At 30.3% G+C, this 139,133-nt stretch overlaps 4 protein-coding genes across 7 annotated transcripts; 1 reads left to right on the top strand and 3 right to left on the bottom strand.

Moving 5' to 3' along the window:
* Positions 1-465: 465 nt before the first annotated feature.
* Positions 466-56,933, bottom strand: LOC142332575 (lysoplasmalogenase TMEM86A). Its single transcript, XM_075379069.1, has 7 exons — positions 56,766-56,933; positions 35,601-35,770; positions 29,013-29,206; positions 25,326-25,441; positions 21,265-21,375; positions 15,114-15,371; positions 466-10,978 (listed from the first exon to the last, which is right to left on the bottom strand). The coding sequence occupies exons 1-6, from the start codon at positions 56,784-56,786 to the stop codon at positions 15,156-15,158; spliced, it is 828 nt and encodes a 275-aa protein (XP_075235184.1). The 5' UTR covers positions 56,787-56,933; the 3' UTR covers positions 466-10,978; positions 15,114-15,155.
* An 11,415-nt stretch (positions 56,934-68,348) lies between these two features.
* Mpv17 (Mitochondrial inner membrane protein MPV17) lies at positions 68,349-90,986 on the bottom strand. Of its 4 annotated transcripts, XM_075378164.1 has the most exons (5): positions 90,501-90,986; positions 83,904-84,045; positions 73,759-73,874; positions 71,796-72,017; positions 68,349-69,503 (listed from the first exon to the last, which is right to left on the bottom strand). In XM_075378164.1, exons 3-5 carry the CDS (start codon positions 73,864-73,866, stop codon positions 69,309-69,311), a joined length of 525 nt encoding a protein of 174 aa, XP_075234279.1. In that variant the 5' UTR covers positions 73,867-73,874; positions 83,904-84,045; positions 90,501-90,986; the 3' UTR covers positions 68,349-69,308. The 4 variants fall into 4 exon arrangements, with proteins under 4 accessions (XP_075234279.1, XP_075234277.1, XP_075234276.1 ...); XM_075378162.1 differs by lacking the exon at positions 83,904-84,045 and having other exon boundaries at positions 90,501-90,982; XM_075378161.1 differs by lacking the exons at positions 83,904-84,045; positions 90,501-90,986 and adding an exon at positions 76,677-76,808.
* A 398-nt stretch (positions 90,987-91,384) lies between these two features.
* Pex16 (peroxisomal biogenesis factor 16) lies at positions 91,385-130,414 on the top strand. Its single transcript, XM_075378159.1, has 7 exons — positions 91,385-91,576; positions 98,283-98,529; positions 116,665-116,846; positions 117,310-117,416; positions 122,741-122,844; positions 126,882-127,237; positions 129,917-130,414. Exons 1-6 carry the CDS (start codon positions 91,453-91,455, stop codon positions 127,147-127,149), a joined length of 1,032 nt encoding a protein of 343 aa, XP_075234274.1. The 5' UTR covers positions 91,385-91,452; the 3' UTR covers positions 127,150-127,237; positions 129,917-130,414.
* Positions 102,348-113,210, bottom strand: LOC142332430 (mitochondrial inner membrane protein Mpv17-like). The gene is made up of 4 exons (XM_075378876.1): positions 113,129-113,210; positions 108,957-109,072; positions 104,572-104,706; positions 102,348-102,464 (listed from the first exon to the last, which is right to left on the bottom strand). The coding sequence occupies exons 1-4, from the start codon at positions 113,208-113,210 to the stop codon at positions 102,348-102,350; spliced, it is 450 nt and encodes a 149-aa protein (XP_075234991.1).
* Positions 130,415-139,133: the final 8,719 nt, after the last annotated feature.

Raw genomic sequence — 139,133 nt, 5'->3', positions numbered from 1 at the left:
AGTGAGTTGTGTACATAAATAGTTTCATGAGTGAGTTGTTAAGAATTAATAGCATACGACATCACACCACTTTACTTTAAGAAGCCCTAAAACACGCAGAAGGTTATGTACCTAAATTAATTCAATATTTCTGAACTTAAAGATGGACAAACAAAAAATAAAATATATAGTTTCAATCGGCAAGATAATGTTTATTGGTATCATAAAAACAATATGGATCAAATTAAAATTCAGATTAATTTTTACAAATTTTTATGTAAATTTTGACACATGTAAAACCAGTTATTAAAAGGAATCTTTAATAACTTAATTAAACTTTACAATAAAAAACAAACAGCTGATAAAAGATTAATAAAACAAACAAATAATTACAATTATATATAAAGTTATTATTAAAAAAAAATGTTTTTATATATATATATATATATATATATATATATATATATATATACATATTATAGAGAGAGAGAGAGAGAGACAGAAGATACACATTGCTGCCGTTTTAAAATAACAATTAAATTTATTTACAACATTAAAACAAAATTCTATGTATGATAAAAACATAATGGAAGACATTATTTAATAAAAATTGTAATTTTAAAGTAAAGTAACTGTAGTTTATATAATTTTATAATATAAGTATATATTATAAATATAACAACAATTCTCAAACAATGTAGACCAATTCAAATGGATATACTTTTGTAATATACAATAACAGATTTATATTAACTTCTCATCCACAATAAACAGAAAGAAGGCTGTATTACCTATTTATTCAATGCATATTTAATTTGCATTTTATTTTATGCTACTGACAAGGGAAGGCAGCTGGCTTACAAGTTTATCGGTGCCCTTTCACAGGGTTATACGAGGGGGGAGCTACCTACTTCAAATCCAAAATGAGAGCTTCCAACTCGACTCCAATTTAAATGACTCAACAGTATTTATATATATATAGTCACAGCAGCCGAGCGGTGAGAGAACTAGTCTCATAATTTCAGATCTCAGGTTTGAGTCTCCATGCTGTTTTTATTTATATAGAAACATATATACATATATATGATTCAACGTGATCCACCAAAGGGCAGCCCTTATTCTCAAAACCAAGAACTCTTGATTATAAGAATGGAACACTCGACTACTGACGCTGTGGTGGCTGTAGGTATATAAATAAGCTACTTGAACCCCTTGAAAATCTTTATGAGGGTTTACTTCAAAATAGAACTGAGTTGGAAGCGATCATTTTAGATTTAAAGTAGGGATCCCCCCAGAACCTATCACCCTGTAAAAGGGCATCAATAAATTTCGTTATAAGCAGATACCACCTGCTCTTGTACATACCAGTATCTATTACATAGGATTTAAACTTATACATAATTAACAAGTAAAACATTTTATATACTGCAATTTAAATATCCAATTCATATAAAAAATGAGTAATTAAATACAGTTGAACCCTACTTATATCGCTTGTGAATGGAACACACAGTTCAGAGTATATTCTTAATTTTACACTAATTCATTTTATACAAAATAAAATCAAACTCTGAGACTCTAAATCCCCTATTAATCTTAAAAAAAAAACCCATTCATAAACTAGCGTGAATGGTTTGAAACAATTTACCAGATCGCAGGCAACCAATTACTTTTCTCATTCATTTCTACGTACTTCATCATGAAGCAACCGCTTTTTTTTCCAATTAATAAAAAAAAAATAGGCATTTGGAACAATTTAAAAAATAAAATTAATGTTTCATAACAAGGGAATTTCAAGATCCGATCACACTTCATCAAGTGTACTCCCTCCTATAAGCTTCAGAAGAACCTGGACTTTTGTCCCTTGCTTCTAGATCTTTCTTATAAAATGACGCTTATATTTTATCATAATTTTTGGATGGTGAAATTAATTTATATTATTTTAAATTAACTTTGGTGAAATTAATTTATTCTGCGTTGTATTACCTCGACAGCCTCGAAAATTAATACTTTTTAAATCATTATTTTTTTTTTAAATTAATTATTAAACTAAATTATTATTAAACTAAATTGCAGTTTCCATAACGTCCCTTCTTGTAATACCAGTCGTATACTAACTTTGAGCTTTTGAAATATCTAGTAAAACTGATGTGTCTTGAAACATTTACAAAAGTTTGATTATGTTTTTTAGTTTCATATTTATTTAGACATTAAAGTTAATAAAATCTGGTATAAGAGAAACAATTATTGTTATAACATTATAAAGTTTTATATTTCACAAGTTCCATTATTTCACAAAGTAAGACATATCCAAAGCATTAACATCGATATCTTATTATTTATCTTAATAGTAGCAAACTGTATTATATAAATGAATTTTTTTATATTAGGTGCTGAATTTTAGGTGAATGAACAAAACACATGATAACTGGAGATAGAGATATAGAGAGAGAGAAAGAGAAAGGGGCAATTATTTCTCATAAGCAGTTCAGTAGAAATGTATACAATAGTGTGCACAAAGTTTTCATGCTATTATATTCTACACACTTCCTGTGTTAGAAGAATGAAATTCTCAGTTTAAAAAATGCTTCTAAGCAAGGTTTATTTAAGCAGTTATGTAAAATCTATTAAAAAGTTTATTTTTTATAAATATCTTTTGAGTGATATTCAATAAGTAAAACATGTGTTCTACCATTACAAATTATAATTGCAAAATACTTTATTGGGGCCTGAATTCATGTTATCAATATTTTGTGCTATTCATTTTAAAAAAGAGATGTTACTTAATTTTTTTTATTTTGATTTAAAAAGATTTTACTAAGGTTCAATTGAATTCAGAATCTCATTACCATCAGTAAATGTAGGCACGCATCTAGATCCAAATAACAGTGAATACTGTTTCAACATTATTTCCTTCTCATCAGTTATGATCAATCATCCATCCAAAAATTATTGGAAAAAATCAAATGCATTAATAATTTATAAACAACATTAAAAATGTCTGCAAAATCTAATTTTTTTTAATCACCGTTTAAATAAAAAATTAAGTTTTATAATGTATTTATTGCATATTGATAATTATTTATAATTTGAAACTGTTAAATACATCAATGCAAAAGCATATTTGACAATATAAGTAAAAAATTTTGAAAAACTTGGAAATCATTTATATTTAAAATTAAAGTTAACAAAAATCAATTATTCAAGAATCTGTTCGAGCCCTTTTTATTTATGTATCCCTCAACCAAATATTGAAGAAAAATGATTAAAAGAAAAGAAAAAAAAATAACAGACTCTTCACATGTAAGGAGATGGTTATGTTGCTGGTAAATGTAAATTTATAAAGATTATACCTAAAAACCGCTCTCATGAAATACTGCTTATATGCAGTTTATCATTATTATTAAACATTAAAAAATGAATAAAGTAATGCATTTTTTTAATCTATTAAACATTTCAAATCACAAATCAAATATTATCTGAGAAAACATAACAGTTATGTTTCCCACAAGTTTATACAAATTGATAAATGTTTCTACTATTTTCATAGTGATTCCCAGAGTATGATTTATTATTAAAAAAAATTACATAACGCAAGGTCTTACAAAATAATAACATTTTTATTTTATTTTCATTTAACATTATCTAACCTATTTTCCTTCTTATGTTAGCTATATTTATGAGATCAACTACTCTTCAACACACTGCACCTTGTAAAGAACACAGCTTTTAAAAGTTAAATGTATGTTTATCTACAATTATAAATAAATATGAGAGATATAAAGGATTAAAAGAGATAAGTATCTATGAAATATCCATCAGCACCAGATATATGCAGCAGAAAAGTCTTTTTGAAGGAAATCATATTTTTTCTTATACTCTGATAAGTAAATTCAATGTGAAAAGTAACATCAAACAACATTCTGACAGTTGCAATACAAACCACATATCTTTTCCAATAAGCATCAAAAAAATATTTATCATTACATTCTTTCGTCTTTTTTTCTTTAAAAGTTAAATATACTAATTATTATAGTTTTCATTTTGGTTAACAAAAATTATAAAACACAGACAAGACATGATGAGTCATGTACCATTTGTATATTATAAATATTTGATAACACCATATTTTGCACGTTCAAATATGAGGATTGTAGGTTGGCTATTAACAATTTTATAAATACGTATTCTCAGTCACATATTTATTTCCAATCAAGTCACCATGAATTTTATTCATCTCACGAAACAAATTAGAAATGAAAACTATGCTGTCGCATTCTGTATACAACACTCACATATGTCAACACGATTGCTAAATTATTTTGCATATGAGCGTGTGTAATCGGTGGAAATGTTCCCAGGATGGTTGTACAGAATACAAACAGTATCATCTGAAAACTTTCTTTGCTGAGACTACTACATTATCATTCTGCAAAATTGTGTTTTTTATTTACTGCTGAGCAAAGAAGCTAACAATCATCAAGTTTTGCCAGGAGGAGCTAGAGATTAACTTTAATAAAACAGTTGATTGCTGCAACTAAATATATAAAACTATATATATGAAATTTCTAACCACAATATCATAAATTATCCCTTAATAATCAACAGTGAGCCCAGCTAATACTTGGCTGAGATAGGTAATTATCAGATGAGTGGCGCTCATACTAAAGCATTCAAAAATTCAAAACCTACTGGGTAAACACCAAACGATCAATCGCTCAGAAAATTTTGTTGAACAACAACAATAAGGATGGCCAAACTATGGAATAAAATTGACTACAGCACCAGTAGAATCTTGAGTAGTATCTCAAGATACTATCTTGAGAAAAAACTCTGAGAACAATTACTGAGAACAATCTCAGTTGCTTGAGTAGTACCTCATTGAGTTTATGTGGTAACCGCGCTACCAAGACTGTGATTTGTTTCAAATCCTGAGAAATATTGCTGCTTACTGGCCTCCACAATAGGTAAGGGCAGTTTTTCATTTTTTTTTTATCAAGTGCATGATAGTTTAAAATTATATAATTACATAGTTTCTGAAAAAACATTTCTCAACACTTAACTGAAAACATCCCAAAACACAAATCTTTTTATTGTCCATCAGTTTTTACAAAGTGAAAGCAGTAAGCAAATTCTGAGTTTGGATTCATAGAAGACTTTCAGAAATCTATGAAAGCATTGAAGATATGAAATTCTAAATGAAAAGAAAGAATATATTGTCTCTGAATCAGAAATATTGCACATTTAATAAATTAATTATCCTAGTATGAGTTTTTCCTTCATTACCAGGATCGTTTAATTATGACTTATCAAACAATAAAATAAATAAATAATATTAAAATCCAAACCTCAGACTCTAGACTAGTTTTTCTCAACCTCATAACCTCCAAAAAAAAAAAATATAAATATAATTAATATTTCACGACTCCCAACCACAACCCAATGAAAACTAGTAAAAATAATTCAGCTGTGTTGATAGTGACAGATATTTGAATACAAAGCATGCATCTGATGCTTTTATTTATGTTTTTGAAAGCGAAGTTTTCATTGAAAATAATAGTAATAATAAATGAGGTTTTGTTTTTTAGTGTGAGATCAAACAGTGTAACGGTTTTTTTCTCTTCATTTAAGATTTTTATGCAAAATGGATAAATTTATAAAAAAAAACAAAGTGAGCAATCTACATCCAGTGAATCAATTGGTAAAAAAATAAGATTGTACAATGATATCTAGATCCCCTAGGGGAAGACAACCTCCAACTGACCCCTCCGTACCTAGTCCTGATGGGCTTTACCAGAGGTCATCTTTTAAATCTCAGCATATGACCATGTCATATGTCTCAGTCACCTTGGCCCAGGATCCCACAGGTACGAATGCCACAAGTGACATTCCCATCAGTGTAACTATTACTGAAAATAACAAATGCACTGATAACAATGGACTGTGAAAAACTACAGTGCATTGTTTGCTTGATGTTACTAAAAACTGTAACTGAATCCACTGAGTGAAAACGCTGTTGCAGCTGCTAAGTTACCAGATGAGATTCATCACCAGCTCATCGAAATGTCTGCCGATAAAACAATTTAGTCACAGAAGTATTGAAAATATTACTCCCCTTCACCACGTGAAAAGGGTTTTTTGTTTATGGTTGCACTAAAAACTAAATATAGGAATTGTCTTTTATCACTTGAAAATGATTTGCTTTTGTTTGTTTGTTTTTAACATAGATCGATGTAGAGAGAAACTTTTACATGAAAAACAAATGCAACCATCTCATTTCATTTATTTTCTTTATATGTGTACTTATAAATGTAAATAAAATGATTTTTTCTCTCATAAAATGATTTCATTATAGTTTATGTGTAATGTTTTTGGCTAATTTCATGACCCCCTTTCATATCATTGTGACCCCCAGGTTGAAAAACATTGCTCTAGGCACTTTCTTCCCACAATCATAAAACAATATTACATTATTATTCAGAAATGTATTATATTCTCTCTAAAGCTGTCTGTCAGCCTCTCTTGGTCAACACTGGCTCTTTTCAACCACCAATACTATTAAAAGAGAGCCAGGGGAGTTTATTTGTCCATTTCAGAAGGTCCATTTCTAACATATTCTTTTTCTCCTGGTAATAGTTATAAGGGCAATCACGAGGAATACAAAGCTGAGATGGCTTTAGGTACTAGTCTTCCCAATAGTCATGTATGACTTTGAGATCTGGACCATCAAGGTGGAAGACTGGAGGAGAACTGACGCATCAAAATTTAGCCCTACAGAAGAATACTCTGTCACACATGGACGGAAAAGAGGATGAATAACTTTGTTATAAACAAGCTGGATATGCAGAGGAGGTTGTCTGCAATATGTTTCCAACATATTCTCTACTTTAACAGCCATAAAGTTCATAGGATTGGTGAAAATCTTGAGAACCTAGTCGTAGAGGGAAAATTTGAGGGCAGCAAATCTGGTGGAAGAGTGCCAAAAAGATGACTGGACCAAATTGAGGAAGTGATTGGAAAAACATTCCGCATATTGATTCATTTGGCAGAGGACAGTGAGCAATGGTAGGAAATTGTCAGCAGGATATGAATCACGTCACCAACTCTCAGTCACAAGAGGAAGGATCATTGATGATGAGTAGTTATAAAAATGGCTAAGAATTAGCGCCTCCATTAAAACAGCCTGAAATCTGTACCTGTAATAAATATTCAAAACAGAAGTAAGTCAAGAATAGGAAGCGATCTTTAGCACCTGGTGATGATAAATCACTTCCTAGAGGAGTCAAGAAGAACTAAGAAATCAGTATATATTGTGTGAAATATACAACAAGTGGTGAAAAGGGTCAGAGATTAACAAGAGTTAAAAAAGACCATCTAGAAAAAAAAGAATTTATGAGTAACAGGAAACTAAATGTAGGAACGATAGAAAGCACGTAAAGAAAGATACATAAGAGACGCCCATTCCCCAAACAAGGTACCAGAAAGGTACCAAAGAGTTAGAATACTAGAAATAGAAACAATAATATTGGGGACTGAAGCATGTAAAAGAAGAGGAAAAGATTAGGAGCAAAGGAAATAGTAAGTTTTCATGAATATAAAACAAGAAATAAGGAAGTAATGTTGTTTTGATGGAGCAATGGGATGATATGACTTTGGATGGCAGATGATTTAGAAAGAAAAGATCATAAAATATAGGAAGCAGAAAATTGCATAAGAAGAATATTTTTATAAGAGAACTAGCATGGAGTAAGGAACCACTAAAGAAATGTAAAGATGTATTTAAAAATTTGTACTTCACAACAATTCTGACATAAGGTCTAGAAACTTGAGTTAGAAAAGATATGAGAAAAGTAAACTATACACTACAGAAACAAATTTTTTTAGAAACATGATATTGTAAGACAACGAGGGATCAGTGCTTTGAAGAATGGAGAACTAAGAGCTCTCACAAATACACAGACTGTGTCAGGCAGAGTACGGAGAACAAAGTAAAATGATTTGAGTGCATTAAAATAATAAGAAAAAATAATTTTGAAAAGATAAAGAAAGATACATTCACTTAAGAAGAATATTAGACATAGAGGTGTAAACTTGAAAGGGTTACGAAGGAAAATTGATGAAGAGATAGCACTAGATGGCGCTAAAAAATCAATAGTTTTGTCAAAACTTGTAATACTTTGTTTTTTTTATCACTTTAATCCATTAAACTACGGTTACTTAGCCAAGGATTACTAGGAGTAGAAGACTTTTCAGCGGCCCTAAAAAGAATAGTAATAATTTATTTTCAAACAATGACAGTCGGCTGTCAATTTCAGTAGCCAGAATAGAGTTCCATTGCGTTTGGATTTATCATTACACAATAAAGTGTACTGCTAAATGTTTCTGACTTTTCTCATATATCTTTTTGAATAGTTATTGTTAAATAATTACAATATATTACTATTCTATTCATCTAGTTTAAAAAGAAAATCCATTTAAGTATAGTGTACGATCAGATAATTAAATATTAGTATTTTAATAGGAATTAGGAGGCTTGGCTTGATCCATCATGTGGCCGCTAAACAGAAAACAATTCTCAGATTGGTCCACAGGGAGTCACCTTTGATCACAATGAGGTGTTCTGTAGGCCGTAGAACCCTAAGCGTAGATTTAGTAGATGCTTACCTACATCCACAGAACTCAAATAAAAAAAAATAAAGAAAAGCAATAAAAGATGGTGACCAAAAAAAAAATAATCTACCTAAGAAAAGATTACATCTCAAGACAACACCACCGGCAAGATAATTGATATGTCCTTCCGGTCAGGAGAAGCCTAATCACCTGCAATCACTTGAGACTATTGAGGAATCTTTACCCAGGAAGAGAGCAGCACATTAACAATTAACAATCTTTCATCAGCCAGCTAAAATAAAAAAAACACAAAAATAGGTGCAGATTTCCTAAAGGAAGAACCTTGTCTGTTTCAATTTTATGGCGAACATGGAAGCATCTAATTTAACTATAAAATTTTCAGCTACACTCCTAACTACAATGATGCAAACGGAGGATGGGTGCTATTTTACAATGACTTATTTTTTACAGTGTCAATACATACTTATATTACACTGATCCCTCTCCTCCGTTAGTAATATTATATGAAGTGTTAATTATGCATTTTCATCTATGAAGTTTAACAAATTATTTTACCCAAGTTTCACTAAAATTGGAGCTCGGATGAAATGTATTTATTTAAAAAATACTGTTTTAGAAATTATATGTATAAGTTTTATTAGAAATAATTAGATGTGTGTATGTGAGTGTTACCAATGCCCATGTGGTGAATACTATTTGTTTCAAAGCAATATATGTTGCTTTAAATATTAATTTTATTTAATTATAAAATTAAATATCTTTTCATTTACTAAAAAAATGTCATTATCTGTAATAAACATCAACAGTTACTTAATCATCTTTAAAAGTGAAATTAATGACTAGGTTTTTCCTATCTATGACCTCCCATGTTTATCAAATTGAAATTTACATAAGAAATGTATCTAATACTCATAAACAAATAAAAAATATATTAACTTATCAATTATTATTCAGTATATATCTATACTAAATAAACTAGGTCTGTTATATACACACACAAATATTTGAAAATGAAAAATCACATAATAAAACATTACACAAAACAAATATAATATAATAAGCAAATAAAAAATGCCAACATTCTCAATTATTATAAATCAAATGATATAAATCAGCAATTCCCAAGACATAAAAGGAAAACTCATCGACAAGGATTCAGAAGACGGAGTGTCTATATTTGCAGAAGAGCTATTCAAAATTCAAATATAAATCTAAATATTTTTATAATACAAATAAATAAATATAACTAAATCAATAAATAGCACAACTGATTTTCAACAGGTCTAACTAAAATGTAATTCTCAGACAAAACTTACATATACATTCCAAATATTTACTAAAACGTTTTTAAAATGAACCATTTATTTATAAAAAAGGTAGTAGTTATACAGACTTAATTTGCTAAAATAGTGCTATTTTATATTGAAGTACAAGATTAATTTGTTATCGCATTTCTGATCATCTTCGTTGATATTTTGCATTAAAATATTTATTAAATATTAATAAAAATATTTATTTTTTGCAGTAAAATATTAAATATTTAGAATATTTGTTCTAAAAGGGAAGAATATCAATCAATAAAAGTTTGGGAATCATTGATTTTTTTTAAAGGACTAACCCAACCAATTAATGGAGCTCCATTATAATTAAAATTTAACTAATTAATAAACTGACTAATGACTATTGGTTTAAAACATTAAAAATATAATCACAATGATAATAGTAACAATAAAAATTACAACATACGCGTGTATGAGTGCGTACATTTACTTACAACAAATACCGAATAATAGTAACAACAAAACAAGTAATAAGTTAACATTAAAATTCTAACACTATTCATAATTATCTATCTGCCATATTATTATTATTATTTGTTTTATATAATTAATTTAACCACAGAGATGATTGAAAATAAATGATTATACCTGCAGAGTTTTCATCAAAATTTTACAGCTTCATCAGTTTTAACCGTTATAAAAACGATCATACATACCAAATAAACTATTGAAACTTGATAACGCATTTGATTAACGATCAATGACATATATTTAACTAATTATGGTATGAATTTTCACAAAACTCTCAATTATAAATATTTATATTGTACTTTTAAGCGAGAAAACTCATTTCAAACTTTAAAGATTATACAAAAAGCAACTTATTTGAATTATATTCATTCATTTCCTTACCGTCTTAGTAGTATAAATTAAGTTTATAAAATAAATAAATATTTAGACACATATAAAATATAAAACTGTACGTACATTAAAACAATAAAAATGAAAGACTTGAAACACCATCTACAGATATGCTTTGGAGATCTAAAATCTGCATTCCTCTTATGTACATTCCTAGAACTGATCATCTGAAATAATAAAAAAATAAAATAAAATTTCTTACACAAATATAGAAAAAGGTCGTTGCTATTTTACAAAATAACTGATCATTAAATGTTGACAGGGACATCCTAAACATGAATCTAGCACCATCATACAGGACTAATAACACTAATAATCAATGCATCCATAATACAGACTAATTAAGATATTTATTATTCATTTTACTCTAATTTAAAGAACAATAAAAAAAAAAAGTCCCAGCGCATCACATATTTATATCACTTCATCATTATTTATTTTATCCTCTAGTATAATTTTGTATTTTCACAAAATCTAGGAGGAGAATATCAGAGTACGTGTACCTTTCAAATGCCACGTTTAAACTTGGACTTTTTGGATTTTTATGCCCGTAAGTATGAACCATGTAGACCGATATTTAGAAAATTAAAAATGTTAACTTTTCCTTACGTTTAACCTAGTACTTGACAGATTTCTGAGACTGACATTCCCAGAAGGGGTCATGGCCCAGGTTTTCACTGATGACTGTCTCCTTTTAGTTCGTGATAATTCATGACTGCAGCTAGAAGACCGAGCGCAGGCGGCTTTGTCAACCACGGAGGGCTGGATGGACATGCAAAATTTAAAGATTTCTGTGCCCAAGACGAAGTTTATGCTTCTCAAGGATGCAGACAAATTATCATACAGTAGTAACTCCCACATTAAGTACAAAGGCTGTGTGATCAGCCAAGAGAGTTCATATGTACCTACGTGTTTTGTTTGATGAGAATTTGCTGTTTAGCAACCACATTAGGCAAGTAGCGGTGGACTCCATCTCTGTTATGCACAAACTTGGACTGCTCGGAAGGATTACAGACTGTTGGGCTGTAATTTGTACATGGTGTACCGAGGTGTCTTCGAAAGTATGACTTCTTATGCTGCATCTGTTTGGGCACATAGGTTATACAGAAATAGAGCACTTACTCAAAATTCAAGGAGTGCCCAGTGCAGAGCATTTATAATATGCACTGGTGTTTTTAAAACAACCTCCTATGAGGCTACCACCGTATTGGGAAAGGCTCTCCCAATCGATTTAGTGGTGAAAATACGGGCAGCCATGTGGAAGTTGCAAAGAGGTAGGGAGGCCGAGGTATTTGGGATGCAGTTTCGAGCCGGGCCCGTACTGGAGCGGAATGGTGTTCTCAATGCACCAGTTTTAAATTTTGTTCAGTTGCCCATCTCCTGCCTGAGTTGGAGGAGACTTTACAGCCTTACCATGGATGCATGACAGCAAGAATGGCACACCACGACAAAGGGAAGGTCCTTGTATAGATTTATGCAGGAATTGGGGGGATGGTATGCCTCTCCTTCATTTTTAAGGGCAATGGGTGCCCAGGTGCTTTCCAACCACGTGAACTTGAACCAATATCTGTTTCGGTTCCGCTTGGCGACCTAGGCGTGGTCGGTATTCAGCGACTTAGGCGTAGCAGCGAATTGCTGTCTTGTCATGATAAATTTAATTTATTGAATGTCATATATATTTTAGTAGTTGACCGGGTGTGCCTACCCATTTTAGAATATATGACAAGTGAGCAGTGGGACATGAAGCAAGTGGAATGTGGCACGATGCTTAGTTCGCTCACGCAATTAGGTTAGCTCTAGGAGCTAGTTAGGACACTGGTCGCTAAACTGATTCTAGGCTCAGTAGACATTTGCAGCACAGACATTTGATCTTATATGCTTTAGGTGACCAAATGGGGTGGTGGTGGGAGAATTGCTATGCAAATCAAATTATCCTTACGTTTATATTTGTGAATGAGTATTCTTTTTTAAAAGAGAAAAGTCATTTATTCTTAAAATGTAACAATATCCACCTTTATCAAACCCAAAACAGACAACTGAACCATTTTAATGTAACTTGGCACATTAAATTTGTCAGATGAACATTTTTTAAATTTATATGTTTAAGCCTTACTCATCATATAATTGATTAATTATACATTCTTTTTTATTTTGTAGAGGAAATTCCTGTGGCTGTTCCATACTGAGTTTCTACCAGATAATATAATTTAAAGATTTTTTTTACGAAAGTTTTCACAGTTTTATATACAATCTCAAGAACATTTTAATTTATTTATCATAATAATTACTTGTTATTGGGTTTTTATAAAGTAGTATGAAGTAGTATTATACAGCATGAAAACAATCAGCTGACAGATTACATTCTTGCAATCTAGAGTCAACGAGTTTATGTTGTTGTTTTGATAGGCTCGAGTCATAAAAAATAATTTAATTAGTTTTGACAGGTATAATGGGGATCATTGATTGAAGACTACAAGAGGGATCACAGTGTTCTTAAAAACATCTACATTTTCATCAGTTTGTTTCATCACAATTACTAAGCTTAAAATGTTAATATTACCCCAATTCAATGGCATTAGTATTGGTAAGCCTTTCTCTTGAAGAATTTGTCTAAAACCAGACTGCACAGTCTAGTAAAAATCTAGTAAAAATTCATCCGACAAGTTTTATGTTATATATGAACATTTTATATCAAAATCGCAAGGTAGATCTATAAAAAAAAGAAAAGAAGTAAACAACTTTAAAAAAAGCATATTTTGTATATATATATATATATTTTCTTCTTTTTTTTTTAAAATTGAGTATCAGTGTAAGAATTTGGCTCCTCATATCTGTAGTGTAAGTTGGAAAGTGACTAGTTCACGGAATGAAAGGTAACAGAAGCTCTATTCAATTTGCTTTTTCTAATAGTAAGGCATGAACATACCGATCATTTTGATGATTGCTATTGTCATGTGTTCACGGCTCGATCAGGATATAGAGATTGACAATTGAAAATGTTTATATAATTACAATTTATTAGTTTAAGAACATAAACGAAACAAAACAAATCAATAATAATAATAATAAAAGTCAACAATAAATAAATAATAATCATAGTAATCGCAACCACAACAATAATAATAATAAACAGTAATTACATACAAAACAGAATTTAAAATAATTGTCAGGATTTATTTACAGGTTGTTAAATATTGAAAACCAGAATTCAGTCCCACTGACAAAAGACATTAATTAGCATGATTGCTAATCTTAACACTTTTAATCACTAGTTTTGTATTAACAACAATAGTGCAATAGATAAGACAAGTATAAAGTTCTTTAACGGCAAATACCTTTGCTGTTCACAAAAAAACTACCCTAACAATTTATAAAAGAAATTTAGTACATTACCTCTTTCACTTATAGTCTAACAGTAACTCACTACAACATTTCTTGTTTTCATGTTCTATCCACCACACTGGAATTACTTGTGACGTCAACTTTATTGTGTCAAATGTACGCACTACAAATTCGCTTCTTCACTGACCTCCTCGCAGAATACTCTTCCTTCCAACTCATATAACTCCTCACTTAGAACTCTCTCACAGAACTCTATCGTAGCACTCTCTCGCAGACTGACTGTCAACTGGTCTTTCCTGGAGTATTTATACTCCTATCCTCTTACCTGTAGGACTGGATCCAACTCAAAGCATGAGAATGATTGTCCGCCCTCACTTTTTTCCATTTCCTAATCTAATCTGCTAACCCTTCACACAGAACATCTGTTTAGGTGTGTCAGAGGGCAGTATTACAAAGGACGATTTTTAAACTTGACTAAGAGGGAGGTTTTCTTTTAGTCCCTTTCTGGGCTCCTCCCATTATGATATTTAGTACTACTTTCTTCTTCATTGGCAGGAATCCATTACTTAGACCCGTTATACTGGTCTTGTTACATTATTTTTGGGTTATGAATACAGAAGGATATAAAAAAAAGACTGAATATCTATTCTGCAATCTGGTCTTAAACAAGTTAAAGTCTCAGGAATTTTCCTTAATTATTTTCATTTTCCTTAAACAAGGAAGACTTATATTCCTTAAGCTATTTCCTTCATTTTCTCAGACCGATCATTAAGATCCTATATACTTTCCGCTATTATGGAGATATCATCAGGAATCTAAATTTATTTTAAAATATATAAGAATTTCAGGAAAATATGCCATCCAACACATAATCCTTCAAGTTAAAATTAGGAAAACTTTACGGCGACCTAAAATTTACAAAAGTAATTTATCACATAATTAAAATACAGATTTACTTACCGAATAAATAACTTATATATAATATTTTTCTACATAAAACTCTCATTTATAATGATTAATGCTAGATGACATAGATATTGATGGTTTGCTTTTAATGGTAACTTTATCACATAAATCGATGGAAGCGGTTTCAGGCAAATGTTTCTTATCGTGACTGCTATTCATCGCATCAATTTTGGCCTTATAATCTGCTTTTGAATCGACAACACTCAATGCAATTCCCAACTGTGCAGCATAATACGTTACCATTATAAGAGCCTGTAAAATAAAACAGGTAGATTATAGTCAAGTTATGAAAATATTTCAAAAGCAATATAATATCATCACAATCATTCTATACATAACCTATGCTTATGATTGAAAGAGAAATCTATTCATTTCTTTTGTTCTTCTTATACACTTTCACCAATATCCCTTCTACTTTGAGAGGGGCTATGAACTGAACTTTTCAAAATAGTTTTCAGGGAGTTCTGTAAATTTTCTTTTACTAATCTCTGTTCTTTTAAATCTTGGCCGTTTAATGGATATTGTTAATTTGGAAATAAAAAAGTAGGTTAGGGGTAAGGGACGATGCCGAATGAATTTTTTGCACAAAACTTATGAACTAGCAGTGATGATTCGCCCGGTGCATTGTCACAGTAAGGAACTGTGAGTCGTCAAACCGAAGTTCAAGTCTCTTCTTCCTCACACTTTTACAGACATATTTGATTACTTCTAAGTAGAAATTCTGATTGACTGTCCAACCTTGCGGATGAAACTCAGAATGAATAATGGCATTTGATACAAAAAAAAAACTGTTGACATCACTTCTGTCTTTGAACTATTTTTGCGTGGCTTTTTTGGTCTCAAGAGGAGATTTTCCAACCCACTGTGACAACTACGACTTTATTTCACATCATACCCAAACACCCATCTCTCCATGATTGTGTGGAGATTAAACAAAATTTTGTACATCTTAATGAAACTTAATAAGTTAATAAATAAGTTATTCACCTCATGGCATAATTATGCATTATATATATAGCATGAGAACGATAGTGTATAATTCTACAGATAACAGAATGCAACAGAACAGTTCTGCATCTGTCCAAAAGAGCCAGGTAAAACTGTGATCGGGAGCAGCATAATTAAGTACAATGTAAATCAATAAAGGAGATAAACTATTACACTCCATATTAATGCACAGAATCAATAATTTTTACCTATTTGACTAATACTTAACTGATCTTTGATTAATAGTCTGATTGGAAGGCAGGGAGGGTAGTATATAAAAAAATGTTTGATTCCACAACAAAATAATTTAAAACTGACAGCTAGAAGCACCAGTAAATGACATCTAGAACAAATCTGAATTCATTTACTTCAAACGTAAACGATCATTAAACACAGATTTACTATTCACAGCTTCAACTTTTCATGCTATTCACCATTTCTATATGAAAATAAAATATTAATCAAATAGCACAAAATATAAAATAAATTTAATAATAACATTATGCACCTACAAGGTAATTGACTTAACTATCTAAAATACAGTTTTCAACAAACCCATACAAGCAATTCCTATTCAACAGAGTTGTAGACCTAAGAAATAATTTAACTGCATATAATGTTAATGCTGACATCGTTAAACAGCTTAAAACTAAACTGGGGGTATCAAGTAGAATATTATCATACATTAAAGAAATACATAAATGTAGTGTCAAATTCATTTACTTGAACTACATTTGTAGCACCCTTACATAGTATGAAGTGATTAATTAATTTTCTAATGGCCAGAAAGCATCTATATAACACCATATTTGTTCAAATAAATCACCAACACAACGTCATTGGTAGCATAAATGACCACACAAATAGGAACCGATTAGATCTCAGTTAGAGTCACACTTGTGTTAGTTTCTGGATCTGTTTCAAGGATGCCTAAAATAACTCCACAGTTTCTGCGAAATCATATCAGTAGGTCGACAAAGTTCTAACAGATTGAAACTGAAGTGAGAATTAGTTTATATTCAGCATCTGCTTGATACCAGATTATTTTGATCTTTAACAATCTGAACTAACCTAATCCTAATAGTATACAGCGATTAATTATTCCAACATTTAATCTAACCACAGATACTATCTATTATATAGATTCAATGGAATTTAGTAGAAATTAATTTAAAAAGGTGGCCATTTTTAATATGAGACCCCAAAACTGAATTTTGAAATTAAATAATCTTATTTTAACTACAACATGCTAGTCAGATTATTGTAATATTTTAAGTCTAAAACATCTATTATAATGTTATACAACAATAACTACTTTTTATCTTTAATTAAGTCAATTTCATATTATTGTGTTAGTAGAATTAAGTAAAAAATTATTTTTAATGATACCATTATGGTTTTATAAGTTCTCATATTATGCATAAAAAATAATGAACATTTTAATTTCTAATATATATATATATATATATATATATATATACGAAGCATTTTATAATCATGTAATCAAAATTTCAAGTCTGTTAATTATATAATAAAGTAAGTAACTGAAACTGCATAGAGAAGTTTCTTACTTTTTTTGAGTTACTATTAATTACCTATATTTAAAATTAATAAATTATGTCTTTATTCTGTTTAGATTTGGATAAATGTAGAAAGTATGAACATAAACTTAATTTTATGAAAAATTCATCAAAATAAAGTTTTAAGTTCAGTGAGAAGACAGTAGCAGTCTGATACAATTAGATACATCTGTAAAATGAAAACTAAAATTTAAAACAGTGATCTTGAGAAGCATTCTTTATCTTTTGGATGATTCATATATATATTTTTTTTATTTGTTACTGAATAATTTACATTACAGCATCCTAGGAGTGGAAAAATACTAAATTATTTTATATAAACTCAACTTCTTGCTTTTTCAATTTTCTTATACACATAGGAAGATAACATTATCTTCTGGTAATTTAATAAAATTGTTTATTAAATGTTAGCCGTTTATGAGGGCATCATGGTGAAGGAGTAAAATGTATGTAAATGATTTAATCGGTCACATTATAGACTCCAGTATGCTCGAACAGAAGGCATCTGCTATTTGTGTGTTTGATTTACAGTCTGTTACAATCTATAGTGCATATTATTAAATAGTTTACTTTGCTTAAAGTATCATGTCATTTATTTAGTGAATTATTTCTCATTTACCTGAATCCAAAAAAAATATTAATAATTTTAAATAAGAATTATTTTTAATCACTAATTATGACACAATTAATAACATTCTATTAAATGAATACAAGGAGACAGATGTTTCATTACTACATTTTAAAGTTTTTGATTATGTATTATTGTTTTTATATGAAGCGGCTAATATAAACTGCACACTGGAACATAGTGGGAAAACAAAATGTTGCACACAGTGACATTTTGGTGCTGCTATCTTGTAGTTTCATCCTCTCCTATTAATATTCCAAAACTCACTGACCTACGCACTCTTATTTTATGTCAGTCGCTGTTGCTATGGAATCGATATGCCTGCTATGTCAACATGAATAAGATAACATATAATGACAGATGTTTTAGCAACAGAAAAAATAAATGCTGGTGATTTTATCATACATTTCTTGCATCAGAATCCAATAAGGTGAATATCAAGTATGAACCTTGCATCGACAATGTTCTGGGATTCCAAACACAATCGACTACTTGGAATCCGGCATTAAAACAGCTTAGAAAATATGTATAATATCTGACAATTGAAGAACCAATAATGATGCAACAAAATAATACTCAGCCACACACACCGGACACAACCAGCAAAGAACTTGTGAAGATGAAGATTTAACTCTTCCACACTCACCACATTCAGTGCCCCACGATTTCCACTTCTTTCTAGAATTTAAAAGAACACTAAGGCACTCAATTTCATCATGGATGATGACCTGAAGGATGTAATAAGATTGTTGATCAAGGAAATATAACCAGTATTTTTCATCGATGAAATGAGAAAATGGTGACTACATGGAAAAATAAATTTCAGTTTTTGGAGCAAATAAAATGTACTTTACTTGTTTACAAATAAACTTTGTTTACTTTGTTTTACAAACAAAATGTACTCGTTTCATTTGACTATATTTTTCATTTGCAAGTTATGAGCGATTGTGCATGACATTTCAGCCACCCCTCGTATTTTAGAATACAATCACCTAATGTAATAACAATCACTATAAAAGCACTCATGATCTCACGTAAGAAAACTGAAAAAAGAAACAAACAGTATGAGTGATTTTTATTTAAAAAAATTATGATCTTATATTTACTGAAGTTTTAATATTATCTATTTATAAAATCACTTTTAACAAAAAAATAAAAAAAGACAACTCCATAAAGACACAAGGAAATCAATAGAAGAAAAATTCAGTAAAACGCAGTCAAGAGAGTACCACAAACCTTCAAAAAACAACTTCAAAAATATGAACCCCCAACCTTATTAATGAAGGATGAAAACCATAATCTGGCCCATAACAATAAAGACATGTTAATCCAGCTAAGTATTTCAACAAACTCCTAAATTGTGAAGAACCAACAGAACTGCTAAACTTCAACACCAGCATCCCAATAACAATACCACCAGAAAGTATCAACCCTCCCACAATAAAAAAAGTCTACCAAGCACTGGGTGAAACATGCATGAAGACCAACAAAAATTTCTTTTCATCAGCAGCTTGTCAACATCTGGATCAAAGAACTACCAGAACACTGGACGACAGCCCTCATCCACCCGCTACACAAAATTAAAAAAAAAAAGACCTGAACAACTACAAAAGAATCTCACTCCTAAACGCAACATACAAAACTCCTTCAAGAATCATCCTCAACAGGATCAGTTTACAACTCGAGAAAGAAGTAGGAAAATACCAGGGAGGTTTCAGACCCTGAAGGAGCCAAGGTGCCAAGGTAATGGACTTTAACTGCTACTATTCAACTGCACTCTGAAAATGCTAATCAGGGAATGGCTCAAAAAATGCCCCCAAAAATAAAAACAGGCCAAAAATCAAAGCAAACTGCCTTGGTTTCACCAACGACTTGGCACTGCTAACAAACAACATCGAGGAAGCTAAACACAGATTTTAGAACTTCAAAACTTTGCAAATTTATTTGCAAAGTTTTGCAAATAACATGAGGCCAAAATAATGATCTTTTTGGCCTCAAAAGATCATTCAAAAAGACAGAAATTACTCCCCAAAAACCAACACGATTAAAAGAAGTAAACATAAACTGTAATAGTCAAAATAGTAACCCAATTTAAATATTTCAGAGAAATAATAACAAACAATTTAAACAAATTAGCTAAAGCACAAAAATTAACTTGGTACAACTACAGTGAAAAATACCTATCCATAAACGCAGAAATAAGACACTACAACACAGTTATAAAACCGGAAGCCATATATGAGCAGAAACACTCTTCCACCTGAATGAACAATCAAAGACCAACAGATTCCAGAAAATCGAAAAAGAACTGGAAGAACTTGCATCAACAAAAGGTACCAGAAAGATGGGTGAATCGTATCCAACAAGGTTGTGTACAAAAAGTAAGAACCCATCTAGCATAAGAGGAGACTAGGATTATTAGGATACATCACGAGGATGCAAGATTTGAGACTTCTGAAATGGCTAATATGGTACAATCTTGACACACCAAGACAGGATGCAGATGCATCAGAGAAATGAGAGGATCTGAAATAAATTCACCCTACACTAGAAGACACCACAGACAAAATAAAATTAAATGAAAAAATCAAGGGCAAAAACAATCACCTCACATCACAAGAAAAAACTCACAACATGAACATTTTGAATGCCAGAAAGGGTTTGAAGATTGAAACATATGAAAAAGTACTGGAAGGAGTACAAGGCCCAAACAGTCTCTTCGAAGAGACTTTGATATAGACTAAAATGATCCTATGCGACTATAAATATGAAAAAAAAATAATAATTTTAACACTATAACTGTGTCTGTAAGCGAGTAGCACACGTGAACATTTTAACATCAATAAAACAATTTGGATAATTACATCCAAACAAATAAAAATATCCACATAATTGTTATGATTATTCCATTTAATTACAATACAATGTAAATTATCATAATATATATAACCTGAGAGTACGGTATCGGGTGGTAAAAATGATGGAAGCCGATCAAACCATCTGAAATAGCAAATGTTATTCCACCAGCACAAGAACATAATTTTGTCCATGTCCAAAGTTCCTGCAAAAATAAATGAATGAATAAAATTATTAATAATTTATTGTTCTAAATATTAAGTTTACAAGCAAATATACATCATTTTTTATTACTATCCTCATCATTAAATTTCTCTTTACAGAAATTTTAAACATCATTGAAGATAAGATGGTGCAAGTAGATACGAAAAAACAATTTTTTGCTTTGCTCACAGACTAATGACTGGCTCTACTTTCAGATCACAAGGTATTAGTTAAAGAAAATAATTAAAAGAAATTACTTAGTCCTAAAAAAAAAAAAAAAAATTACCATAATTCAAATTGTTTGTTCATTTAAAAAAATACTTAAAATTCTTCTACATCTTGAATTTTACTCATCAGAAAAATATTACAACATACACTGCAAGAAATCTGTGTCTCATAACAATTGTTTTCATAACAAATTTTAAGATGGCTCATTAAACTGCAATAACAATCCTAAACAATCTGATGTTGATTAAAATTATTATATTCTAAAGAAATGGCAATAGAACAATCAGATGATAGAGATGTCTTTGAAAAGAGTTTTTTCTATAATAAGGAAGCTTAACTTCCATATATAGCTCTAAAAAAATTAAATAGATAGCCTAATTTTGGACCAGATTTAGCAACCCCAACAAAACTCTTACTTAGCAATTGTTACATTCCTCTCATGATATAAGAACTGGGCAGTCATCAAATCTAGCACATATTATTTTTAAAAGAAGTACTTCAATAATAATTAATAAGGAGGCTCACTTTTATTAAAAAGTACATTTATTATTTTTTAATAAATTATCCTGTTACACTTTTTACTTTGCACCATGTAATGTCACTTCTTTCATTACTTTCATCACCTTTTAAATTTGATTTGCCGTTTGTTATCAGTTACTCCTCAAGTTTGTTAAAATAAATAGTTAAAACTGAAAATCATTTTACAAATAAATTTAGATATCTTATACAGGCCTAACAGAAATAACTCTCAGATTTCCCAATCTTTTGTTAAAGCACTATAAGAGGGAGGCATGGTGAAACTAAACTATGAATCTTATCATTTCTTCACTTGTGGTCATGGCAAACAGCAGTGGGCAATATGTGTTCTTATTAAGGCTTATTTTAAAAATTGAGATTCTGTCATCACAACAAAGATTATTTGACACTCGCTTTAGGCAATGACAACATTCTATAAATTTTGACAGGAAGACCATATTATTATGGGTATGAAATTTAAAGCTACAGCTTTGCCTTTGACAAATAAATTACCTGATAGCCTTTGCAGCATTTGAATGCTTGAGAACATCCAAAGAGTGAGACAGGCTGTTATATGAACTCTATGATGCTCGGCTTTTAAACATGCTGCTGCTTTGGGACTATCATATTGGACTGTGAGAAGAATTTTACCCCAGACCTAAGGTTTCACATCTAAGATGTCATGATAAGTCATGCAGTAACCGGGTGAATATCATTACACCTGGCTAAGCTATTCTTCAAAATGTTCCAGCAAACTCTGTTGTTATCTTGTTATGCCGAACGAAAAACGTTATTTTCACTTAATGGGTGTGTTAATAAACAAAATTCTCTGCACCAGACAGAGAATTAACATTATCTTTTAGTGTAATTTTTACTGTGCAGCGTCAATGTTTGGTGTAATGTTAAAGATTTTATAGCAACAGACCCATACTTCTTTGAAGACGAAATGCAAATTGTTAATGTAACTTCTGATCATTACGTTGATATGATGCATAACTTATCTCAGAATGAGAATGAACTTAATGAATTCATGTCCAGATGATCCACGGATGTTATGAAAGAAATAGTTTGAGAGCATCTAATCTCACAAAATGACATTCTGCAGTCTGCAATTTCCTGACCTCACAACAGCATTTTATTTTTTCTCTGGAGATATCTGAAGACTGAAATCTTTAAACATAAGTTGAAGGCGACCTATAACATAAAAGATGTCTGACAAGAAATTGGTGTAATATCGCTGGAAATAGCCAGGCAAGTAATGCAAAACTTAAGGCAAAGATTGCTAACTTAAACAAATAATGGAGGTCGACATATGGACAATACAGCTTTTAAAATAAAGTAACAGGTACGTTAAAAATCAGTAAGCATTCTTCTTTTAGATTATTAAAATATAGTTTTTTATAATTCCTTTAATGTCGATTTTATTCCTTTTTCAAAATCGGTAAGCATTTCTACCAACCCTATCTATATTATTTTTATCACCATTATTTTTAATGCCAATTTAATTGTTTTAAATTCATCTTGAGACGATCACTGTAATAACCTTCATCCGGTAAGGAGCAGACTAACAGATGCCAGGAAAGTTAAACATCTAGAAATCATTCCAGATAGTAGGCTGACCTAGAACACTCATTTAGATAAGCCATCCAGAAGACAAAATGGCTGCTTCCTGACTGGTGCCATCTTGTTGGTAAATCTTGGGATCTAAGGCTGTCAATGAGTGTACGGCTATATGAAACAGATTTCTAATAGAAAATCATACAGCAAATTGCTACTTAACATAATTTTAATAAAATTACCAAAATTTGCTCATCTGTATTATTGTTTATAGTACATATAAAACCATTTATTACCTTGCTTGCTTTGCAATCTACATCAATAGTAGCTCTGAAAACAATGTTGAGAATAATTCCACTTGATCTCATTATTTTAACAAAAGTAAAACTGGTTACATAAGAGTACACGAGTCATCCGAGAAATCTTTGCCTAAAGGATAGACAATCCTCAATAAATCAAAAAATAGGGTAGTGTGCAAAGTTGCTTGCTTGTTTTTGTAATACACAATATTTTATAACATATTGTAATATAATATAATGAAATGTAACTATATCCTCTGTAATACCAGATATAGATGATTCATTAGATCAACTCTTTCAGATCACAGTCAAAGATTTTGAAGGTATTCATGAGAATATGACTAAGATTTATATGATATTTTTACTTCCTTGTACAAAGTTAAAAAAAGTATTGTGGCCACAAAAAATTTCAGTTTTCAGATTTCAACGAAAATATCCATTTTAACCATCTTTGAATCCATTTAGACTAGTTTCAGCGTGATATCTGTACGTACATATGTATCTCACATAACTCAAAAACAATTAGCCATAGATGTTGAAATTCTGAATTTAGAACTGTTGTAATAGCTAGTTGTGCACCTCCCTTTTTGACTGCAATCAACTGAACCAAAAGTGTCCAAAAAAGCCCAAAATCCAAAAAAATTTGAATTTTGAACTTTTTCTTTACTGCAGTAATAAGCCTTTATTGAGAGCTTTTCAACAATACATCATAAATGGTACTTATTTTCATTGGTTGCAATTATAATCACATGAAATTTTAATTAATGAAATATGTGAATCTTATAAGGAGATGGCACATCGGTTTGAATCAGACTTCATCTCCTTTTTTTTTAATTTAAATATATTGATTTGTTAATAACCTCTGATTGTAAAAAAAAAATACGATAAATAATAATTGAATAAAATTTTTTAGGTGTTCAAGATTTTTTGTTAACAGTTCATATATTAATATGCTGTAACTTATATTTGTAATGAATAGTTTACAACAAGAGAATTCAACTTAGAATTAGACTAGGGTAATACGTGACAGTTTTAGAAATTTTCAATATTCTTAAGTGCATATATAAATGTCTAGAAAATGTGTTCATGATAAGATATTCAAGTGGGACTTAAAGTACCTACCTAATTCAAACTGATTTTATTTATAATTGATAGTAAGTACAATTTTTAAAGTGAAATGTAAGTTTAATTACAATAAGTACAGTAAAAGATTTATTATCAAAGTAAAAAAAAAAAACTTCAAAAGTAGTTGAGAAAGTACAAAAATACTGAATAATTAAAAAAAAAAACTGAATAAAAAAATTATATTCTTTTATTTACTGTGTATAATATTAATGGAAGATTTAGGTACCTCGAATAGTTGAACTCTAGCAATAGCACGCCATACAGTAGTAACTAAAAGAAAATTATAAACAGGAACACCGGCTAATAAAGGCCCACTAAGACCAGGCAGCAACAAAACAGTAACTGTAAAAACGAAACAAATAGCATATTAAAATATCATTATTTTATACAGGCGAACAAATAATAAATATGTAAAAATGAAATTCAGGAAATACATTTACATTGTTAAAGTCACTTTTATTCTTTGTTAGTAACAGTATAAAACAGATGAAAAATAAAACAGGCTAATACACAAACTCAAAAATTGAAATCATTATTAAAAAATTAAAGATAAAAAATTAGTTTACATAATTTTTCATCTAAAGTCTAACAAGACACTCATGCGTACAGAAATAAATATAATAAATAAATAAATCTTTTACTCTGATCGATACAAAATAATACAATATGCACATCACTTCAGGAACAAGTAGATATGCTTGTTCATGGATAATAGAAAAGGAATTGCCCCCAGCATTTTACCTGGGTGGATTAGGGAAGCCATAGTAAAACTGTGATAAGAAAGTACCATTAATTAAATAATAAAAAATAAATGGGATGAACTGTACATTAATTATATTCAAAATGAATGTCAAGCTAACACAAAGATATATAAATATAAAAAATAAAACAGAATTAAGAAGTCATCAATTAAAACTATTTGAGCATATATTTATGTAAGTTTTTTAATTACTATTCCTTTAAAAATTCAAAGAGTAAAAGAAGATCTATTAATCTAATTTACAAATAATCTGATTCTGTTAAAGAAAAACTTAAAATTATATTTTAAATGAATCAGTGGAGAATTTTTTTTAAATGATTTGGTAATTTATTACATTTTTTTTTAGCAAAGATTACACACTCACAAATATAAACGTAAAGATAAGTAAATATTTTTAATTTTATAAATAACAGTTTACATGATTTATACTTATGGACTCCAAACAATAATCTGTCGCCCATTTTTTATCTCGAAAACTTGCTTTGATATTTGGTGAATAATATACTTGCAACACGAATATAAATAAGGATAATAAACTGAGCCACAGCTAAGCAAACTGAAATAGCAAGCTTTACAACACATGAGTAAATATTAAAGACAAGATATTTCCACGATGAAGAAAACAACTACCAAACAGAAAAACTATATCATACCGGTTGCTTTTTCATTCTTCCAATCTACATAACTCACATAATTAGTAATTCCTTCACTCTAGTTTAGACAATATGTCTGAAAAGTTCCCAAACTACATTAAATAAAAATACAATTTAAACGAATTTACTCATATCAGCTCTCTATATAGAACCCTTTTCTAGTTATACACTTGTTGCAGTGCTGGTAGAGCCTGTCAAACACTCTGGGAAAATCACTTTGTGGAATCACCTTCAACTGCTCAATGTAAGCCCTTTGGATGGCCGGAATGTCATCGAAAAAACGGCCTTTCATCTTCAACTTCAGTTTCAGGAACAGAAAATAGTCTGCTGGGGCGAAGTCGGGTGGATAAGATGATGATTTGATTGCACTGTAATAACATGTTAAAACTGTTGCCATATGTGTCGGGGCATTGTCGTGCAAGAGAGTCCAACAGCCTGGATCCTGGTACTTGGGCCGGATTTGACGAATGCAACACATCAGGTGTTTAATTACTTGCAAATAGAATTTAGAATTCATGGTTTGACCAGTTGGGGAAAATTCATAATGAATCAGACACCCTTTGAGTCAAAGGATGCAAACAACATTGTTTTCAGTCTTGCTTTTTGCTGCCTGACTTTCGCCAGTCTTTGTGCTCCAGGACTCAACCAAGCAGTGGATTGATGCTTCATTTCTGGATCATACATGAAGCACCAGCTTTCATCCCCAATTACAAAATTACAAAAAATTTGGGTCACTATCGGCAGTTTTAACAAAGTCTTGAGCGCAAGAAAGACACACCCATTTTTGTTCCTCGGTCAAGAAGTGCGGAACGAAACAAGAGCACACCTTTTGGCGATTCATTTTTTCTGTTAGAATTGTACATATCACATCTTTGCCGATATTTAGCTCTTCTACTATGGCCTGAAGGATAAGATGAGGTTGTTTGTGTAGGAGCACGTGCACTTTCACAACGTTTTCATTGTGAAAAGCTGTTAACAGCCTCCCGCTTCATTCGTTGTCATCCAACGATTCTCTACAGTCTTTAAACCACTTCCACCATGTGTTTGTTGTAGTATGAGATGTGGCTTCATCACCGAATGCTTGTTATATCATAGAATATTTTTCAATGAAAGATTCTTGAAGTCAAACACAAAATTTTATTGCGCTTCACTGTTCCATGTCGCAAGCTCATCCAAGGTCACATGAACACAAGGTACACGGCCGAATATAACTTGAGACTGGAGTGAAAAAACGTGATGAAATTTTGTACATACATTCATCAGACATTATATTACATTGTTCCTTGGCTGTCTAAGAGATGGCGTTACTTGTATCAAGTACACAAATTTAGTTTAGGAACTTTTCAAACCTACTGTGTATTCAATTTCATCTTCATTTAACCTTGCAAGTACTGCTTATCCTAAATTTTTTTTAGAAACAAAAATTTACAACTGCAGATTAGAATTAAATTTATGCACAATAAAATGTCAATTATACATGTGCAATTAAACAGCTGCAATTAAAACGCATATAAATTATTCAGATTCATGATGTCTTTCCAGTTACTTATTGCAACCCTACAACTTTTTATACGTATCATTTCAAGGTAGTCCTTTCATTAACATTATTTTCCGTTTTCAGAATTTTTAATTCTGTTTCATTAATTTTTCAAAAAGATAATTTTGATTTTGGAATGAAGCTGAATGGGGTTGTCAGATAATCATTTGGAGCTCATAAACATGAATCATGTGCATCATTATTTAGAAAACTGAAAATAATAACTTATCCTTGTGTTTATATTTATGACTGGGCAATCTTTGCTAAAATGAATTGAGACCTCCTCTGGAAACAGTAAGTAACAGGAGATCCTGAGGCCTCAATAGAATATTGTGGTAGCTTTTATATCTCATTCTGTTTGCCCGAACAGGTATTGTGTAAAGCATAATCAACTTACTTATACCTTTATACAAAATTTTCTTTGTTTTAAAATTTAAACCCCAATTGGGATGGAACACACTACTAATGCTGAAGAAAGCATCACACGCCTTCTTAGACACTCTGAAAGTGCTCCTTGAGCACTTTGGAGTAGCATATGTACCCACTCCTAATATCTACATAGTATACTATTACATACCAAACAAAATGAATAAATTATTTATTTACTTATTTATAATAAAGAAGCCGATGGTACATTGTTTCATTATAAAAAAGAAAGAGTTGGAAATAAAAAAAAGCTATAGAAATCAGGAGGCAGATAGTTTAGCAAAACCTATCAACCCAAACGCAGGAATCCCCAAATCAGAAATATAATTCAGAATATATTACAAAAGAAATAGTTTTCTAAGAAAAAAATTTTAATTTACACTACACAAAATTAAAAAAAATGCAGAATTAAGAAACCAGACATAATTTCTCCAATACAAACGTCCATTACAGGTCATACCAGAAAAGAAATCTAGAACTAAAATACCACTTTTGAGTATTAGATCATTAATAATAATTACAGCAATACACACTAACCGCAACCAGTAAGACAATAAAGAGCAGCACCAAGAGAAGCATTAAGAGGTTTAAATCCAAATGCGGCCGTGTACATGATTTGTGCAACTCCGAATGCGGCCATTCCATGAACAAAGTACTGTGGCCAAACCAACAATGCATCTCCAATACAAGAAAATATGAGACCAGTTAAAATTCGTCTTGAAAATGCATACCTGAAAAAAATGTACACATTATGTAATGTACATTTGACTAGTACAATAAGTTACATTAATTTTAAAAAATCTTGCCAAATTTTTACAATTTCAGCATATTTTACATGGGCTTTATCATTAGCATTCATACAGCTTTAGTTTGTTACCCATATAACCATTCAAATTATTCTATTTGGCAGAAGGAGTTACTTATACCAAAAAATCACTTAACAAATTTTTTACCTGATTTTTTTTATTCACTGTCAAAAACAAAAACATAGCTACATTCAACATTTATATACATTCTATTTGGAAAGTGAAATGTATTAAACTTATTATTACATTCACTTTTTCCTCATTATTTTACAGAAAAATGTTGTTTTCTTTTTTCTGCTGTTACTATTTGGTTCAGGATTAATTAATTTTGAGTAGATTTTCTTGGCCAGTCAGATTTTCTGTTTCAATTTTGTATAACATCACCGGTTTGACTACAGTATTTTAACGCTTCAATTTAATTTTTATAGAAGTTTTTTATTGTTCTAAATTTCTTCAGTTTGAAAATCTATTTGTTTAGTTTGGATTTCTGGATTTCCAAAGCTGCTGATCTTTTTACTGATCATTTCAGTAGATAATCATTTTCTGATCATTTTTTCTAAATATTTAAACCGAGTCTTGATATTTATTTTTCCATAACTTGGTCTATATTGATTTTTTGGGATAATCATTGAGTGTTTCATGATTTATGTTTTTGAGAAGAAAAATTTGCAAGTCTTCATTTTTCCACTGCTTCTTTTAGGTCATTTTATCAGGAAATTATTTTATTAATACAAATTTCTTTTATTAATGAAATGATTATTTTATTTTTAAATGATTTTTTTCTCTTATTAATAACAAACATTTCTTCTTACGTAACAAACCTTTTTCTTATTTAATAAGTTTATTATTAATATAAGAAACTTATTATAATAAGATTCAATAATTTAAAAACATGAATTTCATTTGCAATTAATTTGCTAATAATAAGAAATTTTATGGTCGATGAAAATCCGGTGTTAAATGCTAATTAAATATTACTTTGCTTATGTCATGTCTGTTGTTTATTGCTTGTACAAATAAATAAAAAATAAATACCAAATAAAAAAATATTTTTAAACAATAACAGAAATAATCAATGTTCATTATTATGTTATTAGCATTGTTCTACTATCAACTTTCCTTTCTCATTCTCCTTCTCCCTTCTTCAGTCCCTCTCTTCAAGTACTACCTTTTTCTTTATGTAGTACAAAACAGACAACATAACAGAACATTTCCTGTTGACCCTACTAAGTGTGCAGTAATTATTCCTTCAGATAAAATATACATATATAAGTTAATTTGCATTTTTCACTTCAATCAAATTTAAATACTTTCTTAATTAAAAAGCTGCAAAGGATTTCAGTATTTCCCATCACTGTCCCTTACGTTCAACAATATTTTAAAATGGGAAAAATACAATAAAATTATGTCGTTAAACAAAACTTATTTTTAATTTAAAAAAAAAAAATTGAAAATTATTATGAATTTGAAAATCAAACAATATTTTGTGCTGTGAAACTAATAACTTTGTTAAATAAAAAAATAAAAATTCTGAATATTATTATTTTCATAGCACCATATTTTTTACGGATATATTAAGCTCCACGAATGAAAAACCTATATTCCTTAGGTCAAATCATCAAAATATTTAGCAAACTCCTATTAGAGGAATCCGGTCTTAAAAAGTATACTGTCACTGAGGAACTGAATCATTTTTAAAACTTTGGGCTGAACTCCATGAAAATAGATTAGCAAAACAGTAGGAGATTTAAAGATCAATGAAGATTTATTTGGTAGGCAGACATGTAGAATTACATAGATAAAACAGGTAATTTTCTCAGTAAGCCATCTCCTGAGAGAAACTAAGTATTTTTAAACATTCTCAGAAAATAAATGGTAATACTTTCCACAGGTTTATAAACAAACGCATGGAACTAGGAACCCAATAATGACTGATTGTATGGTTATAACAGATTAGAGACTGCAGTCTCTCTCATAAAATGGTAACAGTAAGGAGCTTTAAAAATCTGAATAACAGAAATAATTATACCTCAGAAGAGAAGGTATAATGATAAAAAAATGAAATAAGGAAGAGTTCAAATAAATTTAAACATTATTTAGTATAATATGCTAACAAAATACTGAATGTTAAATAAAAAAAAATACACAAGACCTCTACAGGTCACAGCAGTAATCTAATTTAAATATTTATAAGTAATAAAAAATTAACTCAGGGATATCTGATGATAACTAACTGACATATTAATAAAACTACACAAAAAAATAACAAAAGAAAAATTTATGAATATTCATTTACAAACACAGTGATTCACGTAGTGTTACCGGTGCTTTCTGAACTTATTCTATTAGCTAAAATAATGAAAACAGTTCATATAAAATATAAACCATAGGTCTGGAAATGCTCTGTTAGCGAGTTATGACTACTGAAAGATTTCGCCCTGATTCCTGGGCAAGGTGCAAAATAAAATCTTACTGAAATTCTAGAAACCCAAATTAAAGGGTAAACATGATTGTTTCTGATTGTTTTTGACATGAAAAATTGAATAAAACAGATTCCAGAAACAGTAGTTTTTTGTAATATCAGATGTAAAACATAAAAATCTGTTGTCTAAAAACACATTTTTTTACGTTTTTAATACGAAAACTTTGTTAAATGACTACTAATGGATGAAATTTTAATATCAAAACTTGTAGAGAATTTAATTCTGAGAAGACTAATGTAAAATAACCCAATAAAAAACAAATACAGGTTCAAAAAATTCAATTTTATTACCAACACTTACCATATGAAAAAATGTTATAGACAAATTTTTTAAACGTAATTTTTTAAATGTTATCGAATACAGAAAATGAAAATAACATACAAGTAATACAATGTTAAAAAAACAAAAATAAAATTGATACATTCAATAAAGTTTACAGTAAATTTTCAAAAATTTTTCCTTCTACTTCAATAAATTCGGCTGCATGCTTTCAGATTGCTAGAGTTGCTCTTCGTAAGTCTGCATGACTTTCCTTAATTTTGTGGCAACATCTATAATACGAGCAACCAACTCTTTTAACGTATATAGACTTTTCTCTTGCACTTTAAATCCAAATATACTTTTCATCCAACTCCATACACAAAAATCTAACATGAGATCAGGTGATCTTGGTGGCCTGTCCCAGCCAATCCATTGCTCTGAAGATTGCTCATTTAAGTATACCAAAACAGCATATGAGAAGTGGGGAGGCAAACCATCGTGCTGAAAGTATATGCAGAGCATCTTGATACTAGTGGAACATTTTCTAATAGCAACAGCAATTGTTCCTTTAAGGAATTCCAAGTAAATTTCAGAATTTAGTTGTCTTGGGAGAGTGACTGATCCAATTAGCTGATCGTAAACTAGACCACACCATACATTGATGCTAAATCAGTGTTGGGAATTATATTCTACTCATGTGAGAATTGAATTCTGCTATCATGTTTGTTATAAAGGTTATTAATGCCATCTCAAATAAACTAAGATTCGACAGTAAATAAATTGAATCTGTCAGTGCAACTGGTGGTTCATATTCACCCGATTGCAATACTGCAAACGAAGTGAAGGATCTCTTGGTTGAAGATTTTGTACTCATTGATTATGGTAGCTTGTTAGAAAGACATTGTGTACTAACAGCCAGACAGCGTTGAGCAGCCTAAATAATGATTTCATCAATATTGACATCATGATGGGCACAACAGTTGCAATGAGTATCAATGCTAGGAGTGGTACTACAGGATAAATGGTTCTGGAACCTGTATTAATTTTTCAGATCAAAAACCATAAGAAAACATTAATTTTACTCCTTAATTTCAGTACGGTTTTATTTCAAACTTTGCTCAGGAATCAAGGCAAAATCTTGAACTACACACTACTCGCTAACAGATTTTTTCCGGGCCCATGTTTATATGAACTTCTTTCATTATTTTTGCTAATAGAATGACCTCGTAAAGCAGCAGTACTACTACATGAATCATCCTGTTTACGGTAAGAAAGTTAATTGTAAATCATGGTCAGAATTTACTTTATCTTTTAACATGAATAATTAGAGAAAAGCATTTCTCCCTCTCTCTGAATAATTATCAATAAATGTTCATATTCAAATAATAAGTTATAAAGATTGTACTTAGTAAATATTTGACTTTAGAAATTTTTTTTGGGAATAATATATTTACACCATCTATGAGTGATGGTAGCACACAAGCATCGCCTGGGTAGACCTATTATTTAATAAGATAATGATTTTAAAAATTGATAAAATTATGCATATATTTGCTTAAAACTCAAGAATTGCTTGGTTGATCTGGTTTTTTTTCAATTTTATTTATTAAACTTTTTGAGGGTGGTTTAAGAGATAAATTTATCTAGATATTTCCATCATTAAAAGGGTAGTAAAGTTTAAATTATCTCAGTTAATGAACTTATAATTGCAATGCAATTTGTGAAGTAACGGTGGAATTAAACTACTAAAATATTGAAAATAATAAGTTAATTGAATATTACATAAACTACATTTTCCTTTTGACTAGTAGTGTTAAAAGAGAAAATTTTTAATAAAATATTTTGGTAAGTTTTGACTACAATGATTTAAAACAATATTGTTTTGAGTTCTAATTTTTGTTACAACAAATCTGACCAAATTTTACAACTAAACAATTTTAAAAACTTAATAAAATGTTTTCAGTACTTTACTGCCATCCTCAGTGAATCAATGGTCCTGTTGTTTTCAGACCAACAGCGGTTGATATTATTATAGGCGGTCTTTTATGAATTACACAGACATATATTTAGAACGTGTTTTAAAAAGTATGCTGGATTTGAATTGTGTCTGTTCATTCAATATCATATGTTTTTAATATTTTGTAATGTTAAGTGCGTCACATGTGGTCCTTTTTACTTCCTTGTATGAAGTAAAGGAAGTATTGTGATCATAAAAAATTTCGGTTTTCAGATATCAACGTAAATATCCATTTTGAGTAGTTTCAGTGTGATGTCTGTACGTACATATGTATCTCGCATAATTCAAAAACAATTAGTCATAGGTTGCTGAAATTTTGGATTTAGGACTGTTGTAACATCTAGTTATGCACCTGCTCTTTTGATTGCAATCGACTGCACCAAAAGTGTCCAACAAAAAGCCCAAAATCCAAAAAATCTGGATTTTGGACTTTTTCTTAATTGCAGTAGTAAGCCCTCATTGAAAACTTTTCAATGATATATCGTAACTGGTACTTATTTTCACTGGTTCCAGAGTTATAACCAAATAAAATTTTTATTAATGAAATATTTGAATCTTACAAGGGGAAGGCACATCGATTTGAATGAGACTTCATCTCCTTTTTTTAATTTAAATATCTTGATTTAATAATAATTATTAACCTCCGATTGTAAAAAAAAAATTATGATAAATAATGATTCAATAATAAAAATAAAAAATGAAAAAATATCACAAGTTATTAATGAAATAAAATTTTATGTACTTTATATTTTTTTTAAATGTGTACATGTAATTTAATCGGGATACAAGGAAGTCATGTGGTGTCCACATCACAGTTTTTTGTTTGTATTTTGAATATAAAGGTTGTTATCAATGACAATGGATTTATGATTTCAGTCTACAAAGCAGTTAATAAGTAAATGCTGACTTTTTAGGATGTTTTGACAGCACTATGTTTTACACCAGTCAAACAGGACATTGTTTTAATCAAAGGTAGAATAATTACTGTAGCTCTTAGCCATCTCCCTCCACAGGTATATAGAGTTGAAAAAGATGATTTCCAGAAGTATTTTCCACCAAGGAAAAACCAGTGAGACCATATTGTCCATGAAGGAGTCTACTTTAAATTTAACACAGAGGGAGACCAATCATTTTTAAGATAATCTGTAAAGTTTTTATAAGATAAAACTACCTGACATTATATGGTTCCTGTCAAATTTATTACTCTATCATTAAATGTTTTATGCTACCATAAAATCTCTCTATAAACAACATTCCTGCCTTGAAGTTTAGGACAATGAATATAAAGGCTTGATGGATCCACTGTTCTTGATAAAACCACATACTGATGACCATGAAAAAAATAACTTTCAATATCTACTCTAACAATTTAAGGGTTTGTGCTGGAGATATATTTATTGTTACAGTAAATGTTGCTTTTATTGGAAATTGCAATCTTTTAAATCGATCTGGAGAATCAGAAAAGAAGAGAGGAACTTGATTCTGTTTAATTAACTGAATTTTAAATTTACTACCATATATCTAAACTCATCGCCAATATATAAAACAAATAACTTACTCGTCTCCCAGACTCATTCCATGAAGCAACACAAATATTACAAGACTTATTATAGGCAAACATTTTATTGCCATTGCAAACCATGATGGCCGTTCAACAGGTATATACAATACAAAGTATATAGCAACAGTCTTGAAGAACGGTACTAATTTTGGGCCAACACTCTTCAACTGAAATATAAAAATACAGAAAAAATTAATACAATCATTTAAATAGAAAAAAGGACATAAAATGTACATGTTTACAAATACATATATAGAAATAATTAACGATGATGCAAAATTTGTTATAAATAGTTTATGTTAAGGCTGTAAATTGATATTTACACTTTAACTAGTATTCCTTTTGCAGCTTCGCCCGCGCTGTACGATTACTTGCATTTCCTATCGCGATTAAGGAAAGTTTACCCGGTTACGGCTCGCTTCACTCGCCCTTACCGTCTCGCCAAGGGGCTCTGCCCGTCGGACCCTCCTGTAAACTCACGTTTGTGAGAATAGTAATTATAAATATAAATTAAAGCCTGTTGAATTTATACTAAAATATCAGCGTATTGTAATTTCTTCGCAGCAGATCTATCGGTACAGGCCTTAGGCGATCTAAAAATACGGGTTTTAAAACGGTCGCCCTCTATCTTAAAAATATAAATTGTAACCGGTTACCCGTACTTTATTCAGTAAAAATGTATTTTGTCGGGTTTTTATCGTTACCTGACGACAAACACCGCTAGAAAGTGACCGTACTTAGTTTTTCATTTTTTTTTTTTAATTACTTTTATTTTATGTTTTTTTTAGTAAAGTAAGCGGAGGCACATGCAGTCATTGGCGTCGTACACACAGTAACAGCGACTATATCTGTTGAGTCGCCGTGGCGTACACAGTCACACCCCTTAAAAAAATCGAAATTCAAAAAACCCGAAAAAAAATTTTTAGATATTTTTCTGAAGAGTATTTGCAAGCCCCGATCTAGCAACGTCTCGTTTAGCACAGTTGGGGAGGGGAAAATTTGCAAGCATCGTTCAAATTTTTTTACCTTTCTTCATTCGACCCTTTCGAGGTTGAATTTCCAAAAATCAAGAAATCGGTTTATAGATATTTACATGAAAATTACACACACTAAAAATCAAGTCGATATCTTCATTTGTTACCTGTAAATTTCATCGTTACTCCATTTTAACCTTAGAATTTCAAAAAATCCTTTATCAGTGTGCAATTACACCGTAAGAACATTCGTGTAGTTGTCGATGTACACAAATTTTCGTGATATTATCTTCAGTAGTTTTTGCCGGGCGTCGATAAAACAGTCGGTCAAGACGTAGATTATTTATAAGAAAAAATAAATAATACGATATATAAATAAATTATCTGCAATGAATTCTTATGAGAGTAAGAAAACTACTAGGACATTTTTATTTTTATTTTAGTTTTACAACCGCAAACTAGTACATATATATTTTAATGACGAAGATGAGTCGAATGAAACGATCGATTGAAACTGAAATCAAATTTAGAAAAGGTTCCTTCCTGACTGTAAAGCTAACGCGCTTATATCGATTCTCTACAATAACTTTCATAACAGAAATTCTTCCTTCACCGAAAATAAATTACTCGACCTAAGAATAAGAACGGATATAGACAAAATTTTATAGCAAAATAATCATGCGAATCGCATTAATATTAACCCTTTTAATTCATATTCTCGAAGTGAATATATGATAATGATCGTAAACTACATTACCGAAAGATAGTAAAGAAAAAAATTATCTCACAGCAGTAACTTGTGCTAAAAAAAATATTTTTTCCCTTCCATATTATATGGAACAAAATTGGAATTATATGCTATACTCGATTATATAGCAACGGTGGAATAAGAAATAAATATACGCGACACCGAGTAACATAAGCGCACCCTCTTGTCACCGCTAGCGATTACGGCAATAAAATGAATCTTACGTAAAATTTTTTCACTCAGTAGCACGTAACATGATCGCAAGAATTTTAAATAATCTTTTATTCCGATCGATACTTAATAAAACTATACATAGATCGCTGTCAAGAACGAGAAGATAATATGCTACTCGACATTTGCCTGATCGGAGTAGCATCGGCAATTAGTTATAAGATGAAAAACAGATGCGATTGAAATCAATAAAATAACGAAAATTATTCGAGAACATATTTAGGTACGTGTTAAGCACGAATTTTTATTTACGGTCGTGCTGAAAATTCAGGGTTTAAAAAAAAAAATTATTATTTAAAAATCGATCAAGAAACTAACATCGTTTCCGCAAAAGAAAATATTTTAAATAAACTGATGCGAAGCGGTTAACTTATTAATGCAATACTAAGAAGGCCCTTTCTCGTAAGCCAAAGATCGTGTCGAGTTGGATGAAAACAGTAGTCGGCCGGTTTGATACAGGTGAACAAAGATGCACACGTTCCTAAATATAAGCGCCTGGATAAGATAAAATCTTTAATTTTCTAAAGATCGGTCTTCACGATTTATTATGAGAGATGATTCGGTAGGCCTGATTTTTTTTTTTTTTTTGAGGGAGCTCGGGAGATGATATTACACTGGGCGTTCGTTTTAAAACGCGACACGAGCGAAACCACTTTTTATAAAAGTTAATCAATAATTTCGGACGAAGAAGTCGGCAGCACTACCTATTGTTGTTGTTTCATAATCGGCCGATATAATTTACTATTTCTTTCTTGTAAACAGTTAGTTATTTTTGATTTTCGGTGTTTTTTATTAAGAAGAAACCGTTTTGAACGCGAAAGGATTTTTATTGTGAAAGATTATTTAACGATTAAATATTTTTTGTACTAAAAAGCTTTCCCGTTGCGGTTCTCAAGTAGAATGTACCGAATAAATCTTCAATTCATCGTTCCGTGAAGAAATATAGAGGAACCGGTTCCGTTTCCGATCTGAGACGAAGTCGGAAAAGTTCATTATTTAATGACTTAACATCGGAAGAAGTTTAGGTTAAGGTAACCTTTATAAACTTATCTAACAAATCGTTACGAAAACTTGAGCGACAAAGAGGAATATTTTTGTAGTACCTTTAAAGCTACCCGGTTACTTTACTTAAAACTGTACCGAATTCGTGTATCAAATGAATTACACCCGGTAGATTATACCGCTAGGCTCCGCTACCGTTGACGGTGTAATCTGTTTGTTAGCGAGAGCGTTAAAGTGATAATATTTTTTACACATGAGGCTCGGTTTCATTTGGGCGATCGCTACTGTATCGCCCAAATCGGAACGATCGCTACTGGAGCTTCAACAATCCTCACATTATCCGTTCACGACCTCTACACCCGCAGAAAATTGGTGTGGTGTGCGATTTCCAGGCGAATTATAATCGGTTCCGTATTCTTTGAAAACACTCTAAATGCAAATCTCTACGGAAGAACTGTGACGCAATTTATAGCACATTTAGAATTAAATGAGAGAGATTAGTGGTTTCAACATGATGGGGCCGCATGTCGCACGGCTAGAACAACGATGGAATTTTTGAGAAATTTCTTTGGTGAAATAGCAATATCGACTCGATTGGCTTATGGCCGGCTAGGTCACCTGATCTTTCTCCCGCAGATTCTTTTCTCTCGGGTACCTAAAAGGTTATACTTTCAAAAATAATCCACACACCATTGAAGAACTGAAAGCCAACGTAACTCAAGAATTACGAGAAATTGGAAAAGGTACGCTTCGAAAGGTTGCACGTAATATGAAAAAGAGGGTTAAAAGGCTTGCGTTAATGAAAACGGTGGACACTTTCAAACATTTATAAAAAAAATTTGATCTTGGTATTGTTTTGTACAAATAACTGTAATATTTATAACAAATAGCATTAAATATGGCAGATTATATTTCTTTAAATCGGGTTGCGTTTTAAAACAAACGCACTGTACTTTGATGGAATACATGTAAGCATAACAAATATTTAATGATGACGAGCTTTGCATTTAATGAAGGAAAAAAATATGGTTTGATTTTATCGCAAACAAAATCGATTTGATCAACCAACCTGAATTTTTGTTCTAATAGAACACCCAGAAATTTCACTTAAGGGTAACAGAAATGTTTCGTTATCATTAAAGAAAATTTTATCCGCATGATTAACAATGTTACTATATATCCTGAGAAACAAAATTCAATATAAAATGGTTTTCCATAACTAAAGTTAGATGGTTACAATGAACCCAGTGTATGATTTTACAAGCTGCTATCACAGAATTTTCAATTCCTTTTAAATAAGTATCTTTAGATATAGATAAAGTTCTGTCATCTGTGAAAGGGTTACAACGAATGGTTCCAGATTTTGAGCCAAAACCCACCGGGTTGGTCTAGTGGTGAACGCGTCTTCCCAAATCAGCTGATTTGGAAGTCGAGAGTTCCAGCGTTCAAGTCCTAGTAAAGCCAGTTATTTTTACGCGGACTTGAATACTAAATCGTGGATATCGGTGTTCTTTGGTGGTTGGGTTTCAATTAACCACACATCTCAGGAATGGTCGAACTGAGAATGTACAAGACTACACTTCAATTACACTCATACATATCATCCTCATTCATCCTCTGAAGTATTATCTGAACAGTAATTACCGGAGGCTAAACAGGAAAAAGAAAAGATTTTGAGCCAAACAATAAACAATAAAAAAAAAAGTAACGGACTGAGGGCAATTCCCTGAGGCACTCTAGATTCTACATCCTGAAATCAGAAGCTACAATTTATACTTTCATTATAATCAAACCATGAAATTTCAACTATTTGTTTACAGTTGGTAACGTATGTTTTTAACCGATTGTAACTAGCTCCTTTGATCTTGTCATCGCAAAACAGTTGATTTCAAAGTAGAGAGTTCTAAGGTTTAAGTCATAGAAAAGGCAGTTACTTTTTTATGCACTACATCGAATTTGAACACTACATTCTCGATACTGGTGTTCTTTGGTGGTCGGGTTTCAATTAACCACATATATCAGGAACGGTTGACCTGAGACTGTACAAGACTACACTTCACTTACATTCACACATATCATCCTCTGAAGTTAATACCTTGCTGTGGTTACAGAGACTAAACAGAAAAAGAAATAAAGCTCCTTTCATACCATACGTACTAGGTTTTTCCATCAATAAGCATTGTGGAACTAAACTGAATGCTCTGCTAGAATCACAAAAAATTTTGAACTGATTCTTTTTGTAATCTGCACAATTTACAATATTTTCTAAAAATTGCTGTGTCAGTTGATAATTATTTTCTTAAAACCATGCTGAAAGTTTGTTAATACTTTATGCATTCAGGAACATTTCATAATTTTTCAAATACTTTAGAAAATATGGATCATAACAAAAAGGCCTACAATTTTGTAAATTAAATGCTGAACCTTTCTTAAGGAAAACAATAACAACAGAAGTCTCAAAACAACTGGGATACTCTCCGTTGTTGAAAAATGTATTAATTATACTTGTAAGAGGGGCAAAAAATAACATCTGTGACTTCTTTAAAGTACTGGTGAAAATTTCATCAATAATCACTATACATAAGTTACAAGTTTTACCTTCCTGAGATTTAAAGGGTACGAAAAAAAGAATTCATCAATAAAATTGTTTAAGGTGAATGACTTTGTTTAAAATTAATCAATATTATTGTTTGAAATACTAGAAAAAAAATTGTTAAATTCCTCTGTTCCCTGAATAGAGGATGAGATAACAATAATTTTCAAATCCACTTTCACTTTTAATGACTGACATGGTTTTAGATTTATTTTTAGAATTAGATATTAAATAATCATAATATAATCATTTAATATGAATTCCTTTGTAATTTTTCAAATAATTCTGGAAGTTATCAGACAAATTATATTCACATATTTAATGCAGCAGACTTATTAACATAGAGTGAGATTTTACACTTCCTTTAGTAATTCATGTATTTTTTTTATGTTTAAACTATTTCTTTTTTCACTAAAGGGCAAGCTAGAAATAAAATTTTCTGAAACTCATTAAGAAAATTGTTAAATTTTTCATCAAAGCTAATTTTGTTATTACTTTCCCAATTGTGTGACAAGTTCTCAAGTTTCTAAGTGAATCTTTATCGATCACTCTTTAGAAAGAATAAAGGTAATTTTCTTGTTGCGCACTTTCAATAATAAATTATGCTATTACAATTTGAATATTATGTTTTGAAACACCGTAATCTACACAAAAGAATTGAAAATTACGTTTTGGCAAATTTGTAATGATATTGTCTATACAGAAGGCCAAAATCCTTATAATTCTAGTTAGATAGGAAATCAAAATATTTACACCTTCTAATTCAAACTGAGTAAATAGTTCATTCATCAGTAGACTAAAATTGTCTACAATCTTAACATTAAAATCACCACTATGATATTGAATTTATTAGAAATGACAAAAGAGTTTCTGATAAGTTTATGTAGAAAAATTTCAAAAGAACCAGGAGATTCATAAATTACCATCAATATCAATTCTAGACTAGGCCACTGAATTACACAGCATTCAAAATTAATATATTGCATGAATGTACAGTAACTTTTACTTAATCAAAAAGACAGTCTCTAACAAAAATTGAGATTCCACTTTTTATGTCTAATACAAAAAGCTTCAGGAAACTTGAAATTACTAGCTCAGAAATAGCTTCTGTCATCTGATGTTCTGAGGAGCATGCAAAATCTGATAAATCATTGTAAAGTCAAGCGGTGAATCATTGGCAGAATCACAGTATTTTAATTTTTTAAGCACTGAATACGGGAAATCTTAATTTTAGTGGAGTTAGTTTTTTAGGGTGGAGGAATCAGTTTGATATTTTAAGAAAATTAGGGTTAGCTTGACTTCTGACATATGTATTAAAATTTATTGTGTTTTTAGGGAAAGCATAGGTAATAATAAAATTATTATACAAAGTGATGTGATTCTATCACAGAAGGTATGTGAAGGGATATAAGGAATATATTAATTATAATTAGAATGAATTATTTTATATTTTTTCAATTAATGTAACGACTAATTTATGATTTATTAATTAAATAAATATTAGCAACAATATGATCCTAGATTGTGTCAGAAATTAGTGCAATACACGGTTAACAAAAGTGACAGGCAAATGAAGAGACAGTTGTTTATTTTTTAATCTTTAGGAGTAAATCTTCCCATTCCTTATTTTGTGTGATGTATGTAAATTATGCATTGATCGCCAGAGTGAAATATTTATATACGTTTAGCTTGTTTGACGTGCAGACTGTTTTGACTAAAATCTAATATCATCATTTTGTAGAATGAAACGTCTTTCATGAGGCTTATTTTTTATACTATCTTTTGTCTCTTTTGTTCTATATTTCTTAATGAGTTGCTTATAGTTGCCGTCTTTAAGGTCTTCCTATTCCTTGGTACTGCTTTTCTTGTTTGTTAAACACATTAGTCTTAATTGTATATATTTTACTTTTCCTTTTTCTGTACTGAATTTATGTAAGCTACACTCTTAACATCAGTATTACAGTCATCTTGTAAAACAAACTCTAGTAATGACAAACTGAACTACCAAATTTTATAATAAAACATTTTTAAAAAACGTCAAAATGTTCTCACTTGCCTTCAATGAGATGCTGTTCTTACACAGGCATGAGCATATGTTGTTAGTTTTTTATTTTTTAAATTAGGCAGATGTGTATGAGTATCTAGAATGTGGTCAAAAAGTATGTCAGGTTTGAAATGTGTCAATTTCGTATATTATCGTATATGGATCAAAGAAAACTGTAATAAATCACATCGGTACAGCTTTGCAAAATTAATTATAAAATAAAAAATTAGAACCAATTAAAATCGTAATTAAAAATTAGGAAAATAAATGTATGAAGTGTTAAATTAAATATTTGAAGGAACTAATTAAAATATACAGCTACAACAATGTAAATAATTTAAATGCCATTAATGAAAATTATTTTTATTTAAACAGATTGAGACTATTTAAGGTTTTTTATACACTATTTTAATTTTTACTGTTTAAAAACTCATTAACAGCAAAACATTTTTCAGATAAAAAAAAAATGTATAATTTTATTTTAAATTAATCGACTTTGACTTTTTGACTTCTAGAATGTGCCCCCTTAAAAGATATTTTAAATGGGAATATACATTATATGTGTAATAAGTATTTAATAGCAGTAGTGATGACAGATTTTTATGATGATTATAATCATTAAGGCATTACTCATTTTTACATTAACTACTACACATCATTACCATCAGACGCAGCATAATATTTATCAATATTATTCAAATAAAATGAAATCAACAGAAAAAAATGACTTATTTTTTATTTATTTTATTGCTTTAGAAACTAGATATGAATTTAACTGACAAGCCACTTGCAGTAAACTAGGCTGTAACATTATTATTACTGTTATATATTAAAATTATCTTTGCTTGAAATCAGACTTGTAGCATCATCTGTGAATATAGCAAACAAGCAAAACTCAGTTCATCAAGGTAAACCATTCATAAATATGATGAGTAAAATCAGACCCAAACAGGGGATAAACCGTGAACAATTTTTCAAATCTTAAAAGAACCTAAAATTACTGCATTTATTCTGATTTCCTTATACTTTGATAACTGATGTATTATGAAAATAACTTTTTAATTGTCTTAAAAATAGTAATGAAACCTCACAAAATTCCAGGTTGGTGAGAAGAACATTGTGAACAATACAATCAAGGAATTTTTGAAAATAAAAAAAAAAAAAAAATCAGTCTTTTTTATTACATCAAGTTTAAAGAATATATTACTACTAACAAAGACCAGGGTACCGTCTATTGGCAATTTATATTTTTAAGAATTTAAATCATTATGCAGATAAAACACTATTTTTATAAAAATCATAAATTTAATTAAGAAAATCAATTTTCTCAATTATCTTTGAAATGAGAAATATCACTTTCCTCAAATAATTTTACTTCAGTTAAACAGAGAATAAGATTAAACTAATAGGAGACGGTTATGCAAACAAGCATGTTAATTGTAAGTTTACGATTGAGGTAATTCAGAACAATTGTAAAAGAATTAGAAATTCCATTTAAGAGTCACACACGTGTGATGCTGATACATGGGAAATATAAAAGGAGGAATTCAGCTATCCAGATACATTTCTTGAGATCTCATTTCTTCAGATTACAGCACATAAGGAATGAAGAAATTTACATGCAGGTTGGCTGAAACCAGGAATACAGAGGAGGGGAAATCGTAAATGGTATAACCGGTTGTGAAGGATGAACGGAGGTAGGTAGCCTTAAACCCTTCGTTCGGGTTTTGCTGGAAAAAAAATAAGGATGACCTGTTAAGAAATGTATGATAGTGTTGTTAAGGTAATGGTAAAATAATAGATTTCAAACCTATTACCAGGAAAATAATAAAAAATTGCAAATTCAAAAAATACAAATTAATAATTATTACAGCCTTCCAGTCACCTTATTTTCTTTAAATATGAATAGCTTTAGCCATTTTAAATATTACAGCTAACACACTCTGTGAGAAAAAACTGTTATAAAGGTGGGAAAATGCATTATTATGGAGTGTGAAAAATTCTGGACAATGATATGATATTCCATTCTCGTGGCTGTAAGATTTGTTTTTAAGAATTACTGACTGCGCACAGCACATTTCAGTGTTTAAGCACAATTACCACATATTCATCAAAAAATTTGTATTATAGAATATTTTACTACTTCAAACGCATGAAAATTAATTTTTATTAAAAAAATCAATAAAAAAAATATATTAAAAATATAAGTCAAATTATGAAACGAACCTTACATCAGTCCAACAGATCAAGAATTTTCAATATTACCTACCATTCATCAATTCTCAAATTCTTAAATTTTTACCAATACTAAGACAGCAGTAAATTTTCCTCTCATAAACTTAAAAATAAGCCGTATATCTGCAAATAAGTATCTTTAATGATATTACCATTTGGAAATAAACTGATAAAATATTTCAAACACCGCTTGTGATATCATAACTACTTCATCCGGTACATAGAATAATACCATTCAATTTTTTTTTTTTTTAATTACATTTATGTAATAAAAAATAACCATTAAAAAATTGTTTAAAAATAACTCAAATTATCTGTCCATAGGATCAGAGTATCCAGTCAATCTCTTTCAAAAACTTTGAAAACAATCACCTATCAGATTGTGAATAGACTTATTTAAAGTTTTAAGACATAGGGATTTTTAAACTAATGTGTAATGAGGAAGAAATTCTAATGAGTTGACCCTTACAATAAGATTATCCAAAATCAATTAACTTTTATGTACAATAAACTGGATCGGAATTAACAAAGAAATTATCCGATGTAGCAGCTTTAGATGATACTCTAGTTCAAACATCATAATTCAATTCATAGGAGGTAAAAGTAAATTAAACTGAAAAACCCAGTTAAAAGAATTTTAAGTTTATATTAAAATCTACGATGATGACAAACTTTAAAAAACTCAACGTAAGTAATGAAACATGTTCCAGCTCAAGGATAAAATCACTACAACAAATATAAGGTGGATGATCCATACGCATTAATACCAAGTCCATTATGCAGAACCAGAGAGCTTACCATATCCTTAAATATATCTGTCTTCACATTCAGTGAAAGTACACTGACAAGATACCAAATTTTTTTTTACAAAAATAGACTGCTATTATAAAAACTACCTATTATAACTAACTATTAACTTATAAAAATTACCATATATATTTAAAACTTTGAAAATGAAGGTGGACAACAGAAAGAGGTTCTAACTGGATCAATAATTAAAAACAATAGATAACACTCAGCTGTTTCAAAGATAATTAGTTTAAATCGACAGATGAACTGTAAGAAAATTCAGCATCAATTCACCCAAAACAGAGTAGATAAAATTCTTGTCTGCTATTAATAACATTTTCTGACTTTGCACCTACATTAACATAAAATAAATTTCTCTTATCGCATATTATAATTGATCAACTTCCAATATTATCATGGAAGGAATACCGATTCGGAATGAAAGATTTACTTTATCATCAGATATTAGAACCCTACCAAGATTAATAAAAAATACACTGAACAATTATTCTTTTAGAATACTGATGGTAAGTCCTCAAAAATCACATCATCAGTAAGACCTTTCATACTGAAATAAACCAGTAATGTCCATTCATTAAGCCCTCACACATAACGTTTAGTGTCCTTTATTCTTGAAATGTGAGTTTCCTGTACAACTAAGTTTATTGTTTATCATTATTGTTCATTTTTTATAGTTTAGCGTTTCAAAATATTTAAAAAAAATTATAATGTTTGTTAATGATTCTGATTCAGTCACTGAAAAAGTAGTATCGTTTGTTGAGAAAAAGATAAAAAAAAAAGAACTGTAACAGGAACGATGTCAGTTGTAATGATGAATATAAGGTTACATCTGCACGAAACCTTGGGATACTGTAACTGTAAGCACCTTAGATGATTTGAGAACATTAGGACTATGAAGCTTTACTGCTCTATTTTAATACTGTACCGCCTAATGATGAACAAAATTTATATTTAACTAGTATGATTACAAATTCCTCAGTTTAGAGAAGAAGATCCAGTTTGCCTACAAATTTATCAAATTACGAAGATGTTACTTTTTCATACACAGTAAAAGCGTTAAGAGAAAATGAAAACTGTTGTAATATTGTTGAAGTCCCAGTTTAATATAAAGTTGTTTTATCAATTTTCAGAATTGCTAAGAGGAAATTAGAATACATACAAAAAGCTGTAAAGAGTTTTGGTATGTCATCAAAAGACAAAATGGGCAAAACGTTTCAGGAACGGTCGACCTAAGGCTGTACAAGACTACAATTCATTTACATTCATACATATCATCCTCATTCATCCTCTGAAGTTATACCTTACAGTAGTTCCAGAGACTAAACAGAAAAAGAAAAAAAAATGGGCAAAACATGAGGCATTCATAGAAGCACCGACAATAATACGTGAAATATAATAGTGGATCGAGAAAGATTTTGCAGAAGTTTAGGTAGATCTAGGCATTACCAAAGATATGAGACCAGCAAAATTTACTTACCACAAAATCTAAATGTAATGAAAATTTACAACATAATTAAAAATCTTAATGATAATAAAAATATAAATGTAGAATATGATTCTTATAAAAATATTTTTGATGAAAATTTAATACATCATAAAAGTGTCCACATGTAAATTCATGTTTATAACATGCATCAGCAATAATAGAACAGTCATGTTTCAAAGTACTGAATGATATTCCAGTTTTATTAGCTTAAAAAATGAACATCAGATTTTTATTAAATTCCAGAATAGTATAATGGAAAAGTGTTGATGTACAATTGAAATTAATCAACTTAAAACTAAAAAAAAATTTTATTTAGTAAACAGAACCCACTCATTAAACTAATTTTTGAAAAAATTGATATAATGTGGTATTCCTTGCTTTTTTCTCTGACTACTTAGTTGTAAACACAATTAAACTGCGCCAATAAACTGATATATAATTTTATAATAAAAAAACATCAAATTTTATAACAAAAACATGAAAGCACTCAAAAACAGTTTATAAAAATTCAAAACTTAGATTCTAATTTTGGTAGTTAAACAATCTTTCACCAGTATACAATGCTAAAAGATTTTTTTTTTTGTCTTCAGTCATTTGACTGGTTTGATGCAGCTCTCCAAGATTCCCTATCTAGTGCTAGACGTTTAAAAGTCGCTAAAATGATATAAATTAAATAATAAATAAAAAATATATAATAATAAGAAAGAATATATTACTTGACAATTAAATGGCGCTAATAAAAGGAGTAGTGTTAGCCAGGAATTTATTATAAGAATAAAAATTACAAATAGTATTGCCTGAAATGACAAAAAGTATTTTGTAAGTACTGTTTATTTTAATTGTTTGTTTAATTCTTTTTATTATTACTTCTTATTCTTAATTCCCCACTTTTTTATATTTACTTCTTCCAAAGAATTTCTTTAAAATTGTTTAACAATCAAAATGGGCATCTATGTTTTGATTTTAAGTAATTTTTTTTATTATAATCTTTTACAATTAATTTCAATAGCTGTTTAACAAAACCCTTTGTTAGTACAATTGTAAACTAAATAAGAGAAACAAACTTCTTAAAGTTAGTATTTTTTTCAAGCCAGGTAAAACTAAAATACAATTCAGGTCTAAATAATTATTAAAAATGGGGAAAACAAAAATATTTACAATTAGAATCGATGAAAATTTTAGGTTATGTGCAAAAAATTTACACATTTATAACGAAAATGACAGATACAATTTGCTTTAGCAAATGAAAAATAACTAGCCTGCCAGAATTCAGATTCAAAATGAACCTTCCAAATGTTAGGCATATTTACTACAATACGTAATACTATATTTAACCAAATATAAGTCAACGTTTTTTCTGAAATTTTCTCCCATAAAATGGTGAGGGTCAACCTACATGAAAGACTGACTTACATTTAGATTCGACTGGGCTATGATTTTTGTATTTTATTTTTGTTTGTATAATCATGATAAAGGACTTACTGCAGTTTATATTTATAGGAATAACTATTTTCAGTTATTATCATTATTATCTACTATTACTAATAAAAGTACCTAATTAATGAAAAAGGTTGAATGGATCTTTGGTCAAAGAATGGCTTAAAACAGTCTGGTCCAGAAACTTACATCTAAGAAGACAGCAACCCATGTTAATAATACATTCAGGGGCTACAGACTGAAAACTTAAAATAACAAAACTAAACACGATTTGATTATAATCCAAAATCCAGGTATTATAACTTAGTGATATGACTTCACAGTTACAGGTTCTGGATGTAGTTGATACCAAGCCTTTTAAAGATAATCTTAAAAAAAAATTATAATTGTTGGGTGCAAAGCAACGATCATCAGCTGACTTCTACGGGAGGAATAAAAAAAAACCTTCCACAAGTAACCTTATTATGTGAACAGACCTTATTAAGTAGTGAAACTCAATAAAACCAGATAGCATTAGACGAGGATTTAAAAAATGCTGCATTAGCAATATATTAAATGTAACTGAAGATGATAGTCTACAGGAGAAAGAATCAAATAATGCAAACATTTTATTTTCAGATAACAGTAATGATGATAGCGTCAATTAAAGCAGTGTTCGTATGTTCCGAGTGAATTTTTTTGATGTGAATTTTTTTTTCATGAAAATATAGAAAAACAATTTAAATAAAAATTAAAAAATTTCAATCATTATTTCTTTTAAAATATTTCTTATTAAAAATCTTGTACACAATTTTACTTTTTTTTTCTTTATTTTGATGCTACTTATATATATCTACGTATATATTAATATATACTTAAATATATATTTTGATGCTACTTACAAAGCAGGTATGTATAATATTATAAAAGAATACCAATATAATGGTGTAATAAAAAGTGCATATAATATTATGTAATTATATAAAATAGATTTCAAAATTAATTTCTTATGGGTGGTAAAATTTTATTTGTTGGAAAAAGTTTTCTACAAACCTTTTTCCTGAAAATTAAATTCAAAACTGAGGGGTCTACTTATATTCAAGAAAATAAGTTAATTCAATTGAAATATACAAATAAGATAATTTTTTCCATTTTAATGTAAGAGTTAAATACAGGAAAAGGTACTACTATGCTATCTTACATAACAGAAACCTAATGTTGCATTTTAATACAGATATTCCTTAAGTAGGTCACAACCAACTTAACAGGATTAGAAGCAAACATATCTTGAAAAGCATAAAGTATTAATAAACTTTTAGCATGCCTTTAGGAAAAAATTACCTACTGACATAGTAGATAAGTTTCCTAGTTTTTTAGATCGCATAGATAACAATCAGATTCTGTTTTAAATTTTTAGCTACCCAAGTTAAGTTTTTAATTTAGTTACAAAATGTTTACTGATGTAAAGACTATGGTATTAGAGGAGCCGTTTACAACTATTAAAGACATACATTTCTGACAGTAAACAAGTCGTAGCTGAAAATTCATGTTTTGATAAGAATACACATGGTAAAATTTAGGTCCTCACTTCAACAAGTAGAACATGGAATGCCTGAGAGATCTTTTCTCAACCCCTTGCTTTTTTTTATTGTTTACTCATGACCTGATTCAAAGACTATGTTTAAAAGACTGGAGCTATTCATTGTAACCCTTTTCACAGGCGAATAATTGTAACTATATATTTTTAAAATGAAAATTCTATCGTAGCAGTTCAAAAAATTATTTACTGAATGGATTGTAACCATATATCTTAAAACATGGATAAAATCATTGCATTTTGCTACTCAGGTATACGTAACACTGCTGAGTGCAGATAGAATTCTCATTAATGAGAATGATAATATCTCTTTTCTTACAAAGCAAACTTTCTGGGCATTTTATTAGATGACAAGGTCTCATGGGATGATAAAACTGATTTCTCTTGTAACAAAATCAGGCCGTACTGTTTTACTCTGAAGCACCTTAATGAAACACTAACCTTGTCATCATAATTATTAAATATTTATCATGCCAACATATATTCTTGAACAAAATATAATGTCGTCTCTTGGAACTCACAAAAAGTCAGAATCAGTTTTCAAGATACAAAAATGGGCTGTCACATCTGGTGCCCAAAAATATGAATCGTGTTGTAGACCTGGATTTAGAAAATTAAATATGCTAACTTATCCTTCTGTTTACATTTATGAAGGTGCAATCTTTGCTAAAATGAAGTTACTTATTTTTAAAAAATAACAATATCCACTTTAACCAAACCAACAATGTAACTGCTTTTATATAACTTAATTCAATATTTTGGTTTACAAAATCAGGCCAGTGCAACTTTTAATAAATTGCTCAAACATTTGAAAATTTTTTCCACTAATTTATTTAAAATACAACTATAAAACTTTCTTTTACAGACATTATTCTCTTGGTTAAAAAAAAGAAAAAAAATGTTGAATCCTGTTCAACATGTACATAAATAAATATATGTGCTCAAATTAATTTTCAATAGCAGCTTCTAAATTGAGGATTATGTTGTAAAGAATTTTTTTTTTTATATTTTATGTATTCACTTTAAAATTACTTCATGTAATAACATGATGTTTCATGTGTTTGTGTTTAAATAATTAATATGGACTTAACACATCTATTTTTTATAATATAATTAAGTTTTTATATTTATAATTTATCTTTTGTTAACATGATCTATATAACAAATTTTTATGTTCTGATTTTAGATTGATATTTGACACGTTTTAGAATCATGGATCAATCAATACAACTCTGAAATGCAGCAACAAAAAACACTGTGGAAGATTTAATGTGAAGATTCTTCATTCATATATGGGGAATGACCCATATGGAGAGCCATTTGGATAAAAAAATTAATGATTTTTTGTTTTCATTTCGGTTAAAATAACTCTGAAAATTAGCAATAACTATTACCAATTCAACTTACAGCTTACAAAGAAACATTTTAAGTAGAATAAAATTCAGTAATTTTTTCCTTATAATTCAAAAAAAGGATTACAAATGAATTACTATATCAAAAATTACTTGTCTTAAAAAAAAATCAACAAACTTTATACTCATAAATGTTAAATACCATTAATTGTTTAATAAGAATAAACTGAATGCCTTGAATATTTCTTTATGACCATAAATGGGCGAGTCTATAAAAACAAAGAGAGAATAAGAGATAGTTGCCATATAGAACTAACTCTGAAATCTTTTTTTTCTATGAGGCAGTCTGATTAATATTTCTGAAAAAAAAAAAATACCTCAATACTTCAAACTAGACCAGCCATTCTATAGAAAAACTTCTTATTCAAACCACCTCTCCATGTACATACAGATAATATTTAATACTGCTCTAGTCGGTCGAGGACCGTACAGCAAAAAGAATGCATCATTCAGATTACATCAAGTAAATTAAACATTTTATTGCATTTTAATTACAACTAAGCAATTTACTATAAAAGTATGTCCCATTGTGTTTACATTTTATTTTTCAGAGAGCGCAAGTTGATTTAACTTTTTTAGAGTCCGGCCAAGAAGCGTCTGGATATAAACAGATCAAAATTAAAAAAAAATTATTTTAATAAAAAGATCTGTTCATACGCAAGAGATGGCCAGAAACAGAAGTTTCAGTATGATTTTAGGGACACAGAATAAAACCTAACAGCAGACAGGAGTAGTCAGAAGGGGGAATCATAGATGAGATTATGGAGGAGGAAAAAGAAATTGATGATAACATTACAGGAGACTACTTTAAAAAGATCAGAGTCAATAGGGCTCTAAAATAATGAAACGTGGATAAAATAGAACAGATGATATATTATCACCCGTCAGGTTGGGTTGGACTAGTGGCAAACTCGTCATTGCAAATCAGCTGAATTTGAGGTCAATAGTTATAAGGGTCAAATTCTAGTTTTACACGGATTAGAACACTAGATCGTTGATACCAGTTTTCTTTGATGGTCAGGTTTCAATTAACCACACCTCTCAGAAATGATTGACCTGAGACTGTACAAGACTACACTTCATTTACAATCATGCATATCATCCTCTGAAGTAATACCTTATGGTGGTTCCGGAGGCTAAACAGAAAAAAGAGAGATGTTATATCATCAGAATTATTGTCTTGTTTAGGTGCAATTTTTTCTAAAAAGAATAATTACTCTTATTCTTAAGAACAATTAAAATATATCCACCTCTATCAAACAAGACAACTGAACTGATTTTAGTAACTCAACACAATGCTTCAATCTAATGAGAGTTTTATTATAATGCTTCTTTTGCCATTTTTAGTAAATTACTAAACCTAAACCACTCAAAAAATCTTCCCATAATTTATTTAAAATGTAATTAAGATTTTCTTTTACATAAACAATAATGTCAATGAATTTTTAAATAATACTAATTAAAAAATTAAAAACATAACTTGAATTTTTGGAATTTCTGTTACATATACATAAATATGCACTCAAATAATTTTCAATAACGGCTTATGAATTGTGATTTATTTTGAAACTATTCTTTATATTCAATAGCTTTATATGCCTTTATATTATTTTATGTGTTTATATTTTAAATAGCAATTAATATGGGCTTCAATCACATCTTTTTTTTTAATAATTTTATTATTAATCAGGTATTTTGTGATGCTGATCTGATTAAAGTTTAACCAAAGTTCCTTTGGTCCACCCAGACAAATGCTGAAGTAGTTCCTTCTTTTTATATGTGAAGTAGACATCTATCAACTCGTGCCTAATGTTTTCTATGCACTATTATGTATTAATCAGAATAAAATATTTACTTATTTTCTAGGAAAAGCAGGACTGAACACACTATAATAAATAAGTAAATACAGTTTATGAAACTGAAAAATTTCATACAAATTTTTAAAAAATGCAATTGTTATCATACTTCACAAATAAGTACATAAACGTACTGCGCTATCAATCTGACATTTCAAGCTTGTTGTAAATATAAAATAATCATATAGCTTACCAGATGAAGACAGGTTTGATTTCAGAAAGAACTGCTACTAGGGAGGCTACATTAAACGTGATTAATCTTAGAGAGCAGACTTAAAAAGAATAAATAAATCCTTCTACATGCATTTGTAGATTTTGAGGAAGTATTTGATAATGTAGAACAGAATAAAAAATAAAAAATATTAAAGAAAATAACAGAAAGATTACAAGGAAAAGCTTTTATACCATTTTTAAAATTATTAGGAAAAAGTTACAAAATGTGGGCGCTAATTTAGAAAGGAGTAAAACAATGAACTAGTCTGTATTGATGTTTAACTTGTATTTAGAAGTATAGTGAAAAATGTAAAAGTTGAGTGCTTTGTGAGGTAATTCTACACTGATTGACAACCAATCAGTAATCCCTCACCACAATAATGGTTCACTGCTGAATTCCAACTGAAATAAAATCATCAATAAGCACAAGAAAATCTTCATGCAATTATGCAGTCAAGAGGTTTCAGCAATCATTTTCAATAAATGTTTGGGCTTGTATCACCAGGGATTCACTGCTTGGACTGTTTCCTCTCAGCAATTGAACTTCAAGAAGTATTACCAGTCCTAAAAAATTCGTGCCAAATTGCCTGGTTGAAGTTCCTCTGGTAATTAGATGTTCCAAAGCACTTCAGTATCACTTTGACAATTATTTCCCTGAAAGATGGATCAATCATGCAGGGCCAATAGCTTGGCCCAATACATCACCTGATCTAAAGTCAATAGTTATCTATCTTCGCAGACACCTAAAAAGTATGGTTTAAAATAAGCCAGTACATAGTGTCAATCTTCAGCAGAGAAATGATGAAGGTTTTTAATGAATCAGGGCTACACCTCACATTTGACTGCTGTGTACTACTGCCAATGCAGAACATTTCAAACATTTACTCTAAAGAAAATGAAAGTAAAACTGGTATGTAATTTTTTTATTTTACTTAACAATTACATTGTTCAAATTCTGTACAAAAATTTAAATAAATTTGCAGTTTAATTGCGCATAATTTATAAAAACATGATATTTTCCCAAAATAAAAAATCTAATGTAGACACCACATGACTTCCTTGTAATTTTTTTACAAATTTTTCATTTGATATTTATGTAGGAATTTGTCTATTAGTAATCTGTTATACCCATAGATTTTAAATTAATGTAGTCATATTGTCAGTCTTTTTTTAAAGGAGGAATGTTGTGTAATCTATGTACTCAGGCTCTGAATGCTTTAAATATATAAATGTATGTTGTATAGGAAAAAGGGGAAGTGCATGATCATATCGGTTACAGAATTTTTTCTGTGATTTTATTTAATGTGTATCTGTGTTCATGTTATAGAGAATCAATTGTAAGTAGAATAAATGAGCAAAGCATTTTATAACAATAGCGAGCGTAACAAAGCACTTCACTCCAACTCTCAATCCACCATTGTGAACCACTTCATTGAAATAAAGTCACAATTGTATAAATATCTAAAATAAAATTGAAAAAAAATTGTAACATGAATACTAGGTTCACAACTTGAATTAATCAAAATACATAAACGCACAAAATCAAATAAAAAAGAATTACAAATGGTCACACACAATTGAAATCACAACATACTCTGAACACGTCATGAACAACAATGATCGATCAAAAACCTATGCTACATCCAAAATCACTCAGAATTCAACAATTTATGTGGTGTAGTCTCTGAAGAAGATTAATTTTTACCAAAGACCAGCTACAGACTCTGTTTATTATTTTTTCTATAACTTATAAAAGTTATTGTAATCAAAACATTTTATACTACTGGCATATTTTAGATGCCAATCTCTTATTAAAAACAAGGCTTATCTGTACAATTCTAATTATTGCCTGATTTAGATTAAACTTTCTTACTTATATAATTTTTCTTATTATTATTTACTGTATTCGATTAATGTAATAATGTTCATTGTATTTTAAAAGAGCACATCATTTTGTAATAGATGCACAGGTAATAAAAATGAATAATAACGATAATGAAATAAAAATTGGAAGTTTTTGTTTTAAGGTAAAAACGCGTGGAAGCGTAGAAATTACACTAATGAATGTTTAATACATAAAAGATAGTAAAAATAATTTAAAAAATATTTTATACAATTAACTGACACTGTAAACAAAAAATAATAAGTTTATTTGACACGAAAAAATGTATTTATTAACAATACCGTTATTACAGACTAATTTTCGTTGTTTTTACAAAAGCAAAATTGTAAACAAAGGATTATTACTACTTACGTCTCGAACAAAGAAACGTAATATAATTAAAGTAAAATCAGTCGAAGGTATGATTCACAGATATTTCCGGATTTCTCATTCAAATTATATCTACATATATTTTGCAAATAAAAATTGCTCTTTATTCACGACTTTTTTAAATGTAAACATCAATGCCTTCATTCAGTATCGTAATTAACTGTAAAATCGTTAGCTTAGTGCGTTGTCCGCTCAGGAATTTTCTAATAAATAATAATAGCAATGACAAAGATTTCCAAAGAAAAAGTCAACAACGTTATGAATAATTCGTACCACTTGTGTAGGAGATGTCATCCTGAACTTCAGACGAATGCTCAGAGATAAAAAAAATTAATTTATCAAAATATCTACAAAATCAGCTGGCTGACTGGATTTAGCGATGCCCTTGACACTTCCGAAGTTAACTGATTCGCGTATAACTGTTCTGCTATTTTGTTTTGGTAGGTATAAGTAAAAACAGTGGTGGGAGAACGTCATTCGGTTCCCTACTATTTAATAATTTTATTGCCTAGAAAATTTTTGGAAATGATGTACAACGAAATCGTGTCGTGTTTTATAAATTTACTTCAAGGCCTTGAATCAATATTTTATACAAATTACTGTTTTATTACATTTATATAGAATCCACTAGACCTTAATAATTTCGATTTTTTTTTTTAATCATTTTTCTTATTAAATTGGTTATGTGTATAATTTTGTTATACGTATATTCTTTATTCATTAAACGTATAATTAAATTGTATTCCGAAATTGTTTCCATAGTTCGCGAATCATTTTCTATGGGATTGGTAGCATTACACAAATGTTACTTTAGACCTGAGAGCTGCCAGCTGAGTTTAAATTAACAACGTAGTTTTGATGTTAGGGTTGTTCTGCTATATTAAGGATGTATGATACAGTCAAATTTTAATCATTATGAATTACTTGTATGACCATTAACTACAATATTGTGAACCTGAATTTAGAGTAGGGAATATTATCAAATTAATATTTAATACTTTGGTTTCTTTTTTTAATAATATTTATGAAATGCATACGCTTGACCTGAACTAAATATAACGATTTACTTTGATATAAGTTTTTAATTTCTTGTGTTTGTGCTTATCATAATTATAATTTCGTAGTTTGTAAAACAAGAACGATTATGTGCTCTTAGATGAACACTTTTATCTCGTTTAATGTATAAAACGTTAATTTTTAAGAGAAACTAAGCTAAGTTATAGGTAACTGTATCTGTACAGTCATCACCATAAAAACACTCAACACATGAAACCAAGTAACCTTTTTTTGTGATTCATTGCAAGCTAAAATAATTTAAAATGAGCATCTATTGTTCATCAAGGATAACAGCCCTTTATTGAATATGAATATCAGGCATATTCAAATAAAATTACGGACCAGCTTGGAAGAGTCTGGTCTTAAATCACCCTTATTAAAATCCTTAAAAAGTTGTCTATAAAGGTGTATCTTGTTCTGGATGAACATACATTTTGAGAAATATGTATATAACTTTGTGATTATTAGTAAAGTATATATTTTTGTAAACCCCGATTCCATTTTATTGAAGAATTTCCAAAATTTTAATGTTACAGTAAAATTTATACATGTTAATTATTTTAATCAGTTAGTTGGTTTCATGCCATTCTCTGTTCATTTTTGTTCTGTGCTAATCTTTTATATTTATTACTCTTATATTCTCAATTTTCAGTTTTATATATTACAATTTTTTTTTTCCTTCACAGCTTAACTTTCTATACTTTTCACTGATCAGGTCTGCTGTTTTTTTTTAAATCAGTCCTGTCCTCCTCTCCTTTCTATTTTGTGTTAATAACACAACAAATTTACTACCTTAGAAATGAGATCTTGCAGAATTGATAAAATGTTAAATGAAAGAAGTTTGAAACTGGAAGACAAATAGGAGAGTAGAAAAATGTGATGCAGAAGGTTTGAAAAAATTAATTATATTGTAGGGTACCGTAATGTAGATATATTAAGGTATCCAGTTAATTTTGTGGTATAGTTATATACAAATGATAAAAATTACAGAGGAAGACAAAGAAAAATATTAATAAATAAATCTTCATTCTGAGTGGAACATAATCATTATATAGATCACGTCTTAAGTCAGTCTTGGGATTCTGTTTTTTAAAAATGTTTTCATGTTGTCTACATTAATACTAGATATAAGTAAAGTTGAAATTTGGCCATCCAAATTTCAACTTTTCTGGTCGACGGGTTTTTATGATAAGAAGCAAAAACTGTTCTGAAATAATGTTGAATATTCCTCAAAAATCAGATTGATTTAAAACTTTGGAATTTTAAATAACTTTGATTGGAAGTAGTACTTTGATCTTACTAAAGCTCCCATTTTTAATTTTGTCCAAAATCTAATGCCTTCAATGCCCCATACATACAGAAAGTTGTACATACAAACATCTTCTAGAAATTCCTATAAATGTTTTTTTAACTACAAGAGCCGTAAAATGTCAACATTTTCAAAACCCATGACTCATAATGTTTCTCGATCGCTATACTCTCTTTATAAATATGCTGCAACAACGATATGAGCTATAACCAAGAAAGTAAAAATAAAAAAATCACAGAACAAGGTTAAATTTAGAAAATAACAAACTTATTGTGTCTCAAATTTTCTGACCCCATAGGGGAAGACACCTGCCTTCTGATGATCCTGGTTGCCACATCACATCCTTCATACCTTTTTTATTTTTTTAAACTTTTTTTAACCATTATGGTGGCAACCGTTAACTGCCTAGATGTTGCCTTGGTTGGCCTCAAGTGATATGGCGTCAACTAGCCATCCCTGTCTACAGTCCACAAACTGACCTTCCATCGGTGTCCCTTCTGGTTCATCAGAACACCCCGGCTTCCGCTTCTGGATGCCGTGATGCTCCTCCTCGAAAGGGCTACCCTTCCCATTCATATCTTCTAGACAGGGTCCGGGTAGCACCCCACTTATACCCCTCCCCACCCAAATAGCACACCTGCCCCACACACCTTGAGGGTCCCTGATGCGTCATTGGAGCACCTCGACCCAGCCACTCTTGCATGTGGTTGGGCCAAGACATGTTTTGAGTCTCTCTTGTGAGTTAATACTATGTATACATCCACATCCATACACATCTTACAGCTAACATATGTTTATTACTTGATATACATTATAATGTATATTATAAACATGTTCTTATACATACATTATTTACATGTTCTCAAGAAGTAATGGAGCTTCTAGTTACATTGTCCTGAGTTTCCATTCTTAGTGTGTTTCCTGCCGAAGTTCAACAGAAGTGAAAAACATGTTAACATTTTTATATATAATTCTTACATCTAGGCACAAGATATTTACATCATTATTGGAGTTAAAATTCAGCCATTATAATTATTTCAATGAATTAATCCATAAATATTACATGCGAATCTTCCATTTGTACATAGTTTCTTACGAAATCCTTGGAACATTATTCCTTAAAGCTGCAATATTACAAATCATATTCCTCACAACTAGACACAACATATTTACAAAATGTTTATCTGCGGATACAATCTAGCAGGAGTTTCCTTTGATTCCCCTGATTCCGGGTATCCCTCTTTACAACAAAAATACATACAAATACAATAATAATAATAATGGCATAACAACGTTTGTCATGCATATTTTCAGAATGAGAGACAATATAATGATGGTAATATAACTACACATGTTATGCAAGATATTGGATTGTTTTTCGATTGAAGTTTCTGCAACATCTGCGACTTAATAAAACATAGACTCATTGTTTGTTTTTCTCTGTCGAGTATGATACTCGGATAAGATTAGACGTGCACCTGCCTCATCGAGAGCCCTTCAAAACTTATTTGTTCTGGTTCTGAAGAGTACGTGGCGAAGGAGTGGCAACGACTACTGGTTGTTAGTACCCGTTATAAGCAAGAATTTACTCTAGGTAACTAGTTAGAACCCTAGTACTACACACCGCAAGGGCGCAAAGAAAACCAGCCATTATAGACCACGGATCATCTGGTTAATATGGAGATCCAGAAAGGAATGTATTCTCTCAAGTTCCCTAACAGCTCGTGAACGTTCGACCTCGTATCGGGGACAGACGTAGAGAACGTGGTCCACTCCACTATATCATCAGTTCCAAAATCCGGGCATTGACTCGCCAAACTCGCCCGAAAGACACCATGCCCGGAGAGAAACTGTGTGATATACCGATTGGGGAGACCCATCCAATCGCACCTAAATCAGCCAATATAGGAAATATACTATGCGTGTAGCGTAGTGTGGGGGATTCGTCCCACCTGAGCTGTCAAGACGCAAGGCCCCGGTCTTTAATCTCCTGCTTTCGTTCTGATGTCAATAGGTTATTTACCCTGGAAATGTAGCGTTCCTTACGTTCATTAACCAAGATATATTGGTTTGACTCCGGCTATAACACAGACTGCCTCTATAGACTCCCGCGAGACTGTTCTATAACAGCCAGCAAGAGGAGTCGCTGGGCCCACAGAAAAATGTCCGCGCAATACCTAAAAGCCATACAGTGACCCCAGACAGGCGCATCATACAGCATAATAGCTTCACTGACACCTTTGTAAAGGATACCCATGGTACGGTAATTCAGCTCCCAATCAGGATGAATGACTACGGATTCCATAAAAAGTATCAGCGATCTTTTTTGTTACTGTAGATGTTCCATGAACCGAAAATTCTCATCAAGGATAACATCCAGTTATTTTTGAGCCGTAACGTACCGAATAGGGAGACCAGCCATCCTAACCCAGAATCGTCGGGAAGCAACCATTCCGCCCTTAAGCAACAGCATTGTGGTTTCTCAGGGCTGAAAGTTATCTTATGTTGGAGACTTCACAGCCCCTTCAATCAGTAGCAGCGCGTCGTCAGCATAAGCAACGACACGACAACCTTAAATGCAACATGGAATCGAATTCTACGATCCAAAGAACAGGACTCGGAACACTGCCCTGAGGACATCCTTTAGTTAAGATCTAACGAACCACCGAGCCGCCATCACGAAGGGAAACGGTCCGATGGCTGAAATAGCTTGAGATCACTTTTAATTCATTTCGTGTACACTTATGTTTCTACATCTGAAACAGGGCAGAGGGCCACCATAAGAAATTAAATGCCCCGGTTATGTCCAGAAAAATCCGTAATACATATTTGCATGAACTAGAGGAAGCTATATCCATCACCTTTAGTATAGCATCCTCAGTGCCCTTGCCCGGTCGGAAACCATACTGGTTGGCCATCAGCAAATGATCAGTGACCAATCTAACATTAATGCGCAAATATAGGACCTTCTTAAAAACCTTGGCAATCACGTTAGTGAACGGTAAGAAGAACTAACAGTAGTATCTTTGTCGCCACCTTTGAACAACAATACCAAGTCTCCACGCTTCCAACACACCGGAAAGTGGCCGGCGAAGAGCAACCTATAATATATTCTAGTTAGAGGACCAAGAACTATGGGAAGCGCTCGGACGAGAAGCTCCAATGTGATACAAACATATTCGGGAGTCTTGTGTCGTGTCATACTGCAGATCACCTGGCGCACCTCCGCCTCAGTGATCTCAGAAAATTGTAAGTCGGTCTCGAAAATAGCGAATTCCCGCCTAACACGCTGGTGGTATGAAATCTCACCCACCATATTGTCATTTGGGAGCAAATCAATCGGCAAAATATTAAGGACATGGTCCTTATCAATTACCACACCCTCGCGGGTGGACAAAGCTGACAAGAGGACATCTTTCCTGCGCTTATGTCCAAGGGCTCAATACATAACACCTGAAGGGTCTCTATTCCCTTGCTATTGAATGAAGGAGCACCAGGAATTACGCTTGGAGGACCTAATGCTATGAAAGTACCTAGGCCCTTCTGCTGGGTGCGGGCCGCAATCCGAGGTCTTGTGACTGCTTGCTGGAACAAGTATTTTCAAGATTGATTCACTACCGGCTAACAGGCGAAGGGGGGATTTATAGGCTCCGGCTAACTGTACCTAGCTGGCAGTTGTTTGTCACGTTTGTGGGCTTGCCCATATTTAGTAGGTGTAAATACAGCGAGATTTAGACAGTCTTTGTTAGTTTGACTTTGTAGGGTATTCTGGAGGAAACGTCGGAAGCCAGTGATTCGATAAAACAGTCGAAGCCCAAACCTGATAGGGCTGGTGAAGGTGACAGAGAGGTAAGAATCAATGATTTCTCTGTTTCCTCACGTAAGGAAGATCAGGCAGTGGTAGGTGTTTCCACCTGGGTTTCACAAGACTTGACTGCTTGATGAGTTTTTTAGAACTAACGATGGGCAGGTAGCTCTGCCCCCCTGGTTAGTACTTTGAGGACCAGTATGATCAATTTATGGTCTTTATAGGGAATCCATGAAGCGCTTCGTTTAGGAGTAAATTATTCCTAGGATAAAGGAATTTAAAGCAAAGTTATCTGTCCTGCCTTAGGGTTTTGAGGCATTGGCTTCTAAGCCAATTGAAGTAAATAAGGTGATTGTGAAGGAAATTGACAGTTCCTACTATAGTTTATAGACCTGTGGAGCCTCAACGGACAAGTTACATAAATATTTTGAAGGATAAGGATGAGGCCAGCCTGTTGAGAAAATAGCTGGAGGTTATCTTTCTGAATAAGCATTAGGGCAAGTACAGCCAAGGAAATAAGAAACTTTCAGTTTGCTCTTTGTAAAAAGAGATCCAGACTGAATTAGAAATATATGAGGCTGGTAATCACATGATTATTTGGTGATTTCATAGATTTTTTGTCACTGATTACAAAGTCATAGATTATTTTCAATATAGGACCCTTGTTGAGCGCCATTTAGAGAAATGGGACTGGATTGTCCAGTTTAATGGTGGCTGTCCTATTCTGATCAGTGGAGTTGGTGGAGGGTTTCATTACACAACACAGTCTCCAGGTTTATATATTACAGTGAAGTCACTGTAATTAATCGTATTACATCATCTTATTACTCATCTTACTGTATCAAACCAAAATTATGAACACTACTTGTATTCATTCCATATAACCAAAATAATTATAAAATATCATAAAATTAACACAGGTCTAATTTTTTATTCAACGTTTTATAAATAAAATATATTATCAATTTTGAGAATATTGAAAAAATTGATTTAATAAAAAAATGGTATGTGATGAAATTTTTTGACTATTTTTCATGAAACCAGCACATACAAATCTATAAGAATCGGTTATTAGTTTTCAAACAACTTTTCCATTGCTGACCTATGTTATTGGCTAGACTTCGTGTTTTGGGCCAGAGTTTGAAAGTTATGGATTTGAAGGAGAGGCTTTCTCTTGCTTATGTGGAAGCTGAAGAACACTCTATCCCACATAATTCTGGTTGGGAGAGAATTGCTCCGCGGTGGACAATTCAGTTTTCTGATCTGAAGCAGTCTGCGAGTCATCTTTAGCAAGCACCTTAACATGAGAGTGACAAGTGGAACTTGCTTCTGAGTATACAGATTTGAGAACCCGGTATTTTTATATAATTTGAACAGCAAAAAGAGATCCCAAACATTCTTTCATACAGGATCCTGGGTATTCTTTCTTTCAGGGTGGTCCGTATTACCCATGAGGTATCGTTTATAGGATTTTGGGGCATGATTTATTGCCAGATGATGATTTAGAGGGTGAGTATCAGTATCATCTGTGTGTAAGGTGTGAGGTCGCTTCTTTTCATTCGGATATAGCATCTTAGGAGATTACTGAGGCTGAGGTACGTCAGGTTGTTTGCAGTTTTGCAAGGCTTCTGAGTATGACTCCTTGTTCATTCATTGGCTGTAAGCGTACGTACAATAACAAAGGTACTGAATAGAATGCTTTTTCCTGGCTATTTTCTGCTTTGTTGGAAAAAATGTGATTAAAATTCTTTTTAAAAGTGGTAACATGAATCCTACTGTGAGTTCATCGCACAGTCCTCTAATGCTTCTACCAGTTCTTGGTAAGGTATTTGAGAAGGTGCTGTATTTGAAAATTAATGGAGGGTTGGTCTCACAAAATTTCTTGATGGAAGACCAGTATGGATTCCAACTGGGGAAAGGTATGGAGTTTGCAATTTTAAAAGTGACTGTAAAAAATTTAACAGTAGTGATAGCATCGTTACTAATTCCGACTCTGCGTATGTCCTGGATGTATTTTTAGATATATCTGGGCATTTAACAATTTGTGGTGGTCCTCTGCCTTGTATCAATTATAAAGGAGAGTGTGTACATGTGATGAGATTGGGGTAATACAAAGTTACTTTTGTAACCGATATGTAATGCTTCATGGTGGTGGCACTGATATGAGTAAGATGATGCTGTCCAAGGGTTGTCCCCAAGGCACTGTGCAGGATCCTCTCCTTGGGGTTGGAGACTCTCTCATACACAGTTGAGGTTGCCCAGTGGATATCGTGTCATCATGGAATGAGGTCGAATTTTGGCCACTCAAGCTTGTATAGTACTAAAGGTGTGGAGCAATCAACGCAAAATGGTATTTAGCCCATCCTGTCTTGTCATCCTGTCTTGTTGCAATGGTATTTGGGTATACTCCTTGACGAGAATTTCATTTTCAAGGAGCATTTTCAGAGTGTTGCTGAGAAGGCATGTGATGCCTTCCTTGGCATTCGTAGGTTAGTCCACTCCAATTAGGGTTTAAATTTTAAAACAATGAAAATTTTGTATAAAGGTGTGCACAAGGCAATTGAGCTTTATGCAACACCTGCTTAGGCAAACACAATAAGGTATAAAAGCTACTCCAATATTCTGTTGAAAGCTCAGCGTCTCCTGTTAGTTACTGTTTTTGTTTTTTACTGGGGACTTTAGGACTAGTTCATGTGAGGCAGTTCTAGTTATTGCAGTGTTAAAGCAATTTGATGTTCTTGTGTCGAAGAAGTTTGATGAACTGGGCAGCTGGGTGGTATATGCATCGTCTCTTTCCAGATGTAAGGGCATTGGGAGTTGCCTCAAAAACTCTCCCTGAACCAGCATGTGACTCAGTTCCTTTCGAAGCATGACACATTTTGGGACAAACTGGCTCGATTTGGCTTGAATGACTCGGGTCAGTGCCCTCAATCCTTAGTATCAGATGATGCATCATATTATGTGCTGTAAGTCTGCTCAAAAAATGAGTTTAGTCATGCAGAGGTGGTCAGGGAGGTTGAGGTTATTGGTTTGAGTCTGGATCTGCAAGCTAACTGAAAAGTTATAGAGAGACGAGTTGAAACACTTTGTAAGGTCACTGTTGAAACATTTGTAAGGTTTTCGATGCTCGAACCACCGCACACTACTATACTAAACTGGTGTTTAGTGTAGAATAGTAGCCTGGGTGGCTAGAGACCCATGTAGGTGTTTTTCTGCCAGAGTAGACGCATACAAATTGTAACTGGTTGTTCTTTGGTATATTCATGGATTGATTTATAGGTAATTTTGGTTGCTTTGGTAAGGTAGGTCAAAAATGCAGTGTTGCGAACAATTTTTGAGGGTGTGAAATTAATACTTTCTTATCGCTCTACTTGTAAATTTTTATGGGTTATCAGTTTTTTGATCTGGTTTAGGTGACTTTTTGAAAAATATATTTTGTTAATTGGAAGGGTTTTAACACCGGTGGAAATGTCTTTTAAGGCATTTGCAGCGATCTTTCTGACAGAGAGGCTGTACTGATGACTGAAAAATGTAATCAGGTATTGAGGGTCTAGAAGATGATCTCTGGCAAAGCCTATTAGAGCTAGGAACAGAGAGGATGGTGTGGCAACCATGATCATCAAGGTCCTATGGGGTCAGGATGATGGAAGTCCATCCTACCCCGACAATGAAATACCTTGGGCTGTAGATATATGAGAACGCTATGTTCCAGAGGCACATAGAAAAAACCAGTCAAAGCCAAAAAACGACTGCCACAATTAGTTTGTTAATGAACATCAGGGGTCCTCGCACATCAAAGCTGAGGGTCTTGTCTCTGGTTGTGCTCTCAAAAGTAGATTATGGAGCCCTAGTCTTGTCCGTTGCACTGCAGAGAAGGAGAGCACATGCAATTCTTAGCCAGGTTCAAAGGGCTGTCTCCTTTCAGGTATGCTGTGTATACAGGACCTCCAGAATGGACCTCCTTTCAGGCATGGGCCTCAAGAATGGGAACTAGGGCATGAATTAAACGAGTCCTTCACGAATGTTTCAAAGCATACTTATGCGCATGGATGCTGAGGCTCTCTGCGGATTGCAATTACTGCAGGACGGAGGATACCACAGAACACATGGTGTTCGTGTACAATCAGTTCCTGCAGCATAGGGAAGTATGCAGGAGAGAATTCGGTTTGCTTTCCCCAGAGAACAGAACATCATTGGAAATATACTATAGATTGAAAAATTGTCACACGTGTTGTCCACAATGCTGGTAAAGATTATCTGAACCAAGTTGGGAGCAGATGTCAAGAGGTGGATAACTACCTCTGAGTCTCCATTGGGTAGGTTCCCGACCCCAAGAGGTTGAAGTTTAAAAAAAAATACAGATCCTGACAGGTTTAAGAAGTGGGCCCCCAATGGAGGTGCAAATGGAGACAAGGCACAAGGTTGGCCCTGGCCCCCATATTGTAGAAGGGGAGGAGTTTTAGTGGGTAGGCCTGCAAAAGAAAGTCCCACACTACCAAGGGGTATGAGACATAGTGCCCATACATGATTTCTCTTCTCAAAAAAAAGTTTACTTCAAAATAACATAATAAAATACACAATGAATTGTATTATAATAGTACAGTCAATTTGTATTTTTATTTGAAAATCCTTAACTACTGATTGATGTTTTTTTCCATATGTTAGGGGTGATGAGGGAAGCTTAACTCCAGATTTGTAACATCCCCCTCCCTTAGATTTTTGAAAATCTCAAAAAGTTTTTGAATTGCGTTTTTCTCTGAATCTATGCATTTTAGAGAAACGTTTTTCAAACAAAAAATGTAGAGGACATTCTCCTCTACAATTAATGTCTTTGAAATTATGCGTGTAATTTGAAATTGAAATACTAGGTGGCCCTGAAGTTGTAAAAAACATGTTTTTTCGGTTTTTTCACCAGAAAAAATTGTTTTTCATCTGTATTGCATTTGGAAAAGTTTTTAATCTCAAAAAAACAGACAACTTTTATTTAAACAATTTTCTTGTACGACTTACTGTTTTGGAGCTGTAGCTTGTGAAAGTGTGTTACTATTAAGATTATTGACCTGTGAATTGGGCACGTGTTTGAAACCGGTCAAGTCGCTGAACAATGCCGATCTCCCCAGCTATAGTTACAATAGGACCGCTGTGTTGCCATTTTACTGCTATAACTCTGGAATGCTAAGTCGTACAAGAAAATTGTTTGAATAAAAGTTGTCTGTTTTTTGAGATTAAAAACTTTTCCAAATGCAATACAGATGAAAAACAATTTTTTCCGGTGAAAAAACCGAAAAAAAACACGTTTTTTACAACTTAGGGGTACCTAGTATTTCAATTTTGAATTACACGGCATAACTTCAGAGACATTAAATGTAGAGGACAATTGTCCTCTACATTTTTTGTTTGAAAAACTTTTCTCTAAAATGCATAGATTCAGAGAAAAACGCAATTCAAAAACTTTTTGAGTTTTTCAAAAATCTATTGGAGGGGGATGTTACAAATCTGGAGTTAAGCTTCCCTCATCACCCCTAATGCATGGACAAAAGATCAATCGATAGGGTAAGGAATTTCAAATACAACCTATTTTGATGACAAATTGCCTGTACTATAATAAAATAACAGGTGCAAAACAAAATGATTCCAATAAAATGTTTCTTATTTTATAGATAAAAAAAATTAAATAAATACATTAAAAAGTGAAAATATAACTTTTATTAAATTTCACTCATATGCATACATCATATATTACACAAGCAGGATAATATAAAATATCTTGGAAGTAGACAATCAGATTTTCATATAATATAAAAATTTATCCGGCTAAATTTAGAATTTGTTGATTTTTTCAAACATTTCATTCGACAGTTCTCATTTTTAGATAAACTGATAAAAGGATTTATTTTTAAAACTTTGATTTAAGACCTCACTCTGATAGATTATATAACTCATAAAATTTATAACCAGACAGTTTAAATTTTCAGTAAATTTTATAAATTTAGTTCTACTTTTTTATGAAAACTTAAAATATCTGCAATTACAACTGATACAGATATAAAACAGTTGGCTTCATTACAAATTCTGTATAAAATCAAATTTATGATTTCTAACAGATTACTTTAATTTTTTGTTAAATTTACTATTACATAAATACACTGGAACAGATACTTTTTACACACCAAAGATCAATTTATTTTAATACATGACATGAAGCTGGTCTCAAAAGCTTCCTGTTACAAAATAGTACATTATTTTTAAAATTTCTATAATATCCACTCTTCATGGCTTTTAATTTATACAACAGTGAATATGAAATAAAACAAACAGTTCTTTCATCTCCGTGCTGCAGATGCAAACATCACATAAGAAGATAGAAACAGGCTCTTCTCTGAATTCATTTGAAAAACCTCTCAAATAAAGTGCATGAAAGAATATCAGCAAGAACAAAATTTTAACAGTTCAATTACAAGATACTTATCGTCAAACTTTACTGTACATAACAATTTAAATATATATATATATAAATAATTAATTTTTATAATAGTTAATAAGTTTTTATAATAGTTAATTTATATATATATATATATATATATATATATATATATAGTGTATAAGCTCTTTATTTCAGTTTAAAGTAAAACAGTTCAAAATTCTAATCAATTTTAAGTAGTTGAACATCCTTCATTTTATTTGACTCATTTAACTGAGAATTATCTGCTACTGTTTTCTGTGAACTAATCTTCCATGATAAATAAGTATTCCAACCTACAGCTACAAATTGTACAAATATTACTCTGTAATTTAATGGAACAAAATAGAAATTTAAAAGCTGAATGAAAGGCCAAATCTGTAACAAGAAAGTATACAACAGTTGTCATGAATAAAATAATAAATTGATATCAACTAAATTTTTTAATAACATCTTTCAAATTTTATGCTGATTTATTATTAACTTAAAGATTAGCTTATAAACTAACTGTGGAGATTTGTTTTTTCCTTGCAACTCACTATTACTATACTTTTAGTGCGCTGATGCCAGTGATAGATAATATTTATTATGCTTTAATCCAATAAGTGTTATTAGTTAATCTTCATTCATATTTGTGAATTTTATTATAATAGCATCAGAATTACAGTCCACTCTTCACATTCCTGTTATAATGTATGTATAGCTCATTTCACTAACTTTTTTATTTAATTAAAAATTATAAGCAAGTAATTTTTTTAAATTCATTTTTAAGACCCGGATTAAATTGTTATTCACAGTAGTTTACAGATTGCTTTCAAACAATTTTTTCTTTTTTTTTTTACCCACAAGTATGACTAGAAAATTAAATATATTAACATATCCATGTCTTTAAATTTATGAACGTGTAATTTTCTAAAAGAATAGACACTATAAAAAAATAATATCCACTTTATCAAACGATCAAATGGAACTGTTTTTTTAAACTCTACACATTACTTTGGCTTACGAGAAAGGACATTATTATGTTTCAATTGCCATTATAAATAAATTACCAAATCCGTTCAAAAAATCTTTCTACCAATTTATTTAAAATATAGTTAAAAAATTTCTTAGAAATATCTGTAAAATTTTTAGATATACTAATTAAAAACTGTAAAAAACTAATCTTTCTGCATGCTATTTCAACATGTGTATACGATCAAAATAATCTCAAATTATGTCTTCTGTATTGTTAATTAATTTGTAGTTATCTTTTTTATTTTGTATCTTCATGTATTTACTTTAATAAAATTATTTTGTGCTTATATTTTAAATAGCTACTAAGACTTTAATCATGATTATTTTTTATCTTAAAATTTAAGTTTTAATAATTATGATTTTTCTCTTTATTTTTTTTATTATTATTTTTTATTTTTTCTTACAGTGATATGATCTGTACAACTCATTATTATATACTGAACAGAATAGATTTATTTATTTACTGCATTAGATACAAGAAAACAGTTTCTTTGTTCAGTTTGACAGAGGTGGATGTTGTGTTATTTTTTATTTTTTTTTGTTACAAGATATTCTTTTAATCACAGATTGAACATACATAAATATAAATGAATGGATAAGTCAACATTTTTAAATTTTCTAAATATCGACCAACATAATTCATTCTTTTAGGTGCCAAATAATAAGAACTGTGCTTTAGGAAGGATGTGGAATATTTTTCTTTGCCCAAAGTTATAGAACTGACACTGTAGTGTAAGCTGATCTGTTGATGTATTATCTTGATGCAGCATCTAATAGTCTGCAATGCCCCTTTTTATCTCTCCAGGTAATAATTCCAAGATACCTTTCTTTTCTTTTTCCTGTTTAGCCTTCGGTAACTACCGTTCAGATAATACTTCAGAGAATGAATGAAGATGATGTGTATGAATGTAAATGAAGTGTAGTCTTGTACAGTCTCAGTTCATGAGGTCATTCCTGAGACGTGTTGAAACCCAACCACCAAAGAACACCACCGGTATCCACAATCTAGTATTCAAATCTGTAAAAATAACTGACTTTACTAGGACTTGAACGCTGGAACTCTCGACTTTGAAATCAGCTGATTTGGGAAGATGCATTCACCACCAGACCAACCTGGTAGGTTCCAAGTTACCTTTGTAGAAGACTATCCTAGATGTACAAATTCTTTATTACAATATCACGGCAGTCAAATAAAATGATACATCATTTGTTTACATTATGGAGCTCCAAACGCATGATTTCTTTAGGTAGGGAGAACTTTTCACGTGCTATTCCTCACTTTGACATGAGATCATATTAAATCAAAAACCATAATTTATCTCTTGTTTTATAATGTAAAAGTTTTATGTTTTCTAAAAATGCTAAATTTTGAGTATTTTCAGAAATTCTGATAAATTTCCAGCTAGTTCTTAACAGAGTTATTAAACAATTGTACAAAGGCAACAGCAGCTCATGACTTAATCAAGTTGAAACAAGTATGTATATATGCAGCTAGATCACTACCAAAACACCAAGATGTCAAAGGTGTCCTATGTTGCCATATCGTAAGTAGGATAATCAGTACACTTACTTTTGAGAGAAACCTTAATATATTACTACATTTTAATTTATTTTATTTATTATAGATTTATATTAAGAAAATCTACAACTTACCTTATAATTAGTGAACAGTACATTAAAATATTCACTCTGTAATTTCCATTTAATATCTTCTACAGATTTTCCTTCAGTAAATGCAATGGAAGACATTATAACTGGTATAAAACATGGTGCAAATAATGTTTGATCCACAGCAATCTTTTTTAATGTAGTTTTTATACCATTTTTACCAAACATCCTTTCTAATGCACCGTACCATTTTGAAAGCACAGGTCCCTGAAAGCATAACACTTACATTAACTGAGATTTAAAGTATACAACAGTCGGTTACATAACATAAAAGAGAAAGCTTGTCTTTCAATCTTTAAAAGTTTCAATTTATTTGAAAAAATCCTAGTCTTTTTTGAATTATAAAACTATTATTAATGCCGTAATTAAACATACTGCTCGCCTGTTAATATACACCACTATCTATATCTTATAGCATTTGCTTATGCAGATTCACACTTTTGTGATGAGTTCTCCATGTAAATTTGCATTAACAGGAATTTATCATTGACTTGCTTGTCCCACACTCTCAATTGTTCCTATGTTTTGGACCAGTCCAAGTGACTCAATCCTTTGAGTATGCGTACCCATATCAGGATCACCAAAGTTCTCTGTATGATTGACACTGTAGTGTCTGTACTGCATTCCAAGGATATTTTGTATTCTCTCCTAAGCTCTCTATCTGTCAGATATAATGTATAATGACTGTAACAGGTAGTATGCAGGCTGTGATTGAATAGAAAAAAATGATTTTCATTTAAACAACTTACATGCTAGTTTTTTTTTGGGTTAATGGCTGCTGAACCGAATATAATGTAACCTTATTATCATTTATAATTATTTTGTTAGGGGGTCATTGTAAAGTTAGTCATTATGGTGTATATGTAAATCAGGAAAATACATTACGTTTCAAAATACATTTTACTTAATAATTGGCAAAACTTTGTATATTTATGACTGGTAGAAATCTGAAACTAACAGAGAAGTGCAGAACCTGTACGTGCAGAATCTATGTCTAGTTAACATACACGGGTTGTCTGAAACGTTTTGACATGAAGATGACAGCACTCGTCAACAAAAGTTGGGGAATGTAATCGAACATGCGTTGAAAGGTACTCACTAAAAGGACGCTTAGTTGTTGTTTAATAATCGTTTGAGTAAGTCATTAAGAGTGTTTTTGTGAAAATGGAAAAAACTGAATATTGTGCTGTCATTAAGTACTTTCATTTGAAAGGCAATATGCCTACGCAAATTACAATCGAGTTGGACGCTATTTATGTGGACTAAGTCCCATCATTTGCCACCAAGAAAAGATGAGCAGCTGAATTTAAAAAAGGTCGTACCAGCTTGGTTGACGATAAGCGTTTGGAACGGCCCAAAACTGCAACCACCACCGATATCATCAAAAAAATTCACCAAATGGTACTGGACGACCGACCTGAATTAAGATTTGAGAAGTAGCAGAAGCTATGGGCATATCGAAAAAACGTGTTTGTCATATATTAACTGAAGAATTGGATATGTGTAAGTTATCCATGCATTGGGTGTTGCGTTTGCTCACTTTGGACCAAAAACGCATTCGAATAAACATTTCCAAGCCCCTGCTGGAGTAGTTTAAGCAAAATGAGTCAGATTTTCTGCGTCAATTCATAACTGTAGATGAAACATGGATCGACCACTACACTCCTGAGACAAAACAGTGGCCTGCAAAGAGTCCATAAAATACATTTTATGGATCATTCCAATTTGAATCGATAATAACATTACTCATTAAACAGTTTCTGTAACAGGAGGGGAATACCCATATATGGTATTCTAATAACAACAAGGTTATAAGGTAAGGTAATATCAATTAATTATAATACCACAAGTTGAAGTTGAAAGAATGTTATTTTACAGTATATTAACCCGCTAAACTACCAGCAAAGTACTTATTCGCATAAAATATGATAAAAATCCATCAACTTACTACAAATAAAAACCCAACCGTGCAGTAATTCCCCGTTCTTCTCCAATTAATATTATCAAAATGTTTTTTTTCTACACACGTCTGTGCAATCACATCACCAGTGCCCATTAAGAATCCTACAAATCAAAAAAATTGTTTTTCAGTTGTTTAATCTACACCAGATTACAAGAATAATTATGTATTACAGAATAAATGCAAAATAAAACTAATTCTAAAATCATACATTCAAAACTAAACATAAAATTACTAAACTAATAAGGAAAATCCAAATAATTAAACTGTATTAAAAATATGAGAACTTTAGTCTAAGAATCTATAAGATATGATGCTCTTCACATATTAAATGAGCAAGTTATCAGCTTACAATAATTGTTTATTGATGCTCCTTAACAGAGTGGTAGGAAGGGATCCCGACTTTAAATCCAAAATAACAGTTTCCAACTGAGCTCCATTTTCAGTTAAAGATTTTTGAACAGTTCAAACTTACTTGTATCTGTACAGTGACAGCAGCAAGCATTCCAGTCTCAAAATCTGAGTCTGTGTCATGTTTTTTTCTAACTTTTACTTTTGTTTACATTTAGACCTTTGTTTAATTTTTCTTACAGATACTAATGCAGATGATACTTTATTAACTAGTACTTATAACATTTATAAGAATTTAAAAAAAAATTATATGAATTTTTATTTTAACAAACCAACATAAATTATAGACATTTATAGACCTAGAAAAGGAATTCAATAATGTAGACTGGAATAAAATGTTCACAATTTAAAAAAAAATTAGTGTTCAAATACAGAGATAGAAGAACAATTGCTAACATTTACAGAAACCAAACAGCAACAGCAAGAAAGAGGCCATAATAAGAACAGAAGAAAGAGGCCATAATAAGAAAGGGAGTCCGACAAGAATGTTCCCTATCCCCATTACTTTTTAATCTTTACATAGAACTAGCAGTAAATGTTAACAACAACTTAGATTTGGAGTAACAGTACAAGGTGAAAAGATAAAGATGCTACGATTTGCTGATTATATAGTAATTCTAGCTGAGAGTAAAAAGGATTTAGAAGAAACAATGAACGGCATGGATGAAGTCCTACGCAAGAACTACCGCATAAAAATAAACAAGAACAAAACGAAAGTAATGAAATGTAGTAGAAATAACAAAGATGGACCACTGAATGTGAAAATAGGAGGAGAAAAGATTATGGAGGTAGAAGAATTTTGTTATTTGGGAAGTAGAATTACTAAAGATAGACGAGGCAGGAGCGATATAAAATGCTGAATAGCACAGGCAAAACGAGCCTTCAGTCGGAAATATAATTTGTTTACATCAAAAATTAATTTAAAAATCAGGAAAAGATTTTTGAAAGTATATGTTTGGAGTGTCGCTTTATATGGAAGTGAAACTTGTACGATTGGAGTATCTGAGAAGAAAAGATTAGAAGCTTTTGAAATGTGGTGCTACAGAAGAATGTTAAAAATCAGATGGGTGGATAAAGTGACAAATGAAGAGGTGTTGCGGCAAATAGATTAAGAAAGAAGCATTTGGAAAAATATAGCTAATAGAAGAGAGACTTATAAGCCACATATTAAGGCATCCCGGAATAGTCGCTTTAATATTGGAGCGACAGGTAAAGGAAAAAATTGTGTAGGCAGGTAACATCTAGAATTTGTAAAACAAATTGTTAGGGATGTAGGATGTAGGGGGTATACCGAAATGAAACGACTAGCACTAGATAGGGAATCTTGGAGAGCTGCATCATACCAGTCAATGACTGAAAACAAAAAAAAATGAATTTTATATATTTTTTTTTTTTAATGTAGCAACCATTAACTGAAAAATTTTTATGAACAAGTGGGAATCAGAGTCATGCAAGGAATGAAATATTAGTAAATAGACAAACAGATTCAAATAAAATTTGAATAAATAACTTTATTTTAATTTCCATCTTGCCTATTACAATCCAAAGAATGGTAATTATAAAAAAAAGAAATATACTATTGAAATTAAAATATTTTCAGATTGTTAATAGGCAAGTTGAAAATTAAAATAAATTTGTTCAAGTTATAAAACAAAATTTGTTTGTTAGGTTCATAATTGTTACATTCAAATAAAATAATAATTAAAAACACATTAAATTCATTCGGTTTTCTGATTCTTATAATATTATTAGTATATAATAAAATCTTATGTAATAAAAGTCATCTATATAATAAATAAAATGGACAAAATAAAATGGAGACACTCATTCCACATAATAATAAAATTATTATCATTATAAAATATTATTAGTAAGCAGCTTTAAAATAAAAATTGTCTATGTTAGTGTAGAGTTAAAAATATTTCAAAAAGCTTTAATTAAATACGCAATGATGACCAGCAGTTTATTTTTTAAATATAATTTAACAGAACAAAAAAGAACTCTCATACAGCATGTATTTTCTCTCATTGTTGGCCTATTTTTTTGCACTATGCTTACTATTGATGCTCACTAGCTACTATACTATCAATCAATATAAACCAAAAAGATAGTTTAATAATCGACATTTCGATTGTATCACAATTCCCTGCCTTAATCAAAATTTATACAACAATAAAAATAATAAATACAGTACATGACAATCTTACAAATAACAATATCACATTAGATATGACAATAACAATGATGTTATTGTCATACATAACATGCCAATAACAAAACACAATGACTTTACTTTTCATTAATAATCATTATTATTGACAATATCAATAATAAAATTTTTACTATAAACTAATCAAATCAAGAGTTCCTTTAATGTAATTTAAAACTTTTTAGACATAATAATAAATCATTATTAGCACAACTTTGGTATCTGCTTAGAATATTATTTGTACACAAATCTGGTTGGCTGCCTAACATTGCATAAATAATACAACCTATCAATTTTTGACACATATTTTCTATCTCAGTATTTTCTAGTTTTTCTCTCAGCAAATAGTTATACTCAAAATCACTATCCATTGGAGTAGAGACAGTTTTACCATCAAACATACTGAAATGTTTTAGTACATTTTCTAGATAATTACGTTGATTCAACTCTATCACGCCATCTTTTAAACTTTGTTCTACACTAAAACCTAAATAATTTGAAATTTGACCCATATCTTTAATTTTAAACTTACTTATCAATTCATTCTTAAAAACATTAATTGTTTGCTTATTTGAGCCTGAGATAATTAATTTATCAACATAAATTTTTAAAAGATTAGATAATCTGAATTGCAAACAATAATCATTATTTGACCTTAGAAAATTCTGATATATCATGAACTTATGAAATTTATCATACCAGCATTTCAGAAAATTTTTTAAACCATAAATTGCTTTCTTAAGTTTGCACACTTTATCATTTTGTAAATTGCAATTCTCAGGTAAACACATAAATGCACTTTCTTTCAGTTTATCGTGCAACTAATGCAAATATTTAATTTGGCAACAGGAGAATAAACATCATAAATTGAACCTTTCTGCATGAACCCTTTGGCAACTAACCTAGATTTAAATTGAATTATCTTCCTTGATTATCTCGTTTAATTCTATAAACCCATTTGCTATCAATATCACATATTTCTGACTTATCAATAACATCCCACGTACCATTTTCAACTACTGACTTTAACTAACCTCCATAGCATCCTACCACTGATTAGAAAAAACTAACTGTTTACCTTCTTCATATGATGTTGGTTTTCAATGTCATCACACAAACAAAGACAGTCTCATAATCATTACATTTAACTGGAGGTGCACAGCTGATCCCTAAGACGAATCTGTCTTCTATCAGCAGGACTTTTTATATTCATATTCAGGGAACTTCTTCTAAACTTTCATCTGCAGTCACATCCTTAATTATGTTTTCAACGTGTTCAACTTCTGATGTAGGTTCTTCTTTCTTCATGTTGACATTACAATCAAAAAACAAGAAATTATTCGGTTTAGATGAAAGAAAAATAACATCTCTTTCTAACATTACTGCATTCATATCTAGAAAATAAACACTCAATCCTTTTGTACTTTTGCCATAACCTACAAAGATTCACTTTCTACTTCTAAGATCAAGCTTCTTTCTCTTCTCTTTTGGCATATGCACCCACAATTCTGTACCAAACATGTTTAATTTTTTTTTAAATCAAAACTTTGCTTATTATTCCATAATTCATAAAGTGTTTTACATTTAACTGTACTTATCCCAGTTCTATTAATCAGATAAACAGTTGTATTTGTTGCTTTATCCCAAAATGACTTGCTTAGTTGTTTTGCTGAGATCATTGTTCTAGCTGCCTCAATGATTGTATGGATTTCTTGTTCAGCATGACCATTCTGTTTGGCATTATAAAGAACAGTAATCTGTTGTTCTATTTCTTACAGAGTCAAAACATTTTCTCACATTGTGATTAACAAACTTCTTTTCATTATCTATTCTTAAGATTTTAATTTTCTGACTCATTTGATTTTTACACAGTTTCGCATGAACTTCATACGCTTATGTTTTAAAATATACACATGTCTATAACGTGAATAGTAATCTGTCAATAAAATCATATAACAAGAGTCAAGTTCCACAGGACCACAGACATCAGCAGGAATTATGTTTCCAACTTCAGTTGATTGTGAATTACTTCCTTTGAATGAGTCACGATGTTTTCCCTGCACACAGGCTTCGCAGAACAGGGTTTCTTTTTTATTTTCACTGATAACACAATTTTGATTCAAAAAACTTTTCACGTGATTAAAATTTTGATGTGCCAAATTTTCATAACACCAGATTAAAAATTTTTTATTTAAGTTTACTAAGGCATCATTAACCAAACAATAATCATCTTGGTCTACAAAATTGTAGTCATCTAAGCAAAAGATTACACGGAAAGCTTTATTTGCTTGTTTAGCCAGTGCAAATACTTTATTTGCTTCTTTGTAAACTACTTCACAGACTTCAAACAAAAACCATAGCCCAGAGCCTTGTCCTGTGAGAAAAGATTTATCCCTAAATCAGGTACATATAGCACATTTTTCATCATTACATTTATGAACTTTTGTCCATTGTATGATTTAATGAAAACATTACCAATACTGATTGCAGTGATTACTCAACAACCATCAACTATTCTTACTTGTTTCAATTCAATAAGCTGCATATACATACTTTCCAAACATCTTAGATCGTGTTACATATTCTCAGATGTTCCACTATATGTATACCATTCTGTATCCAAATTCACCTCAGAAACTCCAATTCATGCCAATCTTTCATTTGATGAAGCCAACAATATTTTAATACAACAAAAATGACACACAAAATTTTTATTTTTCATAGAATTTGAATAATTCTTACACTAATTCTTCTTATGGCCAACCTTTCCTCAAGAAAAACAACTAAAACTAAACTTATTTAATTTCATCCTTTTTTAATTTCACAGCTTTCAAAGCGTCTGATTTCTTTATATCTCCATTGGTAACTTCAAAGAGATCTTTAGCTATCAATACTACCCTCAGCTGGACTTTCCAAACGTTCCAGTTATTTTCGTTCAACTTCATAAACTGCTACAATTTCATATTATTATCCAAGTGGTACACTCATAAAACAATCCAACAAAATTTTCATGACCTTTGTTCACAGTTATATGTCTGGGTCCATAACCTGGTGTAAAGTGCTTTAGATAAATACACAATGATGACCAGCAGTTTATTTTTTAAATATAATTTAATACAACAAAAAAGAGCTTTCATACAGCATGCATTCCCTCTCATTGTTTTTTTTTTTTTTCACTGCACTTACTATCTATCGATGCTCTCTTGCTAACAACACTTATACTACCAATTGATATAAACCAAATCAATAGTTTAGTAACTGACAATTTGATTGTATCACAACAAAAAACAACACAGAGACTCGAACCTGTATCTAGAATATTCACCAATCGGTTCCTACCACTGCAGTGATTGTTGATATACAAATAAGCTACTTGAACCACTCAAAAATCTTTAAATGAATTTTACTCCTAAATGAAAAAAAGTTGGAAGCTACCATTTTAGATGTAAAGTAAGATCACCCTCCCTCCTACCATCATACAAAAGGGCATCAGTAAACTCTGTTGTGAGCTGACCACCTGCCCTTTTTAGAGAACGTTAAATTTTTTTTTATAATTATTTAAAAAACTTGCAAATTTTCTTTAAAAAGTTTGATATCTGCTTCAGTGACCAAATGAATTCCCCTGTTAATTAGTGACAGAATATGTGCTATTCAACACAGAAAATAGTAAATTAATTTATGTTAATTATAATAGAAATCTTTTAATCTTTGTCACGTGTAAGACGCATGGATGTGATAGACTGAAAATTATTACTATGATGCATGTCCAAGATACAAGAGACACCAATTAGAGCTGCTTCATCTGAAGAGATATTCACTACACAGTGAGTTGGAATTATGAAAAATGTTAAGGTGTCATTTTGGCGATCTTGAAATGTTAATCCACCGGGTTGGTCTAGTGGTGAACGCGTCTTCCCAAATCAGCTGATTTTGAAGTCGAGTGTTCCAGCATTCAAGTCCTAGTGAAGTAGGTTATTTTTACACGGATTTGAATACTAGATCGTGGATACCGGTGAATGGTCAAACTGAGACTGTACAAGACTACACTTCATTTACACTTATACATATCATCCTCTGAAGTATTATCTGTAAGGCTAAACAGGAAAAGGTAAGTATTACCAGAGGCTAAACAGGAAAAAGAAAGGTCTTGAAATGTTGATATGCAGTATATTTAACTTTGTGGAAAGATAACAAAAACCAATTTTATATCTCATTTCCCACATAAGTATCTCATAGAATGCTTGATACTATTAAAAATGTCATTTGCAGGTTGTCAGGTCACTTGCAAAGCAACAGTATTTGTACCACATTTTCAGATTCATGAGTAACACAATAATATGTATCTCTGCTTGTCTGTAAGAACATTTTACTAATTTTCTCAACTTAGAAAAGTTGGCATAATAGTATTATGTAATATGTTTGTACAGCAGGTACATTATGTTTGTATGTGTAGGAAAATTAGTGCGACTTTAAAATCGTTTTCAAAATGTACATGCACAAAATGCTACATGCAACTATTCAAAAACTTTAATTAAAAGAAAAATCTAGCAATTGCGTTAAAAACATACCATAACAAATGCAATTATTTTTATCATAGAAAAAAAAAATATATATATATATTTAACAAAATATATGAACTATTTTTTCCTAGAAATCAGCTGACCCATAGGGAGTAAGAGATGGATTTAGCACAGTGCTGTAGTTAATCTTGCTGTATATACAAGATTAAGTTTTCTGGCCTCATTAGAATAAATGACTGCGTTGCAATCTTTATGTATCATCAAGTTAAATTGATTAATTATATATATTAATTTGTACATATGTCAGAACATGATGAATAACTCTCAGATTTTACTGAAAGCTCAGCAATATCTAAGATAAGCAATATGTAAAATTCAGTGACAACATTAAGGGGATTACATGACTAAAGACTCATATGCCCGCTTAAAAATTGGTGATATGTTAGTGGAAAGTGATCACAATATACCATTACCAAACTGAAATGTTAATGTTACTGGAAAAATTTGGAATTTTATCTTGAAAGCTTAACATTTGACCACCTAATAATCGGTAGGCATATTTATTAATGAAGGTTCAGCACACATAATTTTTAAAGATGATTTAAGCACATGCAGGGTGGTTGAAAAAAGTTGTACTAAAGTTGTTCTCAATGAAATAAAAAAGCTTTCTACCAAATAGAATAGAAGAAAGTAATAATTTATTAAAGGGATAATGTATTACATGTTTATAGTTAATAGTATTTAAATTAAATAATAATTTAATATAATGTAATATATAAATAATCCAAAAAGAATTTAAAATATTAGTCAGTGTACTTCAAGTAATAATACCCATATTTACAAATAAACACAGAATTAATAAAAACGATAAAATCAAAACATTATTATTAATTATATAAATTAACTTCAACTACTATCAACAAACACTATAATATATAAGAGTAACAGACATTAATTTTAACATTACATTTTAATACCATAATAAAAAAACTAATTTAAATTATTTTTTATTAATACATTCTCATTAAACAAAGAATGTATAAAAATCTTGTTATAATAAAAAAAATTAGAAAACAAAATACAGGTATAAAAATTACAAGGTAAAAATTATTCAACTGTAACACAAACTTAATTCTTCACACTAACTGAGGAGTCTGAGGAGAAAGGGACTTATTAGTTTTTGCTATTTTTCAGGAGGATGAAAAATGTTCTGCTATAAAACTATAAGATAAAATACCACAAAAATTGGTAGTGCTCTTTTTATATGTCCTGTTAATATTATTTAAGGTAGCACCTTTTTTTACTTTTGATTTGATCCAATAAATTTTTTTAAATTTTGGCTTAGCTCCTTTCTCCTCATTTTGGTGATAAAATAGTTTGGTATTATGCTTGTAAATAAACTTAATTTCTCGTTTAAACTGAATGAATATTACTAAAATGTTACACTAGCATACAAGAATGCAATAATAATTAACGTGAAGAAGAGGTGTTTGACTAATATACTAATGTAATTTAATTTCGTTTGATAATTCTTCAAAAAATTTAACAGCCTTTTTTTATGTTACACATACACTATTAACTTTCTAATATCTTCAAACTTCTTCCTATTAATTGGAATATAATGTTTGAATTCTCTTCCTCAGAAAAGAATAAGGATCAGGCATCAAACTTTGTTTCGGTTGCTATAGCATATCAACTGAGTTCATTTATAAAGAATTGACGGTTTTTTTTAAAAATAATCTAGCCACCAATTGTCACAATCTAGAATATCTGAATTTCCACATCTTCAACTTCAAAATTTTTCTTTGCATTGTGTATAATCTTATCGAACACAAATTCGATCAGATATTTGAATTTTCTTTTGAAAAATATCAAAATCCCCATCACAGGGGAGATATGAATGATCATACTCAGGAAATTTGGGTCTATTTTGTGAAATCTCTCAGATGCTGCCAGACCAGCATAAAATCTATATAACATATGACTCCTGTTCTGACCAAGGCAAAAGTCAACAAACAGGTACAACAATGTAACATCTGTTGGCAGAAAATTATATAAAAGGTAAAAGGAAAAATTAATAATAAAGGTATATCACACAACAGTCAGTCTTAACATCATGAATACAAAATATATTTACAACTAGCGCATATAGAAAATTTCTTGCACAGGTAAAATTGCTTGGAGCAAATACTGCATATAGTCAAAACACAATATTCCAACAGCATCATTTGTGGCAAATTTCTGTTTTGCTTCAGTTATCAAGTTGTAAAACTTATTTGATTGTTTCTTGTTAACTGAAAGATCTTTTAGCACTTTTTTTAGCACTGAAAGATTCTTTTAGCACTTTCACATAGAGTTGAACTTTTTATTTTAGACTTTGACTTCTCACATTTGCTACACACATCAACCTGTGGTTGCCCAAATCGAAAATTAAAGTTTTCAGAGTAGTATTTCCTATAAAAGTCATATTTGATGTTTAGGAGATTTTTTCACAAATAATTCATGCTTTTGTAATATATTTAAACGTACATCTAGATGTGCTATTTATTCGCCAGTGTAAAACAACTTTTTTGTAGGAAAACTACGGATGTGATAACCAATAATTTTCAAAATTTCTTCAGAAATATTATTTTCCAAGTTTAGAGCTAAGCGTTTTCCAAGCTAAGAGTAGTTTAGTAAATCTATAAAAACGTTTCTTTAATATAGCATGCAAACTGATAAATGCTTTTAGCAAACATTTATCTTTGTTCCATTATTATATTATAAATCAAAAAATATTTAAAAGAAGCGGTTTTTTTGTATCATCTTCTCCTTTACTGGGTTGTCTTTGTTTAACGTTCATAGCTTCTATCAGTCTCTGTAAATGTAGATCTTGTGAATCTTTGCTACTTAGATTTAAAAATTCAGTAAAAATAAAATTTTGTGAATCAACATTACGTTTTAAGAAACATTTATTATAACAATTACACTCTTTTGCAGTAATTAGTACTAACCTCTTTACCTGTGTAACAACTCTTGTACTATAAACCATGAAAAATTGCTTCCTTTACACTCATATTTTGAAGTTTTCTGTTGTGAATTTTTTTAATTTTTCCCATTTTTGTAATTTGTAAAGTAAGAAATGAAAATAGTGCACTAGTAAAGAATAGTAAAAAAATTTAACAATATTAATAAACTGAATAAAAATAATATGATAAATATTGGAAAAAAATTCAATTAACCTTTGAAATACTCATAATAAAGAAACATACTCAGCCATGCAATTGATAGGGTAGTTTAACTTCTGCTCACAATGGTAGAGTGTCTTGCCAACATTAAAGTACAAAATTATTATACTGAGGAGAATGGAAGCAAGTCAGTGACTTTGTACCCTTTTCTTCGGTTTTAAATTTATTACAAGGCATTTCTAACCTAACTCCAAAGCAGACATGATTCCTTTCTCCACAGTTTGATGAAGCTTGGGTTGTATAACCAAATTCCACAATAAAAAAAACAATTTTTAATTTTGACTACTCTCTTTTGATTCAATTACAAAATTACTTATGAACAAAATAACCGAACTAAAACTTATAAATTCAATACTGTTACTCTAAATTAACCAAAATTTTATGAAGAGATAGACAAGATATATGAAGAAAGATGATCTAACCAAATATTTAAAAGGAGATATATGTTAATATTAATGGGAGAATATAATTTCATAGTAGAGAAAAAAGACAAGGGAAAGTATGACCTACATCAAACTATTTTTTTTGTTGTAATTTTGCACTAATGTAATAAACTAGTGATTGTGAGAGTGAGTGGGCAAGCACGCACGCATGTGTGTGTATTTTTTTGTCGTTTTTTAAAAGCACTATGGTATTACTTTTCTCTTATAGCTCTATTGCTACTGTAGCACCATATCTTGGTAAAGTATAGCAATTGGACAAAATCTGGGGTATCAAAGATTTTGCAAATGTCAAACATTTCAAAAAATATAAAACAAGTTATAGAAATTTCAAAACAAATTATAAAAATGTACATACATTTTCCAGAAATCTGTACATGTGTACAAATGTGTTAGCTTGTATTTTGATTAAAGCGGTCTTTTACTTTTAGCAAAGCGGTCTTAGAAAATCAAGCTTTGGTGCGATGATTTACTTAAGTTATTAAAAGTCCAAAGTGTTAAATCAGTCATATGTAGTGGTAGGGGATATTCAACAGCATTTCTTAACAGTTTTTGCCATACAGTTTTTTCATATTTTAAAAACCTGTCAATCATAAAAGTTGAAATTTGGCACAGATATTTGGTTATATCTACATCTACACTATTATATAAAGAGAAAGAGGGTTTTTGTTTGGAATAAACAAAAAAGTACTCAATCAATCACAACCAAATTTTTACCCATGTTTCTTGGCATAACTGAGGAGGTTTTTTAAATATATTTCATCTCTAAAATATATATAAAGTAGGGGGGATTTACTGGTTTGAAGCAGAAACTTTAATGAACTGTGAGTCTCTATCACTGTGTGAGCCGGGTTTGAACTGAATGATTCAAATCAATTTAAAGAATAATATTACAAAAATAATAGAATTAGATTTATATTAAATAAACTGAAAAAAAAAGTTGTATAACAATAATGGGCTTCCTGTCGGGACTGTATATGAGGTTAGAGTGGTGAGGTATGCAAGCACTTTGTGTGAGGCTAGAACAATCATCACCCATTAACTGGTAACAAAGTTGGTGCTCATGGGGTGCTGTTTTGGAAGGTACATTCGTGCTGCTAGGCGGCAAGCCACTAAATTTTCATCCTCCTTTCTTGCAGCGAGCTGCTCCCAAGATTTTTTTCCGTAGAGGTCTTATTGAAATTGAAGACAACATATCGTGAGCGATTCATAATCAACACCAAGCAAAAACTACTGAAGATAAATTAATAAAAGTTTTTATACATGTTTGTCTTACAGTATAACTGCACACTAAGAAAGGTGTTTTGAAATACTGTGTTTAAAGGGATAAAATGGAGTAACAATGAAATTTACTATTTTTTTAAGTTTTTCGATAATAAATGAAGAAATCAGCTTCATTTTTGGTGTGTGAATTTTCTTGTGAATATCTAAAAAGCAATTCCTAGATTTTTGAAATTCCTAGTTTCAAGGATTAAAATAGATTTTTGAATTTTTTTTTGAATCTCTATTTTTTAATTTCTCGGTAACAAATGAAGAAATCAACCTGATTTTTGACGAGTTTAATCTTCATGTTAATAAACCAATTTCTAGATTTTTGAAATTCGACCTTGAAAGAGGGTGAAGAAAAACCATATAGCATGGGCAAAGCTGCAATGGGGAGCTTATACACACACACACGCACGCGCGCACACAACACACCAACTTTGGCCTGATTTTTTTCAACCCCATTGGACAAAGTGGCATCATAAATAATTTTTATTTTTAGCCTTGAATGAATACCTTTGCAATGAACGAATTTCACTTAAGTAAATAATTACTACAATAAATATTTAAAACACAGTAACAATGGGGCTGAGTGTAACTGGTACATAATTTTTTTTTTTCATTTTAATTTTAATTTTCAGGACTGAAAATCTATCTGTGTCCAGTATTAATCTCAGATTACATGGAAACTTTTTAAAAAGTGGTTATTAAAAATGTTGTATGAGGTACCTGTCTATCAAGGGGTCAAATGGGACCCACATTTTTTTTTAGTAATTAAACCCTTTACATAGAGATATTCAACATTATTTCTACACAGTTTTTGCCTCATCTTGAAACCTGTCAATCAAAAAAGTTAAAGTTTCAATCAATATAAAAGTTTATACTGTAATAAGTATTCCAACTTTGGCCTGATGATGAAAACATCATTCAATAAAGATAGTAAACGGGATTAAAATGTTTTACCAAGGATTTTTTTCTCAATTATACTTTTAATACGACAGAAAGGAAAAACATTAAAATTCACTAATGACCTCGCTCTTTTGACAAAAACCAGAGATGAATTAGAAGAAATAATCTGAATTTATCTGTAGTTGAGATTAAGAGTAAAAATCAAAGATACTGATACCTGACAGAAAGAAGGATTAAATTATTAACATAAAATACCAGAAGTAACAGAATTTTATTATTTACTTGGTAAACTAAAATATAAAATATTGGAGAAGTAATGCAGAAATCAAAAGCACAATTAGCACAAGCAAAGAAAGGGAAATCTGCAGGTAAGGTTAGTTTAAGTATCATATTTATTGGTTTTAAGAAATATAGTATTAGACTTACGGTAATGAAACATGAACAATAAGAAAAACTGAAAAGAAAAAAGGAGGCCTATGAAAGTGATGATAAAGAAGGATGTTTGAAAATTAGTTGTGTTAATACAAAATGAAGCAATCTTAAGATGAATAGAAGGGGATAGAAATTTGTGACAGAATTTTTTATAGACTAACTGGGTCATTCAGCCATGTATTAAGATATTCAGGTTTACTTAGTTTGGTGACGAGGGATAGATTGAGGAAAGCAAAGTCTAGAGTATATAAAACACTTGAGGAACTATGATAGATATATTAATAACGTTGAGGTTGAAAGGTAAGTGTAGTACAGAAAGTAGTGGCTTACAGCATCATAAAACTGATGACTCAGAAAAAGAAAACTACAGCACAAGATAAGTAACAAGAAGATTTGTGGAAGTTTATGGAAAATTTTACATAAATATAGGTCATCTTCTGTAAAGATAAAGTTCGTGAAGGTATCGGCAAATATCATGGTATGATGCTAAAAACATTTTAATAAAAAGGCCAAATCAGTTTTTCAATCAGAAATATTTTTACGTTTTTAATAATTCCTTTCCCTCCCTGATCACACATAAGTAGTCATAGGGTTAGAATTAAGAGGATTAGTTGTTAAATTTAACTTCTGAATTGCCCTTTAGTCAGTATTCATGCTTTGAACTTCCACCTTGAGCAACAAGATCTGTCTACTCTGTCTTATGGCTAACAATCAGGTGACACACTACTTTGACTCACTGCTCTACTATTTAGAAACTTAGAAAAATAATGCTGCTATCTGCTCATCAGCCTGTTTTATCTTGCAATAAAATTATTTGTCCTAATTTTCAGATCAGAAAATTCAGATCTCAGTATTGTTTCTCCCCTTTCATCCTTTTCGACTTCCTCTTCTTCCTCCATAACACTATTTTCTAATTCATTTCTTCTTTATAACTCAATATATTCCACCCACCTATTAACGTTCCCTTTCGTATTATAAATCGGTGCACCATGTTTAGCACATTATTTATTTTAGGTTTTAATTTATGTACCACAAAATTTTCCTTAACTTTCCTATATGCTCCTTCTATTTTACCAATGATCATTTCTCCTTCCACTTTTGCACTTTTCTTAAATCCACTCTTTTTTTGCTAATTTGCACTTCTTGTTTATAGTATTTCTTAACTGTCGATAGTTCTGTTTACTTTCTTCATCACTAGAATTCTTATATTTTCTACAGCAGCCATATATCCTCTGATATCCAAGATTTACTACCAGTTCTCCTTGTTCTGCCTAAGTTCACTTCAATTGATTTAAGAATTTCTTTTAAACATTCTCCTATTCTTCTTCTACATTTTCTACCTTATCTTTTTTACTCAGACCTCTTGCGATGTCCTCCTCAAAAATCTCTAAAGCTTCTCTTCCTCAAAACATCCTCTAAAGCATCTTTCTCAAGCTTCTCTAAATTTCACATATTCATCTGACACCTTTTCTTCAGGTTTTTAACCCCAATCTACATTTCATTATCACTAAATTATGGTCACTATCAATATCTGCTCCAGGGTAAGTTTTGCAGTTAACAAGTTGATTTCTAAATCTTTGCTTAAAAGATAGATATCTGATTATATCAGATAGATATAATCTATCTGATACCTTGCATTATAACCTGGCTTTTTCCATGTGCATATTCTTCTATTATGATTTTTAATAGATGTTGGTAATTACTAAATTATACTTTGTGCAAAACTCTATAAGTCGGTCCCCTCTTTCATTCCTTTTGCACTGCCCGTATTCACCAACTATATTTCCTTCCTTGCTTTTTCCAATCTCCGACTATTATTAATTTTTCATCTCCTTTTATGTGTTTAATTGCTTCGTCAATTTCTTCATATACACACTCACCTCATAATCATCAAGGATGCTTGTACGTGTATAGACATTAACAATCATTGTTGGCTTAGGTTTTGATTTTATCCTTATTACAATGATTCTATCACTAAGCATTTTGAAATATTCTACTCTCTTCAATATCTTCTTGTTCATTACGAAACCTATTCCTGCCTGCCCTTTATTTGAAGCTGAGTTAATTCTAATCACCTGACCAAAAGTCATTTTCCTCTTCCTACCGAACCTCACTAATTCCTACTACATCTATATTTAATCTATCCATTTCCCTCTTTAAATTTTCTAACCTACCAACCTTTTTTAGGCTTTTAATATTCCACGCTCCGACTCGTAGAATGTTATTTTTTTAATTTTCTGGTGACTCTTTCCTTAGTAGTCCTCATCCAGGGATCCAAACGGGGGACTAGTTTACTTCCAGAATATTTTACCAAGGAAGGCGCCTCCATCTTTGTTACATGAAAATACAGAGTTACATTTTCTTGAAAAAAAGCAGCTGTAGTTTTCCATTGCTTTCAGCTATATAATATTCAGAAGAATGAGTGATACTGATATGGCTGTTTAAATCATCCTGACCTACGACCTAAAAAACTACTGAAAGAGCTGCTGCCCTCTTTCAGGAATCATTCCTTAGTCTCTCAACAGATACTTCTCCGATACAGTTGCACCTTTGGTTCTGCTACTCTGTATCACTGAGCACTCAAGCCCCCTCACCATCGGCAAGGTCTCATGATTCAGAGGGAAAGACAATCAATCTTTACTAGTCATATCAAAGAATCAGTACATATACTTATAACCACAACATACAAATTTTACAAGTTACACATAAATATACATAACATCAATATGATTCATGTGAAATTTACAATACATTAAATTTGACAAAAGTGATATATATTAAACATATTTAACTAGACACTAGAATGATTCCTAATTTTTTTTTTAGAAATGTAATAGAAACAATAGAAATAGTTAACTCATAGAACATATCATAACAATAGAAAACTCCGCTGAAAAAACAACTGGTTAATTGGCTTTTAAGCTTTTTGGTAGGATAATTAACACATTTTAAATGAGTAATTAACAATTTTGTATTTTTAAATTAGATTTTCTATTCACAGACAAGCGTTACTAACTGTATTAATTAGGTTTAATTAACTGCTTAATTAGGTTTTAATAATGTTCGTGGCTGCTGTCATCGTGAGCACAAAATAAAATTAACAATTAATATAATACACCTTACCAGTATGTTTATATGTATTCTAGATTTTCGGCTTACTTGGAAGCCATCATCAGTAGTTAAAATTAATACATTTAAAGTCAAGAGTTTAAAAATCATAATTAAAATTTAAAAACAGTCATGACTGTCCCGGTCCTACTAATGTACTCTAAAAACCATAACCGAATGTAAAAATTAAGAATGATTATAGTCGACTAACCTGATTGGAGCATCTGCATCGGCAATGGTCGTTTATTCATTAATCTTAAGTAAAAATTCATATTTACGTTTAATTATTTCAATTTCTATCTAAAAACCTCTATATTTAAAACTGCAACACCAGGTAAATGTAAATATTAGTTGTAAAATTATGTTAACATCTACAATGAAGACGCTTAAAAGACAATGTAAACACTGTACGCATTTTAATAATATTCATTTTACGGTTAAGAGCGAAGTGTAAAAAAAATTAATGAATCAAACTTCAGTAGGTTTAACATTTACGAATAATACGCTGCATCACAAATTTGTAATAACCTGTAACAAATTACAGTCGTAGAATTTTATAACAAGATTCCGTAAAAGGATTCGAAAAACTTTACAGTATGGTTTGCGCACAGATTAAGAGAGCTATGGTTTGCAACTAATTTGACAATACAAGTGATAATGTTCAACTTTGAGAAATTATATAATAAATTGATTCCAAAGTGCAGGGTTAGCTTTTTGATTGATGGTATTTACTAGTTGCAATTTTTATTTGTGTATTGTGTTATACAATTTTTAAATTAGCAAATTTTCAGTCTCTCTTTTGTTGTTTCATAGTTTATTATGTTAAGTTAATTTATTAATAATACTTTCATTAAATATAAATATTAATAATAACGATAAATTTAATTTTCCTTCTGCCATTATTTGTACAATGTATGTGTAATTATACAATTAAATATACCTTTAATTTATAAAGTTTATTACTTTTTATCCAATATTTATTTTAATTATTTTATTTTAATTCTATTCGGATAACTGCACTAAATTAGAATTTTTTGGAAAAGGTTTAGAAGAAATTGTAGTGACATTTATTCCGTCACGTTTTCTAAACTGGGATCTGAAAAGTGTTGCTGTTCGGGTTATGTTTTGGATATTGTTGTGTCATTTTTTGTATTACTGAAAGAATGGCTATAATATTGCGTTCTTTCCCGGAAATATTTAATAAATATCAGGAATGGGTTTGTGAAAATCCTCAGCTTGCTTCTGAGATAGAATCTTCCGTAAAGTGGATTTCATATTTAATTGCGGGTGAGGTTATATGATGAAAACGGTTTTGTAAATGTTTTGATTTTTCTATCAAATAAATGTGAAGTTTTTGACGCTTTTGACAAATTTCAGATTAACACTGTTCAAGTAGTTTTATTAATATCTTCTTTCTGTTACGCGCCGTCATTGATAGCATAAATACACGTTATGAAAACATTGGTGCCTAAATTTAGCATATTATCAGCAGTAAATTTTTCAAGATAAAAAATTCTTTTGACCGGCATTAGAAGCTATTGGAGTAAACTTAAAAGAAATTAGCAAGAAAGCAGTAGTTCCCTGTATAATTCTAATAGTAATAAATAAAGCTTAATTTAATTCCTGTTTATTGTAATACAGTTTGGTATTAAATGTTAATTCTTTTATAAAATTAGGCATTTTAAACTTGTTGGTTTATCAAATTCAGAGAGGTAAATGTACCTTTTTAAATTTATGACCTAAATTATTGAAGTTAGTGGTCTTATAGTAGGTATACTAATTTAAAAATTTTCCCCCTTACAATTACTAGTTATTTAACAAAAATGGCTAATTGTGTTTTAAAAGTGTGTTCTGCATTTAGCATCAGAGCCATTTGACATGCTTGTTTGTAGTAATGTGAAATGCTCGTTCAGGGTATGTCATTTATCAAGTGTAAAGTAATCCAACTGGTATAACGATAAAATAAAATAGAGGTTTGACTTGGTATAACTACTACTTATTATTAAATATCTTATCTGTATTATATTCTTTTATTTATTATTTTGTATAGGTGATGCCACATAGCATTGAAACAGTTTATATTATGCCAAAGCAGATATTTTACATTAAAAGCTTTGTTGGATGTAATGTAGCTTATATATGTATATATTTTCTTTTTTAATTATTAAAATAACATATTGTTTGATCATTTAAAACTGTATAGTCTGGCTATTAAGTATTGAACGATTCTTTAAAAAAGAGGTAATTATATACAATTATGGTTACATCTCTGCTTTGATGAAATTTGGAGTATAACTTATTTAGGACCTTAGTCATTTGTTATAAATTTTACAAGTGGCAAGTTATGTTGCTTGCAAGTTTCATAGTACCCGCACCAAACATTTTGCTATTTCGCACCATACACATGTAATATATGTCATTTGCTGACTAAATAATTTGGTCTTGGTTAAATTTAGTTCAGAATAATATTAAATTTGCATAAAGTTAACTTGAGTAGAAGTCTTGAATTGTGATTTAATCTGATAAATGATGTGACAGTAAATTTCAGTTAAAATTAAACCAACCTAAGCTTAACCGTGACTTATACCCAACTAAACTCAATTAAATTTAACTTAAACCAAGTTATTTACTCTGTACATAATATATATTACACATTTACCAAAATCTACACCTTAAGCTTAACATAACTAAGAATCTAATTTCATTCTTAACTTAATTTTATTGAAACCAAATTATTTAGTTTGAAAAATAATATAAAGCAATATGGTAAACATTGCACATAAGTGCATGTAATAGTAGTAATGCTGAATTAATGAAATTTTGGGTGAGGGTACTGTGTAACTTATGAGGGATATAATTCAGGTGAAAGGCACTTCTGACAAATAATTTAAGTAGTAATAAATATTGTAGATCCTAAAGAAGGTATATTCTAAATTTCAATCAAATTAGTGGTGAGTCTGTAATTGTATAATTTCTAAAAAAAGTATGAGAATCATTTCTGTGTACCTTTGGTAAAATAATTTTATTTAGCCTCAGTTAAATTATTATTAGCACGGAAAGAAAACATTGAATTTATTTATAGTTTGATTTTTATGCGTTTTTTTTTTGAGAATCTCAATATTTTTTGTTTTCTATCTCAAAAAACAGATTGATATAATATTTTTAATTTTACAGCATTTAACATGAGACCATTGAATTTTAATTTACCATCAACATTGAAGAAAATTTATCATAATCTCTATGTTCTACAGTCATTTTTTTAATAATTGTATCAAACTGATAACAGCTTATTGTAAAGCAATAGCCTTGTTTTTGTGGAATTGATTTTTTTAGCATAATCCCTATCGATGTTAAGTATTTCTGAGATTGAGAGGTAAGTCTGATGATAAACACTTCCACTTATTTCATGAATCGGTTGGTGACTTCTGGTGAACATCACATCGGTTAGCATGGCTTTTTCACTAAAACATTCCTTCAGTTTCAGGAAAAGATGTAAAAGTCAGATGGTTTATTATCAAAGCTTTTCCAATTATTATACCTTGTTCTGAACGATGTGAAGTGGTGTGATATAGTACCCTCAGATTCAAGGCTATGAAGTGGTGTGATATAGTACCCTCAGATACTAGGCTATGCCAACATTTCTGTGTGTAGTGCATTATAACTTTCTATGAGTCGCATAATCAATCAAAAGAATACCTTTTTTGTCTCAAAAACCCATTGCCATGACTTTCACAGTTTAAGGTGCCCATTTGAATGTTTTGAGTTTTGTCAGAGAATTTATGTGGTGGCATTCAAGAAACAATTATTATTTTCAATTTTGTAAAATATTCTGTTTCATCCCCTGTCACTATGTGATCAAGAATTCACCCCTTTCTGTGCAATAACAATAAAAAATGCCCAATAAGCAGTTACTCTCTTTTGCTTGTGTTCTGGTGTCTGTATTCTTGAGACCCACCTCTTACAGATCTTGTAGTACAGATGATTACTGACAATTTGTCAGAATAAGGATAATATTTTGTTAACAGTAAGGAAAGCAACATGCTCATCAGTTTTCACTTCTTTTAGAATGGTTATTTTCACTTCTTTTAGAATGACAGAAACGATATAAATCTTACTTCATGTGAATGTTTGTTCTACCCTAATTGAGTACAGATACCATTTTCACATGTTTGCTTTTTTCATGATACCTTTAACATTTACTTCAACCAACTGTTAATTAAAATTAACTAAAATAATCCATAGCAGCAGTATCTTCATCGCAAATCATAAGATTATAAAAGAAACCACTTCATTCCTCAAATATTTTGTAATCCTAGCGTGGAATTTTTTTTACTAAAATAATGTATAATTGATGATTTGGTATCGTGTAATGGATTATAGAAACTATTAAAAAAAAAATAGGCAATTTAAGATGAAATGCATGTACTGTTCCAGGGACAATGAAAGGTTTATAAAAATATTTTTTGTATTACTTTTCTTACTAAATTTTGACAGTAAATACTATTTCTTGATAGAGATCTGTATAACTTGTTTTGTTGTTTTTTTCTATCCCCAAACTTTCTTTAGCTGTGATTAAGGTAACAAATTAGTGGTTACTAGTAGCACTGATTAGAATTTCACTCTCTCCCCCCTGCCCACCCCTCCCCCTCTCATCAAGCCAGTCCTTGTAATAAAAAATGAAGTAGTTTGTACGATTGAATATCACTTAGTTTTTCGGAGCTCACCATACTGATGTGCAGAAATATTTTCATTTCAAGAAATTAAGGTTAAAAGAAAACACTTTGTTCCTCATGCACTTAGAAATCCTGGCAAGGAATATTCTTTTGTTTTTTGAATTGTTATACCACTTTTGTGAGTGACTGATCTTTTATTAGATTGCCTATAACAATTAGATTATGGCTCCCAAACATAATACATACCTACATACATGATCTGTAAACCACATTTACCTGTAGTTATTTTATACAAGAGGTATTCAATAGGTAAAGTGACAGAGACAAATCCCCATTATTTTATTATAGTTTTTCATTAAATTTAAAAAAAAATGTTTATTTTTTTTTTTTACATAATCCCTCACTGCAGTTATACACTTTCCCATTGTTCTACTATTTTTTATGCCATTGGCAAGCGATTTTTTATTTTAATGTAAAAACATTATTGTACAAGTACATTTGTTTTTGTTTCTGTGAAACTTTATTACATGTAATAACTGCTTGAAAGGGTAAACAAAAGATGTCTAATAAGGGCATGATGTGGACTATAAATTAGATGTAGTAGAACCTCCCTAACCCTTAACAGTTTTTTTATTTTAGCAGAAAATTATTTTATTATGCCCTTTTTTTCTCTAAACCAGTTGTTACTTTACCCTTGTCTATGCAATGTAGTATGACTAAAACTAATAATCTATTTATGTACTTTTCTTATGCAATATAAAAAGTAATATTTAAAAATTCAACTATATCACTCTCATTTACACGCGATGTACAGGTCATTTTGTAATAATAAATATCACTTACAGTACCTAATTGCTGTATCAGTAATATTGTAAAACAGTAGCAATTCAAATAATAACACGAAGATCATTTACATAAAAAATTACTAAAGTTAGTTTGTAGTAAATAACTGTTATTTCTTGTTTATATATGGTCACATCCACAGATACAAACAGTTGGAAATAAAAATTTGACTGAAAATTATATGAAAATAATGAAAACTATAACACAAAGAAATAATAAAACATGCAATTTAAGGAATGATCAAAACAATGAAAATGCATGGTAACAGCTTTTCAGAAGGATATGAAACAAGACATAGAATAGAAAACAGATATGCTACTAGCACTGTTAAAGTAAAACTGGAACTAGACTTGTACTTATTGCAGTAACTTGTCAAAAAACAGAATGAAACAGGTCAATTAATAATGAATTATTCTGTCAGAAGCTCTTTTCAGCAAAAAAGTGAATGAGTTATTTTGTCAAGGGAAATTTTTATCAAGGTAGTTAAAGACAAGTTGTCAAAAACTAGTAAGGGGTTAATTGATTTTTTTAGAGGTGTAAAGGGCTGATCGTGTTATGTTTGGACAAAAACAATCATTTCTTCATGGTTGAAGAACACAAGAATATGATTGAGGAATGCTTCTTGAATTCCTTGCTTCAAATTGTCCTTGATACATCCCAGATTAGTATAAAGTTTTGATATTAATAAAGTCAATAATTTAATACATTAGCTGGAAAAAAATGGTTTTTCATCTCTTTCGGGATGAAGTAATAAATATTTTTTGGTAACATTTTAGCCAGAGTGAATTACCATTGTGATAATTTTGTAAAATTTAATTACTAATTTAAATTTTATAGGCTGCTAGCAATATATCTATCCCAACAAATATATCTTTGCGACTAATCATTTTGTATTATTTTTTTAATAATAAAATATTCTAATAAAATATAAAATAAATTATTCATCTTTTGGTCTGTTAATCGATTAGATGTGCATTATTTAGATTTCACCTGTGTAGGATATAACGTAGGATCATTATTTTTAACTCTCATTTTAAAACTGAAATAATGAAATCTTTGTCAGTTATTTTACATGCAATCTTTTATTTTGAGTGTAAGAAAACCATTATGGTTTCTGTTTTCAAAATATTGAATGAAAATTAGTAAAGATTTTGCCCATTCTAAAAAAAAAACCTAGGATCAATTTGACGGTTGATATGACTTTGCCCTACTGCAAAACACTATGGTATAATGACACTGGTCTTCATAATTTTAACAAATTATATCTGATGACTATTCCAATTTAGTTTAATGATGTCAAATGAAACATCAGTTACAACTGGCGGCTGAAATGCATTACACACTGGGACATAACAGGAAAATAAAATGTCGCGCAAAATGACAGATAATGCCAATTTTTAATTTTATTCCTCTGCTACAAACAGCAGAACCCATTTGACCCTTATGCTTTCATTTTCTGACACTAGCTTATATTAGGGCGTCTAATAAGCCTGCTATGTTGACATATCTAATAAATCTTGTAATGATTGAATTTTTAGCAGCAGAATAAGTAAACGCTATTTACATTCATTGTCATCTTAAGTCTTGTTTATGGTCATGAAACTGTTGAACTGGTGATGTTACTGTGAGTATGTAGTCAATAAAATTTTGTGTACAATAAACTGGGAAATGGAAGTTGAAGATTGCAACGGTAGACTAGTTTTCTAACCAATGAGACGTACCAAAAGGAGGTGGATGAATCAATTAAAAATGACAAACAGGCCACACAACTATACATTGCTGCCTACATAAGCATATCGAAAGAATGAGTAGGACACATTATTTGCAAACTGGACTACTATAAAACCTTTCATGGTGGGTGCCATGTAGACTCACAAAAGCAATCGACAGCAACAAAAGGAATGTTGTGAACAGCTTCTGAAAAATTGTGATCATCTAACATGATGTGTGACGTATCGTGTTAGACAATTCATGGAGCAAATAATCTGCAACATGATAAGATAATGCTTGGTAACACATAGAGTGTGCAACCGCTGAGGCTCTTTTAAAATTGAAATTTGAACCTATCCGCATCCTTAATACTCACAGATGCAGTAGACTGCAATTTTTACTTCTTTCTGCATTGAGGAAGTATTTTAAAGGTATTCATTTCACCATGGATGATGGATGAACTGAAAGTTGAGGTCATAGATTGAGGAAAGACTCAGTATTGCTCATTTGTGGCATGAGAAAACCGGTTTCCCGTAAATGGTGATTATGTGGAAAAATAAATGTAAGTTTTTATAACAAATAAAATGTACTTTTATGCCATATTTATATGAATCAACTACCTCTTTTCATTTACGAGTTATGGACAATCGTGTATTTTAATTTCAGCAAATCTTTGTATTTCAGTGAATGAGATAAGACACCTGATTTTTTATTTTATTTTTTTGTATTTGCTGCGTACTTATGCAGAATTTATTTTCTTTTTGCAGGAAAAGTAAGCGAATCAAATGTGCTGTCGGAACTGGTTTATAGTATATCAAATTTATGGGTCCTTTTTAATGATAAAATAATATTAAGTGCTCACAATAGGTGTAATTCAGTTACCGATCTGAGGGATTCAATTAAGACATGGTTGACTGTACTTGAATATTCTGAAGTGTTTATCGAAATATCAACCCGTCAAGTTTGGGGTAGGAAAGTTAAATGGATTGTTATTGTATTGATACAAAGTTTCAAGTAAGATTTCTATTTCATTTTTTTTTCTTAAACTCTTAGTTATAAAAAAAAATTGACTTTTATATTTTTATCTGTCAATACATTTTTAGGTACTTTATTCTGACAAAGTTTATAAAACCTTTTTAAATTTTAGTGAATACATAGATGTATTCATGTATGCAAATTTGGTCGTTCATTAATTTTAATCAGATTTTATACTTGTAAGTAGAAACACCTTTCTGTATTGTATGAGAATGATATTACTATCTATCTGTAAGATGCCGGTATCCAGTTGAAAGAAAAATTTTAAGTTCTTTTTTTTGTTATAATATCAAGCTGCATGTATTCAGTAATAATTTACATCAAAGAACATCACTACTTGATGAGGTTTGTCAGGAAAATAATGCATATAATAGCAATATTCATCTGGTTACGAATCTGTCGCACAGCTTTGACTCAGCTACTTTTATTTCCTGAGAACCAGCCTCCTCCCACATTCGACATTTGTACCGTCCCCTTAATATCAGTCCATATCATGATTGGTTGCTTTCTTCTAAGGGATATACAGGTTTCAATTATTTAACTCTCCATCAAATGCCAGTACTTGATGGCAGTCTCAAGATTTACATCAATATTGTTACTTATTGATTATTCACAGGTTTTGTCATTTTGTTTTTGTTAGAAATTTTTTTGTAATTCACAGTCAGTCCCCTGTGTGTTCTATCATTCTGTGCTCTATACTTTAATATAAACACTTTACAGTCCTAATTTTGTGACTATATTGGAGTCTCAATATAAGATTCTATATTAGAATTCTATAATAGACCAAACATTACAGTAAAAAATCGCAATCCTCCCACTCTTTTCAATGCATCTGGAGCTTCATTTCCAGGTTTTTTTAAAGTTTGCAGCAGTACCTTTAGTTCCACCCGGCACATCATTAGGAATCCGTTTTAAATGGTATTCTAATTAAGATTCTATATTAGAATCTTAACTAGAATTCTATACAGAAGAATTGAGAGGAGAGTGAAAGAAGTGTTAGGAGAAGACCAATTTGGTTTCAGGAAAAGTATAGGGATAGGGGAAGCAATTTTAGGCCTCAGATTAATAGTAGAAGGAAGATTAAAGAAAAACAAACCAACATACTTGGTGTTTATAGACCTAGAAAAGGCATTCGATAACGTAGACTGGAATAAAATGTTCAGCATTTTAAAAAAATTAGGGTTCAAATACAGAGATAGAAGAACAATTGTGCTAGCATGTACAGGAACCAAACAGCAACAGTAATAATTGAAGAACATAAGAAAGAAGCCGTAATAAGAAAGGGAGTCCGAGAAGGATGTTCCCTATCTCCGTTACTTTTTAATCTTTACATGGAACTAGCAGTTAATGATGTTAAAGAACAATTTAGATTCGGAGTAACAGTACAAGGTGAAAAGATAAAGATGCTACGATTTGCTGATGATATAGTAATTCTAGCCGAGAGTAAAAAGGATTTAGAAGAAACAATGAACGGCATATATGAAGTCCTACGCAAGAACTATCGCATGAAAATAAACAAGAGCAAAACAAAAGTAATGAAATGTAGTAGAAATATCAAAGATGGACCACTGAATGTGAAAATAGGAGGAGAAAAGATTATGGAGGTAGAAGAATTTTGTTATTTGGGAAGTAGAATTACTAAAGATGGACAAAGCAGGACCGATATAAAATGCCGAATAGCACAAGCGAAACAAGCCTTCAGTAAGAAATATAATTTGTTTACATCAAAAATTAATTTGAATGCCAGGAAAAGATTTTTGTAAGTATATGTTTGGAGTGTCGCTTTATATGGAAGTGAAACTTGTACGATTGGAGTATCTGAGAAGAAAAGATTAGAAGCTTTTGAAATGTGGTGCTACAGAAGAATGTTAAAAATCAGATGGGTGGATAAAGTGACAAATGAAGAGGTGTTGCGGCAAATAGATGAAGAAAGAAGCATTTGGAAAAATATAGCTAATAGAAGAGAGACTTACAGGCCACATACTAAGGCATCCTGGAATAGTCGCTTTAATATTGGAGCGACAGGTAAAGGAAACAATTATGTAGGCAGGCAACATCTGGAATATGTAAAACAAATTGTTAGGGATGTAGGATGTAGGGGGTATACCGAAATGAAACGACTAGCACTAGATAGGGAATCTTGGAGAGCTGCATCAAACCAGTCAAATGACTGGACAAAAAAAAAAAAATTGGAGTCTAACATTTATATTTATGTTACAGGTAATTATAACCACCCAAGGTTTTTCACCTAACAAAAAAAGAAATCATACACTGTAATTACATATTTAGTGCTGTGTGTAAAAGATATTTATGGAAGTATGGAATCATCTAAATTTAGCAAATAAACCAAGGTTTATTTTTTATGAATAAGTTTTTTCCCAACTACTTATACTCTAAATACCTGAAAAATCATTTTGCATAAAAGATAATGTTTTGCTTCTTCTTCAACAGTTTGCTTTTTACTCATTGGTATAAAAATTAAATAAAAAATTTGTTGAAAAATATAAGTATATTAAGAAAAATAATCTAACCGTGTTTATTACTTCATAAAAGTTATTGGGTCATTTAAAGTGTCCCAAAAAAATATAAGCTGTGGTTGCTTGACCAGTTCAAAAAAAAATTTGAAACTTACCTACTTGTTTCCTACATGTTTAACGACCTTAAAACTATTTTTTTTTAAGCAGTTTATCTGTGGCGGCCATTTTTGTTATGGTGCACACATCTATTTTTTGTGATTGTAAGAGTTTACGGAAAAAATCATAACTAAAAAACTATTAGTCCTGGATGGATGAAACAAGCAATTTATTCATATTTTCTCAAGATAAAAGATTGTCCAGTGGTTTATTTACCTATTTCTTCTTTCTGTGAGAAAATTACCAATAAAGTTGAACATGAAAAATAGTGATATATTTACCCCCACATTTTTTGAGTTCTTGAAAACTAATTTTTTTTAGAAATACAAATTTTGGCTTCAAATAACTCTGATGGGGCTGGTGATAAAAATCTCAAATTTGCACAACTTGCAGTGTTTTTGTAAATGTTTGTGGCAAATAAAAAAGTTTCTTGTGTATTCTACTAGTAAAAAAAGTTATAATATCTATGAGATAATACTCATTATACTAGGCTTAGCATAATACTCACCTGTGATCATATTATGCTTCACTACTCGTCTGATTGAAGGAAGCTATTTGGCCTAAATGTTCACCATCTCATCAAAACGAAAGTAACACAATAATAGACCTGCACACACATCTCAGGTTGTCACTTTAAAACTCTGACTTGTGCTTTGAAGTGCTTCCTGTGGTACAAGATCTGGCTTCCAGGATGAAGATTCACTTCAAATAATGAGTTAAAAACTAAGACAATCATATTTTACAAATGTTGATAAATTGCACTATATTAAGGGTTTGGAATTACAAGAAAACTTTTTTTTTTAATTTTTGTAAGTGTTGTGTTTTCTTTGTTAGAACAGCCTTCATTTTGTAGGCGATAAGTGATGATCAGGTGCATAAAGAACTATTCACCGCAATGCAACGATGGCACATAGTTGCTGATGAGATGGAATGGGTTAACAAAAAATAGTTAGAACCTAACTTAAGATTTTATTTTCAGTATTCAAATTAATAAAAGTTCCAGTATATTTATTAAATTTATATTTATTGAAAAAGTAAAGCAACTTTTAAATATTTTTTTTTAAAATCTACTACAGATTATCATTGTGAATGGTATTATCATCTTTTGTTTGTTTATACTTTAATGAAAAATAACTGTAGTTATTAGTTATTGCTTAGTCCACATCATTTTATTGTGAAAGAAATATATGTGTTCCATAACAATGCAATAGACTGTAGAAAAATTATTCTGTAGTTAATCGGTACAAAATAAAAATTAATCAGTTGAACTAACGGCCATACCTGAAAATAATGCAAGCAGTATTATAATCATATGTTATTTCATTATCATTACTTTTTTATCATGTTGGCTGCAGTACTGGATATATGTGTCCTGTACAAGCATTTACAATAAGGCATCCTGTTCTCGATTTCGCTTCTGTACAGTAAAGGTCCTAGGTAGTCTGTAAAAAAGGTTAACATTTATAGTCACTTAGGTGCAATACCAGTTTTATAGGATCAGACAGTTTGAGCTTAAACGAGATAGACATTTGTACAGCTCATATCACCGCTAAGTTACACAAATAATTCTATCGATGACCGACAGATACTGTTAGATGAGACGAAATTTACAAGATATGGATGCCCTGTAATGCACCAGTGAAAACTTAAATACCGGACAAAGGGGGTTTGTAACCTACAAAAATTATGTTGTTAAAAAAAGTACTGCTGCCAACATGTTATACAGAGAATTATATTTGTTTATGGTTTATTTTGTAGTCTAAATCAACATTATTCTAAATGTTAGTCGTGCAGCCTCCTCAGACAAATTAAATTATAGGAATACTGCTGTAACCGGCTTGTAGTTTTCTTAAAAGAAAAGGCACCTGTATTATTTTCATGTGATATGATGCATCAGCTTTGAACATACGGTTCCTAAAAAATTGGATCGGTAGACTCAGACGTAGCCCTTAGTCTGTAAATTCCCTGAACCCAAATTAACTTTTTTCTTCGTATGATATTAAGAATACTGTATAAAGCAAAAAGAGTTGTGACACCTCAATAATGTTTTAACAGCAAAAGATTACCGATGTCACTAAAACTGTTATGTGTACATACACCAGGTGATTGATAGCATTTTAACATATGCAGAGTAGCAGTCAGGGTGCATATTAAAACTTATTAAAATATCTGAAAAGAACTTTCTAAGATTTTTTAAAGCGTTTGAAAATTTTAGCCATTCAATCATTTTTTATTTATTTATGCAGGTACAAATTATTGAAATCATGATGGTTTCCTTTTGCAAAGGCCATGTGTCAATTTATAAAAATATAAAATAACAGGAGAGTGTGATAACTCTACAACTTTCTCTAGATTATATATAGTATTTCCTCTATTTATATTGAATTTATGTAATACATTGTTTATTAATTTAACAATTACATTGGTATTTATGAAGAGATATGCTTAGTTTGATGTGCAAGTTGTTGGCACTAAGGGTTTTCCTGTGCTGGTAACATTTCATAGGCTAAACTTATGGTAGATAACATAAGGTGATACCTTCCTCTTTAAAGCATCCTTTCGGATTTAAAGCCGATCTTTGTTATTTTTATAAAATGTCATTATGAAAAAATGAAGACATAATTACCATAAAATTAAAAAATTTAAATATATAGGCTTATATAATTAAAATTTTACTATGTATAGAAAGCAGCATCACCCATAAAATTTTAATTGATTGGACTAACACCAATAAATTATTGTAAACAGTCTTGCTGATTCAATCAAAGTGTAATTTCTTTTAACTGGGTTTGAACAGCTATCTTAGCAGTGACCTCTAGTTGCGGAGTAACAAAATAATCTATTATTAATTCGGGAACTGTCAATCTGTGACCACTGAAGACCAGCTATCAATGTGTAATTGATCATAACAGTAAACAGGAGCATAAAATTATCCACAAACACCCCTCCCCCGCCTGTTCGCAATGAGGATATGCTGATTTAAGAAGTTCCAACATTCTTTGCATAGACTTGTCAGGGTTCAACTTATAACCAGCAAGACTTAAAATGGAGAAGGTTCAAAAACCTTTCTGAGCTGTGGGTGTCTGACTTGCATCATTCTTATATTGCAGGGTATTTTTACTCATGATGGATGCAGCATAATGATTCTGTTTCTGCTGGCTTAAATATATGCTACAACAAGAATTGCTTTTCTTTCAGGAATGAAAGAATTACCCAGAACCGATAGAGAAAGAAAAACCTCATCTATCCTTGGAATTTTTAACAGGCTAGTGAGAGTATAAAATGTAATTTTTTCATTAACCTTATAGCTGTTAATTAGTATCTTGATATAGTTGTCATTTAAATCTTGTTTCGCTTGTTGGAAAGTATATCCTTGGCCTAAACATACTAGTGTAATGAATATCGGTAGCATTGCTGGTGAGAAGATTAGTTGATCTGTTACAACTTTCTTCACTGTTGTTTGTAGACCGTTTTTACCATACATTCGTTCCAATATTATGAACCATCTTGATATGATAGGTGCCTAAAGTAATTCAACAAAGAAAATTAACATTTTTTTCACAGACTCGCAGATTTTTTTTGTATACTTTTAATATTACAAGTTTAATATTGCATATAAAATGGATTTTGTGCTGTACAGTGTATATATATTTATATATTATATGTAGGTGTATATATATATATATATATATATACTTGCAACAAAATTTAATTGTGTGTTTTTTATTTTTTTGAATGATTTTGTAGTACAAGGTAAAATGTATTTATAACTATTAAAATAAATTTATGTAAGCGCAAAATTTTTGAAATATGATGCAAATATGATTTAAATATTTTATTCTTTTGGAATAAAATAACCAAAAGACATTAATAAAAATATTAAAATCATCAAAAATATGTTTTAGAAAATAACATTTTTCTTACGTGTTATAAGTATCATAAATAATCAGTGCTCTTTTAATAAGGTATTGTTTTTTGATATGATGTCACAGTATAGAATAGTTGACTAAACAGTCAGACAATATCCCATCCTTTTTAATATGAATAAGTGTTTAACTACCATAAAGGCTCACTACATAACATCAATAATATCAAGTCCTTTGATATTCCCTACGGGTCTTAATACTACCAAGAAGATATGAAAAACTAAATTATAGATTCCCTGGATAATGCGGATATAGATTTCCAAGGTGTAGATTTACTTCTCATGTTACTTAAACTTGGTTGTGTGAATGTGCATCATTGTTTTCTACCCTCTCTGAATTTTAAAAGTTCTTTGTAAATTAGAACATGATAAGGCACCCCCACAAAATAATTGTCTATCTAATATTTTATTTATAAGACCGACCATCAGCTATTAATTTATTATTGTTCAGATATTCAATTTTTTTAAAAGTACTTACACCACATACTGCTTTACCGATTCAATCATTAATGGTTATCCAACATCTGGAATGTTTCAGGGAAACATCCTGATAATTGGTTGATGTTAAGTGGAAATAGAATTGTGATTTTTCAAAGCTGTTATTATTGTTGCTGTACATTACCAAAATCAAAATCAGTGAATATCCGTTGATTGATGTAAAAAAAGTGCTGTCATTGTAATTGATTTCAGTTGTTGCATACTGTATCGGGTGTTCAAAAAAGAATATCGAGGTTTTAATTGGTTATCTCTTTGATGACTTGTACAATGTTGATTTAAGGCTAAAATCAAAGAGCAAAAAGACAGTTTTAGTTGTGGTGCGAGGCCGTAAACATGTGTAAAGCGCATATTTTATGCTTGCTTTAGATTGAATCTCTATTGTTATGCTTGACAACGCCACTAGCAATGACGGAATAGAAAGCCTTTTGTGTTTTGCTGCTTGCTACATGTGAATCTGTAGTTACATTCAATGTGAATTTAATAGAAAGTTTAATTATGATCCTCTGAGTGATGGTAACATTCATCAATGACATAATAACTAGATGAAAGGTTTGAAATTACTGGATGTCTGTGTAAAGGAAAGAGTACAGGACAACCATGCATGTATGAAGAAGCTGTTGAACATTTCAGAGAGTCTTTCCTGCTAAGTTGTAAAAGATCTGTTACGAAGGACAACTGCAATGCTGATGATGTCAGTTTAGAATGTTTTAAGGAAACGCTTACGTATTTTTCAGTATTGTTTACAGCTGTTACAGGCTTTGAACCCTACTGAGTATGCTGTTCATGCCAAATTCATGATTGAAATGTTACTGTATGATGATGGCTTTCTTGATTGTATCATTTTAAAGACAAGTCACACATTTCATTTTAGTGTAAACTAACATATCTGGGGATCAGAAAATTCCCATGAGCTCTTAACAATCTGAAAGGGACTCCTCAAAATTAAATGTTTTTTATGTGATATCCCAACAGCAAATGTATGGAGCATTTTGTGAAGCAAGCATAACAGAAGTCACTTATTCAGATACAGTGCATACACCGTTCTTTCCTCAATTCCAATTCAGAACAGAAATCTTCATTTGACATCAAGATAGTGTGTCTCCTCACCGGCATAACTTTATAAGCATAGTGAAATGATGTTTCCCCCTACTACTGGATCAGTTTGGAATGTACTCTATGACAATGACAGAGCCTGTTTGTAGTGGCCTTTAAGGTTACCTGATCTGATTCCATGTAATTTTTTCCTTTGGGGTTTTATAAAAGATTTGTGCATTCGCTTCCACTACGTACAGCTTACCCATTTTGAGGTATAGGAAGAAGCAGAGTTGTTGCTTCCATTACTCCAGACATGTTAGTTAAAGTACAAAATTATCTCTCCTGTTGGTTTGATGTGTACCGTGAGTTACTCATTCATTTTATGTGTGATTCATTATTGTAAGTCAAAGTTAAGAGATAGTAAATAGCTTTAAAAACCTGATATTTTTTTTTTGTACTGCCTTATATTAATAGCCTTCATTTTTATCATTGGAATTTTATATCATTTAATAGTATTATAATAATAGTGAAAAAATTATATAAAATGAATATATAATAAAATATTTCTTAAAACTATATATATATAAAATAAAAAAGGAAAAATGTACATGTATATATATATGCCAGTTTTGTATACATGTTTTTTACATTTATTGTATGAAAATGATAAAAAATATTTTATTTGAAATATTGTCTGTCACTAGCTATACATTTTTCCCACCTCTCTGACAATTTATGAATGCCACGCCAAAAAAACTGTTGCACTTTTGAGGCAAACCAGTCATTGAGCCATTTTCATAAGAACTGAAGAGCTGCTCAGCAAGTGCATGTCCCATTGATGTAAATAAATAGTAGTTGGACGGAACCAAGTCTGGTGAGTAAGCTGCATGCAAAAGTATTTCCCAACTGATCATTTCCTTAACTGATTTTGCTGTGTGTGATGGTGCATTATCATGACAAAAATCACTTTGTTATGACTTTTTTGATATTCTGGTCATTTTTCATGCAATGCTTGATTCAGATCAATCATTTGTTGTCGGTAGCGTTCAGTATTAACAGTTTCACCATGTTTTAGCAGCTGATAATAGATCAGACCCTTCTGATCCTCCCAAACACAGAGCATTGTCTTCTTTCCATGTCGATTGTTTGCCTGGAGTTGCCTGGAGGATTTCAAAATATAGCCACTTTTTATCACCCGTCACAATTCAATGAAAAAATGACTTTCTTTTGTACCTGGCAAGCATCATTTTGCAAGTGGTTTTTCGGTTTTCTTGCTGTCTTTCATTCAATTCATGTGGAACCCATTTTCCTATCTTCTTTCTTCTGACTGAAGTCAGCAGTCCTTGCATAGAAAATATCAGTTGTTTGAAAAAGATATCCATTATTATAACCTCTTTTATTTATTTCAAAATGTTGACTCCACTTGAAACATGTGCTGCAGAAGAACAGTGAGAGTGCGATTAGATTGTTATTTTCTGAATGTAAAACAGAGCAAAATTTATTTGTAGGTGTTAAAACAGTATATTGAAAAGTGTATTAATCGTATAAATTTTTATAAACAATTCAAACAGTTTAAATCGGGAAGAACTAGTGTCACTAATATTCATCATAGCAGAAGACTGGTGAAAGTTTTGAATGACGCTTTGCAAAATCACATTAATGATCTTATTCAGAAGGACAGATGCATAAAAATTTGGGAAATTGTTGAAATTTGTAGTTAGATTATCGGCACTATCCATTCTGTTATCCTTGATAACTGAATTACTAAATAACTTTTTAAATATTGGTTCTGTGACAGATTATTTACCACAAAGATTCCCGAATTAACATTTGTTGTGAATGTAAACATCTGAGTCGGTCCATCATGTGGGACCATAAAGGTCCAATTTATTGAGATTGTTTAGAAGAAGAGCAATATTCAGCAAGTACTATTGCAAAGTGCTACAAAAGAAAATGAAACCTGATCTGTTCTCTCTCAAAAGATGTAATTCTGCATGGTAATACCTGTCCCCCATACTGCTCAGAAGATACAGTGAAGCTATTCAAAAGTGAGTTTTAGTAGGTGTTGCCACATTCACCTTATTGTCTCAATTTCGTACCAACAGATTTTTCTGAAAAACAATGAGCAGGTCAAGAATGGTTTAGACACAGATGAACAATTGTTTACTATCGGAATAAGAATGACGAGATTACAGCTAAGCGGCTAAATGTATCCAGAGATACTAGCATTAGTTTCATTGTTGAATAAATAATTTTTCTACAGTCGAGTGTCTCTAATTATTGAATGACCTTAATATAATCTATTTTATTCTTACCAAGACAAAGAATCCTACGCTTGAATAAGCGAGTGTTCTTCTCCAGTCAATAGATTTGAAATCTTTCTTTTCTAAGCCTGTTTGTGCCACCAGATCTCCTGCTCCCAAAAGTAATCCTGTATGTTAAAAATATCATTAAGTTTTTTCCTAAATTTAGCTGGATTGTGTATAAACATGTTTTTATAAATTACACAAATGCAGTTAAATTTTTATCATAGGTGATACTCTCGACTTCTATTTTCTCCTTTCATCAGATCTATTCTTATTATCTTGTAGTTAAAAATGATTCTAAATGAAATAAATTCACTCTATGCTTCTTATCTTGGCTGTTAATGGTCTCTATATCAGCATTTCCTGATTGTGGAATACGGGAGCTTGATATTGCTGATTGTGGGATAACATATTGTTGATCTTGTCAAGTTTTTTTAACAGTAGGACCTCCCAACCTAGACGAGTTGAAGATTAGGAGCCAGCTCTATAAGTACTTCACAGAAGCATCTATTCTTTATGTTTGAGGTAGACTCAGAGTTTACAGATTAAGAATTTTTCCCTCTCTCCTTATTTGTCTTCCTGCATTCTTAGTTGTTATTTTTCATTTTTTTTTTTTTTTTTTTTTAATTAGTTTTCTTATTAAATGGAGTAGCGTAGACATCTATAATCAGTAGCTGTTAATGAATGCCGACATGATGAATTGAAAATTGCCTCCCTGCTCATTGTAGTTTGATTTTGGTTATATATTGGAACCAATTTTTCTGCCTTCATTTCTAACCTCACTTTATAATTTGTAGTTTCTAGGATGCTACTTCCTTAGATATTACATGTTTTTACAAAATGTCAAATCAGAGACTTTCTCATCCAGGATGAAAACATCGTTTTGATTAGATCAGGCATCAATTATAATCAGAATTTCCATATTTCTATGTATAGGCACTGTACTTTTATTTAAATGGAAAACAGTACAAATATGTTTTAAATTTGAAAAATTGAAAACATAACTATTACAATGGAATAGTTTATTTATTAATTTCTGCACATGTAGTGATTATTGTGTGTTATTTGTGAACTGTAATTTTAGTAATGTTATCACAACATTAACCTTTAAAGCATAACCTACACTGACATTGCATACTGATATTGGGATTTATTTATTTCAAATTTATTTTTATGAGGAAGATGAAATTATTAATGTATGAATATAAGTAATATATAATGTAAGTGAATGGAATAACCAATAATAGCAATTCACTGAATTTTATTATTATTATGAGTAAAATAAAATTAATTTTGTTACTATGGTAATAAACAAACTTTGCAAAATCATGCAGTAAATAAGATATTTTATTCTATCTTCTATATAAAGCTGAAAATTTGTTTGTTTGTATCTTCTTGCATCGCGCTAGAACCAACCAACAACCGATTGCTTTCACATTTTCAGGATACATTTGTGTTTTCCCAAGGAAGGTTTTAAGCCATAGACCAAGGCCCTAGACTCTGTGTGAGTAAAATCGTCAATTAGATATAGTCATTAAAGAAGAGAAAAATTAATAATTAAATTAATGTGTGTCACCATGGAAAGAAAAATAATTTGTGAAGTTTTTCTTATCAAAGGTGTACGTACTTTAGTTACCATAGCTACTATTATTCTGTCTTTTGTAATTTAGTTTCTTTTTTTAAGTTTCTATAAAGCCTGAATATTTCTAATTATTATTTATCAGTATTATTCTCATAACCATGCGGGCAACAAACACTACAGGAATCCTGGCTAGACAGGAACAGCAAGCTCTGCAGGCCTCCAGAGGAGAGCCCCCTGGCTAAAAGGGAATGGCGAGCAAAGTGAGCTCTGTGGCCCTGGCAGCCCTTGGGTCAGCCTCAGGGCTCACCTGCGCCAACCTGGGCTACAAGGGTAGGGCAGAGCCCCAACCGGCTTTAATATATAATAATACGCTATACATCATGTAGGAACAATTAAGATGTGATGCTTCACAGTGGAGAATGAACAAAGCTGTGGTAAAAGCTTGATCAAAAAACATCACAAAATACGTAATTCAGAATGCATTAATGAAAATGATTTAATCACTTTTGATGTACTTGTTGAATTAGATGAGGCATGTTAGTTGCAGAGGGTCGAAATAAATAGAAGAAAAAATTTCCTAAACATGAGACCAATCTGAAAGAGTCCCTAAATGCTGTAGATTAACGTATGAAACTCTTTATAAAAATATCTTCTTGCTATTTATTTTATTAACCAATTATTGAAAAAAATCGCATTTTTTACAATAATTTATTAAAAAAGATTAGCAACAAGATATTTTTATTTTTATAAAGAGTTTCATACATTAATCTACATGACTTCCACTTTGTCTCAGCATGGGAAAATGTTTTCTTTTATTTTAACCCCCAGATCTAATATGCCTCATTTAGAGTTGTAGAAAATTAAGGGGTTTTTAATATTTTAATTTTTCTATAATTGTATTAAAAAAGTTTTTTTTGTATAAAAGAAATTTTTTTAATTTTATTTTTAATAAACTAATTGAAAATCTTTTAGATGGGTTAGCTAGTGATTCCCAAACTGTGCACTGTGGTGCCTGAGGAGCCACAGCCTCTTCACAGGGGTGCTGCAAAATATTATAAAAGCTTCATAATTAATTGAACAAAGACATTCATAATTATTAATGTTAAAGTAAAAAAAAAAAGAAAATACACGAGTTTTATTTATTTTTATCTCTTACATACAAGTAGTCATACTTTTTGGGAAGGACACCAGTTTTAATCAAAAAAGGGCGCCGTGACTCAGAAAAGTTTGGGAACCACCGGTTTAAACAGTACTGGGCTAATAATGACATTATCTTTGCATGACTTTGAGGCTTAACTTCCTTCTTAATAATGTTAATAAGCTAATGATGGAAATATTTTATTCTCTGCCACTCGGTTAATATTTGCATATTTTTTATTCTCAAATTTTACCCCAAAAACTAAAGAAAAGGATCTTTTTCTATCTACTTTTTATCTGTGTGAAACACATAAAAAAAAAATTTATAAATATGTTTCCCGCCATGTAATACTGATGTCTTTTCTAATGCCTTTACTAATTTTGTAGGAATTTTTATACAAAAAAATCTTAAGTGTACAACACATGACTTACTTGTATGCCTATTAAATAACATTTACACACTTTTTTTTTAATGAAAAGGACAGAAAATATATTTTTTTTAACTTTTGATATTTTTTCATAATTTTTTTTATGAAATTATTATTCATTGTCAAATTATTATTCATTACAATGGAAGATTAATAATTATTAATAAATCAAATTATTTAAATTAAAAGAAGGAGATGAAGTTAGATTCAAACCGCTGTACCTTCCCCTAAAATCCAAATATTTCATTAATTAAAATTTCATTTGGCTATAACTCTCGAATCAATGAAAATAAGTACCACTTATTATATATTGTTGAAAAGCTCTCAATGAGAGCTTATTACTGCAGTTGAGAAAAAGTCCAAAATCCAATTTTTTTGGATTTTGGGTTTTTTGGACACTTGGTTCATTTGATTGCAATCAAAACAGGAGGTGCATAGCTAGGTAAATCCAAAATTTCAATATCCTACGGCTAATCATTTTTGAGTAATGTCAGATACATACATACGTATGTACAGATGTCACGCTGAAACTAGTCAAAAATGGATTCAGGGATGGTCAAAATGGATATTTTCGTTGAAATCTGAAATTTTTTTTTCAATACTTCCTTTAGTCATAGAAGGAAGTAAAAAAAATAACCAAAAAATACACAAACTCTTTTTGGTTATTCAAATATTGGCTCTTTTTACAACAATTTTTTTTTGTAGACATTTATGTTGTTGGTATTTAAATATATCATCTATTTCTTTATTCAGCTTTTTTTTTAAATTTTATTATAAAATTTACTGGCTGAAAGATCATAATATACAAAGAATGGTCATTCTGAGTCAGTGTGTCCACTATTCCAACTCTTTGACAAAAAATTACAGAACCCGGATACAATTGAATAATAAAAATTGATCACTTATCCATTCAGCTCTCAGCAAAACGTAAAGCAACAAAAGAAGTTTAAGAAGACTTTTTCTTATTTTTCCAAGATTTTGTTGATCCCATAGTTTATTTAAAATCTCTTGTAGCATATGTTTTTCTTTATTACCTGTTTGAAGCATCTGCATTTTAACTGGATGTAGCTCCATCAGTTTAATGTAACCTCTTAATAGACAATTGAGTTGTCGCATTTTAAAATAAAATTTTTTTTTAAATTAATTTTCAATTGTATAAGGTAAATTATTGCTGATTCAAGTTTTCAGTATTTATTATCAATATTATAAACTGTAATATCTTCAGATAAGTAATGTTTATTGTTTTTCTTTAAAAAAAAAATTTCTGGAATGCAGTTAATTTCAGGAAGAAGAAATTTTAATGTAATGTTAATGTTGTTCTGTTGTAAGTCAATTGTTCACTATTAATCATTTAATCTTAAATTATTTATTTGTCTATTGCCATGGCAACTATGATACTAATTAATTATTTATGTTTTACTAAGATAGAACCACTATACAATGTATTTTAATAATTCATGGTAATCATTATATTGATTTCATTGTGAAAACTTTTTTTTGTAGAACTTTGTGTTAGTGTGTATATGAACTATAAAAAAAATTGATTTATAAGTTACTGATAAATAATATATGTGAAAAAAATTGTGCATTTATAGCCACTTTCAGGCATTAACTGTACTGTGACAGCTGTTTTTGTAGATCCTTGTTGAAGATTTCTGCCTCCCAGGTATCTAAGCCTCCATGAGCCCTTATATTCTTTCAAAGCACTGCATATTCAGCCGCTTCTTCATCTTTGTAGGAAGATGGTGATATCTTTACATTAAGATGTGTGCATACTTCTGCACCCTCTTTGAATCTCTGCATCACCATGCAAAGCACTATATCATAAATAAATGTGATGCGATTAACTGAGTTTTTGCAGCATTATATCCTTCTGTATATAAGAAGTACAGATTACATTAGTGAGAGCATCGATGAAAGGGTCTGTGTTTTATTGACCAATGCTTTATTAGCGTTGAGTTGCTTCACATCAGAATGAGCAGTAGATGGTCATAAAATTGTAGATTGTTGATAAACAGCAAAAATTTTTCATATAAACGTAACGTGATAAGTGGGCGTAACCCAGTTGTCAATTCTCGCTTCTATCTGCTAAACAGATAAAAAAACAAACAATAATAATCTACACTTTGATTATATAATCTTGTATTAGAAGTAAATAATATTCTTGTGTGTATATTATATGCAGGATTTTTTTTTTTTTAATCAGGGTGGAGTTTTTTAAATGTTTAATTTATTAAAAATGCTAACAGAAATATAATAGGCCTTTTCATAAATCAAAGTATTCTGTTGAGTTAAACGAAAAGGTTCCATTGTCTGGGTTGTAAAGGTAGATATTGTTTTTTTTTTAGAAATAAGTGATTATTCTGTTTAGCAAATTGCACATTCACAAAATACAAACACAGGGATAAAGTAACTTATTTGATTCTCTATATATGTCTATCCAATTCATTCCTTGTAGGCACCAAACCATGATTTGATTGCCCATTTTTGCACCTCGAAAACTCATTCCAGTTTTTTGATGAACCTCCATGAGATGACATACCTAAATGGGAATATATATGTAGGCATAACAATTATTCAATAAGGATGATAAGCTTAATGTTTTATTAAGGGGGCTACAGAACAAAACAGTACAATATGATTTTGTTATATGAAATCAATTTGATCATCCTACAAGAACTAGTCATCTAACAAAACATCCAAAAATTTTGCTTTGTAGGCAACAGAAGTAATACTGTTATTGTTAATGGGAATTCTATCTACATGATCAAATGAGTTATGTTATATCTACCTGAGAAGCAAATCGGAACGGTTTTATCAATATTTCAAGTTAAATGGTTACAATCATTTGAATCGTAGTATTTTTGCTATCGTAGAATTTTGAATAACTTAAAGATTATCTTCAGATATAGACACAGTAATATCATTTGGAAAAGGGTTATGATTAAGGGTTATAGATCAAGATTTTGGGACAGATCATTAATAAAGAATAAAAACCAAGGGATTGAGACCATTTACCTGAGCCACTCTGCATTCTACAATTTGAATCTAGGACCTAAATTTTATATGTGTATTCTTATCAAAAGATGACATTTAAGTTATCTAATTATGTTTAATTTTCTAAGTTCTAATCTGTTTATGTTCGATAAGGTATATCTTTAATCGATCGTAAGCAGTTGCTCTGTACCAAAGCTACTAAGTTATTTTAATCAGTAAGAAATGTGGAACTAAATTGAATGCTTTACTGAAATTCTAAAAATTTTTAAATTGATTTTTGTAATCTTTTCAAATATTTTAGAAAATACACAGACCGTAATGAAATTGTATTATAATATTGTAAATTAAGTGCTGAATCTTTCTTAAGGAGGGGAGTAACAACAGAACTCTCAAAACAGCTAGGAAACACTTTATTGTTAAAAGATTCATTGATTAAATGTATAAGCAGTAAGATAATAACATCTACGACTTCTTTTAAAATATAAGCGGGAATATCAACAATGCTCACTGAATATTTACCTTTTATATTTAAAAGTTTTAACTTCTGTTTTAATAAAAATACCGATTTATCAACAAACTCTTCGATATAAACAGCTTTGTTTGAAATTATAATTATAAAAGTAATCTATCCTGTTGTAAGTAATATTTTTAACATCTTCAGGGATTAAGGAATTTCATATTTATTTTAAAATAATATTACATTCCTTTTTATTTAGTAAAATATTAATTAAATAATTGCTTAATTACTATTTTTTCTCCATTGTAACAACCTTTATTTTAAGGAGGAAAATATTTATCCAAAAAAGGGTGGCACCAATCGGAAAAAATTTGGGAATAACTGATGTGGGACAGGAAAGCTGGTAGTTTATTATTATACAAGCGGTGGTTAAAGGGTTAAACTTGAAACTATTAAATTTGTTATATTATCTATTGCTTTATTAATTGTTATTATAAAGTAATCACTGTTCACATGATAATATAAAATACAAGTTAGTTACATTGTTAAGTTAGTTACTTTTGTTTTACAGTAGAAAAATACCAGTAAATACTATAACAACAAACACGTATACAAACCTTTTTACACATAATTATTTTAGACGTGATAGTAATTAATAATAATAAAAAAATAAAGTGGCATTTACCAGAAAATTTTAAAAGCTGCTTTAGCTCGACAATTCTGAGCAAATAGGAATATTTTTTTTTTAATTTAGCAGTGTATGAACTCAGAAAATATTTGATTTCTAAGTACAAGAATTTTTGTGAAAAGATATGCTACTCTGTTATTCTCAACTAAACTGTTTATAATGACTCCAGTAAAAAAAAAAAAACAAAATGCCCATTCCCAAAATCATAAAACCGTATTCTCTTTTCTGATTTTCAGGTTGACTTGTTACTGCTGTTTTATTCCAAAAAACTAAGTATTTTATTGAACTGGGGTCTCTCAAAATGTTTGACAATATTTTAAATACTTCATCTTCAAAATGTTTAATTATTTTTAGAGTAAAATAAAAAATAAATTATTTATTTATTTCTGAAATTAACAGTTTAATGATAATCTGTTTTTATGTTTCAGATGTATTCTTCGATTACTGCTGATTCTAAAGTTTAATGAAACAATTTTACCTAACCCTCCGATTTCCCCATTGAGACGAAAAACATTAGAAGATGAAAGAATAAATGATGTTTCACAAAATGAATCGGTGCAAGAAGGGTTTATGCTGAAATCAGGGAGAACAATTAGGACTGTTAATTCTGGTATGTCGCTTTGAAATTTTGCATTCTTTTTCTAAAAGTTTTATCTTCAGGTTGATTTCCAAAAAATAGATAAATATTAACACATATTTCATCTAGAAAATTGTACCTACACATCTATTCAACATAAATATGTTTTGTGTTGAATATAAGAATTTGCAAATTCTTTTGTAAATTTTCAACTTCATTTCATGAGTGGAACTAGTTCAAAAACTTCCCGAGTCAAGTATTATGCTGAATAGAAAGCTTCATTAAATAATTACAATAATAAAGATATTACTTATTATGTGTAGTCATTAATTACTTAATTAACACTGAGATGATATTAAGTTGTCACATACATTTTATTTTTTATAATGCATTGCCTGCAAGCACAAACAATGAGATATGTTTTAACATAGTTTTTTCAATTCATTAACTTAGAATTAATTTTATCTTAAGTATTAAAATATGATAATATTTTTAGCAACATCGAGTGCAAGGTCTTGGAAACCACCTTCACCATTACTGCAGAAGCTGAATGAAGATAATTCTCTTGAACATCAGTTGACCAGTACACAGTGTTTTGGAGAGGTAAATAAATTTCCAGCGTATAACTTATTTAAACTTATTATATATATGTACACAAGAATAAATAAAAAAAAAAATAATCGGTTACAAATAATTGTTAAATTTAAAACAATATATACATTCAAAGACTTTCCTATAAAAGAATTTAGGTCACCCTGGAGACTTTTGATCATTATCATCCTCAAAGTAGCCCCCTCCTCAGTTGATATGCTTATTCCAGTTGTTTTATGGAGACAATAAAAAAATACTTAATTAGAATTGCTTTAAAATCTGCAATTAGCAACAATGAATGCGACGTCATGATGGATCGGTCATAATTTCAGACATCACAATTCAGGCCTCTTCCTTTTGACATTTTTTGGAGTCTTTTAACTTAACATAGTAATACTATTTTCCAGTTTGTCATTGTTCTGACAAAATTAGTAGCGAATGATACTGTATAAGAAAAAAGTAGTGAATATGACTGATGATGAACTTTTTTTGGTTTTAATGAATTTTTCCCTGTCCATTGCAATGACTGTACCTTAGTTATGATGTTGCACTCATAAACCCATGTTTCATTAAGCTGTTAAAATGTTAAAAAAAGTTTTCATCATTTTACTCATAAATTATCAATTCCTTTCTAACAGACCCTTTTTTTGCGTTGTGATATCAATTAGGGTATGAACTTTGCTGCAAATTCAATACATTTCCAATTTTTTTTTGTTAGAATAACAGTAATGCATGTCCCTGCTACTTCCTGAACAGTTAAACAGTACTTAGAATGTGCAAGAACTTTAAATTTATGATGCGAAAGAAATCTCAATGTTATCAGCCTTCTTGAGCACAAGGGATTATAAATTACTTCACGTCCATTTTAAAATCATGCATACTACTCATAATACTGAGTACGACATAAATAATTACTGCTGTTAGCTTGTATAAATTGTTCATATGTTTCCAAAACGTTTTCCAAGTTTTGTATAAAATTTCACATTATACATTTACTCACATAAATTACTTTTTTCATCTTCACTTCAAGGATTAGGCAATGTTGTCTGTTCCAGAAACCTTCTCATCAGACAGCCAATGATCTATGACCTTCTGGTCGATATTCTAAAGACAAGAAAAGTAATCAATCTGTCTGCATAAGATCAGATGCCCCCTCCAAATTAAAAATCTTCAAATCCTCTGTAATATTTTCATTTGATATTTGTCCAAGAGTCTTCAGCCATCACTATTCTAAGGAATCACATCTCTGCAGCTCTGACTCTTATCTTTTTCTCTTTTATAGTTTCCATGCCTCACTTCCATACAACAAAACCAGGACTGCCTCGGTTTTTTAGAACTTCAATCTAGTTTCTCTTTTGGTCCAGTTGTAGCTTCCCGGTCATATAAAAAAGATACCGCATACTCAAAACAGTGGAAACTAGACAATAAAATAACCTTAGCATAAATATGCTATCCAACAGACTGATTTTTCTATAATCCTTTTTAAATAATGGAAAACTATACTTTTAATAGATAGTTAGTATGGAAGTAAGAATATCACTTGTAAAAAAATGAAATAAATTTTTTTTCATTTTCAGCATACAAAAAATAATCATTGGATACAAATATAAATCTTTCTTTAAAATACAAAATAAAAAGTCAACTAAACAGACAGCAATAATTAAAACTGACTTTTTTTGAGCTGCGGACATACAGTGGTGTTGTACACTCTTCTTAATTAAAATTATAAATTATAGTTATCTTGTTCGGGTTGTATGACTGAAAATATTGTAGCTCATGTTGTGTTGTGATTTCTGCTTTGTTCACATTTTACATACTCATTGTATAAAAAGGTAAAACAACACAAACAGTGACTTAGTCCTAACATATGAACTGTGCGATATACAAGGAATATCTTTAATAGAATATGATGTGTTAGATGTTCTTTATTCAGTGGTACCAACCACATATTGATAAAATTCTTTATAGTCACATAATTAGAAAAGTTGGGTTATTTTTTTCTACAAATTTCATATATATTTATATCAAATAACAAATTAACCACCAAACATGGTAACAGAAAAACCTAAAAAAACTAATACCAAAAATTGACTTTCACAGGATCCCACATCATCCGTTGGTACATAATTTTATAATTACTTCGAAAAACAAAATAGAAATAAAAAGTTAAAAATTTATAAAATATAAACCCTAACAACAAATTTCCACTGCCAACTGGAATGAAACTTCATTCCAATTGGTGAAGGGGGTTGTTTAAGTTTTGTGGTTGTTAGGGTTGATGTTTTCTAAATTTTTAACTTTTTTGTTTTTGTTTTTTGATGTAATTGTAGAATTATATTCCGACCAATAATGCAGGATCCTGCAAAAGTCAACTTTTGGTATTAGGTTTTTTTACTGTGTTTGGTGGTTAATTTGTTGTTGTTTGAGGTTAATTGGCACAGTAGTCAGTACGTTGATAAATTATTTGAATTTTCAGAAAGTCATATATATATAAATAACTTGATTCGCCAAGTACAGAATAAAATTAATTTAGGTAGGATGACACTTACCTTATATCATTATATATACACTAGATTACTTTCACGATTTTCTCGCATCTTCAGTTGATCCAATCTTTTAATTGTTCATGTAAAATTACACATTATAAATACATAACATAAAATACATAACAAAATAAAATCTTGATAAATTCAATAAAACAAAATTTGTTAAAACTTTGGATATAAACTTTAAAATCAATTCAAATCAAAATGAAATTAAAATTTAAAAAAAAATTGTTTTCTTTTAAATTAAAAATATAAGATTTATAATCAAAATTAAAAGTTAAAAATTCCATGTATAAAAATAAGTCATCAAATAATAAAAATATTAATTAAAAGTTAAAATGATAAATATGTTAAAAAAGAATGAATATGTGCGTGTGGTTTGGGTAGCCAATATATTACTGTCCTACCTAATTTAATTTTATTCTGTACCTGGTGAATCAAGTTATTTATTTATATTTGTATAATAGTACAGAGAGGAATACGAGAATTAAAATTGACTTTAAATATATATATATATATATATATATATATACTGTTTTAATAATTTAATTGATTGTGGGGTTATATATTATCTAGAATTAGTTAAGTAAGCTAATCACCAGAATTTTTCACTTTGGTTATTATTATTATTATTATTAATATCATTTTTCTTGCTGTCATGATAGATTGTGAATGAATTTGTTATAGATATTTTCTTATTATATAATATTGGTTTTGCCAACTTTTATATCATACATCATCATTATTTTATAGTTATCACCCCTGGAACGTATCTCTTGCAACACTTCTGTCTTCACTCTCTTCTATTTTCAGCTAAACTTTTGAGTTAGTGATAGCTTCTATTTCCTTTTAGTTTGTGTGTAATTTTTTTAACCTTTTCTTTGCACTCTCTGTTTAATGTATAATTTATCCTTTTTTAAAAAATATGCCCCAGTCAGAGTGAAAAAGCATTTCCTATTCTGAATTGTTTTGAGTAAGCATATATTTTTGTTCGCTCTCCTCATTCCTTCTTCATTTTTCACTCTGTAAGTTTATTTGATATTTTCCAGACTTCAGATTTGAAATGCCTCTATGTTTTTCTTAATGTTAAGCGATTCATATTCATACAGAAGTGTGGATATAACATTTGTAAAAGCCATATTACTGCATAATATCTTTCTTTCTGTTAAACGCTTCCTTAGCCATTGGGGTTCTGTTTTTATTTTGTTTTCACTTTTCTCCAATACTTTGTTGACATCATACCTAAGTATCAGTATTGTTTTACTCGGTCAATAAATCCTTCTTTTGTACAGACATTCATCGGCTTATCGTTTCCTATCCTCATTACTACAGTTTTCAAATAAATTCATCTACATTCTATATTCTTTCACAGTGTCCTGTAATTTTGAAATCGTCTGTTGAATATCCTGCAGCTTTATCTTCCAAAAATATTATGTCATCTGCAAACTTTATATAACTTATTTTCCATTTTCCTACACTGCTTTCCTCATTCGCTTGAGCATGTTTTATCATTTATTGAACAAGATAGGGTTTAAGCAACACCCTTGATTTTACTTTTTTAACTAGTTTAAACTATTTATTTTGTGCCTTCTCTATTTTCATAAGGATTTTTTTTTATTCGGCTGCAATGCTTTAATTAATCATTCTTTGGCTTTTTAATATTTAGATCAGTTTATTCCATTTGAAATTACTGGATGCTTTTTACGTATCTATAAAAGTTTATGTATTCCATTACTTCTTTTTATTTATCTCTCACCAATAGTTTTTTATTGACCCAATTGCATTCCTATGAAATATATGTTGTTTATTGATCAGTTTATTTTTATTTTTGAATAAACATTGTATCATTAGTATATATTTTTTTCTTATATTAATTTTTAAGTAATATCAATTAAAACGTGCCACTTAATCATAATTCGTGATATTGGAAATTTGGTATTCATACTTATGTAATACATGTAACGTATTTGCATTGACAGTTCGATTGGGAATGTTTACAACAGATAAATGTCAGACTCTGACCGTTGAGAGCTAGCTTCTGTCGCCTGCTGTAGCCATTCTATGTTATCCAGTATTCGTGTGGATAACATAGTTTCGTCTTCCCAATAGTTTTCTTTTTGATGCAGATGCCTTTCTCCTGAAATTCTCCATCCACGATCATGATACTGTGGCAGCCAACATTGAAATGTTTACAGAAACTTCTCTGTGTGAGCACAACAGAATCATTGGTTTTTGAAAAATGTTGTGATAGAAAAAACAGTGTGTATAAGCATTCACAGTGCAGTTGTGACTGAAGTGACAGGTGATAAAATTTGGAGTTCCAACTCCCCCACCCTCTTGCAGTCCCCACCACATATGCAGTAACCAATCAAAAATCATAAGGTTATTGTTTCACATATATATATATATATATATATATATAATATAACTATCAAGATACATTTAATACTTAAAGAAATAAAACTTACCATTACATATAATAAAATATATTTTAAGCTAATTACACTTAATCAGTTTTCATTCATCAAAGTTTCTTAAAAAATTCTGCTACCGTGATAGATAAGGGCTGATTCAAAGTTTATTATTTTTTTTATTAAATAATATTATTTTTCTAATGTAAAAAGTAATTGTTTTAATGTAATTTTTTCATGGGTGCCAGCTAATTTATTAGATGGTAAAGTAGGTGCTATTCATAGATACTACTTGCATTAATGTTAAATTAACTGAAAAAAAAGAAAAGTAATCATTTCAATTGATAAACATAAATTCACATGATTTTTTTTGTTTTAGGCTTTGTATATAGTAAAACCTCTGATACATCTCGGTTCTATGTACTGCCATGGTCAGAAATCTTGGGAACCTTGGCTCATTTCATTAATTGTAGATATTTCAAGGTAAGTGTGTACGACATTGTATTCGTTAAGTTTTTTCTTAACTTAGAAGATATCCAGTACATAGTGAATTTTATTTTGATGTAATCAGTTTTATAAACAAATTTAAATTTGCTGTGTAGTTGATTAGATTTCCATCATGCGATTTGTCTTCTATATTTATCTGATGGAACATACTGCCAATAAAAGCTAGACTATTTTTCCTTTCTGAAGTGAGGTACCATTTTTAATTGTTTTTTTATTATAAATTTCTTATTGTGGATATTTCTGTTTGCTATTAATTTTTTCACTGTATTTTTACATAAGATATTTTTTTACTGTCATTAATGTATGTTTTTGTTTTCCTTTATGATTTGCTTTTGTCAACAACAATGTCCTTATTATCTGACTTAAGTCATTAATTAATTACAGTTGCTTCAAATCTTGGTCCAGTGGAGTATGAAATCTTTAGTGAAAGTGTTTCAGTTGATGTACATAGGTGTTAAGAAAATTATCATAGTTTTGTATTTCAGTTATAACAGTTCGTATATACTATTGAAAAACTAAAACTTTTTTATTCACAAAATTCTGTACTACATAAAAAAGTCTTTTATTTTGGTACATTATTTACATTCAGGTATACAATACATTATATAGATTATGTCCGAAAAGGGGTAGATGTGCTTCCTGTTGGATAAAAAGAGACCTTCCCTAAGATTTAGTTGGAATCAAGGGGAAACCATGGAAAACACTTTTATCAGTCGCATCACAAAATTATTTATAAAATAAAATATAGATCTAATTAAAGACTACTGATCAGTTAAAATATAAACTCGTGAAAAGTTTACTTTTATAGTTTTACATGAAGATAATAAAACATAAAAAAAAACTACAAATAAAATCACCATTCACTGATTGCAGATTGCAATGAAGTATATTTTACAGTATGTTTAATTTTTTTTCCAGATACACTTGTTAAACAAAAGTAACAATCGGTTATATGATCCTTTGGTTCACACCAAACCGTAAGTACACCAAATGGCAAAGCCTACTGTGTACCTTTCAGCCATCCTCTTAAATATACAGAACAATTGGTGCATACTATATGGGGAGCCTATGTCTTATCCTAATCACCAATTTTACGCTGAAAGTACAAATGATATGCTTTTTTTAATTAAAGATGTAATGTTTTTTCTATTTGATTTTACGATAAACTCACCACGTACATAACAAAAGGCATTCACATCATTTACACAATTTCAAGGCATTATGACACTGCACTCTTAACAAACTTAAGACAGCAATAAGACTGAACAAAATTAATTCATTCCTAAATCCAGTGCAACACAGCTGTGTTTTCAGCTACATGTTTTGACCTGTACAGACATGATTAATCTTATCCATGAAGGCTCAGTGTTCAGTATTAGATATGATTTAATTCTTTGTCTAGTATTGTTTATTTATAGCTTATAAATTATGTTAACAAAGTTAAACACTAAAAAAATGAACAATCAAAATACACTATAGGAGCTTATGCTAACTATATGCTGAAAAATGAAAACAAAATCGTTTAATTAAAATTTAAAAATTTTTCAAAACTGGTGGGTGTAGAAAGATTCTGAGTTTATATTCATTTTCAGCATAAAAAAAAAAAACAGATTAAAATCGTGTACCGTATGTTAGAAACAAAAATTATGTTTATCAGTGCTTAATAATGACATGCTGCCTCTTAATCTTAAGCCTTTCATTGCAACCCTTTTTGCAAATGACACGATCATATGGATATTCAAGTATAATTATTTAGAAGGAACTGAAAATTCTATGATAGCAGTTCAAAAAATTATTCGCCAAATTCATTGTAACCGTATAACTTTAAGTATGGATGAAATTGTTATATCATGCTTCTGAGGTAGATGTAACATTGCCAATCGGGTCATTAATGATAATGATTGTATTTCCGTTACCCACAAAACAAAATATCTGGGTTTTTATAAGATGACAAATTTTCATAGGATGATGAAACTGATTTTGTTTCTAACAAAATTAAGCCTTATTGTTTTGCTCACAAGCACCTTTATAAACTGCTTCATTTTTATGAGATATCAATTATGCTTATATATAATCTCACATGAATTATAAGCTCTTCATCTCTTCTGGCTTGCTGAAAAAGTCAGAACATGTTTTTAGGTAGAAAAATGGGGTCAGATCACTTCCTACAGCCTATATCTTTGTGTTTGTATTTATGTATATAAGAATAGTTAATGTAATAATAGCTAAAAGATTAGTTACTAATTCTTAAAAAATAACAATACTTACCTCCACCAAACGAGACAACAGAACTGTATTCCTGTTACCCAACACAATATGACATTTGAGAAACGGCTTTATGCTTCTGTTGCCATTTTTAATAAATTACCAAACCTTTTGAAAAATCTTCTCACTAATTTACATAAAATAGAAATATTTTGTTTTTTTATAGAAACAATATTAAGCTGTCAATAAATCTTTTAATAATAATAATTGAAGAAAAAACCCTGAAGTTTTTGTAACTTCATTCAATATGTATATCAGTATGTGCTAAACTAATTTTCATTAATGCTTTCTAAATTGTGAATTATTCTGTAGTTATTTTTTATATTTTCTATCATTGTGTATTATTTTAATATTATTTCATGTATTTATATATATTTTTAATAATTAATATGGACTTTAACCACAACTGCATTTTATTTTATAAAATTAATTGTATATTTTGGGATGCTGTTCTTCTCATAATGTGGTCCGTCCAGGCAAATGTAGAGCAATTCCTTTTTTTTTATTTATGAAATAGAGTGCCTGCCCATTCTGACTTGATTTATATAATTATTATGTACTGATCAAAATAAAAGATTTATTTATTTGTTATCTGGAAAGTGGTAGTTTTTTAGCATTAATATAAAATAAAATTTTTATAGATTGTGTATGACATCATTTGTATACAAGACAGCATATTTTGTATATTGTACAATTTTCTTAATTCTACAATGTTCAACATTTTTTTCATTATCATTTAAAATCATTGTCTGGACCAAAAATTCTGTTTTGCTCGTAGTCTTATATTACAAATTATTACATAAATTGATTATATTTGCACGATTATTACATATATCAAACAATCAACTGATGCAAGATCTAATATCAAATAGTAAATCAAATTTTAAAGGTAATATGAATCAAATAACCCCCATAAATAAAAATGTAGATCGACGCTTTGAATAAAACTTTGCCAGCAATTTCTTGCAGATGTGTTTAGTACACGTAAACTGTATTTGTTGGAGATGTTTGGCGTATGCCAATGTATCCTGACAATGACTGACATTTATTTCCTAGATTTGGTATTATATCTGTGCACAGTAGCTGTCATTATTTGTGTTCAGATCTGTATTGCAGTATGCAGACACTTGTTTTTTAAGATAAAATGTGAACTCCTATAACCCTTACTTGGAAATATATATACTTCATTCAGTCTTTTTGACTGAAGTCAAAACCGTGTAACTAGAATTATTTTCTGTGAGAAATCTCACTACATATTTTAAAAACTGACTATCTTGGTTAACATTAAATAAAATTATCAAATTAAATCTTATAGAGTATGCAACAAATCTGCTGATGTTGTTTCTCAATTGACAGGTCTTTCAGTACTCCATTAATAACAAGTGTCTGAATATCCTTTTGTATTTTACCATAAGTCATTCACATTTATAAATAATAAAAAAATTACTAATTTAGTTTTAACACTAAATTATACTCCTTTTTTTTTGTAGATAAGAATTATGTTAATCTATTTTAAAAACAAAATTCCCTTCGGTTTTTATCTTTTCAAGCATGACCTGATCAAATGGTTCATATTGAACCCTTTATATGTTTCATAAAACTATGATCAGTAGTAAAAATTTATTCAATTATAGAGTTAAAAAGTTTTTGTCTTTTGAAAAGTAAATATGAAGTGTTGTATATTACAATTTTTTTTTTACAAAGTGCATTACTAATTTGTTTAATTAGGATTATGTTTGTGATTTCAGTATTATGTCACTTAAATCGTTGGAAGAATATGATTACAACAAACACAGTATGAAAAAACAGCAGATGTTAGAATTACAGCGTCGTAAATTAATGTTAATATTATATTTGTTGCGGTCACCATTTTATGATCGCTTTACTAAACATCGTTTAAATAAGTGTTTATTAGCTGTATCAGAGACTATACCTCTTACCGGACTTATTTTACGGCCTCTTGTTGACTATTTACCTCGCTGGCAAGATACACATTTATATTTGTGGTCATCATAAAGAAATGTACACACATACATTTATATATATATATATATATATATATGTATATGAATGTTTGTTTAACGTTGAATGAGAGTAGGTGAAGGTAAGATATGATTTTTTAATTCTCTTTCAATATCAGTAAATAAATTTTTATTTATAAAATTAATTTTTCATTTACTCATTTATTTTTTCTTCTATGATAAATAGTTTTGGAGAGATATGCTTCATCAGGTGCTTTTTTCAGAATGTTTTCATCATAAATTTCTATTATACCTCCTGCAACTTATTTTAATTGCATTAATCAAAATAAAACGAAAAAATATACTCTAAGTTATAGTAATAGAATATTATATTAATGTTTGATTCTAATGAATCTACTTCATCAGGGATGTACAAGAGATGACTGAAATTCACAGACCCTTTACATTTTGCAAATGAAAAAGTATACAATAAAAGTACATTTTATTTTCTACAAAAACTTATGTTTATTTTTCCATGTAGTTACCATTTATAGCTACACATTTTAACAAACAGTGAACCAGTTTTTTCATTCCTTTAATAAAGAATACTGGTGGTCTTTCCTTGATCCACAACCTCACCTCATCCTGCACTTCATCAATACAGTATAATAATAAAAAATACAGTTAATTTTCCATAATAAAAATAAGCATATATTCATTTTGGTTTGCTGTAAATTTGATTTGTTCTATCTCTTTGCCAAAACTTTGTTTTGTTACTGCAACATTTTAGTAAATATTAAACCCTAATATCAAAAATGTACATTTAATAATTTCAAACCAATTAAATTCTTACAACAATAATTAAGATTTAGAAATTGATAATAATAGATTAATAAATTTTTATTTTTCCAGCTATAGATAATATATGCTGCTACAGCTAAACAGAAAAGTACATAGATCAGTCAAAAAAAATTAGTCCTCTGTTTAAGTTTTGTTCCTTAAGAAGATATTACAATTTTTTTAACTAGATTGTAAATACCCTGCAAAAAATGAGTATATTTTAACCTAGTGCTATCAAAAATGCAAAAAAGTTATTTTTATCAGATGGACATGTACATATGTATGTACAATGGCCTGAATTTGGTCTTATAACTGTACCCTGCTGACTAATGTTATTCGAATTGGGTAGACAGGTAGTACCTTCAAGGATATATTGAATTGTTGCAAAAATTGGAAAAAGGGATGGGTGTTAGCCAAAAAAAATTTCAAACTTCTACTGGGATGCTTAAGCAAAATCTTTTTCTTAACAAAAGTAGAATTTTTTTTTATCAACATGACAAAATTATAAAAAATTTTATTTAATATTCACCCGCCCTCCAAATAATGACAATATATTTTTCTTTATTTAGCTATATCTTGCTTTAGAAAATGAGTTAATGGGAATATTTGCATCTATATTTTCTGCATAAAATAAGCCTTCAAGCCACTATAGTAATTTTTTTGTTATTTTCACCCAATGGCCTATGGTAACAAAAATTTTTTTTTAATTTAAAAAACTTCTTTATTTTAAACTTAAATCCATATTGCAAATTACCCATTGTGTTTTAAAATGTAAAAATCTTAATTTTGTTTTAAGATTACTAGCTATCTATTTTAAAATAGATAGCTATTAATCTTTAGTATTTCTTGGGAAAAAAAATTAGCCAACAATTTTTACTCTTCCTAAAAAAGTTCAATTTTATTTAGAATTATGACTGTATCTTTATATTTTTTTAAAACAATCTCAGTAAGTTCTTTTTTTTTAATTTATTATCATACTTAGGGATTATATTATCTTAAAAATTAATTTTACCCAGATGCTTCCCTTGAGTAAGGGCCTAAACTGAAAAAAAATTTTGCATTCAAAATTTTAATGTAGTTATTATTTTCATTATAAATGTCAACAATTTCTACTGAAATATTACAAGATTTTTATAGTATTTTTCAAATTATTTTCATAGTCATTTATTTCATATAAAAAATTCTTCTCTGAAAGATTCTTCTCTCAGATTTCAGATTTTTTCAAAAATTTTGTTTTAATTTTGACATATTTTGATGCATTGTTTGATGAAAAAATGTTTTCACTGATCAAATGATTTTTATTCAATAATATTTTGCTCAAAATTAAAATATAAGAATTCAAATAATAATCGTCTAAACTTAAGTATTTGGGTTCAGTCATAAACAAATTTGTATTTAAATTATTAATTTTTTGTTCATTATTACTGTTTTCATATTGAAAATGCAAAGTTTTTACTATTTTTCAATAATTTAATTTTGTTTTTTAATTCCAAATTTGGTGTGAAAATATTTTCCCTGATATCTCCTAAAAGATAAGACTAGTTAGGCTTATAGTACAGTTTAAAGCAACTTGTAGCATAGTTTTGCTAAATCTTCCAGACAAATCAACACATATTTTGTTATATGTTAATCCTAGTAGTCGCTTCAGCCAGTATAATAGGAAATTAATGTCTTATTATTAACCTTTAAAGCTTATTTTTTGCTGAAAGAGCCACAGATTTTTATATTTCACTGTTGTTTCATTTCCAATTAATTTTGAATAAAAGTCATACTGTAAGTTGAAAGTTATGTGATTCATTGTGGACTTTGTTACACGTAAAAATAAATTTCAGTAAAAGCAATGATTTGCTGAAGTTTTCAAGAAACCATCATATATATAAAAAAAATATCAAATCAGCCTCATACACACAATAAAGAAAAAATTGTACAAAGAATTAAAATAAATTGAATGTTTCCCCAATTTTTTTTTTTTTTTGTTTCAGGTGTCTTACTTTCTTTTGCTTATATACTAAATATTTTCTGAGGTTGTTCTTTCAGGGTAAGTATTTGAAGAGTAAAAGAGGGAAGTGTATGAATTATTTAAGTATTTTATTTGTAAGGTTAAGGTTATTAAAAATAAGGATATGATGATGATAATAATGTATAGTAAATTTAGTATTTTTATATTCAATATTTTATCATGTAGATTATTTAGTGGTTGCAGATTAAGCATGTAAATTTACATTGAAGTATTTTTTTACTTGAAATTTGAGTTAAAGTGGAGAATATTATTGTACGTAATATATTGATATTTATAAGATATTTCTTTGGTGCCTGTATAAAAGTCTTATATCAGGATAAACTAAAATGTTGTGGTGAGAATCAAATTTTGTTATATTATTATTTAATGAATTTCATTTGAAAATAAATACCAATTCCTTATTTTATGTTTATATATGCGTTATAAATAAAGGCTAGTAAAAAGATGATTTAATTATTTACAGTATGTTTTAATTTATCTTTATCCATCAGCTACATTTTTAACCATCATTAAATAAAAATTTGTTCATGAGGATTATGTGTTACCCCTTTTGTATTTTAGTTTGTCTCATTTAAAATGATTTATTGATTGTAACAGAATATTTTATGAACATATAACACAATTTAACACATTTTTTGAAGCGATATGACATTAAAAGTTTTGGAAATGAACACAGGGCCGTCAACAGAAGGAGTAGTGAACATATTGCCATACCCTCAGTATAACTCAAAAGTTTAACTGAGAACAGGGGCAGGCATGTCACAGGATACCTGTCCCAGGGCAGATAACCCTTGTACTTTCATTAAGTCTGTTAAAAATGAAAATGAACATTCATCTGTAGATGCAAAGAGCAAATACAAACTATACATATGATGTTAGAAGTTTGTAAATCTCCTGATAAAAACAAGGAATACTTATAAAAATATAAACTGGTTTTGCAAATTTTCCATGTTACAAATTAAAGTCATTATTTCAATATGCTTGAACATTATAAAATTTATTAAACTCAACAAAATTGAACAAAAACAATATATCTAACATGCAAACACAATACAAACCAAAGTAATTATTAAAAGGGTTTTCCTAAAATGTTGCAGTTAAATTTTAAGTAACAATTTTAAAAAATGTCTTGCGTTTTAATAAAAGTGCAAAAATCTTCTTTTGTTTTATCATACAAGGGTCATTCAGTAGTAGTTTAACAAACTACTGTAGAAAAGTTTTTATTTATTTAGTGACAATGAAACTAACGCCGCTTTTCAACATTTAGACACTTAACCCATCTTTCCATGAGCTTTGTTTTTCCAGTAGTAAAGGATTGTTCACCTGTGTGTCTGAGCTATCCTTGACCGGCACATACTGAAATGATGATGAATCAAAGTTTCTTGCTATGTAAAAAAGTATTTTTTTCCATAGAGATATAAATGGTGTCTTTGAGATTTAGTGTTGAATCTCAGAACCTCTGCAATTTTTTTAATAATTGAACGACCCTCATAACTAAACAGAGTGCTTATATTTTATGAAAAAATTCACAATCACTAATATATTAATTTAGAATGCATACTGATTTTGATTAAGTTGGATCTGATACTGTGACTAATCCATCATACACAACTTTTAAAAAAATCTTGCAGTAATAATAATAAGCTAAAAAAAAAATGTAAAAGCATGAAGTAGTGTAGCCATTCACGCTACTTTATGTAAAAAGAGAAACTAAAAGTCATCATCACTACCCATCCATATTTATTGACTGTGCTTACTGATTGGATTTTTAAGATTAGATTCTTCACTCGATAACTGAACTTCAGTTATCTAATTTTTCCAAAAAATCTTACATTATTTTTTTTTTTTTTTAATATGAACAAGACAGGTTACTACTACCTTTGAAAAACAAGCAATAGAGAATACCGTACTGCTTTAAAGTATAAACATCTTTAATAGAATTTGAAGGAAAAGTTATAAAGAATATAGGACAAAATACGAGGTTTGTTCAAAAAAAGACCAAACTTTTTACATTGCGCGCCAGTATCTATAGATGGTGTGCACAGCTAATGGCATATCTTGGTAAAATATCACCTTTTATTGGGTTCTGATCTATGCATTAGTTGTTGAGTAACTACTGATAGAGTGAGGTTGTGGATAAGTTACTTGTTGTCTGATTAGTGGAAAAACAAAAATGAAGGAGTTGGAGGAACGAGTCTATGTGAAATTTTGCGTAAAGATCTTCTTGAGGAAGTTGTCATTTGCAAGCAATTCCTGACAGATTTTAAATCGATTTTGCTTCTAGTCATCTGTCAACAAACACAGCATGAATTTTGCTCTGACACGATTCATTGCAAGTCCTACACTTATGCCAACCTCACAGACAGTTAAACAATGATTTTGATGAATTACAGCATACACACTGAATAGTATGTTGTCTATTGATGTGGAAGATCATCCAGTTCTTAGATCTTCGGCAACCTAACTTCTGCCCTATTTAAATCAATCACCGCATTCAGCTCATGCAGTCATCCCTATTATGCTTGGTTAAGCATTTGGAATGTTTCCGTGAAATTTTCCCCAGTTTTACGAAAAATTTCAGACAAGATACATTATTCCTCCATCATTTTTGTTTCACAAATCTGATGAGCAGCTTATGCACGATCTCATTCAATCGGTAGTTACTCGAAAACTAACGTATAGATCAGAACCCAGTAAAAGGTGATATATTACCAAGACATGCTGCTAGGTGCACACAGTGGCCGGAACGTGCTATCTGCAGACATTGGTGCACAATTTAAAAAGTTTGTTGTTTTTTTTAATGAACCTCATACGCTGCACTAAAACAACAGTCTTTAAATATATTAATCCGTGCACTACAGTGAAGTAAAGAATAGTAGTAGTAAAGGAACACCCATAAATAAAAACAAATTTTGAAATTTAAACTAGAATGAAAATCCATCCCCCAGAAAAATAAATTGTTCAGGAATTAAGTCAAAAAAGAATTATTCATTTAACAATTTTCATGATGGGTGGTAGCGTGCATCTTTGCCTTTCATCCGAAGGGTTCAAATTTGAGTTAGCCGTGCGCATATTTCACACACCACAAAATTTATCATCCTTCCTAGTAACTGTTATTAGTATATGTGCCCTATATAAAGAACTTTACATTTTATCGTTCCAGTTCAGAAATATTAATCAAAATACAGCCTAACACCTGTAGATCTTTCGGAAATTTTTTTAACTTTTTTTGAACTAAGGAGATCTTGCAACATCAGTATTTTCAAAGACTCTTGTACTCAAGAATTTGGTAACCACTGTAATTTCCCTTTATGGCTAGCTATGCTGCTGCAGCAGCAGTAGAGCTACAGCTAGCTAAGAAAAAAATTAAAACATGAAAATAAAAGAAAAGAAATTCTGTTTTTTTATTCGTATTAACATTATTATTACAAGTAGAATGAGAGTTTGGCCATTGCAAGCAATCAAAGGACAAGTTACTTTCCCTGCTTATCTAAATTTACAAATCGTTATATTCTATTTTCCTAATGCGTATGTTGCAATGGAAAATGTGAATGTTGTATATGAAAAATTAAATATTGAATATAGTTTAATAACATTTAATAATATTATTAAGTCTATAAATGACCTTGATTCTTTTTTTATACCCCAGTAATTACAACAGATCTATAAATCATACCAGAACAAACTAATATGAGATCATGTTAATTCACTACAAAATAGTGAAAGAACTTAACCTATTGCCTTAATAATTTATTATAAAATAAATATCTTATAATTTCAAAAAAAGATTTTTTTAAAACCAAAATAAAAAAACCACATTCCTCAAAATAGTTAGTTTTTTAAAATCCTTATTTATTAAAGTATTTGTCAATTTAAAACACTAAACTGTAAACAACTTACCAAGGTTTAATTTTATTCTGTGTATGAAATTAAAGAACTAGAAAAATTATTTTATATTTTTCAGAGCAAATCTTAGTTTTTGTTTTGTTTTGGCCATCTTAAAACTACTTAGCATTTTTTTCTTTTCTCAGAGTATTTTATTCATTCTTTGAAAAATCTTATTTCTGGAAGTATTTCTGCTCAAAATTTCTTCTTTTTTAAAATTTAATTCTTTTAGATCTTTTTCAACTAATCAAAATCAGTTATTTTTTATTTAGAAGATAATTTAAGATTCTTTTTGTTAATCTATTTTTCTTCATTCTTTTTAAGTTTTTATAAAAGCCTGATCTTTTCCTTATAGATTCTGTTATTCTTTCAAATTTCTCCATTTGATCTTAAGATATTTTGATTGTTATTACATGTAAAATGTTTCTTAAAATATTCTTTTCTCTTTTAAATCATTTTTTTCAGTCTGTATTCTTTGACAATCATAGTTTTTTTCTGCAGCATATAAGTATTTTGGTTTAACAATGAGTTACCTAAAATCTGCATTAAAAGAACATGAATTATACTAATTATTATTAGTATAATTATAATATAAATTTAAAAAGACATATATATTTATTTTCAGTTCATAGGCTAATTCTGTTTTATGTGTTATCATTTCTGAGTTTGATCTTTCAAGGTTGTTATTCTGATTATTTTTTCAAGATATTAAGATTTCTCAACTATTTTAATTTTACTAGAGTTAAGTTTTAGAGATTTCAGTTTATTTTTTATATTTGTCGTACATTCTGCTTTTTTATTGAAAATTTGAAATTCCTTTTTATCTGAGATTCCTTTTAATATTGAATTTTATCTACTTGTAAAAAATAATGAAACATGTGAATATGGCCAGTTGAGCTATGAGTCCTGTTTTGATAACATTGCAATAATGATATCCATCTGCCAAAGGTCTCTTTGTATTTCATTTTTCAGGACAAAACTGGTACTATAATAAAGCAAATTATGACGATTCCGATGCTATACCTTTTTTTTTCCTGGTGAGTAAAATGATAAAAAAAATGCCATTTATGTATGCCAGGCAATGTCAGACTCGTACGGGTTTGGCTGGATGACGTTAAGTGCCTGTGTAGTCTCACACCCTACCAACAAAAAAGCCCTTCTCACCATACTCCCTCCTCCTTGGGCCAGTACCACAGTTAACCATTATCCAGCTCATCTCTGGGGGGATGCCTGCAGGCTTAGGGATCCAGAGTCCCCGTGCATCATCACTGTTGCCCATCCCCACAAGCGCGAACAAACAACACCTCTACAAGGGGCTGTCCTTCCCCTCTGATCATACTTTTCACCTGATACTCAGGACTTTACATGGAAGTTCATATCCTGTAGTAGTCCACTATCTTGAGATAATGTTAGACGTCGCCCCACTGTCTAAGGTCAGATTTCTTCTTCTTAACACCTCCATTACAAACTTCATTACGGTATTCCACTTCATAGAACCTTTAAGCATGTAATCAATGTTGTTATCTGGAGTCAATCCCTCTAGGTTGAATCGCATCCTGACATGTATCCACCTTCAACAGCTAAAAAATGTGTGCTCCATGGTAACATCAGTGTCACTGCAGTAGAAGCATTGGGGAGATCCCCTCCTGTGGGATTGGTGTAGACATGCTGGAAATGCTCCATGTCCGGAGAGGAACTGAGTGAGGTAGAAATCCATCTCAACATCCCCCCTCCAGATCCACGCCTCCACCCTTTATATTAGATGTCTAGTCCACACCACTCTTGGTGAGGGCACTTCCTCCCTCTCCAGTTTCCATTCCCCAATGGCAAGTCTTTTGGCTTCTGATGCAGCCATACCCTCACATCTTCTTATCAGCTGAGCAACCCAGAGGTGAATAGGGTAGATGCCCACAATAACCTCAACCACCAAGTTGGATATTGTGCAGTATGCAGAGCCTATCTTGACAGCCGCCCTTTGTTGGAAGGCAGTGAGCCTCTTCACTATTTTCTTTTTAGTGAAGGCCTCCCTCCAGCCCAGCGCCGCATACAGGAGTATGGACGTAATCACTGACAATATTAACCTCCTTTTGTTTTGCTTGGGCCCAGTCCTGCCTATTAGAAGTCTGCCCAAGCAAAGCATCAAGGACTATGCTTTCAGTGTTACCTCCCTCACATGGGCATTATAGGTACCATACTTTTCCAGCCATTCACCAAGGTACTTAATATACCTTGACATGGCCACCCTGACTCCATCTACTTAGATAACAATATTACACAGTCACCTTCTTCCAGTTATTGACAATGTGGCTGTTTTTTCAGGAGCAAGAGACATTTTTCTTGCAAGGAGCCAGTCGCTAATTTGTTCAGCAGCTCGGTTTGCCAGTACTTCCACCTCCTCTTCCATTTTTGCTGCTCTCATCATGGTCAGATTATCTGCATAGTCTGTTAATCAGACAACACCATGAAATTCTCTGTGCAGGAGGCCCAAATGAGAGGTTCCACAACAGTGGCCCTAGAGCAGAGCCCTGTGGAACCCCTCCATATGTCGTGAACTGCTTAGTCCCCTCGTCCGTTTCCAGTTGCAGTTGTCTGTCATGCAGATAGTTGTTAATGGAAGCTACAAGATAAACTAATTCCACGTGCCCTTAGTGCCTCAACCGCCACGAACCAAGGAAGGCTATTAAAAGCACCTCTGACATCAAGGAGGACGATTAGAGGTATCCTTCTCACACGCTCGTACCCCGCACCCCGCAGAATGATCTCATGCCAAGTCCAAAACCGCTTGTAACGGCTTCCATAGTTGATCTCCTTTGTGCAAAGCCAAATTGTTTGGAGGAGAAGCCTCCAGAAGTCTAAATCTCAGCACATATATGCTCCGCCAATAAACTCACATAAAGTTTGCCAAATACATTTAAAAGGCAGATTGATCTAAACTTGTTACTCTCCGGACCTTCTGCACCTGGCTTGGGAATGAGCACAGTCCTTGCTCTCGCTTCCAACATTCTGGAAAGTTGCACCCATGAAGTAGCACGATCCATGGGTGTGCCTCCTTAAAGCTCTTGAAAATTACAGCCGGGATAGTGTCAGGTCCCAAACTTTTCTTACCATTAATTAGCCTTGCTGACCAAATCAGCTCACCCGAGCTGATTTGATTTTATTTGATCCCAAGCCTCCACCTGGCATCAGTCCCTGGGAATAGTCCCTGAATAGCCTGGACAGACGGAGAGAGACCTACCAAAAAGAAAAAAAAGGTACACAAGTACTCTTCTTAAAGGTATTAAAATAAAAGAGAAGATTGTGGAAATTCAGTCTGTTCCATTGCGTTGAGATTGATGAAGAGTTGTCTGGAGATTTTACTGTAATCATATTGTCACAAAATCAAGGATAGGTGATAGGGGTAAGGGCTTGTACCAGTGAACAAATTTTTCAAACCAGTTCTGTAATAATTGAGATTGAACAGAAAACAAATTTACTTCTTTATATAAAAGTGTTAGTGTTCAATTATACTGGGTGTTCTGGGCCATACCAGTCAAACTTCAGGAAAGCAAAATGAGTAAAAAAGTTCATACAGACATAAGTAAGGAAAATAAAAACAAAACTGGACTTATATATATGAATTTTTGCTCATTTTGCTGTCCTGAATCAGTTCCTGAAGTTCAGCGAATACATCCTGGAACACTTTGTATGTGATTGTAGATATGTCATTCTTTAATCAGATCAGTAATTTTTTGGTATCCACAATGATTTACATTTCTTGCTGTATTATTAAACATTTTTAGCCCCCTCTGACTGAAGATAAATGTTTAGAAAGAGTGAGATGTGCACTTCATTTTTATAAAATTAATTAAAAGAGATATCAAATATTTATATAAACAACATAATTAAATGGTTGAAATTTATTTGCCTTTCAACCCGATCGTAGGGATTAAGGTAAAGAGTTGAATTATAATTAACTTGGATTTAACTTTACAAACATTTGATAAAATAAAAGTAGTAATATTCTTGTATTGATAATATGTTTATCATTGGTTTAATCATTAGTAAATTATGCACATATTATATAAAACACACACATCTATATATGTAAATATATTTCATTGCTGAATATTATGAAACTAAGAGATAAGATAACTGTAAAACAAAAATATACATGTAATAGTTTGTTAGAAAACTCGTTAACATGCATGTACTAGTAACAAAGCAATAGTAATCATTTTAAATAATATTTGCCTATAAGTATTAAACAGAAACAAAAGTTTCTTTATGCCTTATAATTAAATTAAATGTAATTATATTATTATTATTAATAAATAATTTAATCGATTACATTGCAGCTACAGAATGTATTAATTTATTAAAATAAATTTAATAAATGTATCGCTGAATGCTTTTTTTAGTAAAATAGATAGCTTATGTAAATGGTTGTAATATAGAAGTATAAAAGGTGTAAATAAATTCATTAATAAATGATAATTAAACATAAGAATAAAATTAATTAATTTCAGAACATTAAAAGAACCAAAAAATAAATTATAATCCATCAGATAGAACTTAAAAAAGTAATAAAATTTCTTTTAAAACTAAGAAATAAATAAATTTATTATTTATATTAACTTATACAAAATCAACAGTAAGAGGCTGATGCCATATAATAAAGCTGTATCTACAAAATAAAATTAATTCTGAAAGCAAAATTGTAAACAATTCTACATAGAAATGATAAGCAAAAAATAAAAAAAAATTGCTTTCTTTTATAATCAACAGAAAAAATGATAATGCAGTTTGTATTAGAGAAAATTAACATGCTTTTTTTTAAGAAAAGAAAATATGCAAATATTAAAAAAAAATTGAAATCATGAACGTAAAAGAAGCTATGAATTAATTGAAATTAGTTTATTATTTTAATTAATTTAAAAAAAATATAATTAATAATTATGATAAAATTTGAACACGATGACTTACTGTCGTAGGGAAACAATGAATTTCATTTAAGTTATTCAAAATACGATTACTTAATTATGGTGTTTGATAATTTTTTCTTCGAAATTAAACCCTGCTGCATCTTAAAGAAGTTTTTGTATAACGGTGGTTGGCGTAAACTATGTTTCTTGGAAATGAATTAAAACAGTCGAAGAATGAAATATTTGTACTTAGAATAATGCATAAAACGAATAGAGATAAAGAATAAAATTAGTTTCACAGAATTAAAAATAAGATTACTAAACAGCAGCTTATAAGATTAAGAAAGAAAAACGACGTTTCAAAAAATACAGAAAAGTATTTCTTAGAACATT

Source organism: Lycorma delicatula, chromosome 11 (genome assembly GCF_047948215.1).
Source record: "Lycorma delicatula isolate Av1 chromosome 11, ASM4794821v1, whole genome shotgun sequence".
Classification (NCBI taxonomy): Eukaryota; Metazoa; Arthropoda; class Insecta; order Hemiptera; family Fulgoridae; genus Lycorma; species Lycorma delicatula.
The sequence above is the reverse complement of the archived record's forward strand: the minus strand, read 5'-3'. Positions and strand labels throughout refer to the sequence as shown.

What these genes read in the sequence shown, in the direction of transcription:
- LOC142332575 (XM_075379069.1), bottom strand. Translation starts at nt 56,786, where the DNA reads ATGACATCTCCTACACAAGTG. An exon ending in TTATTGTCTTACTGGTTGCG is followed by an intron (nt 25,442 to 29,012) that starts GTTAGTGTGTAT and finishes TCGTTTTTACAG; the next exon opens with TTACTGTTTTGTTGCTGCCT. An exon ending in CTAGAGTTCAACTATTCGAG is followed by an intron (nt 21,376 to 25,325) that starts GTACCTAAATCT and finishes TTATTTTTGCAG; the next exon opens with GAACTTTGGACATGGACAAA.
- Mpv17 (XM_075378161.1), bottom strand. Translation starts at nt 76,791, where the DNA reads ATGTTTGATGGTAAAACTGTCTCTACTCCAATGGATAGTGATTTTGAG. An exon ending in CGGTTGGGTTTTTATTTGTA is followed by an intron (nt 72,018 to 73,758) that starts GTAAGTTGATGG and finishes TTATGCTTTCAG; the next exon opens with GGACCTGTGCTTTCAAAATG. An exon ending in TACTGTTCACTAATTATAAG is followed by an intron (nt 69,504 to 71,795) that starts GTAAGTTGTAGA and finishes TTCTTGTTACAG; the next exon opens with ATTTGGCCTTTCATTCAGCT.
- LOC142332430 (XM_075378876.1), bottom strand. Translation starts at nt 113,210, where the DNA reads ATGCGACAACTCAATTGTCTATTAAGAGGTTACATTAAACTGATGGAG. An exon ending in GCGTAGGATTCTTTGTCTTG is followed by an intron (nt 104,707 to 108,956) that starts GTAAGAATAAAA and finishes GAATTACTTTAG; the next exon opens with GCACCTATCATATCAAGATG. An exon ending in TACCGATATTCATTACACTA is followed by an intron (nt 102,465 to 104,571) that starts GTATGTTTAGGC and finishes CATTATTTTCAG; the next exon opens with GTATGGCCGTTAGTTCAACT.
- Pex16 (XM_075378159.1), top strand. Translation starts at nt 91,453, where the DNA reads ATGGCTATAATATTGCGTTCTTTCCCGGAAATATTTAATAAATATCAG. An exon ending in GTATTGATACAAAGTTTCAA is followed by an intron (nt 98,530 to 116,664) that starts GTAAGATTTCTA and finishes TTTATGTTTCAG; the next exon opens with ATGTATTCTTCGATTACTGC. An exon ending in TTAATTGTAGATATTTCAAG is followed by an intron (nt 122,845 to 126,881) that starts GTAAGTGTGTAC and finishes TTGTGATTTCAG; the next exon opens with TATTATGTCACTTAAATCGT.